This window comes from Stegostoma tigrinum, chromosome 15 (assembly GCF_030684315.1).
Source record: "Stegostoma tigrinum isolate sSteTig4 chromosome 15, sSteTig4.hap1, whole genome shotgun sequence".
Lineage (NCBI taxonomy): Eukaryota > Metazoa > Chordata > Chondrichthyes > Orectolobiformes > Stegostomatidae > Stegostoma > Stegostoma tigrinum.
This window is the reverse complement of record NC_081368.1, coordinates 33,925,682-34,052,071: the sequence shown is the minus strand read 5'-3', so window position 1 is coordinate 34,052,071 and position 126,390 is coordinate 33,925,682. Positions and strand designations below refer to the sequence as shown.

Below are 126,390 nucleotides of genomic sequence, written 5' to 3'. Positions count from 1 at the left end.
TCAAGATTCCATTGCATTCAGAGGTGACCTTCTTCACTGTCCACTACACCTCCAACTTTTACTTAAGTAATTCCCTGGAGCTTGCAGTATAGTGAGGCCATCAGAAGAGGGTGAAGGTGGATTATAACAACTATTAAATCGATTAGGTGAGGCGTTATGACAAAGTCCATTTGACCATTTTGGAAAGCTCCTGCTTTCTTTCATTCTAAGGGGAAATTCCGAATACCAATCAGGGTAGGAACATTGGATAATTTCTACTTTTTGAGCTCAGGAATAATAAAGCTAATTTTAATTCCTTCACTGCTGCCAAAGCTGGGATCAAAACGGAAACTTTCCTAATCTTCATGGCTCACTTACTAACTGGCTTTTCAAAAGGTACAATTGCCATATTCAAAACTTCCTCATTGTCAATTTATCAGTTTTCATCTTCTCTAACAATAACAACCGTGCAAAAATGTCATTGCATGTATATAAGAAAATAGAAAACTGTCTGCTATGTAATGATTTTGTCATAGGGTTATAAAGAATTTAGACACACCCATTCAGGAGCAACACATATATCAATTTCCTATTGCTAAAATATGATCATGTCTGCACATAATTTGAAAGAGAAACTAAAGTATATTCAGCTGCACACTCACCTTCTTAATGAGATCAAATAACATTTGGTCCTCAGTCAGCAAAATCTTTATTATAATAAAATGTGAGGCTGGATGAACACAGCAGGCCAAGCAGCATCTCAGGAGCACAAAAGCTGACGTTTCGGGCCTAGACCCTTCATCAGAGAGGGGGATGGGGGGAGGGAACTGGAATAAATAGGGAGAGAGGGGGAGGCGGACCGAAGTTGGAGAGTAAAGAAGATAGGTGGAGAGAGTGTAGGTGGGGAGGTAGGGAGGGGACAGGTCAAGGAGGTGGGATGAGGTTAGTAGGTAGCGGGGGGTGCGGCTTGGGGTGGGAGGAAGGGATGGGTGAGAGGAAGAACCGGTTAGGGAGGCAGAGACAGGTTGGACTGGTTTTGGGATGCAGTGGGTGGGGGGGAAGAGCTGGGCTGGTTGTGTGGTGCAGTGGGGGGAGGGGACGAACTGGGCTGGTTGAGGGATGCAGTAGGGGAAGGGGAGATTTTGAAACTGGTGAAGTCCACATTGATACCATATGGCTGCAGGGTTCCCAGGCGGAATATGAGTTGCTGTTCCTGCAACCTTCGGGTGGCATCATTGTGGCAGTGCAGGAGGCCCATGATGGACATGTCATCAAGAGAATGGGAGGGGGAGTGGAAATGGTTTGCGACTTTCTATTTACGTTGGAGCTCCCTTCCCCCTCCCCCATTTCTGAAGAAGGGTCCCAACCTGAAATGTTAGTTTTCTTGCTCCTCTGATGCTGCCTGGCCTACTATGTTCCTCATGCTCCACACTGTTATCTCTGACTCCAGCATCTGCAGTTCTTGCTATCTCTGAAGGACAATTTTCTGTTTGCCTTCCTAATAAACTTCTACACACGCAAACCAACTTTTTGTGATTCATGCACAAGGACACCGAAGTCCCCTGTACAGCATCGTGCTGCAATTTTTCACCATTTAAATAGTAGTCCATTTTGCTGCTTTTCCTACCAAAATGGATGACCTTACATTTACCAACATTGTATTCCATCTACAAGACTCTGTATCAGTTCGCAAAAAACAACTGCACCTCCCAGTCGCAAACCATTTCCACTCCCCCTCCCATTCTCTTGATGACATGTCCATCATGGGCCTCCTGCACTGCCACAATGATGCCACCCGAAGGTTGCAGGAACAGCAACTCATATTCCGCCTGGGAACCCTGCAGCCATATGGTATCAATGTGGACTTCACCAGTTTCAAAATCTCCCCTTCCCCTACTGCATCCCTCAACCAGCCCAGTTCGTCCCCTCCCCCCACTGCACCACACAACCAGCCCAGCTCTTCCCCCCCACTCACTGCATCCCAAAACCAGTCCAACCTGTCTCTGCCTCCCTAACCGGTTCTTCCTCTCACCCATCCCTTCCTCCCACCCCAAGCCGCACCCCCCGCTACCTACTAACCTCATCCCACCTCCTTGACCTGTCCGTCTTCCCTGGACTGACCTATCCCCTCCCTACCTCCCCACCTACACTCTCTCCACCTATCTTCTTTACTCTCCAACTTCGGTCCGCCTCCCCCTCTCTCCCTATTTATTCCAGTTCCCTCCCCCCATCCCCCTCTCTGATGAAGGGTCTAGGCCCGAAACGTCAGCTTTTGTGCTCCTGAGATGCTGCTTGGCCTGCTGTGTTCATCCAGCCTCACATTTTATTGTCTTGGAATCTCCAGCATCTGCAGTTCCCATTATCTCAAAATCTTTATTATGTTCTCTTCTCTTCTGAAGGATCTAGGAGACTGTGTTCCAAATTTCACAGGTACGGGAACCTTCTGCATCAATAGAGTTTTGTTTAATCAGCACTCAAACTCAAATGCATCTTTTCAGCGTGTTTAAAATCATAATCTAAATCCATCATCACAGCATACAGTAATCTGAGATAGAACATAAGAACATAAGAGCTAGGAGCAGGAGTAGGCCATCTTACCCATGGAGCCAGCCTCATGGCTGACCTTTTCATGGACTCAGCTTTACTTACCCGCCCACTCACCATAACCCTTAATTCCTTCACTGTTCAAAAATGTATCTATCTTTGCCTTAAAAACAATCAATGAGCTAGCCTCAACTGCTTCACTGGGCAGGGAATTCCACAAATCCACAAGCCTTTGGGTGAAGAAGTTCCTTTTCAACTCAGACCCGAACTTACTTCTCCTTTTTTTGAGGCTATGCTCCCTAGTTCTAGTTTTACCCACTGTAAAAACAACCTCCCTACTTCTATTTTAGCTACTTCCTACATAAATTTATACGTTTTCATTAGATTCCACCTCACTCTTCTAAATTCCAATGTGTACAGTCCCAATCCACTCAATCTCTCCTCATAAGGCAACCCTCTCGATTCCAGAAGCAAGCTAGGGAACCCCCACCTGTGTCAGTGTATCCTTTCACAAGTAAGGAGACCAAAACCATACATAGCACTCCAAGCGTTGCCTCACTCACACGCTCTCCAGCTGCAGAATAACTTTGCTGTTTTTAAACTCCTTCCATTTAGCAACAAAGGATTGCTGGGCCAGTTTCAAAATCTCCGCACCCTGATCCACATCCCATGACCAACCCTCCCTTTCAACCTCCCCTCCTTGACCTGACACAATTTTCCTGCTCCTCTGATGCTGCCTGGCCTGCTGTGTTCCTCCAGCTTCACACTGTGTTATCTCTGACTCCAGCATATATAGTTCTTACTACCTCTGAGTGAGTTATAATGCCACTGCAAAGCCTCTTCTAGGGTTGACCACCTTGAAGAAGTTATCCTCCTCTCTCTGGAAAGACCTCAGTGGATCTTTCTCCCACTGCAACCCTCTGGTCATCTCTTTGGCCCTGAAACTGTTTGACTAGTTTCAAAATCTCCCCACCCTGGCTTTATCCCATGACCAGCCCTCCCTCTCATCCCTGCCTCCTTGGCCTGACTTAACCTGCCCATCTGCTCCTCCCACCCCTCCACTCTCTATTTACGTTGGAGCTCCCTTCCCCCTCCCCCATTTCTGAAGAAGGGTCCCAACCTGAAATGTTAGTTTTCTTGCTCCTCTGATGCTGCCTGGCCTACTATGTTCCTCCTGCTCCACACTGTTATCTCTGACTCCAGCATCTGCAGTTCTTGCTATCTCTGAAGGACAATTTTCTGTTTGCCTTCCTAATAAACTTCTACACACGCAAACCAACTTTTTGTGATTCATGCACAAGGACACCGAAGTCCCCGGTACAGCATCGTGCTGCAATTTTTCACCATTTAAATAGTAGTCCATCTTGCTGCTTTTCCTACCAAAATGGATGACCTTACATTTACCAACATTGTATTCCATCTACAAGACTCTTGCCCACTAACTTACACAATCTATATCCTTCTGCAGATTTTCAGTCTCCTCTGTGTATGTTGCCCTACCACACATTTTAGTGTCACCTGCAGACTTTGACACACTACACTTGGATCCCAACTCTAAATCATCTGTGTAAATTAAAAACAATTGCAGCTCCACTACTGATCCTGAGACATACCACTAGCCATTGATTGTCAATGGATAAAACATCCATGTAGCGCCACTCTTTGTTTCCTATTGTTTAATAGTTAAACAGAAACAGACCTAGAAATATTCAGAATTTGAAATCTGGGCTCTGCTATTGTTTGAAACTTGTATGCTCTGTGAATTTAAGGTAGTTTTCCATGAAAAAGGTGATATAGACATTCATCTGAGTGACAGATAGGGCAATATCCTTATAAGACCAAAGACCTTAGGAAACAGGAGTAGGCCATTCAGACTCTCAAACCTGTTCCACCTTTCAATGGGATCATGGTTGATCTGACATACATCACATTCAGTTTCCTATCTCTTCCCCGTTGCCCTTGACTTCTCTACTGATCAAGAATCAATCTATCTATTTCAGGCATATATATGCACAGAAATATTCTGCTCCCGTAGCTGTCTGTGGCAAAGAGTTACAAAGACGCTATTCTCAGAGAAAAGACTTTTCTCCTATCTTAATTTTAAATTTGCACCCCTTTATTCTGATTTTATGCCCCTGCTGGTCCTAGATTCTCCTGCGAGGTAACATCTCTGCAGCTTTTACCCTTAAGAATCCAATATGTTTTAACGAGACCACTTTTTGTTCTTCTGTACTCCAGTGAGTGCGTTCCAACCTGTTTAGCCTTTGCTCATAAGACATTTGCTCCATGTTAGTGAATCTTCTCTGAACAACGTCCAATGTAATGATATTTTTCCGTAAATAAGGGGACCAAAATTGCCTGCAGTATTTCAGATGTGGTCTCACCAGCACCCTGTACAATTGCAGTAAAACCTCCCTACTCTTATGCTCCAACTCTCTTAAAATAAGGGCCAACCATTAGCCATCCTGATTACCAGCTACATCTGAGTGCTAGCTCTGTGTTTTGTGCACAAGTACCCACAATGTCTCTTTGTTTTTCGCAGTTATATTTGTTTCTTTTGTTCTCTGTTCCAAAATGAACAACTTCACATTTTCCAATACTAATTCTGTTTGCCAACTTTTTGCTTATTTACCTAACCTATCAATATCTCCGTAAACTGTTTATATCCTTCTCGCAACCCACCTTTCCACCTATTTCTGTGTTGTCTGCAAGTTTGCCTGGAGTCCATTCCTTCCTTACATACAGGTCCAAAACTGGGCATAATATTCCTGACAGTAACCTTATACAGATTCAGCAGTACGTCTCTGCTCTTGAATTCTTGCCATCTTGAAATGAATCACATTTGCATTGCATTTGCCTTCCTAACTTCTGACTGAACTTGCATGTTAGCCTGCAGGAGAACACCTCCACCTTCAATTACCCTCCAAGCCACTCACCATCCTGACTTGAAACCATATCACTGTTCCCTCACTGTCACTGGGTCAAAATCCTGAATTCCCTCTTTATTGGCAATGTGGGTCAATCCAGAGCAGGTGGACTGCAGTTCACCACCACCTTCTCAATGGCAAGTAGGGATGGTAATAAAATGCTGACCAGCCAGTGACACCCACATCCCACAAACAAACAAAAAAATTAACAGAATCCTGAACTAGAACTCTCAAGTCCCTTTGTGCTTCACATTTTCAAAGCCTTTTCCCATTTAGAAAATAATCTATGCCTCTATTCTTCCTGTTAAAGAATGGCAGAACATAACTCGTGATTGAATGATCAATTTCTGTTTCTATATTCAACAAGTGAACAGTTTTTTTTATCCATTTGTGAGACGTGGGTGTTGCGGGACAAATAGCATGTATTATTTGTCCCTTGTTGTCCTTGAGAGGGTGGTGGTGAGCTGCCTTCTATTAAATAATTATATAAAATAATCCTGAATTACTCTTCTGTTGGCTAAAGTCAGGCATCAGTCACAGTTATTTTTTCTGAGACCCTGCCTAGAAGTTCCAATGCTTTCAAACAGATCTGTGAGACATTCTTGGGATCTAGAGGGAACTTTACTCTTTTTTTGGGTGTTTCTCTCCCAGAATTCGTCATTTCCTATTGTAGGGGTTTGTAATGTGTAGCTCAAAATTATATATTTCCCCTCAATGTTAGCAACTCCTTCTTTTGCAGATTTACTAATTAGAACTGTTAATTTTGAAGAACCACTACGGGAAACATTTATGGCCAGAAAGTTTGAGATAGGCCTCAAGAGAACCAAATGTGTCAGCTTCAGTCATCTAAATAAATAGTTAATGTTTCGGGGGTAGATATTTCAGATGAAATGGCTATACTCATCTTTATCTGCGCATTTCTTTTTCGAGATGTTGCATTAATTCTGGTCTGGTATTTTCTATTTTCATTCTTTTAAATAGATGGCTTTTCAAAGAACGGGAAACATCATTTAAAAAAATTGTTTCTGATTCAGGATCACTGGACTCGAAGCATTAACTCTGTTTTTCTGTCTCCTGACGCTGCCAGACCTACTGTGCTTGTTCAAAACACTTGCTTGTTTCAGATTTCCAGCTTCTGTGCTCTTTTTGTTTATTGTATTATATGCTAATTTATATTAAAAACCGTTATTCCTAATCCAAAATAAGTGGCTTCATTTCAAATCAGTCCCACTTCAAGGACGCGTCGTTTATAAATAAATCTTCGAAACTGAAATGCAACAATTAATTTATCGAGAGCTTCCTTTTCCCACGTTCCGCGTGAAGTCCGAAAGCACCGGAAGTGAGGGATCGTAGAAAGGCTGCCGGGAGTGGTAGTTTATACTCCAGGGCTTTCTTTCTGTTTTCAGTGGAAAAGACTGCAACTCCCGACTTCCTGCACTGAGTACATGTTCACTGTTTGATGTATGAAACAACCACAGAGAGAGTTCTTTTGTTAGCATTTTCACATTCTGGACGCACATCAACTGGAAGCAATATGACCGATGAGCAGGAGATTATGTGCAAACTGGAAAGCATTAAGGAAATAAGGTAAGGATTAAGTAATTCAGTGCCTTGTCCATGCATTTCTTTAGCATCGAGAATGTGGTCCAAACGAATTGTGGGCTGATGCTTTATCCCTTAATTGCAATGGTGGTATTCACTTTAGACTTTACTGTTTTAAAACTCTGTGTGAACATTATTCAGTATATATCCCGTCCCTGTGACCAAAATAGATTTACAGTTCTGTCAGATTTCACTCCTTGTAAATATTTGGCGTTTTTAAAAAAAATATACACTTAAACAAGCTTCTGATTTGTTACACTGCTCTCCAATCTAATCTTTGAAGAGTTCCCTGATGTTGACAGTTGTTTGCCCACATGAGCAGCAGACGGTGAATTGTGATTTCTGCTGGTATCTCTGAGCACTGTTCCCTGATTCCTGCCACGCATACCCAATTTCTTTTGACCAGACGGATTCAGAATGAGCAGAAACTAAATGCGCTGCAGGTTCCTTTCCTCCCGCCCCCGTAAAGTGCTGGTTATCGACGTGATTTTCCATTCGAGAGGGCCAACCCTGGTTCTGTACTGTTGACTCAGATTTAGAAATTGCAATTAAACTTTTTACAAATTACGCCCTGCTTGGTTTTCAGATAGAAGTAGCAAAGTTGTCAGGCCTTATTCGGCTGTTCATTTGATGTTATTATTGGGGAGCCTATTGTGAAACTGGAGATGTTAAGTTTTCAGAGTCTTTAAATGTTAAGTTTGTCTGGTGCTACATAAATGCAACTGATGTCCTCAGTTGAAGGCTAAGGAAGTAAACCCTGAACACTGTTAAGCCCAAAGAGGGACTACTGTCAACGCCTGCAATCGTTCCAGTGCTGAATGTGTCGTTTTTACCTTCGCACCCGGAGGCAAAGAGAGAAACTCTGACCTTTGGGCAGCATTGGGTCTCCATCATTTTTATCCAAGCTTTTAGTTTCAATATAGAACAATGACGCAACTTGATTTACTGAATCTTGACATAGCTTCCCTACAAGAGGCCAGGATCTTGAGAGTAGGTCGTTGAAAACAAAACATTGCATGTTCCTCTGGCAGGTAAAAAGTTCAAGGGAAACTTATGAACGAGGCAAAGACTATGAGGTAAGAAACTTGCTACTCTCTGACACAGTTCTCCACTAATAGTTTGGAGTGTGTTCTTTCCATTTGCTTCTCAACTCAAACTGGCTAAATTAATCTTATTTGTACCTGTGCTCCAAACCTGTACACTCCATTACACGACAGAGGGGAAACACCAATTTTGTGGAGTTTGACATGGACATCAGCAAAATCCTACATTAGAACATCTCTAACTACTGGGGATTTCAATGCAAGAGTGTGCAAGGACCCTGAGGTATGACAATCCCACCTTGGATATTATGATTTGGAAAGATAAATAAAAGTGAACAGAAACTACTTGCATTTTGCTGTTATGATGAACTTTGTGTAATCACTATCCTGTTTCAGAACAAATGATGCCACATGGTGTCGTAGAGAGATTTAAAATTTGGGCATTGTCCCCAGTTGGAACTGATCCTCTGAACAGCATTTTCAACACATGGGGCTATAGAACAGATGGCAATATAGATCACTCTGTGAACCAGGGTGAAGAAGCAAAACCTGAAGATGTTTCATTCAAAGCAGAGTTGGAATCCTCATATAAACACAAACTGTACTGCCTACACAGTTAAAAACAACTGTGCCTTGGCTTAACTGATCGGGTACTTTGGCATTCCCAAACAGAATACAGATGTGAAATGGAACAAACTATTTCAAGGTGCTATATAATACCACACTCTCAAAATATGGGAAGCAAGAACAGAAAAAATGGATTGGTTCAAGACTAACACCTCTGATGGAACCTGTCATTGAAGTCAAATAGTCTGTTCTCGTTAATTACAAGAGTAATTAGAGCAAGAAGACTCTGAATGCATTAAAAACAATTTGAAATAAAGTCCAACAGAGTGCTAGGCAGAATCCCAATGGTTACTGGTTACAACTTTGCATTTCTAGGACTTTCAAAATAGGTTAAAAGTATGTATGAAGGATAAGAAGTGTAACATGCCAGTCAACAAACAAAGTGGCTACATTGAAATCAAACAGAGTGGAGGGGAGGAATTTATTTTTTCAGAGGATAACGAATTGATGAAATTCTTTACTGGAGAGGTTGAGATAGACAGATTTTTAAAAAAGGCAGAAGAATGACATTGAGGATTATCAGATCAGCCATGATCTCATTGAGAGGCAGAGTAGACTCAATGTGCTGAGTAGCCTGCCTCTGTTTTTAATTGGCAGTCATGGGCATCACTGGCTGGCCAGCATTTATTGCTCACCCGTTAGTTACCCTTGACAAGTGGTAATTAGCTGCCTTCTTGAACAGTTGCAGCCCATGTGCTGACCTTAGGGAGGGAATGCCAGGATTTTGACCCAGCAACAGTGAAGGAATGTTGACTTAGTGGTCAGGATGGTGGGAGCCTCAGAATGGAACATGGGCTGCTTCAGCATCTGAGGAATCATGATTGGTGCTGAACATTGTGCAATCATTGGCGAACTTCCCCACTTCTGACCTTATGATGGAGGGAAGGTCATTTATAAAGTAGCAGAAGATGGTTGGGCCAAAGACAATGCCCTGAGGAAGAGATGCCCTGGAGCTGGGATGATGGAACTCCAAACACCATTACCATCTTCTTATGTGCCAGGTATGACTCTAACCACCAAAGAGTTTGTCTCAATACCCATTGATTCCAGTTTTGCAAAGGCTCCTTGATGCCACACTTGGTCGAATGCAGACTTGTGTTGTCACGAGCAGTTATTCACACCTCACCTCTGGAATTCAGGCCATTTTGTCCATGTTTTAAACAAGGCAGTAACAAGGTCAGGAGTTGAGTGTCCCTGTCAGACCCTGACTGGATTGACCTCGACCCTGTACATCGACTGCATTCTCTCCCCCTTGGTCCAAGCACTTCCCACCTGCATTCAGGACACAAACCGCTCCGTCCACCTCTTTGAAACTTCCACTGGCGCCCAGTGCTTCTTTCCTACTGACATGCAATCCCTATACACATCCATAAGGATGGCCTACAGCCCCTCAGTTTTTTCCTCTCCAACAGACCCATTCAGCAACCCCCACCCCGACCCAATACCCTCCTTTGCTTTGCCGAACGAGTCCTCACCCTCAATAACTCTTCCTTCAATTCTTCCCACTTTCTCCAAATCCAGGGGGTTGCCACAGGTGCTCGTACAGGCCTCAGCTATGCCTGCCTGTTTGTTGGTCATGTTGAACAGTTCCTATCCGGTACATACGCCGGTACTGTTCCCCAACTCTTCCGCTGTTACACTGATGACTGCATCAGCGCTGCATGCTGCACCCAGGCTGATCTGGAGCAATTCGTCAACTTCACTGACAACTTCCACCCCAACCTCAAATTCACTTGGTCTGTCTCAGACACCTCCCTCTCCTTTCTTTCAAACAATGCTTCCCCCACCCCCCACAACTGTCATCCAGACAGGTCTCCATGGTGCCTCCTTCCTTCCCCACTCCACAGCTGTCAACTAACACTGCCCCCTCTCCAAACATTATAAAGATTAGGTCCCACTTGACCTCACTTTTCACCCCACCAGCTTCCGCATCCAACATGTCATCCTCAAATTTCCGCCAACTCCAATTAAACCCCACCACCTGGAACATCTACCACGCCCCATCACTCTGCCTTCCTCAAGGACCATTCCCTTCACCACTCCTTAGTTCGCGCCACACTCCCCACCAACCTTTCCAACCCACCCAGTACCTTCCCCTGTAAAACAAAAAGGAAGAGGGTAGTATCTGAAACATGGACTTTTCCTTTCCTCCAGATGCTGTCTGGCTTGGTGTGTTCTTCCAGCCTCTGCCAACGTTGGTTGACAATTGGGTTGGCACGCTGATTGCTGCTTTGACTCCCAGTTCCTGAAGTTGCTGCCAATTACAGACCTCAGCCACTCATGCAACTGGAAAGAAAATTAGAGGGAATGCTGCTTATAAACCTGTGATCTCCAATACATAGATTGAGTTCAATGCAGAATCTCGGACATTGGGTCTCCCCATGTGCCTGCCTGCGCTGTTCACTTGCACACGCGTTGACCATTTTGCCACTGATGACTTCTGCTTCTGGAAGTTGTGCAATGAGGGGAAAGTGCATGCTCCTTGCCAGCTTGTTGCAGCATGTTTCATTTTAGTCCAGATGGATTATTGTTGGCGAGCAACGCATGTTTTGTGTTGAAAATGCAAACAAATGAAGTTGAAATATATCAGGAACTGATGTGTGGCCTGTTGGAGACTGCTCAGGCCATCATATCCATGCAGGCTCTTTGCAAAAGCAGCTCAACCAGTTCTGCTCCTCTGCATGTTCTCTGTGGACCTTTGGTGCATTGATTCTAGCTATTTCTAACTCAATTTTCCAACACTAGGCTCATAGCCTTGCATGCCTTGGTTCGTGTCCAAATACTTCTTAAATGTTATGAAGGTTTCAGCCTATACTACACTTTCAGGGAATTCACTGATTCAGATTCCCATCACCCTGTCTGTAAAATCAGTTTTCCTCACATCCCTTTTAAACCTCTTGCTCCTCAACTTAAATCTATGGCCCCTTATCATTGATCAATCTCTTATATATGGTATAAATATAAAAGCTACAAAACTCTGAAAACAATCCTTTGGCTACTTAATGTTAGAAATACCTATAACAAGTTTCCTCCCATAAAACTACCTTTCTGTCTGGAGCTCTGGGGTGTTGTATTTTTCAAGGGGAAACAATCTCTTCCTATTAATGACCCCGTAGCTTATATTTCTTAATCATGTTCCTCCTCAGTCTCCTCTACTCGAAGGAAAACAACTCCAGTCTATTCAAATAGCAAGTAGTGCAGATGCTGGAGTCAGAGATAACACAGTGTGGTGCTGGAGGAAAACAACAGGCCAGGCAGCATCAGAAGAACAGGAAAGATGATGTTTCGGGTCGGGACCGTTATCCAGTATATTCAATCTCTCCTCACAACTAAAACTTTCTAGCCCAGCATTATTCTGGTAAATATGCACCCGCTCCACTGTGATCACATGACTTCTATAATGTGGATTCCAGAATGCACAAGAACTCTAGGTGTGTGTCCATAACCCACCAGTATAACATCCCTGCTCTTAAACTCTATGCCCTGGCTAATAAAGGCAAGTATTCCTTACGTCTTCTTAATCATATTCTCTACCTTGCTTGCTATCTTAAGGGACCGGCGGACACGCACATCCAGGTGCCCTTGGTGCTCCCTGGGATCCTGCTGTTCGTTGTGCATTCTCTTGCTTTGTATGCCCTGACCAATTGCATCATCTCCCATTTATCTAGATTGAACTCTGTTTGTACATCGTGAGTACAGGACAAAATTAATAGTTGTGTATACTTGCTTTCCAGTTTATATAGCATGAAAACTAAGCTGTTTATTCTATATTTTCTTATGTGGGTCCTGGGTTGCATTTAAATTCAGAAACTGATCTTGTGCTTAAAAAAAACTGTGGGAGATGACTGTTTTAAATGCATCCTCGGCACAAAGAACTACATTCTTCAGCAATTTGAAAGAATCCTCCAACCAAACAGTACTGTGAACTCACAATGTCTATTTAACAGCTTAAATTTAAAACATAGCTGAAATCATATTTTCCCTTGGCATTTGTTCTTCCTTATGGGGGGGGGTATTTGTAAATTCTTTTGCCAAGTTACAGTAATCCTTTTAGTTCCACAGGAACCAGATGAAAAATACAACACCCCAGAGCTCCAGACAAAAAGGTAGTTTTATGGGAGGAAACTTGTTAAAGGTATTTCTAACATTAAGTAGCCAAAGGATTGTTTCCAGAGTTTTGTAGCTTTTATATTTATACCATATATAAACCATTTGGTTAATACTCGAACAGTGAACTATTTACAACTGGCGAGAATGAAAGCCAGGAGCAGAAATTGTGTTACCAGCAGACTAGTGAGAATGTGCTGAATGATCAGTATATGGGTCTCATAGAATCGAAGAAACAGGCACTTCGAGCCTGTCCTGCAATTCAAAGTGGTCACAGTTGATTATCCAACACAGTATCCTATTTCTACTTTCTCTGCCTACCCTATGATCCCTTTTGCCTAACTCCTTCTTGAAAATATTCAAAATTGTGGCCTCAACCACTTTCTGTGGCAGAGAATCCTACAGGCTCACCACTGTCTGGGTAAAGACACTTACTCCTCATCTCAGTTTGAAATGCACACCTCGTGTTCTTAAAATGTGACTCCTGGCTTTTGGATTCCCCAGGCATTGAGAACATCTTTCCTGCATTTACGGCAGCTCGTTCTGCTTCAATTTTATAGGTTTCTGTGAGATATCCCCCTCATTCTTCTGTACTGCAGTGAAAAAGAGTCCTATCCAATTCAGTCAGTCTTCATATCTTTGTCCTGCCATCTGAGGAATCAGTTTGGTAAACTTCATTGCACTTCCTCCACAGCTGGAATATCCCTCCTCAAGCAAGGAAGCCAAAACTGTGCACTGTAATCCAGGTGTGGCCTCTGGCCCTGGTCTACAGGCCCTAAGCCGGGCCCTGTATAATTACAGAAAAACATTCCTACAAATGCTTTCTGTCAGCGATCTGGTGCACAAGGCCACACAGATTTCTACTTTATTGCCATCACAATGACAATCTGCTTTCCTGTTTTTTGCTACCAAAGTGGATAGACTCACATTTATTCACATTGTACTTCATTTATATTTGCCCATTCACTCAGCTTGTCCACATCACACTGAAAATATCTCTGCATCCTCCTCACAGCTTAGCCTCCCAGTCAGCTTTGTGCCATCTGTAAACTTGGAGACATTGTGTTTAGCTCCTTCATCTAAGACATTAACATATATTGTGAATAGCTAGGGTCCAAGAACTGATTCCTGTGATATCCCAGTATTTACTGTCTACCACTCTGCAAAAGACCCATTTATTCCTATCTTTGTTTCCTTTTTTTGAGCCAGTTCTCTATCCACAATAGTTCACTATTTGCAACCCCATGCTCTTTAATCATAAATGCTAATCTACTGTAAGGGAACTCATGGAACGTATTCTGAAAATCCAAGTAAAACAACATCCACTCACTCCTCCTGTCAACTCCACTGGTTACATCCTCAAAACATCCAGCAGATTCGTGAAGCACGATTTCCCTTTCATAAATTTATGTTGACTCTGTTTAATCTTGGCACGGTCTTCTGCTATTAAACTGTTTAAAATGAACACAAGAATTTTCCCAACCACTGATGTCAGGCTAACCAGCCAGTTATTTCCTATTTTCTCTTTACCTTTTCTAAATAGTAGGGTTACATTAGCAACCCTCCAATCCATGAGAACTGTTCCAACATAACAGAACCTTGAAAGATAACAACCTTTGCACCCACTATCTCTATGGCCACTTCTTAAGGCACTCTGGGATGTAGATTATTAGGCCCTGGGGATTAATCAGACTTCGATCCCATCAACTCTCCTAACTACATTTTCCTACTAATACTGATTTCTTTCAATTTCTATCTCATTTAACTTTGTGTTCCCTAACATTTTTGGGGTATATTAGTGCCCTGTTTTGTGAAGACAGAACCTAAAGACCTATTTAATTAGTTTGCCATATCTTTGCTCCCCATTACAACTTTCCCTGTTTCTCACCAGGAGACATTTGTCTTCAGTAATGTTTTTCTCCTCACGTGCCAACGGAAGCTTTTGTGACCAGATTGTACAGTCCCCACAAGCTTACTCTTGTACCCTGTTCATCCTTCTTAATTACTCACTTTGCCTTCCTTTGCATAAATTCAAACTGCCCCCAACCTTGGGTCTGCTGTTTTTTTGGCCAATTTGTGTGGAAATTTCTTGGATCAGATATTATCTCTAATTTCCCTTGTTTGATTTTTGTGCCATATGGGAAGGAAAAATTGTCATCTATGCACACTTTATAAAGGTTTTCCATTGTCTATCCTTTATTGACCCTTTTCAGTAATGTTCCTCAATTTATTATGGCCAGCTCACACCTCATACCTTTGTAGATTCCTTTATTTAGATCCAGGATCCTAATCTCGGAATCAACAATGTCACTCTTATATGGTCACTTTCTGCAAGGGATCTCCCTGATCTAGGTGGCCAATTATTCCTTTCTCGTCACACAATACCTAGTGTAGGATGGCTTGTCCTCTAGTTAGTTCCTCAATGCATTGTTCCAGAAAACTATAGGCATCATGAGTTCAGAGAAGGGAAACATTTGGATTTGGGCAAAAACAGGGACAGCCTTTGAATTTGGTGAGAAAGGAATATAATGGCATACTTATGACAAATCTCTGATTTACCAATACACTGAAAGACGCTTGATAGCCAAGTCCCAACTCTCGGCAGTGGTTAATAGTCTCATGCTTAAAGAGGAGTAAATAATTTTAGGTCATTGGGAAAAAAAAAGTATTATTTCTCATTTACCCCACTTTGGTGAGTCTTTTTGACCTCCTTCTATTGTTGGATATATTTTTGCCAAATTTTCTCCTATCTGTTACTTCCAGTTTTAAGAGACTGTTCATAATCAGTGTCTCTTGATGCTTTTTATATACTCTTTTTAATATAGTTTTTCCAATGAAGTCTGTGATTGTTCATCGACTTTAATCTATAGGAGCATAGTAGGAGAACTCTTTCCAGCTAGATTATTGTGGATTGTTCTTCTTAACATGTATTAAGGTAAATTGAAAGCAGAAGTAGTCTATGGATCATGAGACACATCAAAAAGAAAATAAGGGTGTCAGGAGACTGAATCAATGCCAGATTGAACATGGACTAGTTGTAATAAAATATAATGAAGAATAATGTAAATTATTTGCATCTGCTCTGGTGCAATGCCAGAATTACTTTTAAAATAAATCTCTGGGAAATAAGAATACAAATCTGTATGAAATGAAATGGAAGAAAGCACCTGGGTTGTAAGTATTGCAGCTACTGGAAGCTAGAGTCAATGAACGTGAAGCTGGAAAAGCACAGCATGTCAGCATCGAAGGAGTGGGAAAGTCAATGTGATGGCTCAAAACTCCACATTTATTGAGGCTACCAAGTTATTTCTTAAGTTCTTTTGTTCTAGGCTTCCCCATTCTATCTTGTTGCTGACAGTCAAAAGCCTTTAGTTCCTTAAAATGTCACTATGAACCACCTCAAAAATTACTCAAAGAATCGTAGAATCATACAGCTAGGAAACAGACCAGTTCAAACAGTCCACGTCGACCATAATCCCAACGAAACTAGTTTCACTTGCCTGCACTTGGCCCATACCCACACAAACATTTTTTATTGATGTACTTATCCAAATGTCTTTTAAACTTTGTAACTGTACCCACATCCACCACTTCCTCTGGAAGATTATTCCACACATGAACCACTCTTCCTGCAAAAAAATTGCCCCTTATGTCTTTTTTAAATTCTTCTCCTCTCACCTTAAAAATGTGCCACCTAGTCCTGAAATCCCCCACACTAGGTTAAAGACATCTGCTATCCACCTTTTCTATTACCCTCATGACTTTATAAACCTCTATTTTGGAATACAGCATTCAGTTCTAGTCTCCCTGCTACAGGAAAGATATTTTTAAACTTGAAAGAGTTCAGAAAAGATTTACAAGGATGTTGCCAGGACTGGAGGATTTTAGCAGTAGGGAGAGGCTGAATAGGCTGGGTCTGTTTTCCCCGGAGCGTCAAATTCTGAGGGGTGACCTTGTAGAAGGTTATGAGATCATGAGGGGCAGGGATAGGGTGAATTGTCAATGCCCTTACCCCAGGATAAGAGAGTCCAAAACTAGAGATTTAGGCATAGGTTTAAGGTGAGAGGGGAAAGATTTAAATGTGACCTAAGGGGCAATCTTTTCACGCAAAGGGTGGCGTGTGAGTGGAATGATCTGCCAGAGTAAGTGTTGGAGGTGAGCACAATTACAAACATTGAAAGGTATCTGGATGAGTATATGAATAGGAAGGTTTTAGAGGATATTGGCCAAATTCTAGCAAATGGGACTAGATTAATTCAGGATGTCTGGTCGGCATAGGCAAGTTCCAGCAAAGGGTCTGTTTTCGTGCTGTACATTTCAATGACTGTATAAGGTCACCCCTGAACCTCATACGCCTGAGTGAAGAAAAGGCCTATTTAGCCTCTGCTTCTAATGCAAACCCTCCATTCCCTACAAAATCCTGGTAAATCTCTTCTGAGTCCTCTCCAGCTTAATAAAATCTTTCCTATAACAGGGTGACCAGAACCGAACTCAGTACTACAGAAGAAGCCTCACCAATGTCTTGTTTAACCTCAACATAACTTCTCAACATCTAGACTCAAACATTTGAGAAATGAAGACAAGCATGCTAAGTGCCTTATTAACCACGCTGTCTATATGTGACACAAATTTCAAAGAATTACATACCTGGCCCCCTAGGTCTCTCTCTTTTACAGCACTGTTCAGGCCCTACTTTTAATTGTACAAGTCCTGCCCTTGCTTGTGTTCCCAAAATGCAAGACCTTGCATTTATCCAAATTAAACTCCATTTGCCATTATTCAGCCTATTGACCCAATCGATCAAGATTTCTTTGTAATCTTAGACACCCTTTTTCACTGTCCACCATATCACCAATTTTAGTGTCATCCACAAAATTACTAATCATGTCTCCTGAATTCTCATCCAAATGACAAACAAAAGTGGACCCAGCACTGATCCCTGTGGCACACTGCTGTGCACAGACTTCCAATCTGAAAAACAACCCTCCCCGATCACTCACTGTCTTGTGCCATTAATTTTGTATCCAATTGGCAATCTCACCTCGAATCTTAAGTGATCCAACTTTACTAATTAGTCTACCATGTGGAACCTTTGTCAAAGGCTTTACTAAAGTCCAAGTAAACCATGTCTTTGCTCTGTTCTCATCATTCTTCTTGGTTACTTCCTCAAAAAAGTCATGTGAAAAAGTATGCAATTTATCAAACAACAAAACAAGACCATATCCGGAAGTATTAAAAAGAACAGGTATCCTGCAAGAACCACATCTGGCTGTCAGCTTTAGCTCTGTATTAATACTCTCTCCCGTGGATTTAAACTTGTAGCATCATAAACACATAAATCTAGGCTGAAGCTCCCATGCAGTGCAGAGGAAGTTATTGGAGGTGTTGTCTTTTCAGATAAGGTATTATTGAGACTCTGTATGCCTCCCCGTCAATTTAAAGAGGTTGCATAACATTCTTTCAAAGAAGAAGAGAATTCTCATAGTGTCCAAACCAGTATTTAATCCATTACTGACAGCATTAAAGCAGATTATCTAGTCATTTATTTCTTTGTTATGTGATGGATTGGCTGTCAACTTTACTTAAATTGCAATATGACTACATTTCAAAAGCACTTCATTGCACTAAGTACCACACCATAATAGTTCGTCATGACTTGAAGGGTATTCTTTTTTTGTTTGTTTCTTTTTATCATTTCCATAATTTGCAATGTAGTAAATCAATTAACTATTCTTCAAATAATTCTTGATCAGCCACCATTTTCCTACTTCATTCAAATCAGCTCAGCTGAAATTATGCGGAATGTATAGAACATCAACAAAATTAGACCATGCTTGTGTTTATGCTCTATACCAATTTCATTCGCCTGCTTCATCTAATCTTTTGAACACAGCTTTCTGTTCCCTCTTCTGTCATGTACCCATCCAATGCCCTGTTCAAGAGGGAGGGAAAGAGAAATTGGGAATTTATAGAGAAGTTAGCATAACAACTGGCATTAGGAAAATGCTAGAGTCCATTATTAAGGAAGAAATAGCAGGATATTTAGAAATACCCAACGCAATCAATTGCAGTCAACATGGAAAAATAAATCATGCTTGACAAATTTGTTGGGATTCCTTGATGATATAACAAGCAGAGTTAATAAAGAGGAAATGGTAGATGTAATGTATTTGGATTTCCAGCATGCATTTAATAAGGTGCCATGTAAAAAGTTATTGCATCAGATGGGAGCTCACAATAGTGGGAGTAATGCATTAGCATGGATTGATGATTGGTTAAAGCACAAAAGATAGGGAGTTAGTGGATCATTTTTAGGTTGGAAAGGTGTAGCTAGTGGAGTGCCACAAGGATCAGTTGTATGGTCTCAATTATTTACTATCTGTGTGATAGCTTGGAGGAGGACAGTGTTAATGAATCAAAATTTGTTAATGATACAAAAATATGTGGGAGAGCATGTTGTGATGAGATCATGAAAAATCTGCGAGGGAATGTAGATAGGTTATGCCTATCTCAAATTCCTTTAATGGTTTTATCAGTTTGTACAGACAGGATTTATCCTATAAGATTATTTATTTACTGTTATAACTGCTGCCAACAATATTTTCTGCAACATGGACTAACTTTTTGTCTCTACTTTCTGGGAGGGATGTGCTCAAAGGTTAATTTGGGCTGTGGATGTTGGGATGCTTCCGCTCATGTTGATAAATATGATCTGTGTGAGAAATGCATCATGGCAACTTAATTTTACTTCACACCTTAGGAGCTATAATTCCATGATAGCATGTCCCAACTTTTCCAAATATCTGAGGCATTGGTGGTAGGGAAAAGATCGATAATAAAGATGTAATATTTTTCCTATGTGTTGTATATTTAAAGTAGTTATTTAAGAACTTCCAAACCAACTGCATTGTTTGAGTTTGCGCCTCTGAGGGAGGCTGATTTTTGCACTGCTATCATGCTACTACTTATGAGCAGGTCTAAGTGACTCAACTACATAAAGGTAATGATATAGTACGCAATTTTTCTTTAACCTGAAAATTACATCAGTTCACATACTATCAACCAAAAGAGTGGTTCGCTGGCATTAATGTACCTTTGCTAGTCAGCAGCCAGTTCCAGTTGTAGGATGTCATGAATAGTAAATTGTTTATTAAATTAAAATTAAAAGGGCAGTCATGTGGACTATTATACCATAGAGTTCTGAAATAAATAACTCAGGAAGACCATTGTCCCCTGAACTAACCTAGTCTCTTTTGATTTGATCAAATTCATGTTTGTAGCAAAGTGAGAAAGTGAACAAGCTGGCTTTCTCTTTAAGGAGAGGCATCATAATGGCCTGTTCTGGTTTGAATGCTAGGGGGAAAGTTCCTCTCTCTGGGAGAGTGTTACCGTTGAAGTTAGGTTGCTCAAGTATAATATGTGATCAGCAATCACAATTTTGCCAATTTACAGTAACATTGAAGATAAGCCACGATTCCCAGTGTGGGGGCAGGCCATTTGGCCCATATTGGCACTCAAAGAACATCCCACTCAGACCCACCCCCTACACTGTCCATGTAACCTACATTTCCCATGGTTAATCCACCTAAACTGCACACTATGGGCAATTTAGTATGGCCAATTCATCCTACCCTGCACATTTTTGGACAGTGGGAAGAAACAGGAGCATCTGGAGGATACCCATGCAGACACAGGGAGAATGTGCAAATTCCACACAGACTGTCACCTAAGCCTAGTATTGAACCCAGGTCCTTGGCACTGTAAGACAGCAGTGCTAACCACTGAGCCACTGTGCCGCCCCAGGAACTAGAGTAGGCCATTCATCCCCTTGATCATGCTCTGCCATCCAGTATTATCATGGCTGATTGTTGAGTTCAGTACCCTAATCCTGGCTGCCCTATAGCCCTTCATCTCTTTAGCCGAAAGAGCTATATCTACCACCATTTTGAAAACATATAAGGATTTAGCCTTAACCACTTTCTATGGTAGTGAATTCCACAGGCTCACCACTCTCTGGGTGAAAAAATTCATCCGCATCTCAGTTCTAAAAGGCTTACCCCTTATCCTTAAACTAAAACACCTGGTTCTGGACTTCCCCACCATAGGAAACATCCTTCCTCCATCTAACCTGTCTAGTCTGTTAGAATTTTATAGGTTTTTGTGACATCCTCACCCTCGTTCTTCTAAACTCCAGGGAATACGATCCTAACTGGCTCAATCTCTTCATGCCCGTCAGCCCTGGCACCCCAGGAATCAACTTGGTAAAACCTTGCTGCACTTGCGCTATAGTATGAACATCCTTCCTCAGTTTAGGAGACCAAGCTTCACTTCCTCAGCTTAGGAGACCAAGTCCAGGTGTGGCTCAAACAATTACAGCAAGATGTCCTTGTTCCTGTACTTGAATCCTCTTGCTATGAAGACCTGCTGCACTTGCCCTCCAGTGACTGGTGCACGAGGATACCCAGGTCTCATTGAACATCCCCTTCTTTCAATTAACAGCCATTCCAATAATTATCTGGCTTCCTATTTTTGCACCAAAATATTTATTCACATTGTGCTGCATCTGCCTTGCATTTACCCGCTCATTCAGCCTGTCCAAACCATAATGCAACATGTCTGCATTGTCCTCACAGCTCAGTCTTCCACCTAGCTTTGTGCCATCGAGCAAATTTTGAGTTACGTTTAGTTCCCTCATCTAAATCACTCACGTTTTATGAATAGCTGTGGTCCTACTCTTGATCCCTGCTGTACCTGATTAACGACTGCCTGCCATTCAGGAAAAAAGAACTTGTTTCTTTCTTATCTGCTCAACCAATTTTCTATCTATCTCAATACACTACTCGCATTCCTATGTGCTTTAGTTTCACATGGTAATCTCTTTAATATAGGCCTTCATAGAAAGCCTTCTGAAAGCCCAAATGACCACATCCACTGGCTTTCCCTGATCAACTCTACTAATTATATCCTCGAAGAATTCTGTGGATTTATCGAGCATGATTTCCCTTTTGTAAATCCACGCTGACTGTCTCTGATTCTACTACGGTTTTCTAAGTGTTCAGCTGTAAAATCCTTGATAATGGACTCTAACATCTACCCCAGGACTGCTATCAGACTCACTGGTCTATAATTTCATGTTTTTCTCTACCTCCCTTTTTAAATAGTGGGGTTACATTAGCTACCCTCCAATCCATAGGTACTGTTCCTGAGTTGAAAGAATCTTGGGTGATGACCGCCAATGCATCCACAATTTCTAGGCCCACTTTGAGTACCATGGGACATGGATTATCAGGCCCTGGGAATCCATCAACCTTCAATCCCACCAATTTCTCCAACACCATTTCTCTACTAATACATATTTGCCTCAGTTCCTCCCTCTCCTAAACTCTGTGTTTCTCTAACATTTCTGGTATGTTATTTGTGTCTTCCTTTGTGAAGACAGAAGTGAGGTATGTCTTAAAATCGTTTACCATTTCTTTGTTCCCCATTATCAATTCCTCCATTGTAAGGCACCTATATTAGTATTCACCAAGCTTTTTCTTTAACACACCTACGGAAATTTTAGCTGTTAGTGGCAAGCTTACTCTCATACTCTATTTGCCTAACTGTTCCCAATTCTTGAATTTATTGTTTTTTGCTTGCCCATTTATGTGCCTTGTGTTTAGATCTAATGCCAGCTTTAACTGTCTTTGCATGGCATAGATTGACCGCCGTTCCCTTTTCACTGTTGCATCGGACAGGAATACACAAATTTTGTAGTTTACCCTTTTGCCCTTTGAATATTTGCCATTGTTTAGCCACTGTCATTCCTTTCAGTAACATGATGTTAATAGAATGGATTTCTCCTGGGCTCAACAGTTCTTCAAATATTATTTTATTGCCTTAGTAATAAAGACTGAAGTTATTAATGACATTGAATTACTTCAACATAGCAAGTAGTAATTTAACGTACCCCGTGAAAAAATTGTGGAGGCACTGTCCAAAGGCAAGAGTTTGGATCTCAGCAACATGCTGCCTTCAATTTTTTTATGTGAAATTGCAGAGCTAAGACGGTGCAAATGGAAAAAATTAAAACAAGATTGAAGGCAGAATTTGATGCCCTCGAGTCTGAAGAAAGACACCTGAAAGATTATAAACACGAGATGGATCTTCTGCTCCAAGAAAAGATGGCTCATGTAGAAGAACTGCGTCTGATTCATGCTGATATCAATGTGGTATGTTCAGGGCGTCTTGTTTTTCATTCTGTGGAAACTCTTCAGCCCAAAAGAGGGGACTGTGTGGAAAGAAAACATGAGCGTTAAGGGTTAGCATTGTATTGACTTCTTTAAATCTGGTGCATATGGGTGTATAATGAATGAAATATGTCCTAGTTTATTTTGGACATAGCTCTGAAATGGTGGATTTTTGACTTAGCCAACTTAGGTGACCAAAAATGTTCAAGCCATTCAGTTCAAATTTCCAGCATTTTCTGTATTTGATCCTTTTTATTCAATATTTGAAGTAAAAATAGAAGGCACTGTCTATACTTGGGAACTGTGAAAAGAAATGAAGTTAAATATACAGGTCAGGGGGTGCTGGGGCTTGCCATCAATGTGCATAGGGCAGCTTCAGAAAATTGTACACCCTCACTCACTTTCATTTTACAACTTCTCCCCCATTACAACTATCCTTGCCGACTGTTTTATGGTGTGGGGGGTGTAAAATGGTGCCAGTTGAACATGTAACAAGCTTCATTAATCCATTAATTAATTATTTGCTTGCTCTTGGTGGGTGGGTTGCTGATTTTGGCACCCACCCCACCCTCGATATTATGGAGGTGAGGTCAGGGAGGTAGGATGAGAAGATGGTTAATTGGCCACTCAACCTCGTGTTAAAAACGCACTCAGCAGAGGGCAGCCATTACCCAGTCCTGTAATTTTATTATCCTCTTCACAGATACTGCCTGACCTGTTGAGCATTTCCAGCATCTTCTGTTTTTAATTCAGTTTAAACATCTTCTGTTGGTCAACATATTGAATTCAACAGACTGTTGAGTTGGTTTATTTAGTTCTGGTTAAGATCTCCATTGATTCGGTTTCGAAATCGTGAGTTTCTGTGAAGGTTTCAGAGAGTTCAAATCCAGCTAAGTGACTTCCACAGCATCAGACATTACAGTGACAGAGTACAAAGATCAAGTGTACAATTATGCTGTTAATTTCTCTAGTTACCAGACGGAAAATAAATTTCAGTAAGAACTGTAAAATCTAAATTACTACTACTGTCACTATTACGTTTCAATCGTTCTTTTACTATAATCGTACGATATAGAAGAAGTCTGCACTGACAAAAAGTGCACTAAATTTATACTAGTCCCGCTTTCCAGCACTAGACCATAGCCTTGGATGTTCTGATATTTCAAGTGCGCATCCAAATATTTTTTAAAGTTTGTCAGATTTCCCACCTCAACTCACCTCACTCCTCCCAGGCAGCGTATTCCAGATTCCTACCACCCTATGGATGAAATTGATTTTCCTCAAATCCCCTTTAAACCTCCCGCCTTTCACCTTAAAATTATGCCTCTTTGTTATTGACCCTTCAACTAAGGGATACAGGTGCATTCTATATACCCTGTTCATGACCCTTATAATCTTATACACTACAATCAAGTTGCATCTCAGTCTTGTGTTCTCGAAATAAAACCATCTGAGCTTTTCCAGCTTCTCTTCATAATAATATGCTTCAACCTGGGCAACATCTTGATGAATCTCTTCCTGTGCAATCACATCCTTCCATGACCAGAGCTGCATACGGTACTCCAGCTGGGGCCTAACTAAAGTTTTATACAGCTCCAACGTAAACCTCCTTGATCTTATAATCTATGCCATGACTAATAACTGCCTGTATGCCTTCTTACCTACCCTATTTACCTGCCCTGCCACCTTCAGGCAACCATTTTGCAGAAAACCTTTGTTCTGTCTGCAAAATTGACCCTGAGCTTCCTGTTGCCAACATCTCTGTCTTGGGTTTGCTACAGTGTTCCAGCAAAGCTCAGCGCAAGTTGGAAGAAGAAAACTCATTTTCTGCTCGAGGACCCTGCAGCCTTCAGGACTCAATATTGAATTCAATAATTGTAGGTCCTGAGTACGTTCTCTTGTGACCTTCCAGCAAACCCCACACACCAGGCCTTGTCATTACTTCAGCTGCTCTCACAACCAACCCATTGTCAGCTACTAATGGTTCCGATTAGCAGCTATTGATTCTCCCAGGCTGACCATTACCCATTCCTTTGTCTGCCTGGTTGTTGTTCACTCTCTCTCTGGGTTCCACTTCCATCTATAGTTTACTCTGTCCCCTTTCCCCCATCCCATTTTCGGCATATATGCTAACCTTTACCGAGCTGTAATCAATTTTGAAGAAGCATCACTGGACCTAAAACCTTAACTCTTTTTTTCTGTCTATAGGTGCAGCCAAATCTGCAACACTTTTCTAGCAATTTCTGTTTTTGTTTCTGATTTCCAGGATGCACAGTTCTTGGCTTTCTCTGCCACCCTCAGGGATCAATGGACAAATAACCCAGGTCCCTCTGTTCTTCTGAGCTTCCTTGTGCCGTGCCAATCATTGAGTATTTCCTTGATTTGTTAATTTTGTTTGGAATTCGAAATCTAAGATGTAATCTTGTGTAACATTAGTTTACCACATGATCATTGGGAACAGAGTATCAAAACCATTAAGACAAATCAAAGTGAAGAGACACTGTTTGATTCTGAGGTAAACTACAAAATTCCTTGATTAACGAGGCAACAGAAAGCATTTTATGGAGAAAATGTGAAGGTTCATCCTGTGCCGGGGGTGATACTGGAACAAAAGAAATCTGGAGAAAATGAAAATTTAAAATATAAACCTGGAATTTACATGAGACTATTGCATCTCAGTGATTGGTTGATCCTTATAAGACATTACGAAAGAGAAAGGAGTAGGCCATTTGCATCTCGAGCCTACTGCACAATTCAATAGGATCATGGCTGATCAACATCACTTGTAATTACTTCCCTGCAGTTTGATTCCTGACTGATCAAAAATTTATTTCCGTCTTAGATATACATAAGGATCTGTCCCCACAGCTCTCTGTGGCAAGGAGTTCCAAAGGCTCTCAACCCTCTGAGAAAAGAAATTCCTCCTCATCTCAGTCTTAAATTAGCACCCCTTTATTCTGACCTTATGCACTCTGAACACAGACTGTCCCATGAGGGGAAACATCCTCTCAGCATTTACCCCGCCGTCGCTTAAGAATCGTATACGTTTCAGTGAGCTCATCTCTCATTCTCCTAAACTCCAGTGAGTAGTCCCCACCTGTTTAACCTTTGCTGACAAGACAATCCCTCCATATCAGGGATCATCCCAGTAAATCTTCTTGCCTGCAATGAAATTATATTTCTCCTTAAACAAGGAGACCAAAATGCTTGCAGTACTCCAGATGTCGTCTCGCCAGCACCTTGTACATTTGCAGTAATGCTTCCCTACACTTGTACTACAAGCCCCGTTAAAATAAGGGACAACATTCCATTAGCCTTCCTGATGAGCTGCTGCATCTGTGTACTAGCTTTCTGTGATTCATGTACAAGTATCTGCAAGTCCCTTTGTATTGTAGCTTTCTGTAGTTTTTTTTTGTATTTTGTGCTCTCTTCCAAAATGAACAACTTCACGTTTTCCCACATTATACTCCATTTGCCAACATTTTGTCAACCTACTTAACCTATGAGTATCTCTCTGTAAACTGATTATATCCCTTTCACAGCTGGCCTTTCCACCTACTTTTGTGTCAACAGTAAATTTTGGTTATAGTACGTTTGCTTCCTTCCTCCAAGTCCTTAATATATATTGTAAATAGTTGCTGTCCTAGCACTGATCCCTGTGAAACCCCATTGGTCACAGGCTGCCAACCTGAAAAAGAACCCCTTATGCCCGCTTGCTGTTTCCTGCTGATTGACCAATGCTTAATAGACAGTAGACAATAGACAATAGGTGCTGGAGTAGGCCATTCAGCCCTTCGAGCCAGCACCACCATTCATTATGATCATGGCTGATTAATCCAGCGGACTTTCCTGAAAAAGGCCATGTGGGGCCCTCCCCAGCTTTACAGCAGGCCAGCGAGACCTCATCACATCCATTGAGTACTTTTTTTTTCTTCTTTGAACATGTTTTTGTGAGTCATGTATTATCTCCTTAAATGTCTTTCATTATCTTCCTGTCTTAACTGTCTTCCTGTCCTGTTTTTTTTCAGTCCACCTTTGCCAACTTCACTTGTCTGTAGTTAAAGTAAGGCACTTGTTTCAGACCAAATTTCTCAACCTCAAATTAAATGCAAACTTTTCTCATGTTGTAGTTTTTCTTGCATAAACGATCCATTTACTACAAGTTGTAAGTTAATCTTATTACATGCCTCTAGTCGATTCCAGAACAAATTGTTCCTGAAACTGTCTTGAATACACCTCGTGAACTGATCCTCCAGGCCATCTTTGCTGAAATGATTTGCCCAATTTATATGAAGGTTACGTTGCCCACAATTATTGCAATTCATTTTTTACAAGCCCTCAATATTCCTTATTTTATACACTGCCCCACAAAGTAGCTATTGTTGGCAGAACCAAAAACTAACGCCCCCATCAAGAGGTTCTCCTGGCTTTGCTATTTTGACATTTTAATCTTCTGAACTGAACAGAACTCAGTACAATATAATAAAGTGTGAAGCTGGATGAACACAGCAGGCCAAGTAGCATTTTAGGAGCAGAAGCTTTTGTGCTCCTGAGATGCTGCTTGGCCTGCTGTGTTTATCCAGCTTCACATTTTATTATCTTGGATTCTCCAGCATCTGCAGTTCCCATTATCTCAGAACTCAGTACAATAGGGTGTTTGAAGTTACCTGATCTGATGTCCAGCGTTGTGCTCCGTTTCTTTTTCAACTGCTTAGTTGAGGTTCAATGAAAGAAGTCTAGCATATTTTCTATCTTTTTTGGGTCTCAAGGTCTCTGGACTTAAAATCAACTCTAAACACACAGTACAAAGGAAACATTTAAATTGGCTTCACAATACTCTTGAATATGTAAGAGTACTTTAACCACTGAAATACACGCACAATGGTGGTTAATTTACTTGTCAGTCACAGAATAAGAACAGAGTTCTTTGATCAATCCTTGCAATTAAAACATACGTAATTGATCATACCCCAAACGTCTTAATTTTTTTCCAGGGATTCCTTGACTGTTTGGGGGCAAACGTTTGGTTAAATTTAGCAATTGACAACAATGTTTCATGTAGTAGCACCAATTGCATTTTTTCCCTTGTTGCAACTCTTGAACTTATGCAGCCTTACAATGGAGATTCCACATTCATTTGCAACCCTTTTCATCTCTCTGCAAAGCCTTCCTGACCCAGTCGATGGTCTATGCACTGGCCCTGTCAATAGGTTGCCATGTACCCCTCTAGCCTTGATCTAGGCTGCTCTAACTCATGTACTTTATTTTTACCTTTTACCAGCTGCTCGCTGTCCTGCAAACATGAGCCGTTTCACTCCTATTTACTATTCACCAATAAGCCCATCAGCAGTAAATATGAGAGTATCAGTCATGATAGGAAGAGCAGCTTCCATCAATTCTATCAATTCTATTTGGAGGTCACTTTTCCTTGTGTACCCCTATGAATGAATTTTGCCAGCCATTTTGAAAACTTAAGGGGCCAATTTGCCCTTCATCTTTACGTACTTTGAACGCTGTCACACATTATTACATAATGGCTCTGCCTCCAGCCCACCGCATTCGGGTTAGCATGATTGGCTGGATGACTGGTTTGTTGTGCAGAGTGATGCCAGCAGTGTGGGTTCAATCCTACACTGGCTGAGGTTACCATGAAAGACTGTCCTTCTCAACCTCTGCCCTTCACCTGAAGTGTTTTGACTCTCAAGTTAAATCACCACAAGTCTTCTCTCTGTGATGAGAGGGCAGCGCTATGGTCTGGTCAGACTGTGGCAAATTTAGCTTAGACCTTTCACATTATGACATTTGAAGTTGGTAATCCCTTTTTAAACTGACCAGTTAAGTGACTTCACAGCAGGCTTCCACAAGCTTCACAAATTTAACTTACCTCTCGCAGCTCCCAGAAACTTCAGGAAACCACTCATCTCAACAAAGATACCAGTGTCAGAAAAAAAATCCCATTTGTAGTTAGTATGTAAATGGTGATCCTACTGTCACTTTATGTGAAAATCAGGTTCTGATCTGCCACTTTTTCTGCCCTGGAGAAATTGCTATCCATTGGCAAAGCTTGGTGAGGTTAAAATTCTGCCCAGTCCTCCAGTCTGGGGGGGCCATTGTGAGTTCTCTCAATGTCAGAAGGAGACAATCCAGCCCAAAGATTGACTGTCAGAAAGCACGGAGTATGGGCCATGCCAAATGAGAAAGCACCTAACACTAGCTGTCATTCTATATTCTGATGACAATGGACGTTATCTTAGGCTGTGGTAAAAGTGTTGATATTTGGTCTACTGTCTTGGTGTTTTAGAGGATGGCTATCTAATGACGCTGCTGGAAAATGTATGTTTAGACAGCAGGTAAGGCAGAGCTACAACACTTTGTAGAGATATATATCACAAATTCGTTTGTTTTATACCTGTAAGAATTACGGGAGTGGAGGGAAAGAAGTTGATTCGTTTACTTAAGTAATAGATTCTCTCCTCCTTTGTAGATGGAAAACACAATAAAACAATCTGAAAATGATTTAAATAAGTTGCTTGAATCTACAAGACGCTTGCATGAGGAATACAAACCTCTTAAAGAACATGTGGATGCTTTAAGAATGACTTTAGGTTTGCAAAGGCTACCAGAGTTGTGTGAGGAAGAAGAAAAGCTGTCTCTGGAGTAAGTATTTATGATCTGAGAGGTGTACAATGTCTGGGCTTGTATTGTTTCATCTGTTTGTTACTGGTGTAACAGATTTGGTGAATCTAATCTAAATGGGACATGGGCCCAGAGAACAAATATCTCTTTTCAGTTGATGACCTCACTTTAGATATACCAAGAATGTATAGTGTTTGCAGATTTTCTGTAAAACATGTTTCCTTGTTAGATCAAAAAGTTGTCAGTCTACTGATCAACAACCCTTTATTATTCTCACAAGGTTTTGTTTGTAATAATGGACAGAATCTTCCCAGACACTGAATGATGTGGGCATTAGCAGGCAGTCTGTATGTCTACAATCTAGAGAATGGGCCACAGTCAATGCTATGAATCAGAGCATCCAGCCCTGGGATCCATGATGTGTCATTCTGGAGTGGCACAGATGTCAGTCTTCAGTTGGAGCTGTCCCTCCAAGTCTGTGAACGGAGTGGGCCACAGTCAGACCTGGGAGTCTATCCACTAAAAGTTAAAAATAGATTGTATTGGTGGGCACTGATGTTTAGCTGGGGAACTCAATTGTAGGGATTGGAATCAGTGTGGTGGGATGCAGAGGGATAACTTGTGATTTTGGAGGAATACAATTCAGTTTGTTAGGAGATGAGACAATAGAATATGGGAGGAATAGAGGTAAATGGAGAGAGTGGTGGGGGGTGATCTGTCTCATCCTCAGTGATCCTGGATTTGATGGGGGCACAGTACACAACTCTATCCGGTGTGAGGACTCATTATATATGGGGATTGGGGGTAAAGTGCGGACAGGAACAGTGAAATAAACAGGTTGTGTGGAATGTGGGGAACAGTAAAACCAATGGGGTTGATGGGGAGGGCTATATCCCAGACTGAGGAGCTATGTCTGAGACTCACTGTGTGAAGTGTAATTTTGGTTTTTTAGCATAGTGATGTAAATAGCAAGTGCACAATGAGGAAGGAAATGACTGCACACCGAGTGTGTTTGGAGTAAATGTTTCATTCTGTGAAAAAAGGAACTCCACTTTTGTGCAATGTGAAACCCTTCAAAGGGCAGTAGCGTTAAACAGATACCAATACAGTTCAGGTGAAAGAGACCTGTGAGAATGAAACTCTGTGTATGAGCCTTACGCCCTGTCCTACTATGTAGTGTCCACACCCTGGCCCCAAGCATGCTTGACCACATTATGCAATATCAGTCATTAATCTCATTAAAGGTAGTGATGACAAGCAATATATTGCATCCTGTAAAGATTAACCCTGGTTGCCAAAGTAACAAGTGACCTTCCAAGGTTCTGTAAGCAGCACATAGTGCAGGAGCTGCTCACCTTACACATTGGACCATAAACCCTGTTTCAGCACTAAAGTTGGCTCTGAACCTTTAGTCTAGTGGTTGTGGCTAGAAAGACATTTGCTCACATTGCTGATGAAGAAAAATGGGCATAACTGTACAAATGTAATCATGAAGCGACACTCATGGCACCAACGGCCCTCCTACTATGTCTCATTGGAGTACCAGTGTCGGTAGCTGGTGTGGAATGTGCTTGCCCTTGAGTGTAGCCCATTAGCCTTCAGGATTCGGTCAGGCAGTCCCAAGGGTATTTGTTCCCAGAGGGATTAGGCATGTTGCGTGCTTAGGCCCTGGAGGCAGCTTGAATTCCCAGATCTCCTCCTCCCTGGCTCCGTGTGTGGAAGGGACACCTGGAGAGGGGTCAAGATTCCCCGTTTTCCTGTCACCTTACTGTTGGTGCTGCACACCACTGGCTGAAATGAAGACGTGCAGGTCTGTGCTAATAGCCAGCAGATACTGACTGTGGTGGACCTACCTCCCATTGACAGCAACCAAATTGTCCACAGGGGCAGCCAGACACACTCATGCCAGAGGCAGCATGGTGCAAATAGCATTTGGAGTCCTCCAGGCTTCAAATCAGTTTACCCAATGCCCAACAAACCTGCCTGTTGCTCCTACAGCTGTTGGTGTGGGTGGTAACATGTGCTGACTGAATAGGCAGTACAGAAACCATGCAGGGTTAATAGGTGGGGTGAGTTTGGTGGGTGAGAATGAGGGAAGGTGATGTATTTGATAGCAAGAGTGCTAGATTTATGAGCTTTCTGGGTGGTGGGTGCAGTAGCAGAGATACAGTTTGTGTTGTAGTAGCAGAAACAAGCTGATGGCACTTAGCCTCACAGAGCAAAGAAGGTCATTGACCTTCCTGCTTTGCAGGACATGCCTCAGGAATGTGAAGACTGCACCAACCTGTGTGGCAACCATGCACCAAGTTGGCAGGGTCTCAGGCCGTGATCTCCTCTGTTGGCTCTGAGGGAAGAGGATAGCCCTCCTCAGCATCATTTCATCCCATCAGGACCATGAGGTTTTCATTGACAAAGTAGGATGCTGGTTTCCCTTTGTCTAGAACCTCTGGGCCAGTTGACAGAGATTGGTGCAGGGGTGCTCCAGACTGCCAGCTGGTTGACCTGCATTTTGAATATGGTGCTGTGAGTCTAAGGAGGTCCCTGCAGCTGTGGTGATTGGGAAGCTATGACAAGTGGACTACCATGGGAAATGGTACATACGTAATTAAGTGACATAGGGAAGACAGGTGAGAGAAACCCTCCATGAAACTTACTAAAATTGACGCTTAGCCAAATGATAGCAAAATTCTAACCTAGTTTTGTTCTTAAGTTTTTGTTCTTCCAGTTGGCTATGGTTGTGACCTTGGAAAGTACTGTTAATTTTGGAATTGCATCTTATAGGTGGTACATGTTGCTACTGTTCATCAGAGGTGAAAGTATTGAATGTTTGACGATGTGGTGATGGTGTCAGGCTTCATGAATATTTTTGGAGCTGTAAACATCCAGGCAAATGGGGAATACTCCATCACACTCCACACTTGTGCCTTGTAGGTAGTGGAAAGCCTTTGGAGAGTCTGAAGGTGAGTTATTCACCAACGAATTATCAGCCTCTGACCGACTGTTATAACCACAGTATTTGTATAGCTGGTCCAGCCCAGTTTCTGGTCTATAGTAACCATCAGGAAGTTGACTGTGAGTGATTCAGTGTTGTAATGATATTGATTGTCAAGGGTCAATGGTTAGATTGTCTATTGTTGGAGATGGCCATTGCCTGACCATTGTGTAGCATGAATGTTATTTGCCACTTGACAACTCAAGCCTGGATATAGTCCAAGTTCTGCACTGATGTCCTAGAGCTGAAATGACTGACCTCCAACAGCCAATTTCCTTTGGGCTAGGAATGACTCCAACTAGTGGAATGTTGGTCTCCTGATTCCCATTGATTTCAATTATGCCAGGGCTGTCTGATGCCACATTTGTTCAAATGTTGCCTTGATGGTAAGGACAGTCACTCTGTCCTCTCCTGAACCAGAGATGAACCGCTCGTTCAATGGTAATCATGGAATGGGAGGTATGCCAGACTGAGTTTATAGATTTTGTTTGAATACAATTCTGCTGCTGCTTTTAGCTTACCTTGTGGATGCCCAAATTTTAGTTGCTAGAGCAGTTTGATGTATGTACCATTGAGCTTGTGGTAGTACCACACAACCTGAAAGAGGTATTCTCAGGGTGAGAAGGGACTTTGTTTACACAAGGATTGCCCATGGTGATTGCTTCTACTGACACTGTCATGGACATTTGCACCTTTCAATAGTTAGATTGGTGAGGACAGGTGCAAGAAGACTTATTTCTCTTGTTATCAGAGATAATGGGAACTGGAGATGCTGGAGAATCCAAGTTGCAGAACACCTCCGCTCAGTTCGCAATAAACAACTGCACCTCCCAGTCCTTAGACGACATGTCCATCATGGGCCTCCTGCAGTGCCACAATGATGCCACCCGAAGGTTGCAGGAACAGCAACTCGTATTCTGCTTGGGAACCCTGCAGCCCAATGGTATCAATGTGGACTTCCCAAGCTTCAAAATCGCCTCTTCCCCCACTGCATCCCAAAACCAGCCCAGTTCATCCCCTCCCCCCACTGCATCACAAAGCCAGCCCAGCTTGTCTCTGCCTCCCTAACCTGTTCTTCCTCTCACCTATCCCCTCCTCCCACCTCAAGCCGCACCTTTATTTCCTACCTACTAACCTCATCCCACCTCCTTGACCGGTCCGTCCTCCCCGGACTGACCTATCCCCTCCCCACCTCCCCACCTATACTCTCCTCTCCACCTATCTTCTCCTCTATCCACCTTCGGTCCACCTCCCCCTCTCTCCTTATTTATTTCAGAACCGTCTTCCCATCCCCCTCTCTGATGAAGCGTCTAGGCCCGAAACGTCTGTTTTTGTGCTTCTGAGATGCTGCTTGGCCTGCTGTGTTCATCTAGCTTCACACTTTGTTATCTTATTCCTCTTGTTAGTTCCTTACCACCTGCTACTGCCCAAATTTAGTGGCTATGTCCTTTATATCTCAGCCAACTCCATCAGTAATGGTGTTGCTGAGTCACTCTTGGTAATGGGTGTTGAAGTCTGCCCAGAGGCACTTGCTGCTCTCAGTGCTTTCTCCAAGTGGCACTCAGCATGGAGGAACTAGAGAGATTCATTACTGGAGGCGGGGGCAGGGATGGGTGCAGTTGTTGGTAATCAGCTGTAGCCACTTTTGCTCTTGTTTGGTTTGGTGCCACAAGGCTTTATCAGGGCTGGAGTTGAGGACCATGAGACAATTCCTTCCTGACAGTATAGTGTGTTGGTTCTGACCTGCTTATGGGACAGGACATAGCCAGTGATGGTGGTTTCTGGGACATTGTAAGGTGTGATCCTGGAGTATGATTATATCAGGCTATTGTGTCTGTGGGACACTTTTCTCAATTTTAGAATGAACCCTAGATATTTGTGAGGAGAACTTGGCAGGTTGATAAAGCTGTGTTTATTATTTCTCATATCCTGGTTAAAGCTGGCTGGTCCATCATTCCTTTGTTTCGAGTGTTTTATTTGTAGTAGCATGATTAGGATTAGGCAGAGGGTTAGATAGGGTGGACAGTGAGAGTCTTTTTCCGAGGATGATGACTTCAGCTTGTACAAGGGGGCATAGCTACAAATTGAGGGGTGATAGATTTAAGAAAAATGTCAGAGGCAGGTTCTTTACTCAGAGAGTGGTAAGGGCGTGGAACACCCTGCCTGCCAATGTTGTTAACTCAGCCACATTCGGGGCATTTAAACAGTCCTTGGATAAGCAAATGGATAATGATGGGATAGTGTAGGGGGAGGGGCTTAGATTAGTTCACAGGTCGGCGCAACATCGAGGGCCGAAGAGTCTGTTCTGCGCTGTATTGTTCTATGTTCTATAAGACTGAGTGACTTGCTATGTTTTACTTTGAGGGCAGCTGATAGTTGACCACTGTTGTGGGTCTGGAGTTACATGTAGGCCAGACCAGATAAGGACATTAGTGAAACAGATGATTATAACAATAATTGATAGCTATTACATTGCTGCCAATTGGTCAGCTTTTTAATTTCTGATTTTATTGAATTCAAATTTTACCTGCTATAGTGGGATTAGATTAGTCTTGGGCACGGTGTGTCCACTTGTACATACCCCATAGCCGTTCATTGCTTCTGTGAAATTTATAAGAGTGTTTCTCTATGTTTAGAACATTATTTGCAGTACTTTTAAGTCGAGTGCAATAGCAATGAATGAGTAGAAATACAAAGCTAATTTTACTGTGCAGTGCCATAACAGTCGTAGCATTTGTCCAAAATCTGCCTCAAATGATTCTTAACAACTTGGTATGTTGTCTTGCCAAATATCATATGAAGCTGCATGGATAAGAAATTCCCACATCACTTTCCTGGTCCAGAATTAGCTAATTGCAAGCAGGACAACACTTGGAATATTTTAACTGACCTCTGTGCGTGGGGCATAAGGCAGGGGATAGTTAGGGCTTCTGCTTTTGAATGTTGTCTATGACGATAAGGACATGCAGAGAATTTGGACAAAGCCTGGATCAGGTACAGTTTTTTTCCTTCTGAATGGGTTCTCAGCATCCACTTTCGAGGCTTCCCTTAGGATGTTGAGGCAATATACATACGGACAAAAGTTGTAGTTGGTTGAAGGGTCTTTTGATTGTAGTACTGGGGGTTGCTAGTTGCCATAGAGGTATATTTCAGCAAGAGTTTGTGTCTTTAAGAGTTAGGTGAATTTGACTTTAGGTAGAAATATGCCTAATGCTTTTGAACATTTCATGTGTGGAAGATAAAATGCTAAATAATGTAGTGCGGAGGAAAACCAGCCCAGAATTAATAACAGCCTGAATGTTTGGATGATTGCAAATATATAAGTCTTTCACTAACCACCAATGATACCCAAGGACCATTGATGATGGTCAGTAAGGATTTCAATGTTTTTGCTGTTCAGTTACTTTGAGAAGCAGAAAGCAGAATGGCAGACAGAACCTCAGGAACCACCTGTCCCAGAGTCACTTGCAGCAGCTGCTGCCGCTGCCCAGCAACTTCAGGTGGCCAGGAAACAGGATGCTCGGCAAACGGCCACATTCCGACAGCAACCACCTCCTATGAAGGTAAAACTGATCAAAGCTTTTTGACTATTTTGTCTAAAACCATTGTTCAAATGCTGTTTGGCAGTGCAGCCATTGTGTCAGTCCTTTTTTTTTATATTATAAAATGCCCGGGTGTTTCGATCCCAGTCCCAATACCGATGCACATCAAAGACAATCTAGGTATGGCAGATCCCTGCATCTCTCTAAACTTGAGCTGACTACAGTAAAACTCACATTCTGTTGAAAACCACATTCTAAGTAATTGTCTGAAAATTTTGAACATTTTGTTAGTTTAAATGATTTGACTGCAATCTTGTAATGTAATAATTATTAGTAATTGCCAATAAAAGTGCATTTTAAATATCATACTTAGCTGTAGATGAATAATTATTGCTGTCTTTGTCATGTTAAATGTGAATTATGTGATTTATAGCTGGCAGTCCAAATGCATCTTAATCTATGTTTTGAGCTGGGATTTAGTGTTCTGTGCACTAATTGTTGGAGCAGATCAGGAGTGATTGACTTGTTGTACACAAAAGTGAGAAAGCTTGTTGGATCAAGGACCAATCTGGTAGTTACGTGCTGCCTGGTAAGTTTCTCATCCAATCAGGAGCCTTGCCTGACGTGAAGCTGCTGGTTGATGGAGAGCATTGTTGGAGGCTGAATCCATATAGCTATGAAGGGACATATGGTGATCAGGCTTTTGGCGGAGAGCTCATGGAGTGGGAGCAACACAGTGAAAAGGGAGGCAGGGAAGTTAACATAGTTGGAAGCAATATTTTGGGTGCTGGTTTTTGGCAGTTAGCCCTCTGTTCCCATCTCTGATTTCCCCCAGACAGGGGCAAATGGAGACCCCCATCCACTTAAACCCAGCAGGCAAGAAGAGTTGCTGCTTCCCCTACTGGGATGGCCTGCCTGCTGAGAATGCAGGTAATTTGGCTGATTGTGGGCTGAGACCCTTAAGTAGCCATTAATTGGCCTCTTAAGGCCCTTAATTGGTGGCAGTTCAGGAATGGACCTTCATATCCAGAGTTGAATTGCTGAGATTGTGGGAAGAGGTGAGTATCTCTCAGGGGCCAACTCCAGAGAGAGGGATAGTGCCCTTGGCATATACCAATTCATTATACCACTAAGTGGATTTTGCATGAACAATCCTCGAAAACGTAACATGGCTTTTGAGATGTGAGCTCACCTATGTCTGACATATCGAAGCATAATATCCTTTCTTTTATGTCCAATTCCGCTCATAAAAAAAATACATTCCATTAGCCTTGCTAATCACTTGTTATACCTGCATCCTAACATTTTATGACTCATGAACTAGAACACTGAGATTCCGCTGCTCCTCAGTGAAATAACTTCACAGAGGCGGGTATCCTGTCACCAAGTCACCTTTTGTTTACATGTGTAGAGTCCTTGACACTGATCCAGCTCCCTCAGAGCCAGCTGTCAGAGTGAACAGGATGGCTGGCACTCCTGTTCTTATCTGTCAGCCAGGGTTCCCTGATGGACCAAATTAACAGCCCCAAGCATGGAACACATTCTATGAGGTCAACCTGGCTGACCTCATTAGAATCACTACATTCAGAATTCTGCAGCCATTCATAATTTAAGTAATACTCTGCTTCTATCCTTTCTTGAATACATGGGCTATGTTTGCCTAATGACAACTTTTCAGAATCTAGCAATTAACACCAATGCATCTACTACCTACTTTGTTGGCCACTTCTTTTAACATCCCAGGGTGAAGTCCATCTGGACCCAGTGAATTATGAACGCACAGTAGATTAGTTCAGTCAGCGATATTTCCCTGGGGTTTATAATTTTGCCACATACCGCCTGATGTTATTGGGATATGGAGGAAATACAGGTGTTAATGAGATATGGAGGAAGGGTTTATCAATGTTAGAAGATGCAGATATAAAAAATGAAATTTCTGGAGAAGCTCAGCAAGTCTGGCAGCACCTGCGGTGAAAGAAATACAGTTAATACTTCGAGTTTGCTACAACTCTACTTTGGAATATTTCTGACACCAATTCTGGAGAAAATGAACTGATTGTTTGCCTTTTTGTAGAAACGAGGGCAAGCCATCACATACTCTCAGCTTTGTCATCATCATCTTCCACTTGTCTCAGTGATTATCCCAGATCAGTGGGACAAAGGAAAAATGCCTGTAGCATTTAGGTGTCGAATACAAATTGAGGAAGGCTGGTGAGAATGTGAGCATTGTATAATATGTTCACTTTAGCTGAAAAAATATACAGTTATGGGTTTTGTTCTTTAGTATCTGCATTATGTCTGAGAGAGCATTTCGACCTGATCACATTGATGTGTTAGTGATTGCAAGTCTGTGGCAAATGGTAGCAATTTTGGGGTTAGTTTGAAGTGAGTATTACATCTAGTCCATCATGTGGTTTTAGGTTTTCTTTCTTATGTTAGTTACAACACAACCACACGGCAACACTAGTTCTTATACCAATGCCTATGTTGCTCTGTGTGCAGTTAATGACTACTTTCTCTTTGTATCCACAGGCTTGCTTGTCTTGTCATCAACAAATCCATCGGAATGCACCTATCTGCCCTCTTTGTAAAGCAAAAAGCAGATCTCGTAATCCAAAAAAACCCAAGAGAAAACAAGATGAGTAATAACTCCATTGAATGTGCACAAGTTAACTAAGGTTTAAATGTGGCAATGTTACTCAAGCGTAAAATGGTGTTACGTAGTAGTTTTATGTTTTCAATTGTTGTAAGCACAAAATTGTATTTTGCTTTTAGAAAAATAAATCCTTTGTGTGCCAACAGCAACTTATCCAAAATATTGTATTTCAGGTAGTAGAATAGAATCTGTTAAACATAAAAGCTAACCGATATTTAATTAACCCAAGGGAAAATACTAAAAATAGTTATGGAACACTACCTGGGCTGAAATGTTGATACGGATGTATTAAGGCTCAGATGTCCATTAAGCCGTACCATGGTTGTATAGTTTGCTGAACAGCAAAAAAAAACAAATTTAAAAGCTGCGCATTAGTTACCACTTTAGAAGAGAAAGCATTTATTGCTTGGAGTAAAGCCTAGAAATTATACAGTGCTAAATTAACAAATCACTGTATAACATGATTGATTGAAACTAAATTGTTGATGGTGGCTCAGTAATAGAGCATATACTCCTGAAGTCAGAGTTTGGGAGTCAGACTTCACTCCACAGATGTGTTGGGGCTGATATATTTTAAGTTGAGAATTTATGCTGAGGCTCTCTTCAGATGGATGGAAGTAATTTAATGACATTAATGTACAGGGGTCTCTTGACCAATATTTATTCCTGAATCAACATCATGAAACGTGGTAATTACCTGATTGCTGCCTGTGGAACCTTGTCTGCAAGTTGCATTGCATTTCATACATTGCAACGGTGACTACACTTAGAAAATATTTCACTTGCTGTAAAGCACTGTGGGACATCCCGAAGAAATGAAAGGTGCTACATCTGGTGTCTAGATTATTTTAATATTTTAATAAACTTGGATACTAAGCAGAACAAATTCATATAAATACATTACTTGATGTTTTTATAGTTGTATTGTGCACAGCAAGGCTGAATAGAGTGGAAAAAATAGATTACTTGTCTAAATAAGTTTGAGAAATTACTCCAGAGTTTCTGTGCGTCGTTTATTAATTTGCAGAGAAACACTGTTAATCCACATTTTAAGGTGCTTAACCAAATTCCATTATACATCCTTGCTTGTACATAATATTCTGTAGTGTAAAATAGCCTGGGTTGTTTTTTCATGAAATAAAACAAGAAGATTCAGTTATAAAAAAAAAAATCAGGTTGTTGTTCTTAAAGTTGATAGATGTGCCTTCCCCACATTTCTGTTTTACAGTCTAGTCTATTTCTGCAAGATAGACACAGATATGGAAATACACTTGCTGATTCTAGCTCATTCATCAAAGAAAATATAATCCACATTGCCTGTTCAGGTTTACTACTGTTTTAAGTATGTGTACCATATGGACCTCTCTCCAGTTCATGGAACATTCTCAAACTCCACAAGCAATAAAATACCTGAGATAGCAGCTGATATAACACATACTATTTCTTTTAGTACTCCAGGGTGAATACCATTAGAATTGGCAGAGCAATCTGCTTTAACAACAATAATCCTAGCCAGAACAGTGGATTTCCGTTGGTTCAATTTTAGCATTGCATCTGTCAATCAACATTGGCAAACCAGCATTATCTTCAGTAGTGAAAAGATGCAAAGTGAGCATTTATTACCTCACACGTAATTGACCTGCACAATTTTCCAAAGGTTCTATGTGATCTTTAATTGTTGTTTGACTCCTAATATTACAAAAAGGCCCACTGTAACTACCACATACAACCATTGTTTCATTCATAGCTTTTTCCAGTTAATCTGAACGCACATTTTATTCCTGGTTCCTCAGTATTATGTATATCCCTATTATCTTAAGGTATATTTTGATTATATCTAATGAAATGCTTTCAGTATTATCCATTGTTTTTATTTTATGGTGTGCCCTCCTTTTAATCTGAGGGACTATATGACTTCAGTGTCCTCATCTATGGCTTTAAGATCCCACGCTTTTAACATTTACCACAGTAGTCTCTATTTGATAAAGTCACCCATCAACCAAATCCAGATCTTCATTTAATCTTCCTGTATTGGCATATGATTTAAAATCTTGAAATCTTGTAAACACACAATGTGTCTTAACTGAAAACTTTTATACAAAGTAGTCCATTCATCCATTTTGTACTTCTATGGACAACTCAAATTTGTACATTAATTCTTTTGTTAAAAGATCCATGTCTTGTTAAGACCATAAGACCATAAGACATAGGAGTGGGAGTAAGGTCATTCGGCCCATCAAGTCCACTCGCCATTTAAATCATGGCTGATGGGCATTTCAACTCCACTTCCCTGCACTTTCTCCGTAGTCCTTGATTCCTTTTGAGATCAAGAATTTGTCGATCTCTGCCTTGGAGGCATCCGACGTCCCGGCCTCCTTGATATTGTTTAATTTGTGCTTAAGTACTCTTTAATAAGAAATTGTGGATTCTAAGGCTTGGTCTAAAAGTGACATGAGACCAATGTTTTGATTTGTAGTTAGATTAAGCATTTTCCTCTTCCCCTCTTGAAGGGAAGCGATACATTGGCTATCGTCCACTTGTCTGGTACAGTGTATTTGCATAGGTTCCTTAATCTTGGTCCAAACCTCTGCTATTTCCTTCCCAGTTTCCTTCAGTGGATTGCAAGATATTCTAACAAGAAGTCTGAGAACACAGCATAGTATACACAGCTGTATGAACTTAGTAGTCACATCTCAAATTGAAACTTAATTTTGACAAGTCTAGTCATGACAGGTTTCTAGACATTTGCCTGAGTTGCACATTTATTTACTGAGAATGGAGTCAACCTTTGATTCTTCTTCAGAGGCCTTTCAATAGGCACTGTGAAGTAGCAGTTCATTTCATGCTGTCCTGCAGTTTTGATTAATCACAATTTCGTGAAATGATTTGGCAGTTAGCAACAGTCCCTTCCAAAAGAGAGCCTTTTGATCATTCATCCATAGATTTCTGAAGCTGGGTCCTACAGAGTACTGAATTCAGCAACATCACAGGCTATAACACTAATCACCTATTTCAAATGCCCCTGCTGCCACTTCTTGTCACTCTTCCCCACAGTGATCTGTACTATACTCATTGTTCAAATTTGTAAATGAGTGCATTGGAATTCCTTTGCCCAACCACAGTGCTTATAGAAGGTGGAATGTTTGAAAACCATGTAAAATGCTATTTTTTTTTCTCTTCCCTTAGGGAGGGACTATCGAATGAGAACAGAAATAAATAATAACATTCAGGATTGAATGACTTGTACATGAGTCTTCAGGCTCTGCTTTAAAGGAGCAAGGGATGAAAGGCCAATAAGGGAGTCTGTTGATGTGAAGACCTGACTGGACCTAATTCGTAAAGTTGGAGGTTAACTTAAAACTAGCCAGGTACCTGGTCAGCGGGCTGAAGTGGCAGATTGCAGGTTTTACTTGCATGACAGATATTCAGGAAGCTTCTGTGACACTTTCAACATATGTCAATCTCCAAAGCCAAAGTCGTAAACGTGAAGACATTTTACTGGTTGATTTCTGGTGATTGAAATCATTCCTTGCGGTTATGGCTGGTGATTGCAACATGGCATGATAAGAATTGACATGGTGGTGTGGCCCATCAAATATAGTGAAGCCCAGGTCAGTGGCAGTGCTACAGAGCAGCATTAGTGGGAGTGGCCTTTATGTCATTTGTGTACAGCTGTATGATTATGAAAGTATAGGTTAGAGAATGGAGATCCCTAAGCAGCAGCGTAATGTTAAATAAGCATTCAGTTACTAACGTCATGATCTGCCTTCTTTGCATGCCTGCCAGTGGTCATTACATGCACAGGTACAAAGATGGTACACAACATATTTCCTGTTGGAAGTGTTCATAGACATGTGTTGCAGTTGTTTAAGAATTTGCCTCACATGTAAAAACAAATGGCACAGTATCATTTCCAGTGTGTGAATTTGCAGCTTTGTCAGAAAACTTCCAAAGTTTGAAGCATGGCTTGAAGAAAATGACAGGAATACACCAGACCAGGTTATCTGTTCTGCCATTTTTAAGTTGGTAGCTGTAAGATCCAGGAGTCAATCATGACAAAAGTTACATCCATCCCCTTACAAAGATGATGAGACCAAAATTTTAGGTAATCTAAAAATCTTGTTTTTAAAAGCTAGAGGGAACATAGAGTTCTGGAAAATGAGTAAAGGGCAGGTTGTGCATTGATTAGAGTGCTGAACTGACTGTAGTGGATTCAGGATCCGATACAGAATCCTTGTACGTCCTTGTCAACTAAGAATTCAAACATGAATTCTTGGAAAGTTGGACATTAGTTTGGAAGACAACAGAGTCACAGAATTGTTATAGCATGTCCAAGGCCTTTGGAGTGGGAAGTGAGGTTGGAGATGGGTCAGTAGTTTGTCAGGATGATTGGATCAAGGGTTGTTTTCTTTCAAGTAGGCTGTGAGGATGCTGCAATTGTATGTTAGATTTACCAATGTGCTCAACGCGCAACTACAAGTTAATCGAAGGTCTCCAGAACAAATACCCCACACAAGTAAACATTGGAAAAAGCAAAAAACACAATGATTATTTAACAGTAAATGATATCTTGATATCTAAGTTATCTTTGAGAAATAACACAGTGTGGAGCTGGAGGAACATAGCAGGCCAGGCAGCATCAGAGGAGCAGGAAAGTTAACACTTCTAGTAGGGACCCTTCTCTCTGGTGCAGTGGTTTAAGTGGATTTTAAGGGTCCTGTGGTACTGTTTGAATATCAGTTTGTAGGTACCCTTTTTCAACCTGCACCTTGAAAAAATGGTCACTCTTAATTGGAACACTTCCTTTACGAAGCAGCAACTGTTTTAAAGTAATTTATTCTATGTAAAGCATAGTAGGATTTACTTGGATTTTGAAAGGCAAGGACATTATTAGGAATAGTAAACATGGCTTTGTGTGTGGAAAATTGTGTCTCACTAACCTGACTGAGTTAACATGAGAAAACATGATGTTTTGGCTGTACAGGAAGTTGGTGAGGTTATTTTCAGAATATTGAATATGATTCTGGTTGCCCTTCTATAAGAAGGATGTTGTTAAACTTGAGAGGGTGCAGAAAAAAAATCACAAAGATGTTGCTGGAACTGGAAGCTTTGAGTGAAAAGGGAGAGGCTTTTTAACTGTGTAGAAGTTGAAGGGTGACCTAATAGAGGTTTATAAAATCATGACGGCATGGACAGGGTCAATAGCCAAGGTCTTTTTCCGAGAGTGGGGAGTCTAAAACTAAAGGGCACAGATTTAAGGTGAGCGGGGAAAGATTTAAAAAGAACCTAAGGGGTAACTTTTTCACTCAGAGGGTGGTGCGTGTATGGAACAAGCTGCCAGAGGAAGTGGTGGAAGCAGGTAAAATTACAACATTTAAAAGGCATCTTTGGATAAGTATATGAATGGGAAGGCTTTAGAGGGAAATGGGCCAAATGCTGGCAAATAGGACTAGGTCAGATTGAGATGTCTGGTCAGCACAGACAAGTTGGATGGAAGAGTCTGTTTCTGTGCTGTATAACTCTATGAGGTCAAGGAGGGTTTGTTAGCTCAGCTGGTTGGAGGGTGAGTTTGCCAATGCAGAGTGACACCAACAGTATGGTTTCAGTTCCTACACTATTTAAGGTTACTCTGAAGGTCCTGCCTTCTCAACCTTACCCCTCAACTGGGGCATGGTGACCCTCAGGCTAAACACACCACCTGTCATCGAGAGCAGTCATTTGGGATTATGGTCATTTTGCCTTTACCTGGTAGGTTTGGATGCCATTTTTAAAAAGTATTAATTAGTAATAAATTAACAAATAGACAGTAAGGAGAGATTAAAAACAGTAAGTACTGCAGGTGCTATAAATCAGGAACAAAAACAGAAGCTGCTGGAAAAATTCAGCAGGTCCAGCAGCATCTGTGAGGAATAAATCAGAATTAATGTTTCACATCCGGTGACCCTTCGTCAGGAGAGATTTCCAGCTCGAACAAGTAACTCAAATAAATACACGCAAAATAAATTTTCCAGAGTAGTTTTGGTCTCCTTATTAGATACGTATTCTTTATACTATTGCTGCAATGCATCCTTTCACCACTAAGGGGCACCCTTTAGCTATAGCCACGCAGTGTAGACTAGCACATAATACAATTTCTGGTCTAAGCAGAATTCTGATGGAAAAATGAGCTTTTACAAATTATGTAAGAGGTATTGGTAACCTGTGCCTGCTGATTGAAATGCAGCCAGGATAGCAACTTCAAGTTGTCTGCACATTACTTCCATTGCAAGCTGCCAGCTGTGCCTACAATTCTGTACTGCTTCCTAATTATAAAAAAAGTTATCCAATTTTATTACCTAATACTGACAGTTTGAGAGTAGAATTTTCCCATTCCTTGAGCAGCGTGGGCAATACCAAGGAAGTTGGAAAAATAAAGCGAGAATGAAAAATAAAAGATTTCTGACATTTAGAAAATATTCCAATTTATCCCTTAAGGTTCAAATGGCACGTTCTGAATCTTACTAATGGTGGGTGACTATCTTATCTTCACGCATTTGTATCTCATTAATAGTCAATTTTGCCTCATTTCGCTGTGGCTCTCCATCCTCCGTTCCTTCTCTGAGGGACTGGATAACACCAACTCCTGACCTGAAAGTCAAACCTGTTATGGGGCAGCAGTAGCTCACTGCTTGTTTCTCTGGGCTTTTGTCCAATTCCACTGTCATCACCCTGAATGCTCCATAGACGTTGTCCTCTTCTGCCCTTCCTTCATGGAGAAGAGTCAAGCAGCTTGGGCGGTGGGATTCTTTCAAGCTGCTGACTTCTCCCAGTTGCAGGATGGGGTAGACTGTTACAACCAGGTTCAGGCAATGTTCCCCAAATATCATGTTTCCAGATTGTCAAGCTCCCGCATAAAGAGGGATGGGCAGGCTTCCCTTCTTAATTCATTCAGCTCTTAGTTGGTCACAGCAAGGTTAATTAAAAAAAAAATTCCCCCTTTTTGGGTGCCTTTCTTCAGGTACAAATGGGTTTGTGTTTCAAAAGAAACCAATGTAACCCACCATTCTTGAGTTGACAAAAATGAGATTAGAATAGTTCCCAAATTTGAAAAAGAGGGAAATGCAACTCTCCTCTTTCGTATTCCTAATTGTATGTGATTTAAAAAAAAAATGTTTAAAAGAAACATGGATCAGTCTCTCTGGGTGGTTCGGGAAGGGTAAATTCTGGAATATTGATAGTTGAATAGTTTAGGACTCTAGGCTTTACAAGTTATTTGAAATTGTTTTGTTCTGTTTTCTTTTGATGAGCTGGTAACACACAAAATGAAAGAATCTTTCTTTTCCCATTTCCTTCTGATGGACTTTCTGGCTAGTTGGCTTCGAGCTCTCAGAGTGAGAGAATCCCTTTACTTGCAATACAAGGGTGATGAGTGGTGGTTTTTCAACTGTGACTTCTGCAGTACAGTACTGTTTGAACCCAGGCTAGCACATATGAATCTCAGCTCACTAGTACATTGTCTTCCACTAGCAACACCCTCTCTCACGAGCATGCACAGATGGGATCGGAGTCAATTTTTAGTCAGTTTTTTGTATCTTCAAGGATGGTCAAAACATATAAAATGTGTGAAGTGGTATGTTTTGATGGGAGGAAGATAGTAAGCCTCTTGTTACCTTTAAAACAAAACAAAAGAACTGTGGACGCTGAGGATGTGAAAGAAAATCAGAAATTGATGGAGAACCTAGGTTTTGGAAGCATATTTGAAGTAAAAATGGAGTTAAGGGTCATTACACTCAAAATGCTGCCAGACGTGTGACGTTTTTAAGCAAGTCTTGCTTTGGCCTGTTATTATCTCTTCCTGTTCCTCTCTCACCCTCTGCCTCTTTGCTTGAAATTCCCTGACATTCTGCAGGTGCAGCATTCCATGGGTACCAAACAGGATATTACCAAACAGCACTGAATTACGCCTGCAGTCTTCTCTTTGTTTGTAATCAGTGCACTTTTAAAAGGAACATTTTGGAATTTAAGTTTAAAAATTCCATGGTACTTTGGGATTCTGAGCCATCATCATTGGCAACTGCATCCACATAGCCTTGAGAATGCCCCATTACCAATCCCCAGTGTTCATCAACTGAAAAGATTTCCCCTCCATCGATCCCCAGATCATCTTTGATTGCAAAAGACTGGATACTGGAATTGTCTACCAGATATCCTGCGAGGTGCCACAATGGACAACTCACAAGTTCCTGTCTCTTTCCAAAGTCTTTGGGCCACAGGAGGATGGCTGCTGTGAGACAAATGCTATGCCTCTAAACATGGCTGATGACACCTCACCATAACCCTCAGACCGATGCAGAAGAGAGCTACAATAATGCCCATGCTTCTACCAACACAATAGTGGAACAAACCTTTGGCATCCTCAAGATGGACTTTTTAATGTGTGGACTGCTCAGCTGGGGACTTGAGGTATAGTCCAGGAAGGGTGCTCTGCATGATTGTGGCAAGCTGTGCCTTTCACAATTAGAGTCAACAAAGGAATGATGCCCCAGATGAGGACAAAATGTGGAATTGAGAGTATTCCTCTGAGGATGAGGATATTAACCTGGAGTGACATCCAAGCAAGAATGATAGAGCCATACACCAGTAAGTGTGAGAGACCAGACAGAACCTCATTGAAACCTGCTTCTCGGATGTTGGAGCTGGATTTGGACTTCCTTTCATTGTATTACTTTCTGTTGGTTCTATGGCGAACGGCCCTTCATTAGTCCAGAGATATATAAATGTTTGACAACTAAATGTTTTCTTATCCATGTGATTGTATTCACAGTATCCTGAGGTGATCCCATCTTTAAGTAGGTCTTTTTGAGCATCCTCCCATGTGGGACACAGTAGCAGTTTGTGAGACAGGGCAGTGACATGGCACGGTGCTGAGCTCAGGTGGCTTTTCGTGTTTCAGTTAGTGCATGGAACCTGAGGCATGATAGACAGAAGGTTTGGAACAATCCTGAGGCACCTTCTTTACATTCTTCCATCATTAGTTGGTCTTCAATGTTTCAGAGTTTGTTTGGATTGCTAAATCATCATGAAATGCTCGAGCATCTTGTCGAACAGCACTTTATCTAAGAGGTCATGCTTTATGCAGATTGTCTTCTTAGGACATTGAGAAATGAGGGCAAGTGCAGATTAAACCTCCTCTTGAACACTTCTCAGACTTTGGTGGCAATGTATTTCCATGGAAAGCTGAAAAAATAGAATGTCTCTAGGGATGTGTGGAATCATCACTCACTCACAAGGTGGGTGTAGATATGGATGATTACACAGGACAGCATCTATCACTAAGCCTGTGGATTGGTTGTAATCTTAGTGTTGTCCACATTAAAACATGTTGGCATGTAGTCACTAATGTCATGGTTCAAGAGTTCGTGACATCTCATGCTATCTGCAGTCAGAATCAAAGAGCTTGTGGGAGATGAGTAATGATTGGCTATTGCAATAACATTTCTCATTGGGATGCCTGAAGAGGCTGTTCATTTTGCAAATGTGTGAACATGTCACCAGGACAAAGAGAACAGAGCTGATATTTCAAGAATATTTGTGAGCCTATATTTACAAAAGTGCAAGTTTTTTTGCAATAAAGTACCACCTACAAGCCTCAGTGGCTTTTCTCTTCCTGTCCGTCCATCGTTGAAGTTTTTTTTATTATTCATTCACAGAACAAGGGTGTTGCTGACCAAGCAGCATTTATTGCCCATCCCTAATTGCCCTGAGTGTGGTTAAGAATCAACCACATTGCTGTTGTTCTGGAGTTACATGTAGCCTATATCAGGTAAGGATGGCACTTTCCTTCTCTCTAGGAAAATGTGTACACCTGATGTCTGCAACTAGGGTGGACGATGCTAGCTCTATATTAGTCCTGTTGGCCTGGAAGACTTGGCAGGTCATCCCCCAGATACGTTATACCTAGAGGGCCCATTTCCACTGAGAGGGTCCTGTCCAAATGCAGGATCACCTTTCATGGCTTGGACCTGCAAATTGTGGCATTACAGACAGGTGACAGATGGAGGGACTGGGCACCTCTGGGCTGAAGTTTCTGGGATTCTATGAATGGCTCCACCTCACCGTATCAGCTTTAGCATCATCCTGCTTCCTGTGAGAAAGAGGAAGCTGGAGTGAGGTTGAGATCCCTTATGCTCCTTTTGCTTGCCTGTGACTGGGGTGATGGACAAAGTCAGAAGTCAATTAACATCGGGTTATGGTCCAACAGGTTTATTTGAAATCACAAGCTTTCTGAGCACTGCTCCTTCGCCAGGTGAAAAGATGTGGGAGCAGTGCCCAGAAAGCTTGTGATCGCAAATAAACCTGTGGGACTATAACCTGGTGTCATGTGACTCCTACTTTGTCTGCTCCAGCCCAACACCGGCACCTTTATATCATAGACTGATGGAGTATAGGTCTGTGTACATATCTGACCTACACCTGCGTTGCAGTAGCCAACCTAACTGTGGAGGCAGCCAGATGTACACATTCTAGAGCCAGCACCAAACTGAGAGCTTTTTTAGCCAAGCAGCTTCCGGACCCAGAATTGAACCAAGAATCTTTAGATTTTCAGCTTACTGCTCTCCCAACTGAGATATTTCAGCCAAGTAAGCTCTGAAGAACGATCAGCGTACCCAAACTGCTTCCTCTCCACAGAGGCTGCCAGACTTACTGAGTTTCTCCAGCAATTTCTGTTTTTGTTTCAGATTTCAAACATCCACAGTTCTTTGCTTTTTCTGGTGCTGAACAGAGAATGTTGGTGGACTTCTATCCTTTGATCCATTTTAGCAACTGCGCCAGCCAACCCTGTCTGATGCTCCTGTCCCTGTCTTTACGTTTTCACAAAGTGATCACTGACCAGGATCATGGGATTGTCTTCTGCCTGGATCTGAATAAGTGGCTGGACTTTTGCAGTCTAATGACCATCAAGGATCTGGGGCATTTCTTCCTTGAATAGATGTGGTGATGTGCCAGTGATTTCTTCACCAGGTTGTGCCTCTGAGTCTAATCTAGATAGCAACACACTGAGATGAAAATCTCTGAGCTGTTGGAGGGTGCAAGTGAAACCCTTCTTGCTACATCTCTGAAGATGAAATGGTGAGGTGCAGGTTGAGCTGAGTGTTGGTGCTGCTGGCATTTAATTACAATTTTTTTAGGTCCTACTAGAAGCTGTTTGAGAGAAGAGGGGGAATTAGTTGTAAAAAGGGGGTAAAATGTTGTGCAGGTTAAAAATGTGTCAATACTGGCCTTAATGGGAGAGCAGTTCAGCACGAAACAATGACAGTCCACTCACAGTTGGTTTTCCGTGGAGGTCCCTGAGTTTTCATGGGAGGGGTAACCCTCTTTTCCAGCCGACTGCAACATTAGGGTGAGGTGTCTGATGTCCGCGGCCATGTTTTTGATCTTGGCTTTCTCAGCCTAGCTACCAGAAGCTTTTTCTAGCAACAATGCAAAAGGAGGAGCTGAGTTTGATGGAAGTGAGAGGCATTAGTCATGATACAGGGACAGAAGAGGTGGTGAGATTACCCCAATGAGTGAGTAGAAAGTGGAAGGGACAGTGGGGTTAGTAGTTTGGGAAGATGAGGTGGGTGAGAGCCACTGAGTAGACACACCACATACATTAGCTCTTGTCCATAAGTCTTGGTATGTGTTGTGCGCAGTGACAGAGTTCAAGTAAATGGTGGTTACCTTGTGAAAGTGATGTAGTCAAGAGGAAATGTTTGCACATACATTTGCAGAGTGCAGAAGGTCATTTCAGCACCATTGAGAGTTTATTTTAACTTGGATATGGGAACTTAGGAACAAAGGCACTGGAAAAGGCCACTCAGCTTGTTGAGCCTGCTCCACAAATATGGCGATAGCTGAACGAACACTTTGATGTGTTTTATCACCTACACAGCCCATTATCTTGTATATTTTTGGAACTCAGAAATCTATTAGTCCCTATCTTAGCATACTCAAAGACTGAGTTCCCATAGCTTTCTGTGGTAGAAAATTACAAGTGTTCATTCCTCTGATTAAACCCTTTTCTCCTCATCTTGGATATAAATTACATCCCCTTTATTTTTAAATTGTGCCCTAACAAGGCAAAACATCTCAAATGCATCTAACTTTAAATGCTTTGTAAGTTACACTGATGTTACCTCTCATTCTTTGAAACTCAAGAGAATACAGGCTCGGTTTGCCCGATCACTCTTCACATGACAGTCAGCCATGCCAGGAGCAAGCCTGGTGAACTTTCATTGTGCTGTTTATGACAATAATATCTTTCCCGAGATGAGGACATCAAAGCTGCAAACAGTACCCCTGGTGCAGTCTAACCAGCCTCCCATGCAATTGAAGCAAGTCTTCATTTCTCTTGTCCTCAAATTCTCCTGAAATAAATGCTAATACTCTATTGGCCTTCCAAATAGCTTGCTGTGCCTGCATGTTAGCCTTCACTGCCTGATTAACAAGAACACATAAGACCCTTTGTATATTTATGCTTTCAATTTTCTGATCATTTAAGAATTACTCTGCATGTGTTTCTCCTATCAAAGTGGATAATCTCATATTTTTCACATTAAATTCCATATGCCATGTCCTTGCTTATTCACCAAGCCTGTCCAAATCCTCCTGAAACTGCTTTAGATCTTCTGCACAACAGACATTCTCACTTGGCTTTGTATCATCAGCAAATTTAGAAATATTACATTTGGACTCACCTCCAACTCATTGATATATATTATGAACAGCTGGAGCCCAAGTACTGATCCTAGTCACAGTCTGCCAATGTGAGAATGACCCATTTATTTCTAGACTCTGTTATCTGTCTGTTAGCTAGTCATTAATCCATGCCAGTACATTGCCTCCTGTTCCCTTGTGCTTTAATTTTGCTAACCAGCCTTCTGCTTTGAGACTTTCTGTCCTACTACATACAGCACACAGTGAGCATTTCCCAAGCATGACCAGCAAATTCAATCATGCTGTGATGGCTAGAACGTTTGGGCCTACATTAGAGGTGGAAGAATCTTCTTCAATCACTAATGGCCAAATATTTAAGGTTGTGGTGATAGTAAGCATTTGCCTGGGGGGGAGGGGCCTTCTCTGAATCTTATCCGTATTGGTACATTCCAAGGGATCAGACTTTGTGATGGATCACCTACATGTGGCCTAGTTCAGTCAAACCTCCAGGAATCATTTGACCAGTGACATTTATTGCTGCAGTTTCCGTCTGCTGCCAGATCATTTCTGAACTGTTTCCCAGGGTGTGATTAGACATTCCCCTACTGGATGCACACATGGATTGACAAATAGAGGTTACTTCAGGATTCCTCACTGCTATCCACCTCCATTTCATTAAAGCCACTGGGTACTGACATTTCAGGTCCTGCAACACTGCTGTCTGAACTTGTTCTCAACTTTCTTACTTCTTCTGGAGTATTGGTCAGATAACAAACTCTCAGGAACTCCAGGCTATGAAAAGTGGGATTGAGAACAGATGGAGCAAGCTAGGTATAGCTGTGATAAGGGATATTCAAGCCCTATCAGGCAGAGACCTGAATGAGGGAAGCAGATCACACAGCTCAGAAAACTATTCACAGAAAAGCTGGTGATTAACAGTTGACAACTCTGCTTTTGTGTCAATGAGATGTGACACGTTTACTTTGACAATTTCACTCTTGCTGCAGGGTGATTCCCATTGCTCAATGTAAGACAGATCCCTTTCCTCAGGAGCCACGCACCCACATGGCTCTTGGTGGGAGGTCCAGCTGGTTTAATGTCTGGTGAGGAGTGACAGTGACATAGGGTGGGGGTCAATGTATCTAACTTCAGTGATGATTGTGGTTGTTGAGGGCAGTCTCATTTGAAGTGCCTGTCCTGTCACAATTATAATGTCTCTGTATAGCATTCCTTTGGCAGGATTGGCCACCAGACTTAATGTGGAGTTAGGATCACAAGACTGGATCTGTGCTTACACTCTGTTCCAACTGCCGCTTCATCTTTCCCCATGATCAGGACAACACAATCCTACAGGTCAACGAAAGACGATTGAGGTTTCTCACTATTAAGCTTCCTCAACTCCATTCAGAGTTGCCCAGCTCTCACTGATAGGTGATCTTATAGCTATCTCCTTCTGGTCAATATGAAAGAGGATAATGTAGCCCAACAACTTTACAAGTTGCAGGGATACAAAGACAAAATCCTCTCTTTGGTCTGTTTATATTCAGAAAGCCTCAGCTGTAGTTCTGTTAGACTGCCACTGTCCTCAGAAACCCTAATGAGTACCTCTGCTCAGCACTTCCAAACAAACTTTCCCAAAACAATGTTTCATCACAAATGCTGCCTACTCCCTTGTGTAGATGCCATGACTGGCTACGTGTCATCAACCCAGCCCTCACGTTAGCTTTTGTGCTCCTAAGATGCTGCTTGGCCTGCTGTGTTCATCCAGCTCCACACTTTGTCATCTCAGTCATCAGATTATCAGGTGTTGGCGACCTTCCCTGAACTTGACCAGCTTCTTACTCATCAGCGATAAAATATCTGACTAGGAACAACTTCCCCCATAGCCACAAGGGAATGCATATAGGAAACTGTGAGATTTGGCATAAAAGACTGTGTTCCCCTGCCAAAGCCAGAGGCTTCAAAATACTGGTGCAGCTTCAGCCTCTGTCACAGACATTACCAGTTTCAACTCCTCCGCCATCCGCTCCATCTTGGTCTGGGGGCTTACAAACTTGTTTACCACGAGCTAGTGTCTGGGCTGTGGAATGCTGCAGAAAACACCACAAATATAACATGAGATTTGAACATAAAATCACAAAGAAAAGATTCTTTACCCAGCTGGCATTGTGCAGATGATGGGAAATTAAGGTGAAACAAGAAAGATTCAGTGTTTCCCACCTACCAACCTCATCCCACCTCCTTGACCTGTCCGTCCTCCCCGGACTGACCTATCCCCTCCCTACCTCCCCACCTATACTCTCCTCTCCACCTACCTTCTCCTCTATCTATCTTCGGTCCACCTCCCCCCCTCCCTATTTATTCCAGAACCCTCACCCCATCCCCCTCTCTGATGAAGGGTCTAGGCCCGAAACATCAGTTTTTGTGCTCCTGAGATGCTGCTTGGCCTGCTGTGTTCATCCAGCTTCACACTTTGTTATCGTGGATTCTCCAGCATCTGCAGTTCCCATTATCTCTGATCACAATTCACTGTTTACATGCAGTTTACCCTGTGGTTTACATCTGGTTGAGGAAATCCTTTGTCTGTCTGATCCTTCTCCCCATAGGTCTTCCTCCCTCAAAGACATCCTTTCCTCCAGCAAGGGTCCATTTGCTCTGCTAGATGTTCTTCACCACCATTGCCACATGCTGCTGGAGGTCTTGCGCACAAATGTTCCAGCTACCAGGCTCAGCGCCTTCTCTCACCAATACCTCCTACTACTGGAAGGCCTTGAACATTGAAAAATCCCAGCAGCAGGAAGCACTCTGCCTCTCTTGCCACACACACACACATAAGCTGGATGAGGTCGGAGGCTGGTTGATAATTAATGAGTTAAGAGTGGACTATTTTGTGAGAAAAATCAACGTGATCCATGCCAGTCAGCTCAAAAAAAAGAAATGCTTTGCCAAAAAATATGAAAATTCCATTCTGAAATTTTATCCCCAAACCAAGGCCAGCAAAAGCCAACAACATTAGACACAGCTAGATTTCAGAGTTGATAGTCTTGTGCCTGCTTTTGTTTAATTAGATCTCAAATACCGAAGTATTAACGTTAAGAATGTGCATTTTTTAATGCCAAAAACAACATTAAATGAAGAGGGAGTTGCAGGATTTCCTGTGTATCTCCTGTCCAATTTTGCTTAAATCTAGCCGTCACTACTTAAAGTAGCCCGTACCTCTTAAAGGAGAGGAGCATTGTGGCCACTACTGCTGCACAGCTATTAATAAAGGCTGACAAAGGAAAACATGGACACTGAGGATTTCAGGTACAGCACCAGAAACCTTGATTGAAGAGTCAAGCAGAAGGAAATATGACTTGTAACCCTTGAATGAAACATATTTCACAATTAATGGGAGAGTTATCATTATCTTCCCTGAGTTTTGAGCACTTGTTGTTTCATTCCAATGGGCTCTGTAGTAATGTAATAGTAGCTATCCTGATGTAGGTTTAAATCACTCTATTCCATTTCAAAAAAAGGTGACCAAACAGGTAGATGAGAGTAAACCGGTTGATGTGGTGTATATGGATTTCAGCAAGGCGTTTGATAAGGTTCCCCACAATAGGCTATTGAACAAAATGCGGAGAAATGGAATTGTGGGTTCTATAGCAGTTTGGATCTGAAATTGGCTTGCTGAAAGAAGACAGAGGGTGGTAGTTGATGGGAAATGTTCATCCTGGAGACCAGTTACTAGTGGTGTACCGCAAGGGTCGGTGTTGGGTCCACTGCTGTTTGTCATTTTTATAAATGACCTGGATGAGGGCGTAGAAGGATGGTTTAGTAAATTTGCAGACGACACTACGGTCGGTGGAGTTGTGGATAGAGATGAAGGATGCTGTAGGTTGCAGAGAGACATAGATAAGCTGCAGAGCTGGGCTGAGAGGTGGCAAATGGAGTTTAATGCAGACGAGTGTAAAGTGATGCACTTTGTAGGAGTAACCGGAAGGCAAAGTACAGGGCTAACGGTAAGATTCTTAGTAGTGTAGATGAGCAGAGAGATCTCGGTATCCATGTACACAGATCCTTGAAAGTTGCCACCCAGGTTGACAGGGCTGTTAAGAAGGCGTACAGTGTTTTAGCTTTTATTAATCGAGGGATCGAGTTCCGGAACCAAGGGGTTATGGTGAAGCTGTACAAAACTCTGGTGCGGCCGCACTTGGAGTATTGCGTACAGTTCTGGTCACCGCATTATAAGAAGGATGTGGAAGCTTTGGAAAGGGTGCAGAGGAGATTTACTAGGATGTTGCCTGGTATGGAGGGAAGGTCTTACGAGGAAAGGCTGAGAGACTTGAGGCTGTTTTCATTAGAGAGAAGAAGGTTGAGAGGTGACTTAATTGAAACATATAAAATAATCAGAGGGTTAGATAGGGTGGATAGGGAGATCCTTTTTCCTAAGATGGTGACAGCGAGCACGAGGGGGCATAGCTTTAAATTGAGGGGTGAAAGATATAGGACAGATGTCAGAGGTAGTTTCTTTACTCAGAGAGTAGTAAGGGAATGGAATGCTTTGCCTGCAACGGTAGTAGATTCGCCAACTTTAGGTACATTTAAGTCGTCATTGGACAAGCATATGGACGTACATGGAATAGTGTAGGTTAGATGGGCTTGAGATCGGTGTGACAGGTCGGCACAACATCAAGGGCCGAAGGGCCTGTACTGTGCTGTAATGCTCTATGTTCTATCTTTAAAAATGAATGATGCCAGAGTAAAAAAAAATCCCCGGAAAAAGTGGCTGCAACACAATAGAATCCAGCATTCATTATGAGAGGCAGGAACTTGGGTCAGAAACAACTGTGCCACTAGGCTTAAATAAGGGGAATTACAAAGGTTTTAAGGTAGTCTTGCTGTGTTGGATTGGGGAAGGAAGTCAATGACAAAATCAGTTGAAGATCAATGACAGACATTTAAGAAAATAGTTAATTTCTTACAGCAAAGGCATATTCCGGGGCGGAAGAAGGATTCTAGGAGGGGGTAAACCAAACATAGTGAATGAGACAAGTTACCAATAGTGTCAGTTTTCCTACCTTTACTCCATAACCATTGATTCCCTTACTGATTAAGAATCTGTCCACCTCAGTCTTGAATATATTTAGTAACTCAGCTTCAACAGCATTCTGTTGTAAAGAATTCCACTGCTTCACAATCCCCTGAGAGAAGAAATTCAAGGAGAGGTGCATTGTATCTTAAATGTGCAGCCCCTTATTCTGAGACTATGGTCTCTACTCCTAGACTGTTGCACAAGGGGAATCAATCTTTCTGCACCTCCACTGTTCAAGTCCTTTCAGAATCTTGTATGTTTCAACACTGTCATCGCTCATTCTTTTATATTCCAAAGAGACACAATCTAATCAGACTGAGCCTCCTCACCTAGTGGACTTTCTCTGGACTGTCTCCAAAGCCACTATGCCTTTCCTTGGATAAAGGACACAAAACTGTTCACAGTATTCCATTTGAGGTCTGACTACCATCTTGCATAGCTTAAGCAAAACCTGCCTACATTTATATTCTATTCCCATTGAAATAAAGGTCAACTGCAATGTGTTTCCATTCATCTAATGTTTTGTGGATACTTGTGGCTCTCTGTTAACTCACCATTTTTTAATGTGTGAACCTAGGCTGTAAGTGGGAGCAGCTATTCATCAACAGAGGTCATTATCGCCCAATTCAGTCTTGCACTTACCCAATGCCTGCTGATATATATATAAATTTGACTGCAGGAGCTTTTGAGTTCTGATTCAAGAGCAGACATTCTGGTTGGCTTTGCCTCAACCATGCCACAAAAGCACTGTGAGGAATTATAACTCATCTCCCGTTCAGTGATGATCAATAATCTCAGGAACTGGGCCAGAATCCTCCTGTTTGTACTGTGCTAAGGAGTACTTATTATGATAAACTTTTGTTTTTCTAGCAAACTCATTCAGCAACTTTTCCAAACATACTCTGCTCAGCAGAATGGTTCTGAAAGTAAATGAATCCAACCTGGAAGCTTGTTCGTGTTGCTTAGCCAAGTGGCAATGTTTTGGAGGAAACAGCTTCTGGGAATTAACAGCTTTATCACACTCCCAGCTGAGTTGAGGTGCCAAAAGGACTCTCTATAATATCACAAGCAAACCAATTGGACCGATTAAACATCTCTTCTGTGGGATTTTGCAAACACCAGCCAGGGCTTAGGGAGATAACCATCTGCTATTCACAGTAACTTACATTTGTCCTGAATTCAAGCCATGAAAATTGTGTGTCCGTCTGTGTGTGTGTCCCCGTGTGTTAATGTGTGTGTGTGTGTGTGTGTGTGTGTGTGTGTGTGTGTGTGTGTGTGTGTGTGTGTGTGTGTGTGTGTGTGTGTGGTGGGGTAGAGGTGGGCGATGGTGGGGTGGATCAAGGTTGCTGTTGGGGGACCGGTGGTTAATTCAAAAAAGCTTTTAGGGGGATGGAAGCTATTGCTCAGCAAAAAAAAAGGCTCATTGATCCTGCAGATGCAAGATCTTTCCACCCAATTCCTACCAAATCTCCCAGCTTAAAGAGACTGGGATGCTTGCAGAGGCAGGCTTTTTATGGCTCAGCCTGATATTAAATTCAGTCAGATAATGGTGAGGGCAGACACTTTTTGCTTGTCCCTGTCACATTATTGTACATGCTTCATGTGCAGACCACACACATTGACAACTTGTATTGTCATTTTGTGTATTGCAGCTGCTCACACAGGAATGAAGCCAATGCCCACTTCTGGCTCCATTATTGGGAGACTTGGCTTTCTGATTAAAAAGCTCCTCCCTGTTTTTAAGTGCACCAGGGTGTGATCAGTGAGATTTGATTATCAGCGCAAGTAGAGGTGTGGGAATATAATGTGGCAATGTCACAAAAGTGGCTTTAAAATGATGAGGGCTGCTGCTGACAGTTACAGAGAGCCATAGGTTCATCTAAGATCAAAAGGAGACCAGGCATCCATTGAGTTGATGATAACAAAGTGTGGGGCTGGATGAACACAGCAGGCCAAGCAGCATCTTAGGAGCACAAAAGCTGATGTTTCCGGCCTAGACCTTCATCAGAAAAGGGGGATGGGGAAAGGGTTCTGAAATAAATAGGGTAGAGAGGAGGAGAACTGAAGATGGATAGAGGTGAAGATAGGTGGAGAGGAGAGCATGTTTGGGGAGGTAGGGAGGGGATAGGTCAGCCCAGGGAGGACGGAGGGGTCAAGGGGGCGGGATGAGGTTAGTAGGTAAGAAGTGGAGGTGCCCCTCTCTCCCTATTTATTTCAGAATCCTCTCCCCATCCTCTTTTCTGGTGAAGGGTCTAGGCCCAAAACGTCAGCTTTTGTGCTCCTAAGATGCTGCTTGTCCTGCTGTGTTCATCCACCCCACACTTTGTTATCTTGGATTCTCCAGCATTTGCAGTTCCCATTATCTCTGATCACAATTTTAACCTCACCCATTGAGTTGATGCTGGCTCTCTGGAGAGCTTTCTCCCCTGGTCAGTTCCTGTAGCTCTGTTCATCCCCAGAGCATTAGCCTGGGTGTTTAGATGACTTTGGATGACTATATTCTCACTTTCCAAATGGGAAGGACTTTTACTTGTCTGTCTTATCTAAGTCTGTCATAATCTTCTGCACCAGCACCAATCATCCCTCAATCTCCTTTACTTGAAGGAGAACAGCGCGAGCCTTTACTACCTACTTTTGTATCTAAAATCCTTCACCTTCAGAACTATGCTAGTAATTCTCCTATGCACCCAGTCAAGAACTGTCAGTTACATGACCTAATTATTAAATGTGCAGGAACAGAGTGAACTCCTGTGGGTTCATGCGCATAGCCTTTAAGGTGGAAGAATACACTGAGATACTAATTAGCAAAGCATAAGGAATCTTGAGTTAAACAAATAGAAGCATTGGTTTTTGGACTTTCATGGAGCCTGGGAGACTGTGGTTATGTAAAATTGTATTTGGGACCTGATTTTGGAATCCTTGACTCCATTGTAGGAGTTTCAGATTTTCAGCATCACAGAGATGGGCTTCTCCTATTCCTGTGCAATACTCCTGGAGTCTGCTCAGCTTTTCAAAAAAGACTGTGTCTCATGGCACCTCAGGGTGTCATGAACCATAGCTTGGAGATGAGGAAATCTTTCTGTAAGGTCATTCCCCCAGTCCAAGCTATGCTCCCTCACCCACTACCGATGACTCCTTATACTCTTCATGAGATGCCGTGCCTTTCAATTTATTTCCTATGGCACTTCAACACATCCATGTCAAGCTCTAGCAGCTGCTTTCCTTTTCAGAGATAGTGGGTCTGTCTTATCTGAGCCTGTCATAATCTTCTGCACCAGCACCAATCACCCCTCAATCTCCTTTACTTGAAGGAGAACAGCACGAGCCTTGACTACCTAATTTTGTATCTAAAATCCTTCACCTTCAGAACTATTCTAGTAAAATTCCTCTGCACCCAATGAGGGAGCATAGCTTGAAATAGGGAAATTACCTTTCAAAAAGGTTTCCTCATCTCCAAGCTGTTGTTCATGACACCCTGAGGAGCCATGAACTCAAGTCCAGACCCAGAACGTCAACCTTCCTGCACCTCTGATGCTGCTTGGCCTGCTGTGTTCACCCAGCTCTACACTTTATTATCTCTGCTTTCCTATTCGACCAGTTTACCTTCTGTGTGGGGCCATTGAACCCTATGGTGACAGTATAATGTATTGGAAAAAAGATTTTTTTTTCAAAACAAAAATTGTTCATTCATTACTTTCTGTTGGGGAGCAGGTAGAGGGGCACAAGCTGGCATGAATGGGGCATAGGGAATTTGTGATTGGTGAGGACTGCAGGATCTGCTGTTTTGAATATAAATGGAACAAAATTCCACATCACTGAGGCAATTATTAAACAACATAACTCAGAATCCAATAGCTCCTGTGCCTGCCTCCAACTTCTTTCTTGGGTTACCTGGCCAGGTTGCAGCCCACATCCTCTCCCCTGCAATGAAAATCCTATCTTTGTAGACACACACCCCTGAAGAAAACAGCTGAGCCAGGAGCTGGACCCCTGTCTCAAAGATGAAAATCAATCTCAATGAAAACAAACAAAGGAATTTATACTGAACTTGAAAAAGGCAGCACCTACGCCCCAATGAGAGGTTGTCATCTAGTTCTGGATATCGCATTTTAGTGAGGGATGTGAGAATCTTTAAGAGGGTGAGGAAGGATGATTGAGAGCCTTTCCAGTAATGAGAGATTTGGTTACGGGCTTAAGTTGGAGAAGAAGCCGTAATTGTTTTTCTTGTCGCAAAGCTAATTGAGGCGAGATTTGACAGGGGTGTACAAATTTCTGACAGCTTTAGGTAAGGTAAACAAAAATAAGTTGTTCCTTTTATATGGGGGTACAAGGGTGGAGAGAACAGAACCAAGTTTTTCTATAAGAGGTGGAGAAAGATGCTAGGAATAACTTTCAACTGAAAATGGTAAACAACCTGAAACTTACTCTCGACAGGGGTGGAGTAAGTGGAGAGGGTCAGCAATTACAAAGGGAAATTGGATGAAAAGTTGAGGGCAATAAATTTGCAGCATTAGAGAGATAGAGCAGGAGGGATGGGACTGACTGGATTGTTCAGCATGAAGTTGACAGGAATTGATGGGTTGAATGGCCTCTCTCTATGCTTTAATACAGCACCATGGGTTATGAGGATTAGCTTTTGTTGCTTGTCCATGCCAAAGCAGACAACATGATGAGCAATCTATCACCACCTTAAACATCATTTCCTCCAATGTTAGTGCACAATGGTAACAATGTGTGCCATCTAAAATACATGGCTGAGTTATGTGTCATTTCTTGGAAGTTGATAGAAAAAAATCCTGAGAAAAGAATTGTTTTCAAAACTTTTTAAACAGAAATATATCTTCTTGCTCAGTGAGTAAAGCAGGACATAGGTGGAAGATGGTGAAGTTCTCTAGTATCTATTTCTGAGGAGGTAAGGCATCAGAGATGTGTCTATTGCTGGTGTGTATACTTAGCCATACCGTGCTGATGTCCTTCCACTTTAGGAACAGAAGTAGGCCATTCAGTCCTTGAAACTGCTGGACCTTTTGATAATAATACAACAAAAATGGCTGCTATCAAATACAGAATGGGCAAGTTAGTTTCTTTCAGAATTTTCCAGCAATTACCAGAAATAAAAGCAAATATCATCTGCGAGAATGTAAAACTCTCACATTTTATGTGCTGTATTGTTGCATAGATCCCAGGAAGGTAATGTACATTGAAGACAATTTTATGACATGAAACGTTACATTCCAATATAAAGGTCCACACCTTACTTTGAGTCATTAGCCAGTGTCATGGAATTAATGCAGATTGTAGTTAGTGCAGTCAGCTATGGGTGGTATTACAGTCATGTGATATAGCTGCAATATCAGTAAGCATAAAACACAGACCATGTGGAAGTTTAAAATCTTATAATGTGTAAACACTTAACATTGTTAACAAGTTTTAAGACATCTGTCTCAACAAGAACGCTGTCTCCTGTTATACATTACAAGGACTAACTTATAGAGAAGCAATTGGACCATATCATACTGGCAGTGGTGTTTAATCCAAAATAAAACACATCATACTGACAGTAAGTGGAAACTTAAAGATAGTGGCAGTAATTTACTCTAAAGGCTGAAAAGTTGATAGTAGCAATTGCAGTTGTGAATAGACCTAGTTCCTAACCGTCACTCATCCTCTACCTGAGTTCAGAGTTGAAGCTTGTAATTAATATCCAAAATGAAAATGCCACAACCTGTGCTGTAGTACAGTAACCTTAATGGAGGATGATTATTTATGAGTGCACTTTCTCCCTCATTTAAAACAAAGGGGCTTCAGTGTGCACAATTTAAAAACAGCAGTTTTACAAGTGGCCCAGGACAGCTCCAATCTGGCAAAATGACACTGGGGTAACTATAGCTAAAACATCACAAAAAACAATTCTGATTCAGTAAGCCCAACCAGGTTCAGGTGTTGGTTGATTTGGCCATTTTTTTCAGAAACTGCTCTAAAGCAGACAAAAAAAATGCATGTGTGATGTCACTTCAATGTCTTTGATGTGAACACTACTTAAAGGCACTGCCATTTATTAAACAATAAGCTTTTAAAGCAGACACAATAAGGAAGAGACCACAAAAAGGAGAAGACAACAACTAAACTATAAAGAAGCAGTTTACACTGCAATACATATCCTTTCTTCTTTGGCAAGTAAACCAGGAATATAGATGCTGTTACATTGTAAAGAATTATCTAGATTTTTTCACAATAGTCAGAAGTGAAACTGTGTGATGACCATAAGACCATAAGAAATACAAACAGGAAAACATCATTCAGAGCCTCGAATGGAGAAGCTGATACTTAATACTTTTGTGAGGCATAATGGCACATTTGAGTTGAAAAGAACACAGCTCAATAACAAAACTGGGGAGACGTCAGTCGCAATCAGACCTCCAAAAGCCTGTAACCTAAGGCAGGTTTCTTCCCCTCCTACTTGCTCTCCCTCTGCGAGTGAAAAAGTAGCCACATTCAAAAACTCTGAAAAGAAAAAACACTTCCAACTCAAGCAAAAATCTAGGTCAAGTATGTATCTACATATAATCCAGAATGGAAGTCACACGGCAGAGGATAATTCAGTGTTTCTCAGTTGCTGCATGGCTGCTAACTGTCTACCAAATTGAGGGTCTTGGGAATCATCACCAGAAACCAAAACAACTGTAAGAAAGTCACCTCATTCCGTCTTTTAGTTTGGAATTGCGTCTTCTTAAAATAAAAATTTCCATTCATGTGAAGGTGTACGTGAGCGTGTGTGTGTGTGTGTGTGTGTGTGTGTGTGTATCTATGCTGGAACTTAATGGAGGTATAATTTGAAGTTGTATATTAGAAATTAATAATCCATTTTGCCACTTGGTATAGGATAACCTTGCTTAAAATAGGCACGTTTTGTTGCCTTGTTTAGTAATGAAACATGGTGCAACTTTCTTTCCTCTTAGATAATGGTCAAAATCAGACAAGTTAACCATCCAAGTGTTTAAATTAATATTTTATGTGTTGATGATAGCTCATGTAATATTAGGGCTTGATTTTCTGCACACTCTTGATAAAAGGCCCATGATGAAAGCTTGGGGCTTAGCACAGGATTAAGAAATGTGAGGTTGAACATGGAATAAGAGGTATCATTAACTAATTTCTAAGGCTTGACCAAGGCTAGGGCCATAAAATTGGCAAAAGAGCTATTGGTGGGATCTCCTGCAAAAGCTGAAAAGAGTGAGATGATTAATATTTTAGCACAGCATTTGGAACTGATGGAAGTACAAAGGGATTAAATAATCAAGGTGAATCACTTAAACTTGCACAAGTTCAATTTGCAACGAAAGCAGCTTGAAACAAAAAGGGAAGTGAAGCATGAATTTGAGGGAAAGGAGAGAGAGAAAATAGTCAAGAGTCCTAGACTATAGATTCAAGGGAGAGTAAAGGGTAAGGAATTGAGAAGAAAATAACAGCTTAAGATGTTGCTAATTTTTTTTATAGACTTCAGATTTGGAAAAGGACTCTGTTAAGTAAAATACTCACCATAACCTAAAATGCAGGCCTTATCAACATTTGAGGAAAAAGATGTAGAATCGTTCTTTACATCATTTGACAAGGTGGCAAAACATATAAAGGAATAAATAGGAGTCTAGTTTCTTAGGAAATTCAAACCAATCTGTAAAGATATACCAGGATGTAAGATGTTAGCCAGGCACAATGTAGATGAATCCGTCCCAACCAAATAATATCCATCTCATTTAAGTCTGTTGAAACACGTGGAGTTGGAAATGAAGATTAAATACATATTAGAAAGTCACTTGGTCTGTGGTGTAGTGTTTGTCCCTGAACAGAATGCATCAACTGCATAACTACAGAAAAGTAACACAAACAGAATTGTATCTAATTTCTTTATTAGATTATATCACTAGGTAATGTTTAGTTCCTTCTAAATTTGATCTGATGAAGGGATACTGGAAAGGAATATAAACATTAAGTACTAATGAGAAATCAGCTTTTGTTACACCTAAAGGGTTATGTCAATGTCAAGTCAAGCCATTTCTCTTTAGAAATGCACCAGCTACATTCCAAAGATTTATGAATCAAGGGGGAACTAATATACCTATCGTGTGTAGTCTATTCAGTTGATGTCTTAATACACAACAATAACTGGGAAAAGACAAAGCATTATAAGGTCATATTATTGTAATTATATTTGTAATTACATGTGTTATTGAGAACAATGGAAGTGAAGGCTGTGGGAGAATTTATTTTTCCTCACTATAAACAGGGAAGTATGCTATTTCTGGGGATAATAAAATGTGAGGCTGGATGAACACAGCAGGCCAAGCAGCATCTCAGGAGCACAAAAGCTGACGTTTCGGGCCTAGACCCTGATGAAGGGTCTAGGCCCGAAACGTCAGCTTTTGTGCTCCTGAGATGCTGCTTGGCCTGCTGTGTTCATCCAGCCTCACATTTTATTATCTTGGAATTCTCCAGCATCTGCAGTTCCCATTATCTCTGACTCTATTTCTGGGGATATATGGTTTGTATCAGAAATTCTTGCCTAACCTCAGCACCATAGCTGCACAGGTTTATTGTGATAACAAGTGAAGGTATTATGGCTAGAAAAAGTGACAAACACTTTTTGAGAAGATGGAGGCAATCTTAATGAATGACCCAACGTTAGTGACTCCTGACTTTACTCAACTTTGTAAAAATGGCAATTGAAGATTTTGATCTAAAGATGGATGCTATATCATTGCAAGATGATGCATCAAGAGAAGAGAAGACAGTGGGATAACAAAGTGTGAAGCTGGATGAACACAGCAGGCCAAGCTGCACCTTAGGAGGACAAAAGCTGATGTTTCGGGTCTAGGCCCTTTAGTGGGGTACTTTTTAAGAGATTGATCCAGTATCAGAAGTAGTACTTCATTATGGAAAAGGAGGTTATTATTACTGGTTCTTAAATATTTTGAATGTTATATCTTTTTAAAAAAACATAGAAATACTAATAAACACTGACCACACTCCTTTGGGCTTTATGGTGAAAGTTAAAACTTTAGATAGGAGAATATTTCAGGTACATTATATCATAAAGCTGAGTCAGCATGAGTTCATTGAAGGGATGTCACGCCTAACAAATGTGTCAGAATTCTTTAACAATGGAGTGAGTAAGTTAGAAAAAGAAGAGCCAGTAGACATGACCTATATGGACTTGCAGTAGGTCATTGACAAGGTGCTGCACAATAGGCCACTAAATCAGACAAAAGCCTGTGCTGTTTAGTGCAAGGTACATGCATGGATAGAGCATTGGCTGATTGGCAGAAGGCAAAGTGTGGGGAGAAAAGAGTCTTTTTCAGGATGGTAGCCGGTGGTCTGTGGACTTCCATAGTGCATGTTGGGACCGCAACTATCCATCTTACACGTTAATAATCTGGACAAAGAAACTGAGGGCGTTGTTGCTAATTTTGCAGATGATACAAAGGTAGGCAGAGGGACAGGTAATGTTGAGGAAGTAGGGAGGCTGCAGAAGGAATTGAACAGGCTAGAAGAGTGGGAAGAAAAGGTGGCAGATGAAATACAGTGTGGGAAAATGTGACGTTACACATTTGGTAGGAAGAATAGAGGCATAGATTAATAAGTGTATTTAAGAGGGAGATACATAGGTTCTTGACTAGTAAGGGGATCAAGGGTTATGGGGAGAAGGCAGGAGAATGAATGAGACACATATAAGTCATGATTGAAATGTGGAGCAGGCTTGATGGGTCAAATGGCCTAATTCTGCTTCTATATCTTATGGCATATGGCTTGCTAATGCAATTCTGTAACATAACAATTGTTCATATCACTGAGAAAGACAATGTAATTGCAAATTCATTATCAACAATGTAATAACACTGAAATAGTTTGAAATTTTGAGAAGAGATGGCAAAAAATTGCATAAATCTTGTGTAAAGAATGAGTGAAGATGAATTAGTATAATTTTTTGTATATTTTGTGTCTATATTACATTTATCTTGTTATGAAATGCATTAAGAACTGTGTTTCATCCCATTCGAGAATTGAGAAATGTAAGGATTAGATATATATATATTTCTTTGCAAACATAAATTTTAAAAATGGTTGTTTGGGCACTGCTGAGTTACAGAGACTAATTTCATTTTTTTCCAGCTTGAAGGTGAAAAGTGGAACTGTGGGTGTTCACTTATTGGTTGCAAAAAGTCATATAATTGTTGGAGAAGCTGGATTTACTACCTCTGGGAGATAAACTGAACAGCTACTTTTGGAAGGTTAAGTCACAGTTTCTCACAGAAGAAAGAAAAGGGACAGTTACACTCAGGGTGCCTAAGAGCCTGCAAGCTGAGATACCTCTCTCTCTGAGTGGAATAGTAACAGCACTCAAAGGCTCTGAAAAGAAGGATTTTTAATTCAAATAAAAACTTAGATCCAACTGATCAGCTACCAATTTGAGAATTACTGTGATTTGCAATAGCATGCTATCGTTGCCAGAAAACAACAGAACTGTGAGGAAGTGACCTCATTCCATCCTTGTGGTTTGAACTCCACAGATTTTATGTTACTTAATTTTCAATACATTGACAAACTGTTTTGTCTGTCCCATTTGTATGTGAATGTATGTTTACGTATGTTGGGATTTAAAGGGGGTATTGTTTATGTTTGCATTTCAATAATTAATCTGTTATAACATTTTTTAAAGGATAAGTTCATTTACAATAAAGAAGTTTTGTTTTCTTGTTTACTAATTAACGTGGTGTAACCTTCTTTTATCTTAGACAGAATCAAGGAAATTACTACTATAGTAATTAAATTGCAATAAAAAGAGGAATTGCTGGAGAAACTCAGTAGATCCTGGCAGCATCCATGAAGAGAATTAAAGTTAATGTTTTGAGTTCAATGACCCTGCTTCTGCATCCAGAGGTCTCTATTTCATTTTAGTGATTAAATTGGTCATTTATATACCAGTGACTTGTCATGGAATACTTAGGCAAGTGTTAGATGTCAGATTAATGACAATGGGAATTTCTGTGCAGCAAAGATGGAAAGTAATCATCTGAGATTGACATTCCATTGTAATAAGAAGATATTTTCTTGTTCTAGCTCTACTCGGGCTGTCACTCACAGTTGTTCTTCCATACATCAATTGTATCTTCAGTGACCAAAAGACATATAAAAACAGCAAAGACAAGATTGTCATGCCAGGGGAGGCATATCTTATTCATAACATTAAACATGAACTCCATGTTCATATCAAAGTTTGTAAAACCGACTCTTACTTAAAATGGACATCAATGAACTGTTAATATGGTTGACAAGAATCAGGTGACCCTTCCTTAATTAACATAGAAAATGTGGAGCTTCCAGATAGTTCTGAATTGAGTCATAATGTTTAGGGGTCTAACCTTTCAATGGAGATGATTACTGTATTCAAAAGGTTAGGATGATCGAGAAGATTGCTTGAAAATGAAGACTGTACTCAAGATACAACTACATGTGCAAAATTTGTTGGAGTTTGCAATGTAAAGAAAACTTCCTTCAGTTAGTAAGGTGAATGCAAACTGCCGTCAGTCTGAGTGCTGTTACAATATAAATCAGCAGTTCACCACGAAGAAAAATTGTCTGACTACAATGCAGTAGTGCAACAAATGTCATGATACCTACATTCTATCTTTACCTTTTCACCAGACCTTTCTGAAACACTGTGCTTTCACACTCCCACTAATGGCATAACATCACAGGTGCAACCACACAGTGCAGATGGGTCCTGGTGGTCACTTGTAATGGCAGTGCCCCTTCCCTGCATTCAGAACACACTATTGATGTCAACAAACCTGAGATTTCTGTCTATGTCAGCAACTGTGCCATGACACATATGCATGTCTCAATCCACAGCATTTACAGTGGAAAATTTAAGGACTTACAATATCGGGGCTAATTGCCCAGACCATAACATAAACTAAATTTACAATGTCATTCATCTATCTTTAGCCCTTCATAGAATATTGAAAGAGTGCCCATATCTGCCTGTCAAATCACTTAATAAGTCTTCATTATCAGAATCCACAATATTATTCATTTATGTCTCGGTTCCAAGAAGCCAGCTAGCACTTTTACTTTATTCTGAAACTATGCAGGAATCATGGATTTCTGAAAAATGAATGGATCATAAAAACTCCATGTAGACCAGACATCAATATTCAGATTCTGTGCCTGCAGAAGCAAATGAATGTGGTATAAATGTCATTCACTTAGTGGATTGTCAATGTTTTTACTTGGTGGGGCTGCAGATGCAGGCACATCACTCGACCTCACTGGTGTGTGGACATCACAGGACACTAACTGTTATCAGTTACTAGGCACTCCTGCCACCATCAAAGCAGTGACAGTAAAATGGCGTGTATGGAAATAGAGTCACCAAGTTTTGCATATTTTTACAACGGATTAACCACTTGAGGAGACTTAAATCTTTTCAATGGGTTTCATGAGTCGGCATTTTTTACAGTATTGCATGGATGGTAGAGTCAGTTAGCTCAATTGTTGGAACAGCCGGCTTGCAATGCAGAAGCCAAAAGTATGGATTCAATATTCTTGAAGTCACCATCAAGGGTCCTGCATTATCCCTTTGACTGAGATGTGGTGACCTTTGGGTTAAACCTCCACTAGTCTCATCTCCACTCTCTACTGAAGAACTGCCCTCTGTGACTATGACAACTTTACCATATGTGAGTGAAAGTTCTCATAGATTGTTAAAAGTTTGAGACTTGCTTGCCTCCTTCTGTGTTGTAACCACTTTAAGGTTCCATGGTGTTAATATTTAAATTAGCATCAGATTAGTGATAGCTATTAATTTACTCCAGTAGGAAGTGTTGACTAGTGGGATAGTAGACAGCTCTGAGAATGAGAAATGCAATGGTGTTTGGGATGGAGATTGAGGCTTGCAGCTATCTTTATGCCACCAAACCCAGAGCATTGCGTTGACCAAATGGTCTACAACCTTGTTCTCAACTTGTCTTTCCTTTTTTTTTGGGTGTGTGCAATTGTTTATGTAAGCATGCACAGGCATTTTTGCTTTTGCTTTTCTGTTGTAAAATGCTATTCAACTGCAATATCTTCCAGCTGTGATGAGTTGTCTAGTAGAAATGCTAAATTGTCTTTTTCTTGCTAGATTCTGTCTGTTTTCCCAAGTCTTTCTGGTATTTCCTGGTCCTGAGCATAGTTTTGCAGATAAGAATGATTTTGCTTTCTTTCATTACTTTGTAGAGGAAAAATTATTCATATAACACTTTTAACATTATAGAGTGTTGAGGCACTTCACAGAAGTGCTACATAAATTCAAACTGATCAACATCAGGATATCGGCGATACCAAGAGATGTAGACGCGAGAGTCAAAATCAATACATTATGGAGCTGGAGGAACCCAGCAGGTCAGACAGCATCAGAAGATTAGGAGAGTCAATGTTTCAAGTCTAGACCTTTCATCAAGACTCATCAGGACTCAAATGGAGCCAGGTGAAAGTAGTCCTAGACAGCTGACAATATTAGAGAGGTAAGGAGGATGGTGTAGTCAACTGTGTCAAAGGTTGCAAACTGGTTTAGAAGAATGAGAAAGGATAGTTTTCCTTTGTCACAGTCATATAGGATGTCACTAGATGGTTTGGCACTTTGATGGGGTGGAAATCTGATTGAAGAGATTCAAACATGGAGTTCCAGGAAAGATGGGCATAGAGGTTACAACATATTCAAGGTCTTTGAAGATGAAAGAAAAGTTAAAAATGGGACAGTCCATTGCAGGGGCTGTGGAATTAAGGGTTAGAGTTCTGAAGAAAGTAATGGTGACAGTTGATTTAAAGGAGACAGGGAAGATAGATGAAGTTAGATAAAAAACAAAGTTGCTGGAAAAGCTCAGCAGGTCTGGCAGCATCTGTGAAGGAAAAAACAGAGTTAGTGTTTTGGGTCTGGTGACCCTTCCTCAGAACTACATTCTGATGTAAGATCACCTGAAACGTTAACTCTGTTTTCTCCTTCACAGATGCTACCAGACCTGCTGAGCTTTTACAGCAACTTTGCTTTTGTTCCTGATTAACAGCATCCGCAGCTCTTTCGGTTTTTATTTAGATAATGATGGATAACTGTTAGCAATATTATGGAGACCAGGTGGGGAAATGGAGAGAAAGTCGAGAGTTCAGGACTATGGCACTAATAGAGTGATGTAGTTAAAAGAAGTTTGACCCAGTGGGCTAGTGGAAACGAAGAATCAGCAAGGAAAATTCAGTAGATAGATTTGCTCTCAGTGACAAAGAATTTCATGAGCTTCTCACACTTGTAGTTGGAAATGGCAGAGTAAGGGACAAGAGGAGCCAGTTTTAACAGCTTTTTCACATCCAGTAGAAGTGCTGGAATGATGGACAATTTAAGAGAAGAAGCGCTGGAGTTGTCAGTACTTTATTTGATTCAGCAAAAATGTGCAGAGTGTGGCTAAATCAGTTTCTGGCATTTCCTTCCAAGTTTAATTCCTTAGACCTAAGGGAATGATCAAGGTAAGAAAGGGTATTGGTTTTATTGGGGACTTAAGCATGTAAGTTGAGGGGAAGAGAGCAGTTAAGCAGCTCAGTAGTTATAGAATGCCATGGCAAATTGATGAATATGGCAACTATTATCCACCAAAAGTGTTCCACAATCAATAATAAAGTGCATAACCAGCTAATCCATAGCATCTGTGGGGCGTGAAATAGTTAATGTTTTGAGCCTGGTACGACCTCTCTTCAGGTACTGCGCAGAAAAGTCATATTAGACTCGATTGTTAACTGCTTCTCTCTCCACAGATGCTGCGAAACCTGCTGAGTTTCTCCAGCCTTCACTGCTCATGCTTTAATGTTGAAATGAGGTTCTTGTAAAGCAGAAGCTATTCAGTGGGCTGCGAGATTTTCTCAAGTCGAATTTCCGAGATATTGTTTCTCAGACAAACTTAAACTGGCATTGGTTCTATATGTTTTCTGCCTGATGTCATGCAGTTTGTTTCCAAGTATGTTTTTCTTGCAGACTGGCTAAAATTTGGTTTTAGTTGTTCTAACTGCCAATATCTTCTCCCTATCACTTTAAGTAGACCAAGGAAACGGGGGGTATCATCAAGTGATATTTACAAGTGCAAAGTTGTTTTCCAAGCAAGAGGTGTTCATGTTGATTCCAACATTTTGTGTTGTGTTTGTGAATTTGAGACAAATTATCAGGATATAATAGGTTAGTGAGATGGGCCATTCCGTTCCATAAGCCAATAATATCCTCTCTAGTTCAGAAAGAACCTGGGGAGAGGCAGTTAAAGCAAAGAGATGTAGGAATTCCCTGGATGACTGGGATATCCATATCCAAATAGGTTTTTGCTTGAGACTTGATCTTTTCTGTCGCTTAAAAGCCAAATATTACATGATTATCACTAGCTCTTTTAATATGCTGTTCATGTTCAGCTATTGACTATAAGTTCATAATATACTAGAATATGACTTCAGGCAGAGGATTACTGTACATTTTTAAATAATTCATTGCAAAACAATATCGTGCCAGGGAGCTGGCAGATGGATAATCTCTAATTTTAGAAAGGTGACATAATCTGTCGAAGAAATCATAGATTAGTCAAATTAGCATGGATTATAGGAAAATTAATGGAATCCCTGTTAACAGAGAGATTTAAAGAACATCTATAAGTAAGGAAATATGACAATGGGAATAGACAGCATTGATTTCAAAAAGAAAATTCTTGCTTGAATTTTTGAGGAGGTAAGAGACATCAGAGAACAGAAATGCGGTAAAAAATATATTATCAGTATTTATGGCTTCTGGCTGTTGAAAATAATTCGCCAATCTTCAAGACTTAGCCCAATTTTCCATTAGTTACAAGTTATGGGCTGACTTTTAAGATAAATCTGTCCTCAGTTGTGCTGTTCCAGAAAGGTTGAGTGAAGTAAAGAACATTCCCAACTATATTAAACGGATACTCATTTTCCATCATTTGTATAGGAAGTTAGTTCCAACTTTCAACATGATGTACTGGCAGACTGAAAAGACAATTAAACCTGCTCCATACAGTTATGGTGAAATTTAGCATTGCAGTTTCCCATTCTTCCTACTCCCAACATTCATGTAATCACGTGATAGATGCAAAATAATTTAAAAGTCCAGGTCAGTTCAGGAATAACTTATTTCTGATTCTTGGAGGTGATCAAAATATGCTCACATATGTTGTTAATAGATCATGAGACAGTGATATATGAAATTTATTCCCAGCATGTAAACCATAGGTGATACATCATTCTTACATGCTGTGATATCAGTTACTCCCAGAAACACATCCAAGTCCTTTTTCAATGTTTGAAGTGAATTAAATCCACTGCAGAAGGACGCAATTTGTTGCAAACTTTATTGATCCTCTTCAAAAAGAATGACTTCCAGACATCTTTCTGCTTGTGCAACTAATATTCACATCCCTGCATCAATAACAATTTTAAATTAATCGTTCATACATCTAGCCATAGAAAATACTGTAAAACAGGTGCAATGTAAAGCTACTGCATTAAATCTAAATTAAATCTATTAAAATAAACTATGCCTGACAGAGATAAAGATTGCAAAGCATATTAATTGGTCAAAATCTATCTGAAAATTGAGGTGTTTTGCATTTTGCAGGAATAAGCCCAGATATCCATATTAATCCAGCTAGTGCTTTTCCTAATTAATAGAAACCCAATTCAGACAGTATTTCAATCGCAATGCGATACAGCATTAATTGACTGCACAGCTTATTTTAAACCAGGTACACTGGTATATTTTAAGTTCAATAAGTTGAAATTGCTATTAAGTTGCGAACATGGTACTGTGAGATCAAAACTCATTGAGCAGGTGAAAGGAGCACCTGGAGACAGTCGGCATCATCTTTTCTTGGTAAAGGGAGGAAACCGGACCTGCAGGAGACACTGCTACTTGGAAGCGGGTTGTATTTAATAAAAGTCAGGGACATCAAAGAAAACTGTACGTTCGTTGGTTGAGGAGTAGGACAGCAGAGGATATTGGGAAAAGCAGTCAGCAACACATGGGTAAACATGTAGCCTGTAATATAAAATTGTTTGCGGGTTTAAATTAAATGGTGTTGAACATATAAGAAATCAGATAAGATTCCTAGTATATTTTTAGAGATAACAAGGTGTGGACCTGGATGAACACAGCAGGCCAAGCAGCATCTTAGGAGCAGGAAAGCTGACACTTCAGGCCTAGACCTCAGGTATATTTTTAATATTCTTTACCCTAGAGGAAGTAAAATTAAAGGAGGTAATTTAAGGGTCAGTCATAGCAGGGAAGATCATTCAGGTAGAGTGCAACTGCTGTGTGATGCAGCAAGTCAGGGACACTTCCAGTGTCCAGGATGAACATGTGCGCCAAGAAGTATATCCAGCTGCAGCTACTGGAAATCCATATTTTGGATATAGAGTGTGAACTGTGAGATGGACACACTGCAGGTAAAGAATGCACCAGCATATGGGGATTGGGTGACCACAAGGCAGTGTATTGGCATTAGACAGGCAGTGCAGGGGTAATCCATGTCCATCTCCCTTTCTATCAGAGCATCCATTTTGGATACTGCCATGGGAGATGGCTTCCCAGGGGAATACCATGAGACCCATATGTGCGGCATGATGAATGGCTCAACTACATGGCGGGGATGGGTGGTGGTGGGGTGTGGGGAGGTGACGGAGTGAAAGAGCAACAACAATGACTTTTCAACTGGCACAGACATAACACCAAGATGGTATGTTGGCACCCTGGTACCTTAGTCAAGGATATTAGTCAGTGGCTGCAGGACATTCTGAAGAAGAATGGTGAATAGCCAAGGGTCATGGCCAGGAAAACAACAAAGGTAAAATAGAAAGATTTGATCCTATAAGCAGAAGTTAGAAAGCTCAGAAATAAATTTAAAAAGCAGGACCTCAAGAGCAGTAATGTCAAGATTACTTTCAATGTCACATGTTAGTGAAATCAGGAAGATGAGGATAGGCTAGATACATGCATGGCTGGACAGATGTTGTAGGAGGGAGGGATTTAGATTACTGAGGCATTGGGACAGATTCTGGAAATGATGCAAATTCTAAAAGCTGGATGGATAGGCTCAGAATCAGTCTGTATGGAGCTAAGAAACAACAAGGGAAGAAAACATCCATGGGGCTTACCTTTAGGCCACAAAACACTAGTAGAATGGTGGAAGATGGCATTAAACAGAATGTTAGAGATGCATGTAAGAAAGGTGCGATACTGTTCATGCGTGGTTTGGCCTGCATATGGACTGGGCAAACCATATGATCAAAAGTAAAGTGTCAGGTGAGTTCCTGGAGTATACACAAGATACTTTTTCAACAGTAAGGTACCAATGAGGAAACAGTTTATGGTAGATTTGCTATTCAGCAAAAAGGGATTAAAAAGTAATCTTATATGATGTCCTTTAGGGAAGAATGACCATTACATAAGAGAATTGTTTATGGGAGAGAGAATAAAATAGTATAATGTGAGGCGAGGAGCCTTAATCTAAACAAAAGCTCAGTTGTGTGAGTTGGCTGCAACAGATTGGATAACTTCATTAAAAGGTATAAGGGTGGATAGGCGATAGCTAATATTTAAAAAACAAATGCATGTATTGGAACAGTTAAGAGTTCCTCTCCAGTTCAGAAATACAACAGAATCAGCGTTCCATACAAAAAAAATATAAAATAAAGATTGAGCCAAATGGAAGTCATGTAAAGATTTTGGTAGAAATAGTAACCCTGGGCATTAGAAACAGTTTAGAAAGCAGAAAATGAACACCAAGAGATTGATTAAGAGGGGAAAAATACAGCATGAAAATAAATTTTCAAGAACCTTAAGAAAAGATTGAAAGAGCTTCCAAAAGTATGTACAAATAAAAAGATTACTGAAGATAGATGTAGGTCCCTGTCTCCCTCACTGGGTTAGAACACTGGAAATAAAGCCTTATTCCTGGAGACGTCAAAAAGTTAAAGAATTTATAAAATTTATCAGGGCTTGCTGATCCGCAATCTCTCTCCTGTAGGTACTTCTATTTGCATGTAGAAGGCACAAAGTGACTGATTCACAAATTAGAAAGTCATTGACATTAGTTGAAAGCCATACCCTGAAACAAATGTTGATGAAAAATAAACTGGCTTTCTTCATGTTTTAAGTTGATTTTACAGAACAGAAAGCTGCACAATCTCCCCTTTTGGGGGTCCAAAAGATTCTGGTTATATCAATTTTTGGTCACACCCACTAGTCACATTGTTGTTGATAGGCAGAAGACATTTGTCATCAACAGCGAACCAATCAGCTACTTGTCACTGGGGAATTGCATTTTGTACATTGAAAGTATAAAATTCTGGCAGAGCTGGTCAGACTGGCTGCAGGGATGGTGCTCTTCTGGATGGGAATTCTACAACAAGGTGTTACAGTCTCAGGATGCAGGGTAGACCATTTTAGGAGTGAGGCAAGGAAAAATTTCTTCACTCAGAAAATGTAACCCTTGGAATTCTCTACTACACAAAGCAATAAAGGCCAAGTCACTGAATATATTTAAGAAAGGAAAAGATTCCTAAACACTGGAGGCATCGAGGTTACGGGAGAAGAGTGGAATGGTGCCATTGCAAAAAGGATCAGACATGATCATATTGAATGGTGAGCAGGTTCAAAGAGTCAAATGGCCTGTTCTTGCTTCTATTTCCTATGTTTTAAAGCAAAATGGAGATCCCTCCACTAGATTTTCAGGAAATAAGACTTTAGTCATATGAACTTCAAACTCAGAATGGCCTTCCCATTTGCCTCTACCATTTCAGGTTTTATTAAAACTACCCAGATCCATATTTATTTAGGTAATAACAGCGATTGCACGTCAAAATCATTTAATCCGTAATAAGATTCTTTGAAAACTTATTGGGTTACTATGTTGTGGTACGTTTTTCTTCCCCAACATCAGCTTGTCTTGATTGGTGACACTTTTGCCTTTCAGTCAGATATTTTCTAGGTTTCATCTCCAAAGTGAATTTCAGCACATAATCTAAATTAACTTTCCAGTGTATCTCCAAGGCGCTTCTTAAGGGGATTCATTTTACTTTCTACACTGAATGTTGTACTCATGAAGCTGAGAGAAAAATAATATTTTAATAAGAAATTGATCAAGAATCCATCTGCCTCTGCCATTAAAATATTCAAAGATTCTAATTCTATCGCTTTGTGAAGAACAGTTGAAAAGACTCACAATCCTCAGTGTGGAAAAAAATTCTCCTAATCTCTGTCTTAGCCAGGTGATTCCTTACTACTTAAACCATGACGCTTATCTAGATTTTCCGACAAAAGAAGCAACCCTCCTGTCAAGGCAGGATCTTATATATTTCAAACAACTCAACTCTTACTCTTCTAAATTTCAGCAGATCCAGGTCTAGCCTGCTCAACATTTCCTCACAAAACAACTTGCCCATTCCAGGTATTGGTCCAGTAAACTTTTTCTAAACTGGTTCCAAGACATTTTCCTTAAATAAGGAGACAAATATTGTTGGCAGTACTGCAAATGCGGTTACACCAATGCCGAATGCATCCTTCCTTCTGTATTAAATTCTCCTCACAATAAACAATAACAATCCATTATTTCTAATTATGTGTAGTACCTGCATACTAATTCATGATTCATGCACAAAGATTACAGATCCCACCACCAACACCGCGCCCCCCTAACCCCTATCTCAGAGCTCTAAAATCACCCACCATCAGATGACATACATCTTTTTTATTCCGCCCACCAAAGAGGACAATTTGTCCACAGTATTCTCAATATCTCAGATCTTGACCAATCACATCTTTATGCCTCTTTGCAGCCTCTTTACATTCTCTTCACAACTTACTTTCCTTATCTTTAAGTCATCAGCAAATTTATGATAAATTTGTCAAATTATGTATGATGTCAGATTTAAAGGGCGCATTATTTTATTTTTCACACAGTGCATTGTTTCAGTGAAGGGATGAAGTTGTGTCCCTTTAAGAGCATAATATTTAATTACTATTGGGTAAAGTCTAGATAGCTAAATAAGAGTTCATTGTTATGTGGGCTGGAGATCTGAGTTATGATGTAAATTATCACCTAAATGACATTTATTTAAGAGATTGTTATGAGTCCTGCGTCTTTTGATCCTGGAGAGTTTCTCTGCATGTTACAAATGTTGCTTTATTTCTTTATGCTTCGTTTTAATGTATGGAACAGCAAATTGACAGTGTCACTTAAAGGTTGATGCAGAAGTGTGACAGTGCTTGCTGAACTGTCATTCTTATTATATTCATGTAGATAGATAGCGTTAGACTGACAATTTCCATTTTTTCATCGCCTAAGTAAATAAAATAATAACATGCAGAGGACAGTGATAAGGCATTAATGACAACAGGCCAAGTCAAAGAGTAATGTTGACAAACCTCAAAATAGGACTAAAACGAAACTCAGAACCAAAAGTCACAATAATAGATTCAGGAAATCATTGCTATTCTAGTTGCTCAGATTGAAAGGAGCATCACATTCATGATTATGTTAGTGAGACATCAGAGTCACAACTCTTCAACATGTACAACTTAGTAATGTCTGAGCCTTACTCAGGAAATCAATAACGAGGTGGAAGAGGTTGGCAGGACTTATCACAACTGTTGTATTTTATAACAAGCAATGTCTATTTGTTCAGCCAACAGGAAAATGCACAGTCTATTTAGTTTATTATTCACCACCGGTGTGCAATGGTAGCAGTGTGTAAAATGATGAAGTGCACTACAACTCCTTCAACTACAACTTCTAAATTCACAACCTTTACTATTGAGAAGGACAAGGGCAGCAAAGGAACACTACCACCTGTAAGCAGTCCTTCAAGCCACAAGTCATCTTATCTTGGAACTAGATTCTGAGTCAAAATCCTGGAATTCTCGCCCTAACAGTAATGTGAGTGTGCCTATACTAAATAGTCAGCAGTGTTTCAAGATGGCTGTGGTTCAAGATGTCAGTTCACTACCTCTTTTGTAATGAAATAAATACGGTATGTATTTCAAAATCAAGCAGAATCTTCCCAGGCCCTGAAAGACAAAATTTTGCCTCAGTAGCTGTGGGTGGCATGACGACTCTTGATTAGAACCGCTGCCTCAGGACCATGAACTTGGGTTTAACTTCAGCCTTAGCTGATTGTGTGTGGAGTTTGCACATTCTCCCCGTGTCTGTGTGGGCTTCCAGTGGGTGCTGTAGTTTCCTCCCACAGTCCGAAGTTGTGCAGATTGGGTGGATTGGCCATGCTAAATTGCCCGTTGTATCCAGGGATATGCAGACAAGTGGGTTACCATGGGGAATGGGAATAGGGTGACAGGTTGTTGCAGGCATGATGAGCCAAATGGCCTCATTCCAAATTGGAAGGATTCTATGATTAACATGCACTGTTCTATTTGACAGTGGATCTGATAGAAACTTGACACCAATTTGAAAGCCTACGTGGATCCCTGGCAACTCCATCTCACCATTTGCTCCTCTAAATCTCGCTCTTGGACATCTGGCACGAATGTCACAGGGGACACTCTATGCTACGTGCCACATCACCAGCCACTGGCTCATCCCAGCCTCTCTTCACCTTCATGGCACAACTGCAATCCACTTAAGTATGCTTCTGCACTTTAGAGTTCACTAGTCACTATCATCAGAATGCTGCTGAAAGGACATTTTACACACACATCCAAAATCATGGATTGGACAAGTCTGGAATTTCAGGCTGCTCGTTCCCTTCCTTAGTGCCCACTCACTTCGAGCCTAACTGGATGCACACAGCATCCTTTCCTTGTCTTGGCATTCCTATAAACATTTCTACACCCTCTGCTAGAGCTAACAGGCACGTAGACCTTCTGTCTTGACTTACATGTCGTCAGCCATTAGTCAAGGGGTGGCAGTGTTGCTGTAACGCACCATACCTGGCCAACCTCACACTGTACGATGTGCCAGAAACTATCTTACTGCACGTGCTCTAAACACATGGTTAGGAGTTGTAAACCTCAGTCAAGGCAAGCAACACAGAACACCCTGTTCCTCACTCTGCTGACCAGATAGTCAGTTTGGATCCCACCTGGAAGAAAAAGCAGTCATTTTAGATTCCACAGGGCATTATTTGGCTCAAGGTGAGACTTCTGACACTGTCTGAGGAGGAAATTCACCCCAAGAGAACTGCTGGCCAATTTGATTATAGTCCCAGCTAAGCCATGTTCAAGTTGTGGCTGCTACTGTGTCAACAAACAATCGCCAAAGAACAGGAGGTTACAGGAACCAGATTTCAGGTAAGCTCAAATGCCAGCAGGGCCTAGCTGTCAAACCCTAGGAGGAGGGTGAGGAAGGTCGGGGTTCGGATTTAAGAAGCTAGGAGAGTTAAAGGTAAAGTATGATTTTGAGGGGGAATGCTTCAGTTGACATGGAAGACCCTATCAAATGAGAATCTCCCCCATCCCCACTCTTTGTCTAATACCAGCTTGTCCTGCGAAGCCTGCTGACCCAATAATTTGGCCTTGATCTAGGACCCTCCACACCCTGATCATAAAATAGCTTCAGGAGTATGGTGAAGCTCTTGTGAGGATACTGTAGCTTTAAGAGGTACATTTTGTCCTCTTTTTTAATGAAGAGAGGTTGAGACAGAGATACCAAGCAGTCTGTTCTGCATCAACAAAATAAACAGCTTGTGAAGCCTTAGGCTTTTTTTTAACCTTTAAAACAATGGAAGCAACATGAATGGGTGGAGTTACTCTCCCACAGAACCACAGCATTAGTTTAGCTTTTGTAGTTGTTTGGGTTTTGAAGCTGCCATACACCTCTCTCAGCTGTAGCTAAATGAGTGAGTTTTCTCTCTCTCTTTCAGAATTTTCTCCCAGTTATTTCTTCCTGATCTGGAGAAACATTGTGTCTGAGACAATCTATTTTTACTGAATTTACCTCTGCCAAGGGTTGTGTTTATGCAATGTTAGTATATTGGAACAGTTGATGTTTAGTAGTTATATAATCTGTTATTGTGTTCAATTTTCCAATAGAGCTAAAGTTAGACCACTTCTTCTTTCTTTCGTTTGTACTTTAACTGCAAAAAATGAATAAAATATGTTTTGTATAATGCCAAGGAATGTAACCAATCAAACTACATCTGGAACACAGGGCCTTACACATGCCTTTAAATAGGAAAAAGTTAGGTCTAGGCTATCTCCTCAATATATTTGAAGGGGGTTTGGTGTGGTTCATAATTCATTTAACCAGCCATTTAAGGATGCAGTGCTTAATTGGACTTTAATCAGCCATTTAAGGGCCTCATCAGGCCTAAGTCAAAACAGGCCATTCTTACCTTCACTGCCTGTTGTAAAATAGGGGGCAGGTTGGAAGGCAGGAAATTAGTGGGCAAGCTGTGTACTATGTTTTATGATTCCGCCAACTTCAAGCAAATCAGAAAGACTGAAGTCCAGTCCTTTATTCCACCTTTGTGAGATATACCAGAGCTACATGGGTACATCTCTCTTGTGCTGATATTAAAATATAATACTCATTCAGAAGCTTGCATAAATAAGCAAATCTGTCTTCCCGGATGAGCACAAACTGTTCCTGCAACAGATTCCAATGCATATTTCAAAATAACAAGTGCTGGATCACTTAGATATTCCTCATAAAATACTGATTTTCATTTACTGCAGCAGAACATTAATATAATCTGTATTGTAATTCATGTTCTATGTCATTATGCATGGAAAACATTAAGATATAATTTGAATCTTTGAGTGAAAAATTCAGCATGGCATCTCACATATTAATCTTGTGAAAAGAAATCTTTCAGGATCCTTTACAAAATTGACAATCAGATTTTTTCCATTATGATCAATGCTATTCAATAAGTAGAGATCATCTATGCTTTTTTTTGTAATTCTGTCAAGATAATGCACTTTATAGAGTCATAGAATTAATCTGACTTGGAGAAGAAAGGATTAATAAACAATGGTCAGCGTGGCTTTGAGAGGGATTTTTTCAGAGGTGACAAAGTGCACTTGATGTAATCAACGTGGAGTTCAGTAAGGCTTTTGATAAGGTCTCACATGACAGGCTGGTTAAAAAGCTAAGAGCCGATGCGATCCAGGGCAATTTGGCAAATTAGATCCAAAACTGGCTTAGTGTCAAGAAACAGTGGGTGATGATTGAAACTTGTTATTGTGACTGGAAGCCTGTGTCCAGTGATGTATCACTTGGATACAGTGTTGGATGCCTTGTCTGTTGTGTTCATTAAGGGTCTAGACATGAAGTTAGGAGATAAGTTTACAGAGGACATGAAAGCTTTTGGTGTAGCAAATAGTGAGGAGAAAAGCCTTAGACACAGGATGATATACATAGCCAGTCAGTGGCAAAAAGAATTTACTCCTGTAATGTTGAATAGCAGGATCCTTGGAAGTACAGAGGATGAGAGAGGCTTTTAATTTCAAAGAATTAAAAAGATAAAAGAATGTCTATAAAACATCAGGGCTTTGATGACACTTCCCTTCTAGGACAACTGAGGTGGGATCCAGCATTTTTTATTATTCAGGGTGAAAAAGAATTAAATATGTAGAACAATAAACAAAGTTGACCATGAGCCTTTTGTTTACTTGTTCATGGAATTTGGGTACTGCTGGCTAGGCATAGCCTAGTCCTCACCCAAAACTTAATTATGGCAGGGATAGGGAAGTTAGAGTATGGATTAGTGTAGGGTGAGGATATTAATATGGGTTAGGATTAGGGTTAGGATTAGGTTTAGGGTAGGCTTTGTGTATCCTGCTGACCCAACTAATTAAGTGTTCTTTTCACCTCTAAGCTCACCATCTCTGGGAGCAGGAGATTCCAAACAACATGTAAAGATTTCACCACCCCAACTTGAAAAAAATCCAATTGTTCAATGGATGATAATCTGAGGAAGCAAAACATTTTGAAGAAAAATAAGCAAACAGACTAATTAACAAATTCTGTACTTGAGAAGCATTATGCATTATATGTGCATTATTTCCATAAAGGAATGCAGTAATTTTAGTTGAATAACTCATTATTCTGATAGCCAATGAATACAGGTTTAGATATTTTTGTAGGCTTTTTATTATGAGCAGAGAATGTATATTTTAGTTCAAAGGAGCAAAGCCTAATTCTCTTTGCATGTGGTCATTGAGCTACTTTGGTCCAGTAAGACTTTGGATTATACTGTACAGATGCATAAATACATCCAGAATCCACAGCTCCTTGTAAATTGATTAATATGAACATATTTGGGTTTGATTCCCTGGCTGAACTGCGTTAGCAGATCTTGGCTAGAATGTTGGAGAACCTGGCAAGAGAAAATCAGTCAGGTTTCAGCTTCCAATTGCTATCCAATGATCCAGTTACAAATTGCATCTGTCCGTTGGGTGAGTGCTCAGTTCAGGTGATAATTTTTATGAATATTCTGTGGACACTCATTGTGAGCACTCAGATATACTCTCTTTGGCAAATTTCAGAAAGGGTGCTTTGGCACATTCAAGCAGAGAAAATAATCAGGAGAGGAGGAGACACAAGAAGGGGAAACAGTCTAGCATTCACATTTGGAATTTTCATGATCACCGCGCATCTAAAACCTGTTTTTTTATTATTATTATTCATTCAAGGATCTGATTATCACCGTGTGGACCAACTTTTATTAACCATTGCTGGCGTCCTCGAGAAGATGATGGTTTGCTGCTTTCTTGAACTACCGCAGTCCATTTACAGTGGGAGACTGACAATGCTGTTAGGGAAGGAGTTCCGGGAGTTTCACCCAGTGACACCAAAGGAACAACAACATATTTCATAGTCAGGATAGTGAGTGACTTGCAAGAGAATTTGTGGGTTATTGATAAACAAGTGCTTTTTTAGAGGACTGTTAATGGCCCCTTCCATCTCTTTATTAATGATCAATAGTAAACTGATGAGGCAATAAGTGGCCATGTGGATTTGTTCTGCTTTGTGTGTACAAGATATTGTGGGGCATTTTCCCCATTGTCAGGATGATGCCAGAGTGGCGGATGTACTGGAACAGTTTGGATAAGCTTGAGAAGATTTCTGAAGAAAAGTCTTCAGCACGATTGTCAGAATGTTGTCAGGCCCCATAGCCTTTGCAATACTCTTTCAGTCATTTCTTGATATTATGTGGAGTGAAGCAAATTCTCTGAAAGCTAGTATCCATGATAATGGAAACCTCTGAAAGAGGTCATGATGGATTATCCTCTCAGCACTTTATTAGTTTACAATCAAGGAAGTACTATTTGATGTGTTGGAAGTGCAACAGCTAATTTGCAGGCAGCACATTTCCACAAACAAAATGATAATAATCAGCTTTTGTGATGTTGTGCTGAAATGAGATCTAAACATCAAATCATACAACGCACAGGTAAAAGTGTTACAAACTGAACACAGCTAATACCCTAAGAAAAAAAGCAGAATCTGTCGTTCATGAAATTAAAGTCATGGGAACATGGTTTAGCTGAAAAAGGCTGTTGTCCTACTGCGTTATTAATTCTTTGCAATAAATTTCATTTACTTGGCTTGTGTTATAGCAGCTTTCCCCTTAATATGTCACAATTGTCTATTCTTCCAACACTGTTCAAGCCATTAATCAGACTAATTAGGAAGTGCATTGCAGATTCTATTTTTGCCTGGGTCCATGAGGTGATAAAGAGTATGGGTCCAATTTTGCCAAATGAAATAGCAGCGTACTAGTTGACATTGATCCTCTGTACATTCAATCCATCATCCTAAGGAATTGGGAATCATTAAAATAAAGCATGTGACCTAGTCAACTGGTAATGCATGAAAATATAAAATAATAATTGTATTCTCACTAATGATTAAGAAGTCAATGGCTGACATTGCACAAGCTTTGAAGAAATAAATGGACAATACAAACCTTACTCCGAGGTCACTCAAGTTCACATTTGAACTTGTAAGAGTTGAATAAGTTGTTGGCAATAACACTGCACAAGGAAGATACATATTTTTCAAAGAAATTTTCTTCGCATCTTTCCTCAGGGTCAGATTAATGACAGGATTTGTTCCTTAAGAGCTGGCTTCCAACTAATATATTGATGAGTTAGCAATCATTAACAGAGAGAGCTAGAAGTGCAGAATCAAAATTCCTTGGAAGTGGAGTCACAGATAGACAGGGGGATGAAGGCTTTTGGCACACTTACCTTCCTAGCTCAGAACATTGGGTATAAGAGTTGGATGTCATGTTGCAGCTGTACAGGACATTCATGAGGCCACTTTTAGAATACTGCATACAATTCTAGTCTTCATTCTATTGGAAAGATGTTGGTAAACTTGAGCGGGTGTGGAAAAGATTTACAAAGGCGTTGCTGGGATTGGAGGTTTTCAGTCATAGGAAGATGCTGAATAAGGTGGGGCTTCATTTTTTCTTGAGTGCCAGAGGCTGAGGGGTGACCTTATAAAGGTTTATAAAATCTTGAGAAGCATGGATAGCCAAGGTCTTTTCCAAGGGTGGTGGAGTTCAAAACTAGAGGGCATAGGAGAGAGGAAAGATTTTAAAAAGGACTGAGGGAGAATATTTTCACTCAGGGGGTGGTTCATGTATGGCTTGACCTGCCAGAGGAAGTGGTGGAAGTGGCTACAATTACAACATTTAAAAGGCATCTGAATGGGTACAAAGATAGGAAAGGTTCAAATGTTGGCAAATCAGACTAAGTCAGATGAGAATGTCTGGTCAGCACAGATAAGTTGAAGCAAAGTGCCTGTTTCTGTGCTGTATGACTCTATCATTCTTTGTTTCTATGACTCTGTGACTTTATGTGCTCAGGCGATGAGTGTTGACAATCTATCCCATCACTGTGACCCACACAGTAGATCCAAAGCTACTCTGATGTCGCATTCATGTGCATGTTCCTAAAGGCGCTCTGCTTCTTCCTGTCCCGCAGTCCCGACCAGTCCCCCTCCACCAACACCCTCATCCACTTAGCTGAACTCGTCCTCACCCTCAACAACTTCTCTTTCGATTCCTCCCACTTCCTACAGACAAAGAGGGTGGCCTTGGGTACCCGCATGGGCCCAAGCTATGCCTGCCTCTTTGTAGGTTACGTGGAACAGTCCCTCTTCCGCACCTACACAGGCCCCAAACCCCACCTCTTCCTCCGTTACATTGATGACTGTATCGGCGCCACCTCTTGCTCCCAAGAGGAGCTTGAACAGCTCATCCACTTCACCAACACCTTTCACCCCTACCTCAAGTTCACCTGGGCCATCTCCAGCACATCCCTTACCTTCCTGGACCTCTCAGTCTCCATCTCAGGCAACCAGCTAGAAACTGATATCCATTTCAAGCCCACCGACTCCCACGGCTACCTAGAATACACCTCCTCCCACCCACCCTCCTGCAAAAATTCCATCCCCTATTCCCAATTCCTTTGCCTCTGCCGCATCTGCTCCCAGGTTGAGGCATTCCACTCCCACACATCCCAGAAGACCGCGTTCTTCAAGGACCGCAACTTCAACCCCTGCAGTGGTCGAGAACACCCTTGACTATGTCTCCCGCATTTCCCGCAACACATCCCTCACACCCCGCTCACGCCACAGCCACCCAAAGAGGATCCCCCTCGTTCTCACACACCACCCCACCAACCTCCGGATACAACGCATCATCCTCCGACACTTACACCATCTACAATCCGACCCCACCACCCAAGACATTTTTCCATCTACACCCTTGTCTGGCTTCCGGAAAGACCACTCTCTCTGTGACTCCCGTGTCCGCTCCACACTCCCCCCCAACCCCACCACACCTGGCACATTCCCCTGCAACTGCAGGAAGTGCTACATTTGCCCCCACACCTCCTTCCTCACCCCTATATCAGGCCCCAAGATGACTTTCCACATTAAGCAGAGGTTCACCTGCACATCTGCCAATGTGGTATACTGTATCCACTGTACCCGGTGTGGTTTCCTCTAAATTTGGGAAACCAAGCAGAGGCTTGGGGATCGCTTTGCAGAACACCTCCGCTTGGTTCGCAATAAACAACAGCACTTCCCAGTCGCGAACCATTTTAACTCCCCCTCCCATTCCTTAGATGACATGTCCATCCTGGGCCTCCTGCAGTGCCACAATGACGCCACCCAAAGGTTGCAGGAACAGCAACTCATATTCTGCTTGGGGACCCTGCAGCCTAATGGTATCAATGTAGATTTCACAAGCTTCAAAATCTCCCCCTCCCCAACTGCATCACAAAACCAGCCCAGCTCGTCCCCGCATCCCTAAACTGTTCTTCCTCTCACCTATCCCCTCCCCCACCTCAAGCTGCACCTCCATTTCCCACCTACTAACCTCATCCCGCCCCCTTGGCCTGTCCGTCTTCCCCGGACTGACCTATCCCCTTCCCACCTCCCCACGTATACTCTCCTCTCCACCTATCTTCTCCTCTATCCATCATCGGTCCACCTCCCCCTCTCTCCCTATTTATTTCAGAACCCTCTCCCCCTCCCCCTCTCTGATGAAGGGTCTAGAACTGAAACGTCAGTTTTTGTGCTCCTGAGATGCTGCTTGGCCTGCTGTGTTCATCCAGCTTCACACTTTGTTATCTTGCACGGTCAGATAACTTGTTTCCAAATAATGTTGAGAGGAAATCACTAGAACTCACCGTTTTCATTCAAGTCATACCATTGATCTTTACAATCATGTTAGTGGACAACCAAGTCTTTAGATTAAAGTGAAACTGAGATATTTTTGAAAAATAATGCCGATCTCCCTCAATTATTGAACCATACCGTAAATGTAGTAGCATGTTCAAGTATGCAGTGGAAATTAATCAGATAAAATTCTAGCTCAGAGTCACGATTGTTGGATTAGTCCAAACTGATACTACTCTCTTTTAAGAAATGAGTAAGTAAGCTGAATTTCCTGTCTCTCACCCAGATGCCCGCAGACCAATTTCAATGCCTTATTGCTCTTGTATCTAACACCAGGAATTGAACAAAGAATTTCTCGGCTATCTGGCTGAGTTGTATGTAATTAATTGGGAGCTGATACACAATAAACTCTGAAGAAACTTTTTTAAAAATAGATCAACCTTCTGTTCAGCGTTTATATAAAGGTGAGAAATTAAGACAACTCCACAGATTTAAGCTCATGGGATGTGGGCATTGCTGTTTAGGTTAGCGTTTATTTTGTTGTCCTGAAGGCAGTTAAGAGTCAACCACGTTGAGCCTGGAGTCACATGTTGGCGACACCAGGGAAGGATGACAATTACCTTGCCTAATGGACATTAATGAACCAGATGAGTTTTTCATACAATTGACAATAGTTCATGGTCACCATTAGTCTCTTACATCCAGATTTTATTTTTATAATAGTAATGATACTATTTGCAGAAATGCCCAAACCTGATGCCAGAGTGTACCCTGAGCATGTGCTTGGTCTTGAATGCGTAGTAGTGAGGGGTGGAGGAGGTTTGGAACTCTCTTTCTCAATGGCAGTTGGTGCAAATTCAATTGTTACATTTATGTCTGAGCTAGAGACCATATACAGATATTTATTAAAGTTTTATTTTACGCTGTTCATTGAAGGTATACGTGAGTGTGTGTGTGTTACAGAGGAAGGAGTGGTTTCTGTGAGATGAAGAATGTTCTTGTGTCCAAAAATGAGTATTGAATGGAAATCAGTGAACTGTGCAGTATGTTACCTTGCCTGTCCTACTAGTAATATGAAAACATCTTATCTTTGCATCTTTTGGGAGGTGAGGCAGTTGGCATTCAGTGTCAGGGCAATCACCTTCTAGGTGACACAAAAAAAATTGCTGGCACCTAGACCAAGGAGTCTATTATCCTACTATAAATGGTCCCTAATAGATCTGAAAGATTGAGGCCACCTCTGCTTTTTCTCTGGATTACTACTGTACCCTGCTGCCAATTGGCACTTAAATATTGCATCTTATTATTACATGTTAAAGTAGAGCAAATTTAAAAGTAAATGATATAACTTGACATACCTCATTCTCCCATGGCATTCTACTGAACAGGACAGGCTGAACAATGCATTTAAAAGGTTACATCTGCTTGTTCAATATCTGATATGCAAATGAGAGTACAGGGAAAGTACCATACATCCATCTCTGGAGGACAGTGAAAGATGAGACATCTTTGAAAAAATAATTAACATGAAAGCACATCTAACCCAAAATTACATCCAGTGTAATTCTTATTTTACTCCTTTACAATTTTGTCTAGTTTATTCATGTGCCATTTGCTATTGTTTGGAGAGAAGAAAGGCAAGTAATCTGCTCTCAGGTCTCTGCTGTTGGAAGCGCCTGAAATAACTTCCCTGCTGATTTCTCCTGATCTTGTTGGGCAGTATCTGGTTTTTGATAAGTATCTCCGCTAAGGATCCCAGCTGAGATGGAAAACTGTTGAAGTGCATCTACGCAAATGTTAATCAGTCTTTTGGATGCTGATGAAATCCACATTTTCTAGTTCAGTTTGAGACTGATAATGTGCTCTGCTTTAATATTTCTTGATGTAATAATATGCGATAGCATTTTGTTTAATGAATATAATTTTTAAGTTGGTGAGGAAAACTCCACAGGAAGGCAAGATATTTTTAATTGCGTGGTTGAATTGTTAGAATTCTTTTCATCAGTAGAATCCAATATTTCAGTGCCTTACAATACTTCACTAGGAAGACTGAATTTTGGACATAATCTGATGGTTTGGCAAAGGTCTGAAGTGTGGCACATAAATAGATATGTACCAAATATGTTTTTATTGAACTATTATAATATACTTAGGAGTGACATTAATACTGAGCAATTGTAAGCTCTCATTTCAGTGCGAGACATGAAGGATCAGATATAATGTAGTTGGATGCAGAATCATGTTCCTTTTTAATTGTCATCAGCTTTTGCCAAGTCTGAAGAGAATTCCCCACTATGAGGTCACATTTTTAAATTTCCCACTCCAACTACTTTAGCTTCTTTGAAAGAAATTTCTATTTCCAGCCTGTTCATTTAGCTCAATGTGATTGCTCTCATCTGGTTTCATTCTTAACTATGCCAACCTACTCAGACAATCATGATGATAACTAGTTCTATCTCGCCACCACCTCTCTCAAACTCTCCAAAGGCTCTAAAACTGTCAGGTTGCTTATCCAATATCCATTACTATAAGGAGATAATAAGAACTGCAGATGCTGGAGTCAGAGATAACAGTGTGGAGCTGGAGGAACATAGCAGGCCAGGCAGCATCAGAGGAGCAGGAAAGCTAATGTTTCGGGTTGGACCCTTCTTCAGAAATGGGAAATAAGAGATAATGATGAAAGCATCCTTAGGGAACAAAACAATAAAGGTGCCCAAATGGGCAAGGAAGTGATTACTGTGATTGCCTGACTAGTTAAGAATGAAACCTGGTGAAAGCAGTCAGAAGGATCCCGACCCAAAACATCAGCTTTCCTGCTCCTCTGATGCTGTCTGGTCTGCTGTGTTCCTCCAGCTCCACACCGTATTATTATAACTTATTCCAATTTTTATTTTCCACTGAAATTTTGTCCTTTATCTATTGATTCCACCTATCTACCTGGCAATTGTCTGATGCCTAATCAGTCTTTTAGCAACAAAAACAAAGTTTCTGGAAAAGCTCAGCAGATCTGGCAGCATCTGTGAAGGAGAAAAACAGAGTTAATGTTTCAGGTCCGGTGACCCTTCCTCAGAATGGTCTTTTCGCAATATTTTATATCTGTGCCATATTTTAAGGATGAGCAACAAATACTGGCCATTCAAATTCCATGAAATAATAAAAACAAATCAACTCCAAGAAGGTTTATGATTATATATTCTCATAGTCAGTATGACCACCTGTATTTCTACCTCTGTAACATTGTTCAAATTCAACATACTTCAGCTCATCTATTGCTGAAACCCTCATCCAAACCATTACTACTTCTAAACTTAGCTATTCCAATGAAATTCCAGCTGCTCTCTCATATTTTGTCCACTATAAATTTAGGTTATCCAAGGTTCCACTGCCCTTGCTTTTGCTCACACTGGAATCCATTTCTTTCACCCATGTGCTGTTGACCTGCCTTGCCCCCTGTGTACAAAACCTCAATTTTAAAATTCTCATTCTTGTTTTCAAATCCCTCCCTTGCTTCTATTCTACTGTATTTGCAGCTGTCTCTAGCTTTAGGGCCTTCTGAGAAATCCATGCTCTTCCAATGCTAGCTTCTTTAACAGGGCCATATTTACTTGTTCCATCAAAAACAGACACTAGCAAAGGTGCCCAACTCCAGAATTTCCTCCCTAAGACTTTATTGTTACCTTTCCTTCTACAACATGCAATGTAAAATCCACTTCTTTGACCTAGCATTTGATCTCTGCCGTAATATGTCCTCATGTTTCTTGGTGATAAATTTTGTTTAACAATAACAAATTGTATTTCTATATGACTTCGAAGGTAATAAAATGTTCCAAGTTGAAGCATGTTGGTTTCTTTCAATCATGAGATGTAAGCACTGCCACAAAGACTTAATTACCCTTGTGAAGGATAATGGTGAGCTACCTTCTTGAATCATCACTTATTGTGTAGTGAAGGTGCATCTACAAAGCTGTTAGGGAAAGAGTTCCGTGATTTTAACATACCAACAGTGAAGAGGTATGCATAAAGTGACACGTTGTGGTGATTTGGATCTTGGAGGTGAGCTTGCAGATAGTGATGTTCCCATGTGTCAGTGGCCTTTGTTCTTCTAAGTGGTAGAATTTGAAATTGAAAATGATAGTGAAGTAGCTTTGGTATGCAGCTGCAGTGCATCACCTAAGTACCTCTGTCACCGTGCACCAGTGATGGAGGAACTAATGTCTAAAGAGTCCTATTTAGCCCTAGATAGTGTTGAGCTTTTTGAGTGTTGGAGCTGCACTCGTCCAGGCAAGTGGAGTGCATTCTATCATAGTTCTGGACAGGTTTCTGATTGTCGTGAGATAAATTACTCATGGGACAATTCCCCATTCCTTGAACTATTAATTGTTTCTATTGTAATTGAAATAGAATTGTCACAATCAAATGGAATGCGACTGTTACTGCCTATGCTTGCAGCAGATGACCTTCAGCCTGTAGGTCTGTCAACTATAGAGTTGTGTAATATGTCTATTTGAATGTTTTCTGTCCTGTAAGAATGAAAACATGTATATGGTAAAAATGTTTTGAAGTGTAATCCATTTAAAGTTTTTTGCCTAATGATTCTTTGTTAGTGGGATCCAAAATTTGAATTTGAATTTGAATGTTGATGCTTATGTATGGCTACTAATTCACATAGATCCTCACAATCATATAATTTTGCATAAAATTGACCTTGGATGAGTAGATTGAATGAATTACTTCCAGCAGAAAATCCAAACCTATTAAAATAAAACAATTAATGAATGCATAAAGATTGCTGGATGGGAAATAGTTCTATGTTGTGCATTGTTCTATAGCTATAAAATGGGTGCAAACAGCTTAGCAGTCAGGCAGTCTGTGCCCAATAGTCTAGGTTTTTTTTATAGCTATGTCAATGGACCCCATTTTTAAGTCTCCTTACTTGATGTCCAAATGGTCCTTAACTCCTTAGGAGAGACAATGGTGAACATAAACTTGCTTGAAGACCCCCTGTTCAAAATGAGTTCCTCATATGTGGGGCAGATACACAGTCTGCCTTGCTTATGACCCTTCAGTGGCCCTTCCATTGCCCCCACTGACAGGTAGCTTTGAGAAAACAATGTTGAAGAACCTGCTTGAGAGATGGGAACAGCTGGCACATTCCCCCACCTCAACAGTTATTGAGGTGACAACACTCTCTCCTCCATTTGGCCCACACCAGCATCCATCCCAGAACTTACCTGAGGCCATTTGTTGGTGATACAGGTATCCAGACACTGTTTGTCTCCATTGATGAGATGCCCTGTAGAGGCACACAAGGGGTGGGAGGGATTATAATTTTGTGACGCAGGCTGGAATGTATGTATAGGGGACATGGATTTAGCTCAGCTTTGAATTCCTTGATAGTCAAATGCCCTGTCAGCAATTGGTGTCTAAGCGAGAAAGGTACAGAAACATCGCACAGACCAACTACCAACCCTAATGATTTGTACAGCAAGAGTCAGTACTTTGGGGAAGGAAGGACACAGAAACAGGAAAGTAAAAGATTGAAATAAAACATGGTGAACATTGCCCTGGCTCACTAATTTTATTGTGTTAATGACAAAAGCACTTCAATGTTTTAATGGCATGGAGAGTATTGTAAAATCTTTTTATTGAGTTTCAGGTAATAATATCAAAAATAGCTGTCAGGGTTTTTTTTTCCAACTTAGAGGTCCTAAACTGAATTTATGATTAATTCCTACATGTTGGACTTGTCAGCAAGTGAGGATTCAATCAGCAAATGAATAGCGCTTGAAAGGCGACTTCAGAATGATAAATGCTTCACATCATATAAGGTCTGCAGTAGTGCGACCTTCATCTTCAATTCAATGAATGCCATGAAGTAATAAATTTAATCCTCAGAGAAAGGACAACAAAAGACTGTTTTTGGACATTGGCTGAATTTTTGTTTTGCTGTGAAGAGTAATGCTTTCTTTGGCTGCATTTGGAAACAGCTTTTCCAGATTAGCTAGTTGTTACTAGGTGACATTGATCTTAAAGGAAACTGAAGTCACTTCAGTGACATTGTCAGTACATATAATTGATAAGGTACCCCATCCTTCACTTGAGAGGAACATCTCCAATTTACAAAATAGCCTCATTTACATAAAGACATTAGCTATGTTCTTGTCATCACCCCATTTATCAGAGTTTAATTTGGTGTTACAGAAGTTTTTGAATCGTTTTTGAAATGTCAGATTTACACCATTAGAAGTACAATTAGTGAAAAAATTTATTGAAATTAAACATTTAATCAAGTCAATTTACTGGCCATATCAACCAGATCGGGAATATTTACAACAATTTGCATTTTTGTCACACCTTTAACATCAAACAAAATTTCAAGGTGAATGCATCACCAATAACGTTCTTGATTATTCATCATATCTGATGATTTTTACTGATGATTGCACAAGGATCAGCAGTGTTCCCTCTAAATGACTGTGCAGCCACTCCAGATTCCTCTAAGGTTCCGTGCATGCTAGACGGTATGCTGGTGTATTGACCTACAGTTTCAGAAGTCACTGCTGTGCGTGGACATCAGAGGTCCATGCACTGAAATCAAAGTACACAGATTATTGGCGCTCAGTATTATTTAGCCCATCTCAAATACTGAAGCAATCCATGTCCACATGCAGGAGGATCTAAACAGCCACCAGGTTTGTGCTGATAAGTGGCAAGTGGCATATGCAACATGCAAGGAGAAGGCAGTGACCATTTTCAGCAAGAATGAATCTAATCACCTCCCTTTGATAACAACAAACGTTTGCTGAGTTCAGAGGGTTATCATTGAGCAAAAACTTAGCTGTGCCAACCACATAAAGGACCAGGGACTAGATTTTACTTGCTAAACATACAAATAAAACAGGAGCAAAAATAAAGTTGCTGGAAAAGAGCAGGTCTGGCAGCATCTGTGAAGGAATAAAACAGAGTTAATGTTTCAGGTCTGGTGTCCCTTCCTCAGAACGCTTTTCCAGCAACTTTATTTTTGTTCCTGATTTACAGCATCCACCGTTCTTTCGGTATGAATAAAACAGGTCAAGTAGCTAGTCCAGCACTTGCTGTCTCCTCCCAAGCCATCCCCTATAACACACCGGGTAGGTTCCCCTCAAACATTCATTCCTTCTGTGGCGCCTGTCTCACAAAAGCTAGCCCCAATTCCCCTTACCATTTCCCTGGGCTTTAGGTTTCCTCCCCATTCTAAAACCATTATATAGCTTTCTGGGGCCAGTCATAATCCATTTCACACGCCCCTCTGCAGGCCTAACAGCAGCCACTGTTACCTCCTGATGCCACTGGAGCTGCTAATCAGATTAGCTCCCAGCTCCTAGGCTTGGATCTTCCTTCTATTGAAGAGTGGAAGTCCAACTGTTCACTGATTTAGCCCACTGCACCATGCTATGGCTCTGGGCAGGCTTCTTTGGAGCATGTCAGCTTCCAGCTGGCTTTCCTTCCGGATGGGCTGGGCTGAGCAGAGTACATGGACAGAAGTCTTTCTGCTGTAAAATGTAATGCCAGGGCAGAGTCTTCAACATCTGTGGTGACCGCGGTGACCAAACACCCCCAAATTTCTCAGGATTGTCCCAGGATTAGGCTTTCTGTCCCATATCTCCCTGTTCTGGCCTTCTTGCAATACCATTTGATCCAGATTTCTTTTGTATCTGCACATACTCTCTGAATCTACACAGGCAGAAGGGAGTACTGGCAGGCAATCTCCTCTGACATTACTTGGTTTTGGCAGGAGAGTAGTTGGGATTGGAGGGGTGTCCAGCCTTTGTCAGGTACCTAGTAGCATTTTGCTAGGATACAATGCGGAATTTGGTACTGTGGTCTCAGGCTAGCTCCGAAGGTCTCCACATCCAAACTTGCTAACAGCTATTGTCTTATAAATGCTCAGCCCCATGCTGTTATGGATTTGTAAGTACCACCCACTCTGTACTTATGGCTTGATCATTGCTGCCCATCTCCCACTTTTATGGTGTTTTGCGCAACTCCCTACCAAAACCGCACTTTTAAAGTCTCAATGGCTCAGCCCCTTCCTCTACTATCTCAATAGCACCCAACCCTAATGGTGAAATGTTCTTTATATCTTTTCCCTTGAGTTGGCCACCCTAATGATAAGTAACTCACCTTATGAGGCACAACGTCAGGTCTAGACCCCATAGGCCCGAAATGTCAGCTTATGTGCTCCTAAGATGTTGCTTGGCCTGCTGTGTTCATCCAGCTCCACACTTTGTTATCTTGGATTCTCCAGCATCTGCAGTTCCCATTATCTCTGAATACTATGTACTTGCATGGATGGGTGCAGCTCTAAAAATACTCAAGAAATTTGAGTATTTGAAGGCAAACAACCTCACTTGATTGCCACCCTGTTCACTGCCTTAAACATTCATTGCAGCCAGTGTGCAGTGTACCATGTAAAGTGATAATGGGAACTGCAGATGCTGTAGAATCCAAGAAAACAAAGTGTGGAGCTGGATGAACACAGCAGGCCAAGCAGCATCTCAGGAGCACAAAAGCTGACGTTTTGGGCCTAGACCCTTCATCAGTGAGGTGGATGGGGAGAGACAACTGGAAAAAATAGGGAGAGAGGGGGAGGCAGACCAAAGATGGAGAGAAAAGAAGATAGGTAGAGAGGAGAGTATAGGTGAGGAGGTAAGAGATTACAAGAGAGTGGCAGTGGGAGAGAGATTCCCTGAGGTTGGTCCGGAGTGGGGAAGGTAACTTCTTCAGGTTAGGCATCCCTGGAAGAGGCTTCGCAGTGAGGTTAAAATTATATCAGTGATAACGGGAACTGCAGATGCTGTAGAATCCAAGATAACAAAGTGTGGAGCTGGATGAACACAGCAGGCCAAGCAGCAGCTCAGGAGCACAAAAGCTGATGTTTCGGGCCTAGACCAGCATCTGCAGTTCCCATTATCACTGGTACAATTTTAACCTCACTGCGAAACCTCTTCCAGGGATGCCTAACCTGAAGAAGTTACCTTCCCCACTCCGGACCAACCTCAGGGAATCTCTCTCCCACTGCAACTCTCTTGAAATCTCTTACCTCCTTATCTATACTCTCCTCTCTACCTATCTTCTTACCTCTCCATCTTCAGTCCGCCTCCCCCTCTCTCCCTATTTCTCTATTTATTCCAGTTCCCTCTCCCCATCCCCCTCTCTGATGAAGGGTCTAGGCCCGAAACGTCAGCTTTTATGCCCCTAAGATGCTGCTTGGCCTGCTGTGTTCATCCAGCTCCACACTTTGGTACCATGTAAAGGATGGAATTAGAAACTTACTCAGATTCCTTCATCAGTACTTTCCTAACTGCAGTCCCTATTAGAGGAACAAGCAGAGTAGGTACTGGGAGCAAAAACATGAATTATTGGAAGAGTTCAGCAGATCTGGCAGTATCTGGGAAGAAAACAACTCAGAGTTAATGTTTTGTGATACTTCCTCAGAACTAGGTACTGGGAACACTACCATCTGTAAATGTTCCTCCAAGTCACATACCATCTTAATTTGGAAATATACTGCCATTCCTTTGTTGGAGTTTGATCAAGCTCCTGAAATTCTTTCCCTATAAATCCTGTCTGTTCCTACACTGTGTGCATTGTAATGATTCATGCAGTTAGCTAGCTACCATCTACTCAAAGACAATTAGGAACACATAATAAATTCTATCTTTAACAGTGATGCCCCATCCCATAACAAATGAATATCAGACAAGATGAATCCTTTTGCACTGAAATTATTGTAAGGACTTGTTTGGATTATGAATGGTTGAACACGAGGATCTGAATATAAAGAGCCAATAATTCAATGTTTTGAGGTAATGGAAGGGTAATTGGTCTCAATAAATGTGGTTTAGGAAGGAGAAGTTAGTTAGAGTTCTGCTGCTGATTGATACTCTGCTGTAAGTGTCATTTACATTGATGTCGAGTGAGGACAGATTCATGCTCTCTATGGTGCCATGCATGTTTGAATAATCTGCTAATAGTCACATGGAGAGAAGCCAGATGGATGAGATACCAGAGGGCACAGTGCTATGCAACATTTCCTCAGTATGAATAATTACCTTTTAAGGAGGACAGGACAAACAAAGTTTTATTCGGTTGTCAGGTTTTCAATGCTTTTGGAAAAATTTCCATGACAATTCAACTCCCCAGTACAATCAATCTGCATTAGTAGAACTTTTAGTTAAAAACCTTTCAAGTGCATCATTGATATTTAATGGATAGCTGATTGTGAACAACTGAATTTATTCTTGCTGAGTAGGACTGGAAAGGTAGTGAATGTAAGCTAAAATTGATATTTTGAACTCAGGGCTTCTGATTGTGTGTGCCGTTTTAGCTTTATTACTGTTGGTGGAATATTCTCACGCCCTGAGTGCTGTGGGTGTTGGCAGATAAGTTGGGCAAATTGTGTGTAATGGTCAGCAAGGAGCTTTATGATGTAGAGAGCCAGAAATCCTATTTTCCAACCAAGTGTTGAATAGCAATGATAATGGGAACTGAAGATGCTGGAGAATCCAAGATAATAAAATGTGAGGCTGGATGAACACAGCAGGCCCAGCAGCATCTCAGGAGCACAAAAGCTGACGTTTCGGGCCTAGACCCTTCATCAGAGAGCTCTCTGATGAAGGGTCTAGGCCCGAAATGTCAGCTTTTGTGCATCCAGCCTCACATTTTATTATCTTGAATAGCAAGATGAATTTCTCGCGGCTGAGTGGTGAGAGGCCAAATTGTATGAATTAGCACGCATTAATATCTCATCATTACCTAATTTCACCCAATTAATATACACTTTCCCATTGTCCCACCCATCAAATACAAACACAATGCTGGTAAGTCTCAACGTGAAAATCAGAGCAGTACCTCCATTTTGGATACCATTTACCAACATCTCAGGGCACAGCCTATGTGCAGTGACCATGTGCATACTCCACTCATGGGCCTTGGCAGTTGACATGCACCAGCTTCACCATAACCTCATGGCTCATTTCCATTTACTTACAAAGTGGTTTCAGAACATAGAACATAGAATAGTACAGTGCAGGAACTGTCCCTTCAGCCCAGTATGTCTGTGCCGACCATGATGCCATTCTAAACTAATCCCATTTTCTTGCACATGGTCCATCTCCCTTTTATCCCAGACTGTTCATGTGTCTATCGAAATTCCTCTTAAACTTTGCTAATCTGTTTCTACCACACCACCACCGCCCGCCCCTATCCCTGGCTGTATGTCAGTGGCACCTAGCACCCTTTGTATAACATGAAACTTTCCTTGCACATCTCCCTTAAAATTTTCCCCATTCACATTATACCTGTGCCAGCTAGTTTTTGACATTCCCACTCTGGGGGATTAAAGCTCGACCTATCTACCTTATCCAAGCCTCTCATAATTTTACACACTTGAGACAGCCTTTCTAAAGGGGTAAGGTGGAGGTAAGGCCTAAATGTGACTCCTTGTTGGTCTGGGTGCCTACCAGCACCACCCTGTCATCTTGTGAGGAAGTGGTACCTGGAGAGAAGTCAAGGTTTCTCATTCTCATTTTGCTTTGCTGTTAATGCTGAGCGGCAATGGCTGGAGCAGTGGAGTGCAGCTCTGTGCGTTTATCAGGCTGACCATGAGACTGCTAAGCCTAGCTCGTCATGGCAGCTGCCAACTTGTCCATAGAGGCAGCATGAAGCAATTGTGTAATTCTGTAAAGTTTGCTCAAGGCTTCCAACAAATCCATCTCCTCTCCTGTGTCTGCTTTTGTATTTCTATGATGTTGTGCTACTATTGAGATCACAAGTCGCCATTTAAACCACCATGGTCTCAGGTTAAACCAAAAATCTCCATACTCTAAAGACACTTTCACCTACATAATCTTAATCTTCCTTCTTAGAACTAGAAACTCCATGCACCCCCACCACATTTTTATAGATTTTATACTTGTACTTGCGTGTGTATTTGATGTCAAAATTTGTTATTTTGTCAGGGTACATAATCAATTACATTCCTCTTTCACTCAAAACCCATGTAATTGGCTCCATCATTTTTGAATTATTGGATTGCATTTTCATTCATGCATGATACAGCTAGGTGCTACATAAAAGTAAAATCCTTGTTGCAGTAAATTTGGGGCTTAGAAAGTGAGTATCCAATTCACCCCTCCTCACCTGGTTGAACAAGTTCTATCCCTCTAAGGAACAGCCATCTGGCTTTGTTTTCGCTTTTATAACCTCACTGAATTGTGCTGTTCCATTTTGTGATTTTTATATTTCTATCCTCGATTCCGATATTTCTCCGTGTCATTTAGACATTTGACAAATATTGTCACCTCCTTATTCCTACCAAACAGCACTGAATCATACATATCGTCATTGAAGTCCATTTGCCAATTTAACACTCAATCAGTACTTCTAATAATATTATTTCTGTATTTTTCAGCAAACTGTCTGTAAGAACCACAGTCTCAACCTTGTACCATCAACAACTCTTGACATTGCACTTCAGATTTCTTAGTCCAAATCATTTATGGAAATTCTAAACAATGCAGCACTGATCACTTCGATACATCACTTCCCAAGTTTGTCCAGAAGAAAGTTAGACCATGAAACATAAGGAACAGGAATACGCCATTTAGCCCCTCCAGCCTGCTCTGGCATTCAATAGGGTCATGGCTGATTCGACATTCCTCATATCCAATTTCCTGCCTTTCCCCATAATCCTTGATTCCCCTACTGAATAATAATGTAACTATGCCAGCCTTAAATTTACACAAAGACTCTGCAAACCCACCCCACCAACCACCAACCCCCACCCCCAACCCCAACACAGCTCTCAGTGGCAATGAATTCTAAAGACTTCACAACGTTCTGAGAGAAGAAATTTCTCCTCAACTCAGCCTTAAAATGGTGCCTCTTTATTCTGATCCTAAATTCTCCCATGAAGTGCAATATCCTCTCAATATTTATCCTGTCAAGCCCCTTCAGAATGCTGTATTTTTCAATCAGATCACCTCTCATTCTTCTAAATTCCTGTGAATAGAGTTCCAACCTGTTTATTATTTGTTCATAGGACAATTTCTCCATACCAGGGATTATCATAGTGAACCTCTCCTGAACTGTCTTCAATGACATGATACCTTTCCTTAAATATGGGGACCAAAATGTAATGGAACCTATGAGGGAGCAAGCTATCCTAGATCTAGTCCTGTGTAATGAGGCAGGAATAATTAAGGATCTCACAGTTAGGGATCCTCTCGGAAGGAGCGATCACAGTACAGTCGAATTTAAAATACAGATGGAGTGTGAGAAGATTCAATCTAGTAGTAATGTCCTGTGCCTAAACAAAGGAGACTATGACAGGATGAGGGAAGAGTTAGCTAAAGTAGAATGGGAGCAAAAACTGTGTGGTGGGTCAATTGAGGAACAATGGAGGACTTTCAAAACAATTTTTCACAGTGCTCAGCAGAAATATAGTCCAGTGATAAGGATGAGCTGTACGAAAAGAGACAGTTAGCCATGGATGTATAAGGATATAAAGGAAAGTATCAGATTGAAAAGAGAACACATACAAAAAAGCAAAGAGTAGTGGGAAACTAGTAGACTGGGAAATCTTTAAAGGCCAACAGAAAGCCACAAAAAAGTTATAAAGAAAAGTAAGGTAGATTATGAGCACAAACTAGCTCAGCGTATAAAAACAGGCAGCAAAAGTTTCTATTAATATGTAAGTCATAAAAGTGTGGTGAAGGTAAACATTGGTCCTTTAGAACATGAGAAGGCCAATTTAATAACTGGGAATGAGAAAATAGCCGAGGCATTAAACACTTATTTTGTGTTGGCCTTCATAGTGGAGAACACAAATAACATGCCAAAAACTAATGGCAAGAAGGTTATAGCAGGTGGGAACCTAGAAACTATCATTATCACTAAGAAGGCAGTGCTGGGCAAGCTAATGGGGCTAAAGGTAGACAAGTCACCTGGCTCTGATGAAATGCATCCCAGGGTACGAAAAGAGGTGATGGGGGAAATAGCAAATGCACTTATAATTATTTAACACAATTCACTGGATCCTGGGGTGGTTCCCACAGAATGGAAAATAGCCAATGTGACGCCACTGTTTAAAAAAGGAAATAGACATAAAGCAGGTAACTATAGGCCAGTTAGCTTAACTTTGGTAGTGGGGAAAATGCTTGAATCTATCATTAAGGAAGGAATAACAAGATATCTGGATATAAATTGTCCCATTGGGATCACCCAGCATAGGTTCGTGAAGGGTAGGTCATGTTTAACTAATTTGGTGGAATTCTTTGAGGACATTACTTGCATGGTGGACAATGAGGAAGCTGTATGTGGTGTATGTGGATTTCCAGAAGGTATTTGATAAGGTGCCATACCAAAGGCTGTTACATAAGATAAAGTTGCATGGTATTACAGGTAATAGATTGGCATGGATAGAGGATCGGTAGACCAGTAGAAAGCAAAGAGTAGGGGTAAATGGGTGTTTTTCTGGTTGGCAGTCAGTGGCTAGTGGTGTGCCTCAGGGATCAATGTTAGGACCACAGTTGTTTACAATTTACATAGATGATTTGGAGCTGGGGGCTAAGTATAGTGTGTAAAAATTTACAGATGACACTGAGGTGAGTGGTAGAGTGAAGTGTGCAGAAGACAATGAAAGTCTGCAGAGGGATATAAATAGTCTAGGTCAGCAGACAAAGGTCTGGCAGATGAAGTATAATGTTGATATGTGTGAGGTCATCCATTTTGGTAGGAATGACAGCAAAATGGACTATGTTTTCAATGGTAAAAAAATTGGAGCACGCTGCTGTGCAGAGGGACCTGGGTTTCCTTGTGCATGAATCGCTAAAAGTAGGAACACTGGTGCAGCAGGTAAATAAGGCAAATGGAATTTTGTCTGCCATTGCTAGAGGGAGGGAGTTGAAAAACAGGGAGGCTATGCTGCAGCTGTATAGGGTCCTGGTGAGGCCACACCTGGAGTACTGTGTGCAGTTTTGGTCTCCTTACTTGAGAAGAGATATACTAGAACCGGAGGGGGTGCAAAGGAGATTCATTCGGTTGATTCCAGAGTTGAGAGGGTTAGATTCTGAGGAGAGACTGAGTTGACTGGGATTATACTCATTAGAATTCAGAAGAATGAGGGGACATCTTATAGAAACATATAAGATTATGAAGGGAATAGATAAGGTGGAGGCAGGGAGGTTGCTTCCATCAGCAGGTGAAACTAGGACTAGAGGGCATCACCTCTAAATAAAGGGAAGCAGATGTAGGACTGAGGTCAGGAGCAACTTCTTCACCCAAAGGGTTGTGGATGTATGGAATTCTCTGCCCAATGAAGCGGTTGAAGCTATCTTGCTGAATGTTTTTAAGGCAAGACTAGATAAATTTTTGAACAGTAAAAGAATTAAGGATTATGGTGAGCAGGCGGGTAAGTGGAGCTGAGTCACCAAAAGATTAGCCATGATCTTATTGAATGGTGGGCCAGGCTCGAGGGGCCAAATGGCCTACTCTTGTAGCCAGTTCTTATGTTCTAAAACTGCCCACAATACTTCAGATGTGGTCTCCCTAGCACCTCGTACAGTTGCAGTAAGACCTCCTGACACTTATACTCGAAACGTCTTGAAATGAAGACCAACCTTCCAATAGCCTCCGTGATTACCCGTTATCAACCTGTGAAGCTACCTTTAACCCTTACCTGCTTTTTTAAATGGTAGTCAGCTTGTCATTTATCCTGCTATTGTTCTTTGACTTCATGTTCTGTCCTTAGTCATAATTCTTAACAAAGGAAATTTGAAAGCTAAAATGGATACAGAGCTGCCTTGAAGGTTGAAGTCAGAGAGTGGTGGTGGAGGATTGCTTTTCAGAGGCCTATGATCAGTGGTCTGCAATAAGGCTTGCTGCTGGGTCCTCCACTTTTCATCATTTATATCAATGATTTGGATATGAACTTAGGAGGTATGGTTAATGAGTGCGCAGATAACACAAAATTGGAGGAGGTGTAGTGGACAGCAAAGGAAGTTATCTCAGAGTAGAATGGGATTGTACATAGATGGGCTGAAGGGTTGAAGAGTGGCAGATGGAGTTTAATTTAGATAAATGTGAAGTGCTTCATTTTGGAAAGGCAAATCAATACAGGACTTATACACTTAATGGTAAGGTCCTACTCAGCAAAGCAACCTTAGAGTGGAGGTTCATAATTCCATAAAAGTGGCATTGCAGGTAACTAGGATAGTGAAGAAGGTGTTTGGTGTACTTGCCTTTATTGGTCAGTGCTTTAAGTATAGGAGTTGGAAGGTCATGTTGTGTCTATATAAGACATTGGTTAGGCCACTATTCGAATACTGCATGTAATTCTGGTCTCCTTGCTACAGGAAGGATGTTGTGAAACTTGAAAGAGTTCAGAAAGATTTACAGGGATGTTGCCAGTTTTGGAGAGTTTGAGCTATAGTGAGAGCCTGAATGGACCTCGGCTATTTTCCCTGAAGTGTAGGAGGCTGAAGGGTGACTTTATAGAGGTTTATAAAATCATGGAGGGCATGTTCAGGATAGATAGGCGAGGTCTTTTTCCTGGGGCATGGGAGTCCAAAACTAGAGGGCATAGGTTTAAGCTGAGAAGGATAAAATATAAAAGGGACCTAAGGGGCGACATTTTCACGCAGAGTGTGGTGCATGTATGGAATGACCTGCCAGAGGAAGTGTTGCAGGTTGGAACAATACAACTTTTAAAAGCCATCTGGATGGCTATATGAATGGGAAGGGTTAAGAGGGACATGGGCCAAATGCTGGCAAACGGGACTAGATTTATTTAGGATACCTGGTTGGCATGGATGTGTTGGACCAAAGGGTCTGTTTCTGTGCTGCATATCTCTATGACTTTTTGACTCTATATCATATCTACATCATCCAATGTACCTACCCTTCCTGTTATTTCTTTAAAGAATCCAAATGTGGCTGGTCAAGCATAACCTTTGCTTAGGAAATCCATGTTAGCCACTTCTTATCACTACATTTTCAATTTCCATATGTAACAGCTCTTCAGTTATCTATTTCTTAATATACTTTCATAAGAAAATATCAAATTCATTAGGACATGTGTTTCACTTGGTGGAATTTTCTGCCCCTGTTTGGGGTGACAGTGGAGTCAGGAAGGACATTTCATTGGGCGGGATGGTGGTGTGTGTAAACTCTACTGTCTTCCCAACCCAACCAGAATTAAGTCCTGGGCAGGAAGACCTATCCTGCCACCAACTGGCACTTTTAATGGGTCAATTAATGAGAATTTGGGAGTTTCATTCTGTTGGTGCTGGGATGAACTGAGCTACAAGTGGCCTGTCACTGGCAACATGATAATGTGAGAGCTATTTTTCAAATCAGTGAGAATCCCTTGATCAAAAACATTCAGTGCCTGATTGAGAAATTGGACACATGAGTTGGGAGTCCACTAAGAGCTACACCCCTGCCCTTGGTTCTGAACGCCTTATTCATCACTAGCCACTATCTACACTCTGTGAACACCTCACTACACACACATTACTTACCTGTAAATTTAGTCACTCTCTGACCTTGGGACACCCTCCCTTCTTGCAGCAACTGCAGTCACCTCAGAAGTACTGAGCACGAGAGGTGGCAGTCTCTGATTGGCCTGTAATTCTTGCTAGGTGCAAATTCTGCTACTAGGGTTTTGATTCAGCCATTGGAAATCTTGCCACTGCCTGATTGGATAATGATTTAATGGGCCTTCTCAAAGACTGCAAATCTCTCATTGGCTGTCCAAATGCCATGTGTGCCATCTGATAACAAAACAAGAATCTGCCCATTATGTCTAATCATATCCTTTTCTATCTTTACTGTTCTACATGCTTTCTGATTACTTCCGATCTCTGGTAAGTAACAAGGCAGTGTAATTATTTAATGGACTTTTGATTTTGTGGTGTGCTTCTGGCATGCACTGGAATCTGCAAGTTGTAGTATGTGAGAATGAGCTCTGAAGATGTCTTTGATAGTCCAGCCAACCTCTTTTATAAAGTCACCGAAATTTGTATTCCATCAATTTGGTCCCATTGGCCACTACCAATGTTGACTTTTATGTATTTTTCTTTAGCACTTGCGATGTCAGATTCAGAGCCAACTTTGGAGGTGAAGTTCTGTCTAGGATGACTCTACATTGGATATTTCAGAGGGAGATGCAGACATTCGAGTGTTAACAATTATTAGAATAAATTTTTTGCATGGCTCATATGATTTCTTCAATAGATTTTATTCATCTGATTTTTTAAACAAAACAAGACTGAAGTAGCTTTTAAAAGATCTTTAGAAGTATGTCATTTTTAAAATGTATTTGCTCTTTTTATCAACATTTATTTAACTTATTTGATGTTTTAATGACCAAAAATTCTTCAGCAAGACAGAAGTGTCTCAAAGGATTAACTGATACTTTAAATTCTTGTTTACATGCGACATTATGGGGTGATTTCAAAATAATTGAGATTTTCTTTCTGAAGAGGTACCTTAAAGCATATGTCTATGAGGAAAACACATCTATTTCCTTTTACTCTGTACACCAGTTTTGTATGCTTTCTGCTGATGACCACCCCCCAACTAAAGGAATCAACAAAGAAGAGTCAGGAATCACGCCTGTATAAAGGCTTGCACAATATTGTATTGCAGGAAGGGCCGGCTGCTTACCCTGCTGTCAAAATTATGCCAAAAATAGACGTAAAGGATGATTTCAACATGCTTATTGCTTGAATTGTATCTCATAGGTCACTGAAAGAAACCCTGGATGCAGCTGCTGCGTAGAACATAGAGCAGCTGTGACATGAGGCATTTGTACATTGAAGTGACAAAGTTTATCTCTGTCAGGAAATCAGAGAGAAGAACGGCGCAGGTGGACAGTAAAGCAAGTGATGTTTCAACATAAATGACTCATTGCAAGACTTTTGATGTAATATTGTCATACAATGCAAATTTCAGGTGCTTGGTGGGAGACTTTCAATAAACTAATACCATTTGTTATAATTAGCTACTCTACTGTTTGATTGAATGATGAAATGTTAACTAAAACAATTCTGCAGAATCTGGAAAACAGAGAAAATCTGGAGAAATTCAACTGGTTTGGCAGCATCTGCCGAAAGAGAAACAGGGTTAAAGCTAGCAAGTTTTGAGAAGATTTGTAGCTCAGGTTAAGGTTCTGGACGTGAGTTTGCTAGCTGAGCTGGAAGGTTAGTTTTCAGACGTTTCATCACCTTTTTTTTATTTGAAAAAATATACTTTATTCATAAGATGTACAAAAAAATAAAACATATTTATACACCTACCCAGTCATGCAAGCTGCTCTGGGTTACCCAGGGGGTATGTACACCAACTAAAGGAAAAAAACAAAGAAGAAAAAAAACAAAGCAAAGAAAATACCCCGGCAGTCGTCACCCTGCACAGTCCCCGTTGGCCCCCTGACCAGTTGGGGAAGGTGCCAGCTGGGCCCAGTTACCAGATAGAAATTGGGGCCCTATTCTGGACGAGGGGTTTCATACGGTGGTCTTTCCCCACCGCGCCCTGGCGGCGGCTGCCCCAAGCTTTAGCGCGTCCCTCAGCACGTTGTCCTGGACCTTGGAGTGCGCCAGTCTGCAACACTCGGTCGGGGTCAGTTCATTCAGCTGGCAGACCAGCAAGTTGCGGGCAGACCAAAGAGCGTCTTTCACTGCATTGATGGTCCTCCAGGCGCAGTTGATGTTGGGCTCCGTGTGCGTCCCGGGAAACAGCCCGTAGAGCACGGAGTCCCGCGTCACGGAGTTGCTCGGGACGAACCTCGACAAATACCACTGCATCCCCCTCCAGACCTCCTGCGTATAGGCACACTCCAGAAGGAGGTGATCGACAGTCTCGTCCTCCCGCAGCCACCTCGAGGGCAGCGTGCGGTGGCGCAGAGATTCTGGGCGTGCATAAAGGATCTCACTGGCAGACCCTCTCTCACCGCCAGCCAAGCGATGTCCTTGTGCTTGTTTGAAAGTTCTGGTGATGAGGCATTCTGCCAAATGACTTTGGCAGTCTGCGTGGGGAACCACACGACGGGATCCACCCTCTCCTTTTCCCGAAGGGTCTCGAGGATACTACGTGCTGACCACTGCCTGTCGGCCTTGTGGTCAAAGGTGTTTCCTTTCAAAAATTTCTCCACGAAGGACAAGTGGTACGGGACGGTCCAACTACTCGGAGCGTTCTGCGGTAACGAGGCCAGGCCCATCCTTCGCAACACCGGAGACAGGTAGAGCCTCAGTAAGTAGTGACACTTGTTGTTTGTGTACTGAGGATCTACGCACAGCTTGATGTAGCCACACACAAAGGTAGCCATCAGGGCGAGGGTGGCGTTCGGTACGCCTTTTCCCCCATTTTCCAGGTCCTTGTACATGGTGTCCCTGTGGACCCGGTCCATCCTTGGCCCCCCAGATGAGGTGGAAGATGGCCCGGGTAACCGCAGCAGCGCAGGTCCAGGGAATAGGCCAGGTGTGCGCCACATACAACAGTACCGAAAGCCCCTCGCACCTGACAACCAGGTTCTTACCCGCGATGGAGAGGGACCGGAGCATCCACCTGCCCAGCTTCTGCTTCAGTTTGGTGATACGCTCCTCCCAAGTCTTAGTGCACGCCCCAGCTCCACCAAACCAAACACTCAGCACCTTCAGGAAGTCTGTCCTGACGGTGACGGGGATGAAGGAGCGGTCGTCCCAGTTTCCGAAGAACATGACCTCACTCTTACCCCTATTGACTTTGGCACCTGAGGCCAGTTCTGCACTGACCGACGATCAGTGCAGAAGATGGCGACGTTGTCCGTGTACAGGGAGGTCTTGACCTGAAGGCCTCCGCTGCCTGGGATAGTCACGCCCTTCAGGCTCACGTCCTTCCTGATGGATGTGGCAAAGGACTCCACACAGCACACGAACAAGGCAGGAGAGAGCGGGCAGCCCTGCCTGACTCCAGATCTGACGGGAAAACTGTCCGATTCCCACCCGTTGATTGAGACTGCGCTAAAGATGTTGGCGTAGAGCAGCCGGATTCAATTGCGGATGCCCTCTCCGAACCCCAATTTGGAGAGGACGTCCCTCATGTAAGCATGAGAGACCCTGTTGAAGGCCTTCTCCTTGTCCAGGCTGACGAGGCAGGTGTCCACCCGCCTGTCCTGCACGTAGGCAATCGTATCCCTGATGAGCGCGAGGCTCTCAGCGATCTTCCTGCCCGGCACAGCACAGGTTTGGTCAGGGTGAATCACCGACTCCAGGACAGACCTGACCCGGTTGGCTATGACCTTGGCCAGGATTTTGTAGTCCACGTTCAATAGTGAAATGGGGTGCCAATTCTTAATTTCTTCCCTCTCCCCCTTCCTCTTGTAAATGAGGGTGATGATGCCCTTCCTCATGGACTTGCACATTTCCCCTACCGGAAGCGCACTATCGTACACCTCCAGCAGGTCCTGGCCGACCAGGTCCCACAGAGCGGAATACAGCTCGACTGGTAAGCCGTCGCTCCCGGGAGTTTTATTCCTCTCAAAGGACTTGAGGGGTCTGGTCAGCTCGTCCAGGGATATCGGCCAGTCCAGCCACTCCCTCGTGCCGTCGTCTAAGACCTCCGTGATAGACGACAGGAACGACTCGGAGGCCGTGCAGTCCGTGGGCTTTGTGTCGTACAGTCCGGCATAGAAGGATCTGCTGATCCTCAAAATGTCGGGCCGAGACGACGTCACCGAGCCGTCGTCCTCCTTCAGCCTGCTAAGCACTGAGCTCTCTTTGTGCACCTTCCGAAAGAAGAAACGCGAGCACGTCTCGTCCTGCTCCACGGAGCGGACCCTGGACCGGAAGATTATCCTGGAGGCCTCTGCGGCGAACAGCGAGGCTTGCTGGCCCCTCACCTCGCGGAGGTCGTCCGTGACATCGACCCCCATCAACTGCAGAAGGACCAGGTTCTGCACCCTTTTCTGGAGTCGCGACAGCTTTCCCCGCCTCTCTCTCGCCTTCCGAACACCCTTGAGGACAAAGAACCTCTTGATGTTCTCCTTCACTATCTCCCACCAGTCGCCTGGAGACCCGAAGAGGGGTTTCACGGTTCTCCAACCAGCGTACTCCCTCTTAAGCTCCTCGACGTTCTCTGGGGTCAACAGAGTCGTGTTGAGCTTCCACGTCCCCTTGCCGGCCGGCTGGTCGTCCTGTAGGAGACAGTCGGCCAGCAGGACGAAGTGGTCAGAGAAGAACACCGGCTCGACACCGGTGGACCTGACCAAGAACGCCCGTGACACAAACAGGAAGTCTATCCTTGAGCAAATAGACCCGTCTGGCCGCGACCAGGTGTACCTCCGCTGCGCTCCGTCTGCAGGGGTGCTGAAGACGTCGAGCAGCTTGGTGTCCTTCACCGTGCCCATCAGGAATCTGGGCGTGACGTCCAGTTGACTCCCCCCACCCGCTGTCCCCACGCTGGATCTTCCATCTGCATCGATGATGCAGTTGAAGTCTCCGCCTAGGATGACCAGCCTCGACGTAGCCAGCAGGGGTGGAAGGCGTAGCAGGACGGCCAACCGCTCACTCCGTACCGCTGGGGGGTACACGTTGATCAGCCTCAGGGGACCGCTCCTGTAGGTGACGTCAGCCACTAGGAGGCGCCCCCCCCCACCACCTCCTGAACTTGAGAGATGGTGAAGTTGCGCCCCTGCAGCAGAATAGCCAGGCCCGAGGACCGACAGTTGTTACCCCCCGACCAGATTGAAGGCCCACAGGTCCAGGCGCTGGACCATTTCCCGTACCTGCTGAGGTGCGGTATCTCGCACTCCTGCAGAAACAGGAGGTCCGCCTTGACGGTGGTCAGGTAGGCCAATGTGGACACATATCTTGCGGTGGACTTGACACTGCGCACATTAATGCTCGCAACCCGTACCCCCATTGTGGGCAGTGACTGCAGTATCCTCCCCGAGTCCAAGGTCCAGCCCCTCCATCTGTCCCTTCATGCCCATTGCCCGGGCTAACTGCTGGACGCTCTCCGGGCTCAGGAAACCGTCCGTGCTGCCTTTCGGGTGGCATCCCCCCGTCGGGGGTATGGAGGCAGGAGAGTCCGGCTCTGGGTCAGGCTGGGGATGCGCTGTTTCCTCCTTCCCGCCTGGAAGTTCTGGGGGACCGTCCAGGGCCCCAGGAGCACGTGGCTGGGTGTTGGAGGGAGCCTCAGGACACCTCCCGTCACCTGGAAGTGGGGTCCTGCTTTCCTTCTCCCTTGAGATCTTTAGCGTCTGCTTTGGGTGGGCCCTCTCCGAATCTCCCTCGTCAGAGGAGCTCTTATAGCCCCCCTGTAGCTGCCTCTTCCTGCCTGATGGTTGCGGTGCCTGGGCTCGCCGACGCACCTTCCTCCTTGCTTTCCGAACCGTCGTCCACTCCCCTGGGTCGCCTGTCGCTGCCTCCATCGACTCCGGGTTGTCGGGGGGGAGCGGATCTTGGAGGGGCCCTTTGCTGCCGTCGGGCCCATCCTGCGGGGCTGGGCCCTCCTGCACGACCTGGCCCTCCTGCACATTAGTGGGGTCCTTGCTGGGCCCTGGTGCCTTCCTCGCCTCCAGGGGGGCTGGCTCCGCATTGCCCCTGCCGGCGACCTGGGCGTAGGTGGTCCCCCGCCGCGGGCATGCCCTATAGAGGTGGCCCGCTTCCCCGCAAAGGTTGCAGCTTTTTTCTTGTGGGCAATCCTTTGCAAGGTGTCCCTCCTCCCTGCAGATGGTGGCTTTGCAGTCGGCCGCCACGTGACCTGACCTACCACAGGCATGGCAGACTTTAGGTTGCCCTGCGTGGATCAGGTAGCCCTTGCTCCCGCCGATCGCGAAGCTGGACGGTTGCTGTGCGATGTTCCTGTCCACACCCATCCTCAGCGTCACCTTGACCTGCCTCTTACTGGTCCAGATGCCAAAGTGGTCCATGATGTTGGTTAGGTCCCCTTCCACCTTCACGTACCTTCCAAGGAAGGTCAGGACATCAACTGCTGGCACATGCGGGTTGTACATGTGTACAGTCACCATACGGCTCCTCTGCGCTGGCATCACGAACAGCGGGACAGCGGTCAATACAGAGAGGGGGCCCTCACCTCCTTTCTCCTTGAAAACCTCCAGGAAGCGCTCGCAAAGCTTGGCACTCCTGAAGGTTACATCGTAAAAACCTCCTCCGGGGAAATCCTGCAGGCAGTAAATGTCCGCAGCAGCGAACCCACAACAGTCCAACAGGACCCTCTTCACGAAGAAGGTGCGGTCCACATGTGCACCTTCATCCACCTTCTTCACGGAAACACGGATGGTGTTCCGGACCCGCTGACCTGGGGCACGAGCTCTTGCCGCAGCCATTGTTGCAGGTTGACTGCTCCCCTGAACCAGCGTTAGGCCAAAGCCAGCATTAAGATCCACTGGTTGCAAGGGTGCATAGCCAACCCGACGTCTTCCTTCCACCTCCAACACAGCGCTCTCCTCCTCTCAGTCCACAAGAGAGTGGGTCTTTATTTTGTTCCAGATGTAAACTGGTTCACTGAGCTGGAAGGTTTGTTCCGAGATAATCAGTCACCATTCTAGGTAACATCATCAGTGAGCCTCCGATGAAGCGCTGGTGTTATGTCCCGCTTTCTATTTATCTGTTTAGGTTTCCTTGGGTTGGTGATGTCATTTCCTGCATAGGTGATGTCATTTCCTGTTCTTTTTCTCAGAGGATGGTAGATTGATTTGGAGCCAATGTGCTTGTTGATGGAGTTCCGGTTGGAATGCCATGCTTCTAGGAATTCTCGTGTGTGTCTCTGTTTGGCTTGTCCTAGGAATGGATGTGTTGTCCCAATCAAAGTGGTGTCCTTCCTCATCTGTATGTAAGGATACGAGTGATAGTGGGTCATGTCGTTTTGTGGCTAGTTGATGTTCATGTATCCTGGTGGCTAGCTTTCTGCCAGTTTGTCCAATGTAGTGTTTGCCACAGTTCTTGCAAGGTATTTTGTAGATGATGTTTGTTTTGTTTGTTGCCTGTATAGGGTCTTTTAAATTCATTAGCTGCTGTTTTCGTGTGTTGGTGGGTTTGTGGGCTACCCTGATGCCAAGAGGTCTGAGTAATCTGGCAATCATTTTGGAAATGTCTTTGATGTAGGGGAGTGTGGTTATGGTTTCTGAGCCCGTTTTGTTTGTTTGTTTGGGTTTATTGCTGAGGAATCGGCGGACTGTGTTCATAGGGTACCCATTCTTTTTGAATATGCTGTATAGGTGATTTTCCTCTGCTCTGCGTAGTTCCTCTGTTCTGCAGTATGTGGTGGCTCGTTGGAATAATGTTCTAATGCAGCTTCGTTTGTGGGTGTTGGGATGGTTGCTCCTTTAGTTCAGTATTTGGTCCGTATGTGTTGTTTTCCTGTAGACGCTGGTTTGAAGTTCCCCATTGGCTGTCGCTCTACTGTGACATCTAGGAATGGCAGTTTATTGTTGTTTTTCTCCTCTTTTGTGAATGTTATGCCAGTAAAGGGTATTATTGATGGTCTTGAAGGTTTCCTCTAATTTGTTTTGTTTAGTGATGACAAAGGTGTCATCCATGTAGCGGACCCAAAGTTTGGGTTGGATGATTGGCAGAGCTGTTTGTTCGAGTCTCTGCATTACTGCCTCTGCTAAGAACCCTGATATCGGAGATCCCATGGGTGTACCGTTGGCTTGCCTGTAGGTTTTGTTATTGAAAGTGAAGTGGGTGGTGAGGCATAGGTCCACTAGCTTGCTGATGTTGTCCTTGCTGATGAGGTTGGTGGTGTCTGGTGTATGTGTCTTCTGTTCTTCTAATAGTGTAGTCGGTGTTTCTTTGGCCAGGTTGATGTTGATGGATGTGAACAGGGCTGTTACGTCAAAGGAGACCATTATTTCATCCTCTTCTATCTTGGTGTCTTTGGTGTTCAGGAATTCTTGGGTGGAGCGAATGGAGTGGCGGGAGTCTTCTACTAGGTGTTTTAGTCTTTGGTGTAGTTCCTTGGCTAATCTGTAGGTTGGTGTTCCAGGTAGCGACACTATGGGTCTGAGGGGGGCTCCTGGTTTGTGAATTTTTGGTAATCCATAGAAGCGTGGTGTGTTGGATCCATCTGGTTTCATTTTTGGAAGTCTCTCTTGTTTAATTCTCCAGATTTTTGAACTTTTTTTGAGTAAGGCTGTGATTCGGTTCTCTAGTTGTGGGGTCGGGTCTATCGCCACCTGTTGTTAAGTGTCGCTATCTGCAAGCAGGGCATTCGCTTTCTCAATGTAGTCTGTTCGGTTTAAGATGACTGTCAAGCGTCCTTTACCTGCAGGTAGGATAAAAAGATAAAAACATCATTATCCTACCTGCAGACAAAGGACACCAATTTGATTTGGACAACACATCCATCCTAGCCAAACAGAGACACACACGAGAATTCCTAGAAGCATGACATTCCAACCGGAACTCCATCAACAAGCACATTGGCTCCAAATCAATCTACCATCCTCTGAGAAAAAGAACAGGAAGTGACATCACCAACTCAGGAAATGACATCTCTAACCCAAGGAAACCTAAACAGATAAATAGAAAGCGGGACATAACACCAGCGCTTCGTCAGAGGCTCACTGATGACGTTACCTAGAATGGTGACTGATTATCTGAAAACTAACCTACCAGCTCAGCGAGCAAACTCACATCCAGGGTTAAAGTTATAATTCTATTATGACTCTTCTTAAGAACTCTTCTGAACAAGACTTTTCTTCTGATAATGTTAAAATGGTTCAAGTAATTAAAGTCAAATTGAATATTTCATTATCACCTCAAACTAATGTATAAATGCAGAAACAGACCCAATAGATCTAAAACAGTAATTTATGAATTCAATGCCCAATAAGTGGTCTCACACTGCTTGACATTGTCCTAAGATTCTTCAGAGAGACTATTACACTGAACACAGCTGGGCATTATGAACCATATTACTCTGAACAGAAAAGCGAAATGAAAAAAAAACACTTTGTGCTTCTTTGTTGCTCTGAGTAACACTGACTGGTTTGGAGGCAACTTCATATTTACACTATGTGAGGTGCAGATAAATATATCTTTCCAAGCTCTTGCTGAGCCTTGTCTCTTAAGGAAACTATATTTTTCACATACTTGAGGTCATCCAATCCTGAATTTACATTGATCCACAAACAAGATTTTCACTTTAGAACCTTTAAATATTTAATTAAAATTTAAATGATTGGAATTCCAAGCATGCAACAAACATTGCCAAATTGCCTAAATCATTCGATTTCTTGTGATATTGGTCTCTGCAATGGTCCTATGAGCCCTTATAATATATGTATAACATTTATATATGGTTTCCTTCCACACCAAGGTACTAAGCCTGGTAGATCCCTACAATTATTTTATATAGGGTCATTGAGGAAAATGAGAGCATATGGACCATCAGTTTATTTAGAAATTTTTCTTGGGTTAGAAAAATGAGATGATAGTACCTAATCTAATGATTTCATTTTTCTGAGATGATCAGATTTTCAAATAACTCCCATCATGATTTTGAAATCTAATAAAGCACACAGTCATGTAATAAAAATGTGGCTATTTTTAATAAAAATGAAAAATATTGTCTATTGTAGCTAATATATTAAAATTGAATAAAACATGATCTTCAAGCATTTGAGATTCTTTGTAATAAAATTCAGTTACAAGTTACTTCAATTACATTAACAAACAATTTTAAACAAAATTAATTCCAAATCATATATCTACAGAAACTGAATCTAAAATGAAACTGTATCAGAACACAATGTGATCTGTTTGGCTAATATGAAATATCACATCGCTTCCTCTGTCTACATGATAGTTTTAACTGCAGCCATCAAATAAGAATAAATTTTATTGAAGGCATTAGTTAACTCCTCCAACATCATGAACTAAAGTAAAGCTAATGAAATTGAAAGCAAGTTATTGTTTAGTGCATTGCTTAAGTGGGGATAAATAGTGGGGAGAATGGACACATACTGCAATTGTAAGAAAGTGCCTAGTGGCATTTCAATTGGATCTATCTTTTATAAATGATTTAGATAACGCTAGAGAGTCAAGTTTGCTAATGGCACAAAAATTGATGACAGTGTAAGCTGTGTAGACAGGAACATGAAATTATAAAGACACATTGATAGATTAAGACAGTAAACGAAACTGTTGTCAATGGACTTTAACACAAGTAAATATGCAGTCACTTGGAGATGATAAGAACTGCAGATGTTGGAAGCTAGAGCCAGTAAATGTGGAGCTGGAAAAGTGCAGCAGGTCAGACAGCTGCTGAGGAGCAGAAAAATCAACGTTTCGGCCCAAAGTATTGATTTCCCTTTTCCTTGGATGCTGACTGACCTAAGTGTGCAGTCAGCTATTTCCAAGCAAAAACAAATAGATGCTCCAAATTTTATTTTGATAGGTAAAAACTAAACCCTGTGGAGGATCAATGTGAAATGGGGTCTGTATATAAATCAAAAGCATCAAAAAAGGTTTTGTGAAATTTTAACCAATACATTCCAAATGCTAATATATAAAGATTGTTTCGCTGTACCTTTACAAAGCCACAGTTATACCACATTTTGAATACTGTACACAGTTCTGGGCACCACACTTTAGAAAGGATATCGCTGTGTCAACACTCCTGGCCTATGCTCAGTGGTCCTTGAACTAAGACTATGTGTAAATCATTTTGATTTTGAGTGTTTCAATCTACGATAACCAAATGCATTGCTTTATGTGTTAAACTGGATTAATAGTTACTTAATTTTACAGCTATGTTTGTCTGTTGCTTAAATTGAAAGTGATAAATTGTTTAGTTAAAATGCAGACGCATAGACCTAAAGTAAATAAGGATAAACCTTATGTATGAAGGTGAAAATGAGGTTAGCCTACTACTGTTGCAGGCCTGGCTTCCATGAAGATTCTCTTTCTGAAGTAGCAGGGTTGAAAGCTTGAAGTTAGATTCACTTACCGCATTGACTTCTGTTGTTTGGCAGTTACCTTTACATGTAGACCAGGTGTAAAAGGTACTGGGAGTGACTGGAAGCTCCTTTGTTTCATTTTTATGGCACTGGAGGTAATATCTCTGCCAGCCTGATTTAGTAGAACATCCAAGATGCCTCCTTCCATTTCTCTGTTAAGAAGCAATAGATATACCTCAGATTTCTCCCTCATCATGTTCCAAAGATTTTCCTCAAAATGGCTGTCTCTGGTCAACTCTATCACAGTCTAACAAAATGGCTATAAACGTTCATTTTGATGGACCATGCTGAAGAATTCAGCGGACAACCTCGCCGAGTACACCACCACAGTCATGGGCTACATGAGCGAGTGCGTTAAGGCCTGCCTGCCGAAGGAATTGATCCATGTGTTTCCCAGCTGGAAACCTTGGATGAACCAGGAAAATCTGCTACCGGCAGAAGGACGACACAGACTTATACAGGAAATTCAGATATGACCTCTGCTTGGCCATTACAGATGCCAAGAGGCAGTATCCGACCAAGTTAGAGACCCAAACTAACCACATTGATACCTGCCACCTGTGGCAAGGCCTACAGCTAATAACGGGACACAAAATGAAGCAGAACAAAATGGTGGACAAAGACATATCCCTCCCTGATGTGCTCAGTTTGAGTGGAATGCTAGTGGTGCGATGTCACCTGTCCTGACAGCCCCAGGTACATCTGCTCCCTCTGTCACTGCTGCAGATGTCAGATCAGCCTTCTCGAGAGTAAACCTGAAGAAAGTGATGGGCTCAGATGGAGTCCCCAGCCGTGCACTCAGATCCTGCGCAGACCAGCTGGCGGAAGTATTCACCAACATCTTTAACCTCTCTCCTGTACAAGCTGAAGGCCCGCTTACATCCAGAAGTCCACCATCATCCTGGTACCAAACAAAACATAAGCAATGTGCCTCAACAATCACCATCAGTGGCTGTGGCCTCCATAAGCATGAAGTACTTCGAGTGGCTAGTCATGACTCACATCAACTCCAGCTTCCCAGCCTATCTCAGCTCCCTGCAATTTGCCTACTGACATAACAGGTCCAATGTGGTCGCCATTTCCTTAGCCCTACACTCATCCCTGGAATATCTGGATAACAAGGACACTTACATCAGGCTCCAGCCCATTGACAACACCATTATCCCCCCAAGACTGATGTCAAAACTCCAAGACCCAGGTCTCAGCTCTACCCTCTGCAACTGAATCCTCAGCTTCTAAACCGCAGACTGCATTCAGTGAAGATAGGCAACAGCACCTCCTCCATGATAACCCTCAACTCTGGGGCCCTGGAAGGATGTATATTGAGCCCCATACTGTATTTCCCGTACACACACAAATGCGTAACTAAATTTTGTATGAATGTCATCTACAATACACTTGGGGCATTTAAGAGACTTTTAGATAAACACATGAATATGCAAGGAATGGAGGGATATCGTCCAAAGGCAGGCAGAAGGGATTAGTTGTTCATTAACTCATCAGGCCAGTTGTTCTGTGGTGCACAGGCTTTTGTTACCCTTCTAGGCAACATCATTAGTGCAGCCTCTGATTGGACTGTTCGTGTTCTGCTTCCTTCTGGATTTATATGATTCTCTGATGTGATGGTCTTGTTGCTTCTGGTTCTGTTGTTTTAGCAGTGGTCTGTGTACGGGATCTATTTCCATGTGTTTGTTAATGGAGTCCCATGTTGAGAACCAGGCTTCCAGAAATTCCCTTGCATGTCTATTGTTTGTTTGTCCTAATATGGCCACTTTGTCCCAGTCAAACTGCTGGCCCTCATTGTCTGTATGTATTGAGACAAGTGAATATTCTGAAGAAGGCCTGAAATGTCAATCTTCCTGCTCCTCTGATGCTGCTTGGCCAGCTGTGTTCATCCAGCTCTACACCTTGTTATCTCAGATTCTCCAGCATCTGCAGTTCCCACTATTTCTGAACTTTGATCGTATCCTTTTACAGCCAGCTGGTATTCGTGCACCCTGGTCATCAGTTTCCTCCCTCTTTGTCCAATGTAATGTTTATTGCACCTGTTGCATGGTATTCTGTATATCACATTGGTCTTAGTTACTGTAGGTATGGGACTTATAGTCTTTGATAACATTTGGCGCAGTGTCGCTGTAGGTTTGTGTGCAGTCATGGTCTTAGGAGTCTGGTAGTCATTTCTGATATATTTTTGATGTAGAGTAGTGTTGCTAGTGTCTTCTGTTGTACCATGTCCTCTGACTGCTGTTTGTTTTGTAGGCGTCTGTGGACGAAACATCTTGGGTATCCTTTTTGGTGAAAACTTTGTGTGAGTGTTCATCTTCCATTCTCTGGAGTTCTGGGTTGTTGCCGTGTGATGTAGCTTGTTTAAATAGTGACTTGATGTAGCTCTGTTTGTGTATGATGGGGTGGTTGCTATTCAAGTTAACGATCTGGTCTGTGTATGGCCTTCCTGTGGACTCAGGTCTGGAATTAGCCATTAGTCAGCCTCTCTACCATTACATCTAAGAACGGGAGCTGTTTGTTGTTTTCCTCCTCTCTAGTGAAATTTATGTTTGTGAAGATGATGTTGACAAGTTCTACTATTTTTGTATGTTTGACTTTTACAAATGTGTCATCCATATACCTTACTTACATTTTCGGTTGGATCATTGGCAGGACTGTGTGTTCCAATCTCTACATCACTGCTTCCGTGATGAGACTTGAGATTAGTTTCATTTGGCTTCATGTTTGGCACAACGTCGTGGGCTAAAGGGCCTGTTCCTGTGTTGTACAGTTCTATGTTCTATCTACAAGTTTGCTTACTATATTACCATTGTAGGCTGAATATCAAACAATGATGAGTCAGAATACAGGAAGAAGATACAATGCTTGGTATTCATGGTGCAATGATAACAATCTCAGTCTCTATGTCAGCAAAACAAAAGAACTGATTATTGACTTCAGGAAGAAAGGAGGAGGACAAGGCCTTATCTTCATCAATGGAGCTGAGGTAGAGAGGGTGAAAGTGTCAAATTCCTAGGAGTGACGATAACCTACAATCCATCCTGGACCTCCCATGTAGACGATGCTTCTTCTTCCTCAGGAGGCTTGGAAATTCAACATGTCCATAAGGATCTTCACCAACTTTTACAGTTGCACCATGGAAAGCATTCTATCTGGGTCCATAATGGCCTGGTATGGCAACTGCTCTGTCCATGACTGTAAGAAGCTACAGAAAATTGTTGGCACAGCACATGGAGGCCAACTTTCCACCTATGGTATCCATCTACATTTCTCATTGCTACAGAAAGGCTGCCAACATCAAAGACCCCTAACGACCCCAGTAGTCCTCTCTTTCAACCTCTTCTGTCAGGCAGAGTATACCGAAGCTGGACCACAGGCATGAACAGGTTCAAGAACAGCTTCATCCCAGCTGTTATAGATTGCAGAACTGACCTCTCTAATTTCAAATTAAATGTTGCCTTGCTTTTGTGCATCTCCTATGTAGTTGTAACCTTGTATGCCTTGCTGTCTGAGCTCTGTCAGTATGCCCTTGTTTTCTATGATATGCCTCTGCAGCTTGCAAACAAAACTTTTCACTGTACTTAGTTACATGTGACAACAATAAATCAAATCAAATCAAATCAAACCATTGGTCCACAAAAGTCTGTCAACTATGCTGAAATCATTTTGATGATCATCTCTTTCCAGTTTAACACTGTGGGTGATTGTAATGAGGTCAACCAGGTGGACATCATAGGATACGAGTTCCCTGACTGGAGCTGTTAATCTAGTGATCAGGGAGCCCTGGCTGACAGATATAAACAGGAGTGTCAGTGCTTCCCTTTACTTCTTCAGAGCTGGCTCTGAGGAAGCCGGACCAGTGTCAAGTACTATGCGCATGTAAATACAGGATGACATAGTGTCAAGTACTGGCCTCTGTGGAGTTATTTCAGACACCATAGAGGTTTTTTTTGTGCCTTCACACTTTTGAAAGTCCTATGCTTCTTGAAATGACCTTTTGTGATTGCTTCTTAAGAGTACAAAATCTGATCATCTGCTTGAAGCAGTAATCAAACCCACAGAGAAATCATGAAGCTCCTTGTGTCCTTTTTAAATGTTATACTAAAAATATTTTGTAATAACAATGTGCTCTTGTCAACATATTGACCTTGGAAGGAGTGAAGCACAGATTCACCAGAATGTATCATAGAGCCAAGGATTCAATTGTCGGGAGGGATCACTTTAATGACAATACTACTTGCTTGAATATAAGAGGGCAAAAATAGCTTGATTGAGATTTTTTTGAATTTGTGAGGAATTGACTGTGAGAAACCTGGCGAGGGAGTCTATGATAATGCGACATAATCTTTGAAATTGAGCTATGCCTTTCAGGAATAAAGAAAACATTTCTTCAAACAAAGGTAGATTGTGTAATAAATTTGAATTCAACTAATAATTTAAAAACTGAGATAAATAGATTTAGCTGGCCAAGGTTATGAAGATCAACCACTTCCCTTCTAATTTCTTACCATAATTTTCAAGACTTTCCCCACTAGAGGATTAGTCTCCTCTTCAAAGAGCTATATTAGGGCTGCTGCTAACAACATGCATCCGGTGACTGCAGCACACCAGTCTAATGCAAATGAGGCTCATGGCTGACGATTGGGTGCACTGTCATGGCAAGCGTCAGGAAGCCACAGAAAGACCTGCAGAAGCAACCGTGATTGCCGTTGAATTGAGGTAACCTTTAACTTGATGGGGCATCAGGGACCTCTGGTGAAACTGGGGTCAATAGGATTCAGGGAGAAAGCTGATTGCTGGTTGGAAATCATATCTAACACAAGTAAACAAGATAATAAAATGTGAGGCTGGATGAACACAGCAGGCCAAGCAGCATCTCAGGAGCACAAAAGCTGACGTTTCGTCAGCTTTTGTGCTCCTGAGATGCTGCTTGGCCTGCTGTGTTCATCCAGCCTCACATTTTATTATCTTGGAATTCTCCAGCATCTGCAGTTCCCATTATCTCTAACACAAGTAAACATATTTGTGGTCATTGGAAGTTAATTATTTCAGTCCACCAGCATCCCTGCAAGACTTCCTTAGGAGTGTGTCCTAAGTTCAACCCTCTTTAGCTGCTTTACTGATGACTTTCCCTTCATCACAAAGGCTCACTGATGGTTGCACAATGCTCAACACCATTCTCAAATCCTCAGATGTATGTCCAAATACTGCAAGGTCTGGACAATATTCAGGCTTGGGACTGGTATGTGGCAAGTAACACCCACATTAGTTAAGTGCCAGGCAATGACCATCTTCAGCAAAAGAGAATTGAACAATTGCCCCTTGAAATTCAATGGCATTATCGTTGCTGAACCCCAAACTATCAACATCTTGGAGTTACCATTGACAACAAACTGAACATAATTTAGCCATATAAATACAATGGCCAGAACAGTTGGACAGATGCTGAGAATTCTGCAGTGAGTAACTCACCTCCTGGCACCTCAACAACTGCTTGTCACCTACACAGCACAAATTAGGAGTCTGATGGAATACCCAACAGTTGCCTGGATGAATGCTGCTCCAACAACACCCAAGAAGCTCAACACCATTCAGGACAAGGCATCCCATCTAACACTTTCACCATTCGCTCACTCTACCATCAACACTTTGTAGCAGCATGTACAGTCCCATTGCAGAAATCCACCAAGATTTATTTGACAACACCTTCCAAACCTGTGACCTCACCACCTAATAGGACAAGGGTAATAAGACACATAAGGACAGTACCACCTGTAGTTCCCCTTCAAGCCAGACACAATCTTGACTGGAACTATAACACTGAGCTTCTTCACTGTCAGTGGGTCAGAATACTGGAACTCCTTTCCTGTTTACATTATGGATGAACCTACACCACATGGACTGTATCTGTACAAGAAGGCACCCCACCATTATCTTCTCAAGGGCAACTTAAAAAGGGCATATTTAGTTTAGACAGATAAGTCCATGTGCTGTGAATAAATTATGGAAAATGAACATGTTACAAACCAGCTTCATGCCCAATGAGTAGAACCCCTTTTTACTAGAAAGTATGGCTTTTTCTTGAAGATGACAATGCAGCACACCATCTGTGCAGTCAGTTATGCATATGTTGGAAAATTTGAAAGCCCCCTGTCCATGATGATGAATCAGTAATGTGAATGCCTTTTATTGTTCTCTCCTTGCAATGAAGGCAGCCAAGTCTGCCTTACGATCATATAGACATCAAACTGGCTAATGTTGCTGATGCTACCAGTCACAGGCTGAAAAGAGCTTATATTAAAGAACTTGAATGTCGCAGTTACTTACAGCCACAGACAGTGCTAGTGTTGGCTTCAATTTCTGTCCTGAATGACCAATGTCTAGCCGTTTGCCTCAGTAGATCCTTCCAGGTCTACTCACATTCAAATATGAGTCACAGTGGCTCATTGGGTAGTACTGCTGCCTTACAGCGCCAGGGATACGGGTTTGATTCCCCCTCGGGCAACTGTCTGTGTGCATTTTGCACATTCTCCCTGTGTCTGTGTGGGTTTCCTCCCACAAGTCCAAAGATGTGCAGGTTGGGTGGATTGGCCATGTTAAATTGCCCATAGTGTTTAGAGATGTGTAGATTAGGTGGGATGCTCTGAGGGGCAGTATGGACTTGTTAGGCCAAAAGGCCTGTTTCCACACTGTAGGTATTCTACGATCTAATGCAGGAAGCCTTGCATTCTGTAAGGTTTGGTTCACCTTTTTCAAGTTTGCCCTCTGTTGTAGCATCTGTTGGCCCGTGCTGCCATTCTTGGTGCTAATGCTGAGATGTCATTACTTCAGTGGCAATCTCAGCAACATCTCCAACAGCAGTAAATAAAGTAAAGTAGTGGAGACACAGCTAAAAGCCTGCTATCAAACAGCACCTGTCGAACATAAAAATGTCCAATACTCACCCACTACAGACAACAAATTGCTTCGGAAATCTTCCAAAGCCTAAAATTTCTTGAGATTTATCTTAATGGAAGTGAAATTCTCTTTAAGTATCACTGCTTAGTCTGCACCTTTGAGTGTTAGCCCACATTTTGCAGGATGTCTTAACAACAGTTAAATCAAATACTCCACTTCTCAGTCACAGGTCTTTTAAAAGAAACTTAACACGAAGACTTTTCTTTACATATCGTAATCAGTATAGCATTCATTTCGGCCGGAAGTGCTCAGTGATATGTTGTCTGGTGCATTTCATGCACTTTTTCAGAGTAAGAAATCCCTCACCAAAGAAACTATGTTTAATATAAATTTAAGGCCATTCTGAAACACAATGTTTGTCCCTTATATATAAATATGTTTAATGTTAGAAGTGTGTAGTTTGTAGGTATTGGCTATGTTTCTATCAAACACAATGGATCATGCCCCTTTATTATAATCTATGAAACAGTAGAGGTCCATCCAGGATAACCAAGTATGAGTTGAAAAGAATTCAGGTAGCCTAGTGGCAAAAGAACTGATTGGAATGGCACCTAAGAGCAATAGTTGCCAGGTTTGATTTGCCCATTAGTATGTAGTCAGGAAGGTAGAATCACCTGCAGCACCCGAGTACAGACAGAAAGAAATTAGCAGGGTGTACACTTCAGATCAACAATAGCAACAACAACAACTTATAAATACGTGGTACCTTTAGCGAAGAAAATGTGCAAGGAGCTTCACAGGAATGTTTTTGAACAAAATTTGACTTTGAGCCACATAAAGAAATATTAAAACAGTTAATTGGGTAGGTTATGGCCAAGTGGTATTAGCGCCAGACTATTAATTCAGAGACTCAGCTAATATTTTGGGGACACAGGTTCAAATCCCACTATGGCAGATGATGGAATTTGAATTCAATAAAAAAAATGGAATTGAAAATCTACTGATGAATTGTTGGAAAAACCCATCTGGCTCTCTGATGCCCTGTAGGGAAGGATAGCTGCACCCTCACCTAGTCTGGTCTACATGTGACTCCAGACACATAGCAATGAAATGGGCTAGCAAGCCTCTCAGTAATATCAATTGCTACAAAGTCTCAACAAAGATATGAAATGAGACAGACCATGTGGCATTGACCTAGGAACTGAGAAAGACATGGCAGAAACAGCTGACCTGTCGACCATGAAATGTCCTCTGTCTTATCAGCTGGGATGCTAGTGTCAACATTGGGAGACGTCTCACAGACTAGTCAAGTAACAGCCTGACATAGTCATTCTTATGGAATCGTACCTGACAATGTCCAAGACCCCACCATCACAATTCCTGGATATGTCCTGTCTCCCTAGCAGGACACATCCAATGGAGGTGGCAGCACACCGGTATTCAGTCTGGAGGGAATTGCCCTGGAAGTCCTCAACATTGCCTCAAGACCCCAGAAAATGCCTTGGCTTCAGGTTAAATATGGGAAAGGAAACCTTATGTTGATTACTACATACTGACTACTCATATCTGATGAATTGATGCTCCTCTCTGTTTGCCCTTGCCATTCTTAGTGCTTCTTCCAAGTGCTGTGCAACAATGTGCTCTGGGCAGGGGATTTTTCAATGTCCATCACCAAGAGTGGCTCAGCAGCAGTCCGACTGGATGAGCTGGTTGCGTCCTAAAGGACATAGCTGCTAGATTGGGTCTGCAGCAAGTCGTGAGGGAACCAACAAAAGGGAAAAAAAAACCAAACTTATCTCATCCGTACCAATCTGCAGGCCACAGATGCATCTGCCCATGACAATCTTGGTAAAAATTACCATTGCACAGTCCTTGTGAAGATGAAGTCCTGCCTTCACACTGAAAATAACCTCCATTGTGTTGTGTGGCACTATCACTTTGCTAAATGGAACAGAATTTGGACAGATCTAGCGATATAAGACTGGGCATCCATGAGGCACTGTGGGCCATCAAAAGCAGCAGAATTGTGCTCAACACAACCTGTAACCTCCTGGCCCAGCATATCCCTCACTTAACCATTACCATCAATCCAGAGGATCAGCTGTAGTGCAATGGAGAGTGCAGGACAACATGACAGGAACAGCACCAGGTACACCTAAAAATGAGGGGTCAACTTGGTGAAGCTATCAACCAGGGGCTACCTGCATGCCAAACAGCATAAACAGCGAGTGATAGACTGAGCTAAGCAATCCCACGACCAATAGATCAGATCTAAACCCTGCAGTCCTGCCACATCCAGTCATGAATGGTGATGGATAATTAATCAACTCACTGGTGGAGGAGGAAGCTCTACAAATATCCCCATCCTAAATGATGCAACAGCCCAACATAATCAGAATAAAAGATAAGGCTGAAGCATTTGCAGAAATCCTCAGCTAGGAAGTGCCAAGTGGATGACCTAGCTTAGCCTCTCTCCAGTGGTTCCCAGTGTTCACAGATACTAGTCTTCAGCCAATTCAATTCACCCAATGTGACATCAGGAAAAGTTTGGAGACACTGGATATTACAAAGGCTATTGGCCCTGACAACATTCCAGCAATAGTACTGGAGACTTGTGCTCCAGAACTTCTCCTATCCAAGCTATGCCAGTGCAGTTACACAATACTGGCATCTATCAGAAAATTGCCCAGGTATGCACTGTACATAAAAAGCAGGGCAAATCCAATCTGACCAATTACGACCCCATCAGTGTCTGAGCATCAGTAAATTGATGGAAGATGTCATCAACTGTACTATCAAGCAGCACACTGATCAGCAATAATCTGCTCAGTGATGCCCAGTTTGTGTTCCACTAGGGCCTCCTGACCTAATTGTAACCTTAGTTCAAAAATGCACAAAAGTGTTGAACTCCAAAGGTGAGGAGAGACTGACAACCTTAGCCAACCAAGGCTACATTTTACTGAACGTGGCATCAAGGAGCCCTAGCAAAATTGGAAATAATGGGTATCGGGGACAAACACTCTGGTTGGTGTCATAGCTGTCAGATAGGAAGATGTCATGGTTGTGGAGGTCAGTCATCTCAGATCCAAGAGATCTCTCCAGGAGTTCCTCA

General features: G+C 41.9%; 1 protein-coding gene across 1 annotated transcript; it reads left to right on the top strand.

Annotated features, from left to right (window-relative positions):
- The first annotated feature begins 6,890 nt into the window (after positions 1-6,890).
- zc4h2 (zinc finger, C4H2 domain containing) lies at positions 6,891-67,324 on the top strand. The gene is made up of 6 exons (XM_048544470.2): positions 6,891-7,037; positions 22,869-23,040; positions 29,543-29,715; positions 36,087-36,249; positions 38,761-42,252; positions 66,804-67,324. Exons 1-5 carry the CDS (start codon positions 6,910-6,912, stop codon positions 38,872-38,874), a joined length of 750 nt encoding a protein of 249 aa, XP_048400427.1. The 5' UTR covers positions 6,891-6,909; the 3' UTR covers positions 38,875-42,252; positions 66,804-67,324.
- Positions 67,325-126,390: the final 59,066 nt, after the last annotated feature.

What these genes read in the sequence shown, in the direction of transcription:
- zc4h2 (XM_048544470.2), top strand. Translation starts at nt 6,910, where the DNA reads ATGTATGAAACAACCACAGAGAGAGTTCTTTTGTTAGCATTTTCACAT. An exon ending in GAAAGCATTAAGGAAATAAG is followed by an intron (nt 7,038 to 22,868) that starts GTAAGGATTAAG and finishes GTGAAATTGCAG; the next exon opens with AGCTAAGACGGTGCAAATGG. An exon ending in TTCATGCTGATATCAATGTG is followed by an intron (nt 23,041 to 29,542) that starts GTATGTTCAGGG and finishes CCTCCTTTGTAG; the next exon opens with ATGGAAAACACAATAAAACA.